The sequence below is a fragment of the Agelaius tricolor genome, unplaced genomic scaffold (genome assembly GCF_023055355.1).
Source record: "Agelaius tricolor isolate 1412-34295 unplaced genomic scaffold, bAgeTri1.0.p SCAF_13, whole genome shotgun sequence".
In the NCBI taxonomy this organism is placed as follows: domain Eukaryota; kingdom Metazoa; phylum Chordata; class Aves; order Passeriformes; family Icteridae; genus Agelaius; species Agelaius tricolor.
This window is the reverse complement of record NW_027269273.1, coordinates 22,256,371-22,378,266: the sequence shown is the minus strand read 5'-3', so window position 1 is coordinate 22,378,266 and position 121,896 is coordinate 22,256,371. Positions and strand designations below refer to the sequence as shown.

Here is a 121,896-nt window from a genome sequence, read left to right as displayed (position 1 = left end):
GGGTTTATGTTTTATGACTTGAACCACCTACAAAGCATTGAAAAAAGCCCAGTTCATCATTGAGATGCCATCTCTTCTCCTAAGGATGAAGGTAATGCTCTGTGACACTAATGTATCCTTGTACCATCTGCTTTTTCAGTCAATAACACTCAAAGCTGTTTCTTTCAGAATTCATTCATTTTAAATGTTTAAATTTTCTGTGGAAAGTATTTGGATCATGGAGTTCTTTTATATGTGTTTTCATTTCTGTTGCCTTTATGTGTTTTAAAATCAAAAAGGACAAAACCATATACTAACAAGCAAGAACTTAGTTGTGCAAAGTTCTTAAAATAAGCTTTTCTGTTTTATGAGCTATCACTGATACAGAGATACAAATCCTCTGGGAGGAATGTATATTATTCAGTAAGTTTTTCTGTACATATAAAAGATCTGAGAGGGGGAAAGAAGTGCTCAATATTTCTTTTTCAATAAATTTCAGAACAAAGTAAAAACTCAGGATGGGCTGACAAACATAATCATGAGTTTCATGATTTTTAGGTCTGGGAAGCTGATGTGTAAACTGTAACCTAGCACTGAATAGAGCTGTTCAAACACACAACTGCGGGTGTCAGCTCAAATCCCATCCAAAGTCATCTGGGGAAAGAGGAGGAGCACTAAAGACTTATTCAGGGATATCTTAACTTCTCAGTCTCAAGACTTGAGTGTCCTCATATCCAATCTTACCTGCCAGTTCTCCTTGGAGATTAAGAGATCCACCAAGTCTCTCTGGATGTAGCAATAAAACCTGTAGTACTAGAGGTAATTTTTGTCTGGCCTGCCTGAGGACAGGTATGGTCTTTTCTCACAAATCTGAATCTATTTCCATTTCCTTAGCAAAGCCTTTGTCACCATCACTTTATGTTGCTGGAGGTTCCTGTGCTTGCTGATACAAACACTGAAACCAGTTCAGCCATGGAAGAATTCAGGAGTTCTCCACAGGGAAATGTTATGCTAGCAGTCTATTAAGACCTATATGATAAAAATCTACTTTTGTAGATGCTCCCGATATTTTGGCTAAATATTTATTAATTGGCATTTTTTATTATTATGTATATATTTATATTAATAAAGGTAGGTGTGCCAAAGCATCAGTGAGCCTAAGGAAATCTTCTGTGCACAAATTTTAATGTGTGACAGGGAATGCATTTGCATGGAAGAAATTGAAAGAGACACTAGAGGAGTTACTGTGTAATGTGAACAGACAGAGCAAAAGGGCTACATGACAATCCAGGGAGAGAAAGAGAACTGTCAGATAAAATATAAAGGTGGAGCAATCACAGTGCTTGGGAATGTGTTTAACTCCATCAGTGCCATGCCAGGTGAGTCCCAGGATTTATTATACAGTTTGCATTCATCTTCCAAATTGCCAAATTGTTACATCCTAGATAATTGTGGTTAGAAGCAGACCTCCTCTCCAGGCTTCTCTAAAATATGCAGTATAGTCATACACAAGCAAAGGATTAAAGCAGATGAAGGGCAGGAAAAATTTGAGAATATGTATTTTGCCAGTTCCTTCAGAAGACAGATTAAGAATTCATGGGAAAGGAATGTTAGACACTGCACTCCATTTCTGCTCTGGTCAGTACTCACAGGCTGTACTCAAAGGTCTTGTTGAGATTCACCAATGCAAAGAGCAAGTTAATAAAAAATAGATCCTGGGTTTCTTGTTCTCCTGTGTAGCTGATGTTCTGGCAGATCTTTCTCAAACTGTGATGTGAACTGGCAAGTGAGCTGTCAAGAGTGAGATGAAAGAGCATGACAGAGACTCCAGAGAATGGTATCACTATTCTAATCCCAGCCACACTTACACTGTTATTTTATTTATTATTTGTTACATACCTGGGATATGCTTAACACATTGCAAGACTAAAGGAAAGCTATTTCTCTTGTGCCTTAATGCACTTTGCAGTGAAACACACAGTTGTGTCTTCCATAAAAGCAGGGAGGCAACCTTCCAGATTTCTGAGACACGAGCCCTTCAGAAGCAGGAATTCTAGTAATTCAAGAAATTCTATCTGCAGCTTCTGTGAGATTTACTGAATAAAATGTTTCAATTAGATTGTTTTTAATGCAAAACTGTGGGGTTTATCTTTTTCTTTTCCCCGGAAAAAACACTTTAGATTTTTCATACAAATGCCATTAATGAGAGATCCTTCAACATCCCACTCATACCTCTAGAATTTTTTATTCCATGTCTGGCCTACAGAGATGGGATGCAATTGATGTATCAGATGTGTTTTATAACTTGTATCTCTCCCATAAGTCATAACCCTAATGAAACCTGTTAAATTATGTTTTTCAGATCTTAGCAAGCCCTTTCTTGAAGGAAATTGGGAGTTTTATTTATTTAGTAACATCCTTACTAATTAACAAAGGTGGGCCAGATGGACCAGATTCTAAAATAAGGCCATTTTATTACTCTAATTCTGCTAATGGTACTTAGAAAAGGAGCACTTCAGGTCTTCAAGAAGTTGTGTGCCTTAAATTACAGCATTTTATAATCCTCTATATTACTGTCCCTCTAAAGCTACAATTTTCCTGTGTATTTGCTAATAGACCTTTGAACTAACACAGAAACAGTTCTCTGGGAAATCACACCTTTCCCAAGTGATTACCTGACTGGAATCATTCCCAAGGGCTGAAATAGCCACAGGCATGAGACACACATTCTCTGTCAATGGAAAAATCAAATTCAGACTTCAGAACTGACCTGGGGGATAACATGTAAAACCTAGTCCATTTAAATTTCCAAAAGGTGTATTTATAACTTCGTGTGAGTGTATGAATAGATTATTTCTATCTTTTTACTCCCAGCAATTGGGGTTTTATATAAATATAGATGGACAACTGCTACATGAGTAATATAAGTTGGCTGAAGTCAACGTCAAGGGTGATAAGGGATATATACTAATGGAATAATTTTGTTCTTTTCAACTTCTTGGATATCTTTTTTCAGCTTTCAGGATAGAAAAAGTCTTTTCCTTTAGCTTCTCCAGACAGACTGAGAAGATTGTCATATTTACCATGAATAGTAAAGATTTCTTCAGGACAAGCCTGGATTTAAGGCAATGAAGAGAGTTTGCTGTCTTGCTGGCCAAAGCTTAAATACTGCCCAGCTCAGAACTGTAAGGATTTCATAAGGTCTGTGGTATCTTTAAAATTTATCATTGCAAAAATAGTACAAAAATATCTACCAACTCTTATTCACAAATCTGAGTTTAATAAAAGAGAATAATCTAATGGTGATGTAATTTGAGTGAAATGTATGCAGCTGTACATCATTTCATCTTGGTTCATTTGCACCATTCCTTGCACCTGAATGTGTGCTGTGGTTTTTACATAAAACAGTAGAAGTAAGCAATACCATGGTATTTCATGGCAAGTTTGGCCTAAGAACATGAGGTCAGCCTGTTATTTTGTTTGAGCAACATCTTTCTGAACAGGAAGGGAAGCAAAGATAAAGCATAAAATAAACCATGATAAAGTAGAAAATGTTCACATAACAAGACTTTAAAGAAAATTGAGGACAGAGAACCTTTGGTGCTGCCAGAAAGCATCTCAGAATTGGATGAGGAGAATCTCAAATTTTGGTGTAACTTAATTACTGTCCTGTTCCAAGAAACATGACTTTTTCACTATTATTAATAAATAAACATGATAGCACTAAGGAATCATTTGATTGATGTTTCCTAATCAAATTTACATGAAGGTTCCAAAAAATGACTGGTGGATTCAAAAGTAGATCATGAAGAATATTTGTGCAACAAATCTTAATCTCTGTTTGTCCAGAATTTTTATGCTGATTTTTTTTAAGACAATTATAAATTCATTCCTTACTGTCTTACTTGGAGGCAGGCAGGTCAATATTACATATTTATATTAAAGCCTCAACTGAGAATATAGTTACATTTCCCAGTCCTGTTATAACATGCTAATAGTTGGGCTCTTTCAGAGAAAACTTAATTAAATAGTTCCCTAGATGCACTAAGTTAAGCATTAAAACAACTAACGTGACATAAATCATTTAACAACCTTTATAAATGCATTTTCCCCTTACATTTCCATGTGTCAGTGTCTCACTTTTACTCAGAATCATCTGATTAAGTTCCAGGAAATTCAGAGCCCAGCCATGCATTCTGGGTTCAGAACATACAGATGGCTGAACTTAGAGATTTGATGAGGATTGGGTGGCAATTTGCTTATTATCACAGGTTGCAGCTGTGGTGGGCAGGTAAATGTCAGCAGAAAGAGCAGGATGGGAGTTTCAGGGTGCTTGTGCCCAACAAAACTCGGGTCAAACAATACACTCACACCCCTTCAACAAACAAATTCTATTTGATCCTTTTATTATTGTGGTGGTTGATATTACTTCATTGTGTCATGGTAATTTGTCATCCTTGGCATGCATGGCACTTCATCCACTCTATAATTCAACCCCTCTTCTGTATTTGGGGAACAACCAGGGCTTGATGAAAGTGGGGCTGTCTTACCACTTTTGGCCAGGGAGGTGATGATGTGTGAAATGGTGTCCTTTATTGCAGGAGATAATGCTCTGACACTGGGCTGCCCTGGGAGGGAGAGAGCCTGGAGTAGGAAAGCTCATTCCCTTGAAGTGAAGGACTTAAGCTGCAGCATTTCTGCTCAGGTGAGTTGCTGATGCTCTGCTCTGTTCCCCTTGGCATGCCTTTTGTAGCTGCAGTGTGCTTGGGGCTCTGGGCTTTGTGGTTTCCTGAACCCCCAACCCTTAACCTGTTCTTTGATGGAAACACTACTGTGTTCAAGTCATTCCTATCACCTGAACATTATCAGGAAACTCAACTCTGACACTAAGTTACCCACTGGGTATCTAAGGAGGCTGGTAGCCCTGATTTTCTGATGAATCACTCAAGTTAGTTTCACTGACTGCATTATGGTTACATAACTCATGACAGCAGAGCATAGCACCCGTTGCAATTAATTTAGTTGGACATTAATGAAAGCTATGTTTCAATGCTACTTGCCATTTGCCATAGTATGAAGAAATGTAATATATAATGTAATGATATAATTCAACCAAAGAACATTTCTTCTGGCCTGTAATCACTGAATCACAGAATTGACTAGGCTGGAAAAGAGCTTCAAGATCATCAAGTCCAACCAAACTTTCAGTTTCATTCCTAGATACATAGACCTCTGCAGGTGAGCAGGCATGTGCACAATAGAACAAGAATTACTTTTGGAACATTATTCAAAATGAAATCTAAGATTTATCTGGCTTTTCTACTTCTCAGAGTGCCGTAGAAACTATGAGTAGGCATTCTTAATCCCTTACCACATACTCGAAGAAAGAGGGATAGTTTTTGGCATAAGCATAAGTTAGAAAAGTGTCTCTGTCAAACTGTCTCTGATTTGCCTAGGTGTATTCTTACTCTAAGTCAATTCATGGCTTTGGGAAGACAGGTTTGAGTCTGTGAAGTAAATTAAAGACAGTAATCTAGAATTGGCTTTGTTGGTTTTTTGTTTGTCTGTTTTTTTGGAGTTTGGTTTTTTTAATTGAAAAGAAAGAATGGTATTGATAGTCCACTAGTAGTACAGGTGTTGGCATGAAACAGCTGGCAAGTGCACTGAGTTTATGCAGCTATAATATGTCAGACATTCTTGTTATACCCTTCTAGATTTTTACCAGTTATGCTGATGTTGTGTTAGAGCATTCTTCTACTGTATTGTTTTTGTGCTTTTAGAGACCTAGTAATAAAACAGATTGCCGGACATAGCAGAATTTACTTTCTGGGTTTGGTTACTCATGGTCTGCACCACTTCCCTAACAACCATAAGAACATTCTCTTTAACTTGACTGTTACTATGTCCCTTGCATAAACTATAGTGAACCTATAGCAAACTGTAATGAAACTACTAATGAAATTACACTTAGAGGATGGATTTGCAGGTGGAATTCCCTAGTTTCTAATAGATAACCAAAGCATATGAATCCATTGAGCCAAGTAATATTCTGGAAAGTATCTGTTATGACTATGCAATATGGTGACTTGGTGATTTACTGTGGGTGGAGGCAGCTCATGTGCCACAGCTGCTTGTGATCTCAGCCATTTCATTTAGGGACTTTCATGCTGCTCTCAAAAGATTGAGGCAAAGAGCAGATTTCATGTCCTGCTCTTCACAGAGAAATGTATACAACAAAATTGTTTGGAATGCATTCCCGCTGACGCTGCACTCAAAAAGCAAACTATTACTTTGGAAAATAGCTTTTTAGAAAAAATATATTTTGGAAAATAGCATTCCTGGTCAGCTTTTCTGTACAAGCAAACCCATCTGATGAGATTGTTGCCATATAGTAACACTCTGGTTTTCATAGGAAGCAATTTGCTGATCAAGCAATGGTTTGCAAAAAAACCCTTGCATATACCTTTATATGGCAGGTGATATTGAAGGGGAACCTTTATAAAAAAATAAATTTTTACTGTTAATTGTTACATTTTCTGAGCAGAACCAAATGTAGTGGTTATAAGCTTTGATCATGATACTCCAAAGAACAAGGGAAACATACTGGTCTACACATGTATTAAGGATTGTATGACAATTTGTCACTAGATAAATTACAGTTTTATAATGAACAAAGTATATTCATAAATTGAAAGATGCTTGGAAGGTTTTAGAGGAAAATATATCACCATATTAATTAGCAGGCAAAGCAGAAGAGGACAGCCTATCAAATGAAGCAAGACAGAACTCCATTATGTAAGATACATATGTAAAATCTCTACTCTGATATAGTGAGGAAAATGATTTGACTTTTCTGATTGACCTTTTTCTCACTGAAGTTGTAAAACTTTTTTAAGTATAAAAGGAAAATTAGATGAAATTTATGGAAGGCAGCCAACCTATTATTTAATATTCCACATGACTGGATAATATTATTGATGGATAATAGGCAATTTGTTGGAATATAGTAAGAAAACATACATATTTTTTCCACTTATATGTGCAATTCTCTGTGTAAATTAGCTTTCTTAATTTTTATTATTTTTCCTGTAGATGGAAGAATAAATAGAAATTAAGAGAGATACCATAAGGTACAGTTCTTTTCTGTAGGACTATATTACTCTTTTCTAATTTTGTAAAACTCTTTTAAAAATATCTTGGAAAACTACTGTGAAACAAGAGAGCATACTGATGGATTCACAATAGCATCTTCAAAATAGAAAAATGATAAATAATGTTCCCAAAGCCTAACTGTGGTATACCTTAGAGGTTTCTGAAATCAATTTTCAAATAAAGAAAAACTCAAAAATCTTGTAAATTTGGTAAGAAAGAATTTATAGCATATGCCTTTAAAATGCTGTAAAGACTTTTGGACATAACAAGTACTGAGAAAAACCTTAGTGTTTCAAATAAAGTGAAATTAGTTTCTTTGTCTATGTTATGGGACTGCTAATTTTTGTTAAACATTTGTTTGAGAGGTACTTATTCTATTGTTCTCTGCCCACTATTGTTCCTGTTATTTTTATTAAAATATAAACAAAAGGAGTTACTTCAATATTACTACATAGCTCTAATTTGTCATTTCTAATCTGCGCAAAGTTCCCCTGGATCTAAGCTTACAACCTCATTTGTCTATTTGGGTTTCAAGATGTGAGAGCATTTCTAAGGCACATTTTTCCCTTATTGGCCATAGCAGATTTTGCAGCTGTTGACTCACAAGCTTTGCTGCAGTGACACACAGCTTTAGAAGGGCACTGAGACCCTACCAACTTGCAAAGTCTGACGAATATTTTCATACTGGCTTGGTAAATGAGTCACAACCTTTGTGAATTGCCTGAGGGCACAAAGCAATTCAAGGGAAGAGTCATTTAGAGAACTCATCTTTCCAGACTCTGTTCTCTCTTCACTAGTTAACAAGGGTCTTTTTGTAATCACAGTAAAATGCTGATTTCTGAAAGTGAGGAGGGATCACTCTGTACATGCTGTGTTCTTGCTGTACATGCTATATAGTCTCGTTTAAGCCTATACCATTGACCAGTGGCAGAGACAGAATAACTGAACTAACTGGATCTCTGATTTGAGATGGTCATCAGTTTTTATAATTAGGCAAGAGACCTCATATTCCTCCTCAAACAGGCAAAGGTAAAATATTATTTCATTAATATGATTAATATGCATTCACTGGTTATAGGGAAGATCTGCATTTAACCCAGTTCTGAGGAGGCCTGGCAAGACCTTGTTGAGCTGTATGAACAAACACCTCCTACATCCCTAACAAATGTCTTTGGGAAAAGAGGGTAGGAGAGAAGGGGAGCCTGGAGGAGTTCAATATTACTTTTTGAAACTTTCAAGAGCAAGCTACAAGAGGTCTCTCAGTTTGAGTCTTGCATCTCTTCTCACATGGTCTGGAATCACACAAGTGTAATTTAGATTAGACTGGAAATGTGGAAACAATTTAGCTAGCGATGCATAAGGAACAGAAACCAGTTCTCCCTTTCTGATTCTCTTCTGTCAAGACAGAGAATAAAAAGCAAATCATCTCTGCTTCCCTTATTAAAATATGGTTCCTAATGTTCAAAGGGAAGTAATCCATAGAATACAAAGGCACTGTTAAGACATAGGTAATTTAGAGGGTGGCAGAAGGTGTCATGTAAGGCTAGTGGAAATGCAGTACAACAAGGGATTTGTTGAAAAACAGGGAAGATTTAAAGTAGACTTTTTCAAGTGTTCTTTTCACACACTGCCTGTTGCAACTGTGTGATACAATAACATAAAATTGCTGTCATTAAAACTATGGATCTATTTTGCCTGCAGAATTAGGTTCAGCAGGATGGATCATTATTAAATTGCAGAAAACATTAAAATAAACTCTGGGTGTTGAGGTAACTAACCTGGATAAAGTTTTAGAAACATGATGAAATGTTAAAGACTATGTAACACTGAAAATAGAGTGCCTAGAGTAGATATGGCAGAAGAAATTGAAATCTGTCCTTTAGTTATCAAACAAACAAACAAAATCCCTGGCCAGTCACTGAGACTGTCGTCAAAATGCTGTCATATCAATTAAAGCTTCTTTTCCCCTCATTTTCTTCATGCTGGCTGAGGCCCAAAGAAAAGACTTGTGATATCCCAGCCCAATTTCTTTTTGACTTTTTGTAACTTGCATAAAAGTAGGTGAGTGAACATCTCATTTTTATACTATTTCACTGCAAGTCTTTAGAATTGGCAGGTCTGTGTTTGCAGTGCAGTCAAACTGAGAGCAGAGTGCACACCCAGTATGTTCTTACTGCCAGTGCTGCTGGTGGACCTGGCATTCAGGCCTGTTGGCCATCTGCCCTTACCCTGATGCAGTGTATGGGGGAAACAAGGTGCCTTGAGTTCTTTCTCTGAGTTCCCCAGGCAGCCAGGATTGATCCACACACAGCCTGTGGCAATAGTGAGGTGTTTTGCCCATGCTGTGAAAATGCTCTGGTTGCTCTTCAGCAACCAACTGCTCATGATGCCCCAAGAGAGGGCATTGTCACAGGAGTCACAATGATGGGTTCTTACTAGATTTGGTAAATCTCACATGGACACAAAGAAATTATACTGATGTCATCACCTGAGTAAACAAATATGGAATTTCACTGAACTGAGAAGTAGGTTCTGTATTTTTATTGGAATAAAGGATGATAGATGATCAAAGCAGAGGCATCCAAGAGGTGCATATATGTCAATGCAGAAGACTCTAATAGAACAGAACAGCACTCTGTGCCCCAGTTCATGGTAATTCTTTCTTTGTGAAAGGCAAATACTATTGTTCTCAGGGTTGGAACATATTTTCTCAAACTGAACTTTTAGGGAATTTCATTCCTTTGATGTCACTGTCAATTTTAATTCATGATTACCCAAAAAGCCATGATTAGACCCTAGGCAGAAGGAGGAACTGAAAACTGGTCAAATTAGGCAATATGTGGAGCAAGTTTGTTGAGTGAGTATTTGTTTCACTCCAGGCTTGCTGATGTTGATGGGGAACAGCAACACTGCTGCTCTTGCAGGGCAGTGTTCCCATACCTGCAGCCAGAGGGTTCGCTCCCAAGGAGCTTTGTTAGCAGGATGGCACCAAGAGCAGGTATTACAAACTCTGCCAGGTTACAAATGCTGCTTTCTCAGATAATGAGAAAAAAAAGGCGAGAGGTCTTCACAGGTGTTTCTTACCCACAAACTCACCTCATCCCCTCTTTCAAAAAGAGAAGCAAGGTTCATTTTTCCTTAATGCATTGTATAGTGGGGGTTGAAGGCTGCAGGTAGAAGGCATAGTGCTGTTATTATTACTTACTCTTATAAAAGACAGCACAGGGATTGCCATCAGTGAATCTGTCTCTCAGAGTTAGGTTTGAAATTTGCAGTCCTCAGCTGTCTGGGTAGGTTTAAGGAATAATTTCTATTATTTGTAATATATGAAGCAATAAAATACTCCAAAGAATGATTAATAGCCAAAGTGAAGCTCAGACATTTCATCGATCTCAAAAGCCATTTATTGCAAGTATATGAAAGCAAAAGAGATTATTGCTATTATACAACAAACTATAAAATCAGAAAGGAGAAAAATGCATCTTTTTCTTCTTGCAGATGATGAAAAGGTATTCTGCACTTTTCCTCTCTGCTGGATTTTCCATTGGAAACACATGTTGGAGGCATGAGTGGGATCAATAACATCACAGAGCTTTAAAGACTGATTAAATGATCAAGGAGAGATACATTTGAGAATAAGCTGAAAAACTGTTCACAGAAGCAGCTGGTGCAGAGCAGAAGTGACTGGACTGGACAATGAGGGTTTCATGTGCAGATACGTTTGAATTTTTCTGCCTGGAATCCTGTGCTTGTTACATAACCTCTCTTGATTAATTGAGCCCCTGTGCAGGTTGTCAGCTGCAGCTGAGGTATGTCTGGCACAGCCAAGGAGAACTGGCACACCAGCCTGCTGCTAGGTTTTACCCTGTTCCACCCCAAGCCTGGGACAGAATCAGCCATAGGAACACTTGATGGCTTGGATGTTCCTGTGTTGGTTCTGGACCACCTGAAGGCTCTCCTTCACACCAAACAAAATGTCCAGTCCTTTGGCTTCACACTGGTCAGAGCAGTCCCACAGAAATTCTGACTTCAACAGAACATTCCTGGAGGCCCCATGCTCTGGTCATGAGCAGACAGCCTTTTGCACAAGGTAAAAAAAAACCCAGCCATTTCATTGGTCATGTGCTACTCTAACAACTACTGATGTCTGGGGGACCTAGAAGACATTAGGTGCATTAGGACAACTGGAATTTGTCATAATGAATATGTGATTCTAGTTTTGTATTTTTAGGTCCCAAATGGAAGAAGTCTCAAGAGGTATTCAGAGAGAAGTCATGGTGAGATGAGTTTTCCCTTTATTCCATGCAGTAGTGAAGAGTGAATAGAATTAGGGAAGGTTGCATGTAGCTGAACTTTTTTTGTTTGTTTTAACCATTTTTCCTGGCTATGCTCCTACAAATAATAGGGGTTTATTTCAAGAAGTTGAATTTAAATAATTTACCTGTCCTTGTGAGGCAGATAAAAATAGGGATGTATTGTCTCTTTTCTCCCCCTCGAAAGGTGTTCATGCAGACACCAACGCAGAGACCAAACGTTTCATGGAATCAATGAAATCCTATGCAATACTGGATGGAAGCATTACCTTGTATGCCTTCTGCTTCTCCCTGTATGCTAAGAGACCTTCTTTATTGGATATTCTTCTAACCTAACTGCTTGCTATACACAATCTTTCCCTTTTTTTCTCCTTAATATAAATCAACTATCTTTACTAAAAATGAAAATTTAATAACATGTTATAGATTCAGATGAATCAATAGCTCTAATGGTTTGGAAGAGAGTTTTGCCCAGTTGATTAATTTGGATTATCAAATTCTGGAGACATAGACTGCAGTTCATGGATTTTATGATGCCCAAGATGGCTTTGCCTTCATCCAGGAGGTAACTGACGATACCTAATTAATGACAAATGTTTCAAACACATACTTGCTGTAGCTACTATAGTCTTTTAGCTGAACTCAGCAATTTATCTTTCTTCCTGGCTCATTAAACTCTATTTTGAGCTCCAATAATATACAGCTAATGATCATGTCTTTAAGAGTATTTGCAAATCAGTCACCTCTGCCCTGGAATTAGTTCTTAAAAAGTCTAAAAATCTACAATAATTTAAAACAGGGTGCATATCAATCCTTCAGGGCCTGTATCACTTGAAGGTTGGGGGGATATTTTCTCCTTTCTCTTGGTAAGATCTCTTGGTAAGAGGAGCTCTTCTGGTAAAATCTTTTCTCCTCCTCCTAATCTGCATGTGCAATGTACAATATTCAGTCTCAACAATGTTTTCGGGTTGTATTTATAAATGTTATGGCTAGATTCTGGGTATCAACTGTTTCTCCTCAGAGGAGCCTTTGCCATTATAAAGGAGTCCCCAGTGAGACAACACATAGATATTACTAATGTATCCATCAGCAAATTATCTAGGCAGTAGTCACAAAATTGAGATTTGGTAGTAAAAGTAATTGATTTTTTTTCACTATAGGAGCTGAGTTGAGAAGTTAGAAAAGAGTCTTAATTTAGGGTGACTGGAAATAGAACTGTTGGGGTTTTTTTCTCAGAATGCAAAAAAGGCATTCAGCTGTATGTGGCATCAGGGTTCAAACCCAAAGCAGGCCTGCTTAAAGGACTACTTCTACCATCTGCCAGGAGCATACCCTACTCACAGCTTTGAAAGCTATCATAGCAGAGGTCACCCTTAGCAAATGCCCTTTTCCTCTTCAGTTGTGGCTATGTGAAAAATAAAAGTCTCCCTGGAACTATTTTGGAAATTAAATTTACATTTTTAATAGCATCAGTATGCCTCCTGCTGTGTTCTTCACCAAACATTTTCTGATACCCTGTATGAGATTTGCCTCAATTTGTATGTAAAAAACCTCTGCTCTTCTGAGGTCAAGTGACTTTATTGGATGATCTGTACCTTTGAAAGTTTCTCTATCTTTGTTACCTATTGAAGGGCTCAGCAGATCACGTTCAGCATTGTGATCTGAAACTGATTGGGATCAGACTCATTCTAATCAGCTCTGGCACAAAGTAACATAGCATAGGGCTCTCTGCCAAGAACAGTCTGATCTCAGGAGCTGAGTGCTTCACAGTGAAGCACTGCAGTCTCTGGGCTTCCATGGAGAGCAGTTTTTTTCCTAGGGTAAGAATGGAGAACAGGTTGTGGGATTAGCAATGTTTTTCTTTTGGAGGGTCTGTAAGGAACGTGGAGGACAGCACCTGGTATGCTCCCGGGAGATTTGTGGTGTTGTGTCTTACACAGGTGGAACTGCATTGACCCAAGTGTGAAACACAGTAGCTAAATCCTCACTGGAGACAAGTAGTCACAGCAAATCAAAAAGATTAAATTGTAAATACTGTCTATTACCTCTGTCCCTAGTAGAAAGTGTTATCTATGTTCTAGTTTTTCTTTCTGTTTTATTGAGAAAGATTCCCAGAACAGCCATGGTCATGTCTTTGGGGAAAGGAGCAGAACACAGACACTCGTGGATTTTGTATCAGCTGTTTGGGACACCAAGGGATTGTTTTGGAGACTTTAAGTCTTCAGGATGGGCTTCTCCTGCTGGCTTATTGACTTCAAGAAGAATTTAAACAATTCGGTTTGATTCACTGACCCATAGATGGAAGACTACTTTGTCCTGTTAATGTTCTCCTTTTCCTTATGAGCAGCTGATAATGATCTCATAAATCTCTAGAGGAAATAGCCAAATGTCAAAAATAAAAGCAATTTCAGGGTTAGAATGTGGCATGCACTTAGCTAATTTTTATGTTTTTTTATATGAATTTAAGTCTTAGTTAATCATTATGAGATGTTTCTCTGAAGGATGGTTGGTACTATGCTGCATCTTATTTTCCCATGTGAAATTGCCACAGGCACCATATTAGATTTTATTATGCACATTTCCTTTTAAATTTATCTTCTGTGCAACTTTTTCTTGTGTTTTCAAATGAACACCACTAAAATGAATTAAAAGACCAAAGGGACCAATAGGTGGTTTAAAGACAATCTTGTATTATGAAGACAATATTATAATGTAAAAACTAAAACAGTTCAGAATCAATTGCAGAATATTTTGCAATTATTGTATAAATTTGGCTTTCTAGGTTTATGGTTTAAATTTCCATTTGGTATGAGACTCCTGAGTAATGCTGGAAGTTATTTTCATGATGCCTCACTTTACCATGTGAAACAAGCAAAGTGGACTACATTGCAAAACAAGCAATTGAGATAAAGGAAGTCATAAAACACTCCAGAGTGATATCAATTGGAAGAATGTGTGTTTACACATATGTATATTTCTGGATAGATACCTATGCCTATGAAAAACCTAATAATCTTATTGAATTAATGAGATAACTCGGAAATTCCCAAATACCGGACTTGGCACCAGATTCACTTTGGACACATACTTCCTCTAGTCCTAATTTTCCAGTGTTGAAAACAACAGGTCTGTTTGCATATCAGATGATTACTAGGTTTTTTGCCCATTTGCATACAAATAAAAACAATTCCAGTCTTTGATCTTGCATATCAGTGAGTTCTCTTCAAAGGAAATTATGCCATGACAGTTTTGCTTTTTCTTCAATTTGGGCCAAATTATGCTCTTTACTTCTGCTGTCTCTCTCTATTTCAGCTGGTAGAGAAACTGCAACAGCATAGGATATTTAAAGAATGACAAAGTGGAGATGCCTTAATGCAAAGCACATTATTCTAAAGTAGCTCCTGATGGGAGCTATCCATGCCTGGAGTGCCACCTAGTAGAGTTCATGTGAAAAGAATACAGGAATTGGAGAGGCAGGCTGCTGCAGTTCATTTGAAAATGTATTAGATGGCTGAAAGATGTCCTGAGGAGGAGAAGGGTCAAGAATCCTTTTATCATCTTTCATATGAAAACAAATGAAACTACTATTCAAAGATGCAGTGAAATCAAAGTCTTTAGACAGTGGACATGTGAGAAATTATGAAGATGAAGAAAAGCACATGCCTAAAGAAATACATCAAGAGGAGACATACAAGAGGAAAAGGTCAGATCTCCTAAGCAGCTAAGGAAATTATGAAATCAAGTTTTATCAGTATTATAAATGCAACATAAGTGTAGTGTAGTAGAAAAGCAATCATGACTAGAATGGGGATTTAAGAAAATTCACTGTTAGGAAAGTATAAAAACAAAGTAAAAGGCAACAGAACAGTGATTGGTAAATAATTAGAACTGAGATTACAAAATAAAAGACAATGTTGGGGCAAAAGTGAATGAATGTAAGTGAAGTCCAGAAATTAAAAAGTCCCTAACATGTAGGAGCAGGTGGAGTTTGATTATTTCTTTGAAAAGAATGATGTGACAGGTGTCTATAATGAGTGCAGACTGTGCTTCATGACTCTGAAGTTAATTCTCCTACCATTCAACCCTATGAAAAGAGTAGGCCTCTATATGGGTTTCCCCATATAGTAAGCAGTCTATGCATGTAATTTTCGGATCTTCTTCATGAATGCATGGCTAACTCACCCCTATTGCCTTTGTAGGATTCTGTACCTGGAATACAAACTAACCTACCACTTCAGGCAAGCAGAGTTATGCTCCTCTATGAGTCATAGCAGTAATGGGGCCAGGTTAAAAATTGTAGTTCCTTACCTTTGAATTCTTTCAGGCTTTTCAGTAGCAGCAACACAATTTGCTTTTTATTGTAATGCTTTCTCACTGTTGCCACAAAGGCAGCAGCAGTTGGCAACTGGCAGAAAGCTTGTCTCTGTCTTGAAATTCAAATAACTGCTAAAGGAAGAATGGTAGTTTCACAGACTGTGAAAGTATTAAAACTCATGGCAATAAAGAGATCTCTGATTAACAAAACCCAAACAATTGAAAAGGATACAAGTCACATACACAAAACCCCCAATTCTTTATAAAGCAATCCTTCAGTTCCCTCAGTTTCACCCAAACTAAATTAAAATGAGAACCTTCAGGCAAATTGCCATTAAATGAAAACTCTTAAAAGGAGAATGTACAATCTAATTATAGTGTAACAAATGTGTACCTTTCATCTACAAGGCTGGTACTCCAAATTATAATAGTCAATTATAATTATATAATCTATTAAAAAGAATAACCAAAGTGCTATAATGAAAAGTAAAAACCTACAAAAGAACATGAAAGACATTTCCAGTGGCTCAAAGTGGCATAACAGTAGTACCCTATACAATTTCCTTTCTCATGTAGCCTGTACTTAGACTATGTTGCAGAGAAGGGGTGCTGGCAGTCACTTCCTGAATTCTCAGGAATGCATTCTTTATGCCCAGTGCCCACTGAATTATTTTCTATGATGCTCCATGAACGTAGCTACCTGGAAGTAAAAGGCATGCAGTTCATAACTGCAATATCAATAAATCACAGTTAAAAGAAGTACTTCCTTTTATTTTGGAGGTCATTCATATATTTGCAAAAAATCCTTCCTTCCTTCCGTCCTTCCTTCCTTCCGTCTTCCCTCCCTCCCTCCCTCCCTCCCAATTTTTTAATTACATAATGACACAATTGGAAAAAATACAGTGACATTTTAAAGCATGCTCAAAGTTATGGAATAGTTTCAATTCTACAAATTAACAACTAGAGCAGGGCCTTTCAACCTGAAAAGATGAAACTAGGGGAGACAGGAAAACTTTACAGTATCATGAATGACAGAAATATGACACATAAAGAATCTATCCAACACCTTTTCAAATACAAGAAATTAGTGGGCTCAAATGAAACAAAGAATTTACTATATGTGTGGGTCAGCGGAGGAATTTTGTAATAGGATATGGTAGATAGTAAACCCATTCAGACTCAAAAAGTGAATGAACAAATTCATTAAAGAAAAAATATTCAAGTGTCTCTTGAACCAGTAGACACCACCACTGCCTTAGGGACTATCTGAACTGTGACACTCTGGAGGCTCTGGGAACATTGTACATAATTACCTTGTTCCTGCACTCTTCCCTAGACATGTGCTATCAGCTGCTGTCAGAGACAGAAATCAAGTCAGCTGCTTCACTGCAAACACTCCTTCTGTGAAAATTACAAACTTCCCTTACTCAAAGGCATTTCCTCTAAATTTGATACAGCTTAAGGGTGATGCCTAGAGAGGCTACCTGGAACAGAGGCTAGACAGTGTTGACTGAATAAAGTAGGTATTTATTAAAAAGACCTTCAAAGGATACACCTTGGGCAGTACAAGAGCTCAGCCATGGCTCTACCCAAGATGGCCCTAACATGGGTGAGCCATCACAAGTTTTCACACTTTCATAAGCTTTGGTTCATTTACATATTGGGGTTAATTGTCCAATCACAGCTCCAGGTTATGAAGTCCCATCCTCCCAGATTGCTCTCCTCAATTCGCTGTTGTTTACTCTTTTTAGGCCTGAAGTTGCAATGGTGTCCTTGGTTCTCTGGCTGGAAAAGAATAGTTTTAAACTAACTAAACTGTGAAGGGAACTTGAACAGAGATATATACAGAATCTGGAAAATATGGAAGCTAAAACTTAAGGCATCAAGGGGAGCATGCTAAAACTGGGAGGACTAAAATCAGGTGTATTTGATCCATTCCCTCTGCATTGTCTGTGATCATACAGTCTAAACCACAAAGCTCCATGTGATTTAATGACTTTTTGGTCAAGAATTTTCTCATGTATAATATCTACGCTATATTTGGAGTTTGTCTTTGCTTAGCTTTCCATCTCTAATCTAGTATTAAGAAGTCAAAATCTCTAGTAATTGTGATTCTTGGTGTAATTATTGCTAAAGAGACCTCAGTTCATATTCAAAACCTGATCACAGGTAAGTGAAAACTCTCTCTGGTACTTTCATAGTAAAGCCTGTCCCAATTATCCTTTAACAAAACAATTTTAATCACAGTATATTCATTTAATCAATGCTAAAATTTTTTATTTCTTTTCCATCTGTAGACTATTATTAGTACAAAGTAATGTTTTTATTTCTGCCTTTTGAGAACTCTCACCTATGAGAACCTGATTTGTCTTCTATATATTTGTTTTTAATATGATACTCACCTGCATATTCAGTCAACCTCAGAGTCAAAAATAAATTTCCACAGACATACATCCATCAAAATGCTTTTCAAAAAATGCCTACCAATAAAGACCTCCTAGGAACTTACACGTCTCTAAGCAATATTGTGGAAAAAAAGAATGGAAAATATGACTGCAGACAAACTGACAGCTTAATTTACATGTGGGGTTTTTTATAATGCTGAACTGTGTAGTGTTGCATGTCCCCCAACAATTCCCGTGAGCCATGACTAATTGCAGAAGTTAATAAGAATGAATATACTAGCCTGAGAATTGCCACGTGAATGTATCAAACAAGTTGCAATGTTTTTTCTGATAGCTGCCTCAGCTGTGAGGAAAGCAAAACAACACTATTATTGATGAGAGCACAGGCTTAGCATAGCAATTTTTCTGGAAAAAAATATACCAAACCATGTCAGTTCCAGGGACTGTTCTGTCCTGCCCATCATGACACTTGTAATAAGTCTAAGTCCACTACAAGTTTTTGTTTACAGAATAATGTTGCGTTTGTTTCATTTTGTTTTCTTCATATAAATAGCTCTTCAGTAGAGCAAGTAAGTTAACCAGAGCAACCGCAAGAGAGGTCTGAAGCATCCTGGATCACTTGGAGACAGTCAGTCAGGAACTTACTCTGACAAAATCTACCTAAGCCTAGATTCAATAAATAAATAATGCAGGTCCAAATAATGCAGGGTAGGTGTGTGAACCTGAGCCTGCTAACCTCAAAGGGAAATGCCCTATCACTCAATTACTAGAAAGGGAACTCCTTGGTCAACAAAAAACATTGATGATTTCAAAAGTAGCATGTGAATTTCTGGGCAGCTTCCACAGGTTTACCTTAGACAATCTTTTTTCAGAAGTATTTGTGAATACTCAAGCAATGATTGCAATGGAGTGCCATCTAAGATGTATTGATGGGTGAGTGTAGATATTAGGCCTGCTTTGGGCACCAGAGACACTTTTCCTGTTTTCTCTCTCTCTCTCTTTTTTTTTTTTTTTTCAATAATGCACTTGAGTCCAACCCACAAAAGTCCATTCTTGAATTCTTGGGTTCTTCTTGGGTAGATTGTGCTGCCTGAGGAAAATATTTTGCCAAAAATGCTGGTAAAATACAGTTTAAGAAACTTTTATATTTTATAATTACTGTTGCTGTCATGTTGGCCTTTTTTTTTTTCAGAAGTACCAGGCATTGTTTCCATGCTTCAACACTTGTTCTCAAAAGCCTGACTTACCAGATTGTAAGTATATCTCTTGTTCATATCAATTTAGTTCAAAAATGTTAGTAAGAAGACAGCATATATATGAAAGACTGCAATCTGTCTGAGTTTGGCTTTTTTCTCAGTTGCATGCCATGACTGTGGAATGTATCCAAATAACATTCAATTGGGAGAAATCTTACAACTGCAAGGATGACTTTTATGGGGCAGTTAATCAACGTACCTTTGTTTGCTTCACAGTGCTTGTTAATGTTTATTTTAATAGAGTATTAATCTTTTCCATAGAACACCACATACTAAAAAAAAAAAAAAAACCTCTTGCTTTGTACTATGCACAGATTAATTAATTAACATACTTCATTTTGACAAAGAATTATAGATATAAAGGAAAACAGAATAATGAAATTGGCACCATTATTTTCCAGTAGCTCTAAAATTTAATTACAGGAGAAAAGAGTTCTCTCCATCTACCATGTTTTTACAATGAAGATAAAAGATTGTTATGTGGCTTAGTTATATGAGGAGACGCCTGGTCAGGGGTTACTTGTCCATTACCAAATGCCGATTCCCATTCCCAGGCTACAGCCTGTTTACTCAAAACAACCTGAGCTTTCCGATGGGGTTTATTTGAATTAAAAACTGGTTTATGCGGGTGGTGGTTTTGAAGGAATCCTTGATTGTGAACAGTCGATTTCACAGGGGAGTCTTAATGAAGTTCCTTGAGGCACTCTAAGCCCTGTGGATTGCAAAAATGGGCCCTAGCTAATGAACGTCAAGCTGGTGACGGCGCCTTGGTTTTGCTTGTGGTTGTTACGGCTCGAACTGCGTCAAGGGTTGTGCCATGAGCGTGCAAATACCTGGCCACCTGTCTAAATTGTAAACACTGCTTTATGCAGCAAATCCAGCGGTCCGGAGAGCCGGTGGCGGTAACGCGAGCCCGAGGGCTCGGGCAGGCAGGGCGGGGATCATCGGCGGCAGCAGCAGCGCCGGTCCCGCCGCGGGCACCGGGCACCCTCTCGCCCGACGCCAGCCCTCCCTCCCCGCCGCTGCCGAGAGCGCAGAGCGCAGCCGAGAGGGACCGGCCCCGGCTCCCGCGGCGCCCCGGCGGCCGCAGCTCGCACTGCGGCGGGCGCGCCCCTCAGCGCGCAAGGCCACGGCACCGCCACCCCAGGGCGGCGAGCGGGGGCGGGGGCCGCGGGCACCCAGCGCGGTGCGCGGCCGTCCCCCGGCGACTGCCGGGGCCGCCCGGGGCGCGGCGGGGGCGGGCGGCGCCGCAGGAGGGCGGGAGCCGCCGCAGTGAGGCCGCGCGGGCGAGGCGGCGGCGGCCGTTGCCATGGCAGCGCTGCCCCGGGCCGGGGCCTGAGCGGAGGGGCGGGGGCGCCCCGGGCCGGGCCCGGCAGGGGAGGGGAGGGGGTTAAAGCGGGCGGGCGGCGCCGCGGGGGTCGCTGCCGGGGGCAGCCCGCAGGCGGGGTGAGGATGAGCCGCGGCGGGGGCCGAGGGCCGTGCTCCGAGCGCACAGGGAGGCTGCGGAGGTGAAGCCTCTGCTCCCTCGCCGGGCGGGATGGAGACACTTGGCGCTGCAGAGGACGTATTTTATGAGGAGGAGGAGGAGGAAGTGAACTGCTACGACTTTGAGCCTCTGCCGACGCTGCTGGAGGATGAGGTGAGTGAGGCAGGTGCGGGGATGGAGCCGCCGCCCTTGCGCTCACCTGTGGTGCAGCGGCCTCGGGGGCCGCCCGCGGGAGGCGGCCGGGCCGGGGGCGCACCGGCCCCCGGGAGTGGCCAGGCCGCGGCCGCAGCGCCGCTCGCTTTCCGTGTGTGCTCCTGCCCCGCGGTCCCTGCCACCAGCCTGGGCTTAGCCCATTGCCGTGCACCTTCTCCACACAACAGCAAAGTCATGGTCCTCGAGTGCGGGATGTCTCGTCACTGCTGTCGTAGCCGTGGGTTAATGCTGCAGTCGGCAAGTACGTGTCCTTGTCGCACCCGATCAAGGGAAATTTACATGGGCAGAATAATTTCCCGAAGCTGCCAACCACTTCTTTTGTACAGCCGTATATTGCTGCCCTGTACTAAAAGGCCTTTGACACTGGGAAATAAAAACCAAAAATATCAAACTGTTAAATCTGTTTCTTCAGTTGTTATGCTGAAAACCTGTAGCTAAATCAGTTCTTGTCATTGCATTTGTCTGGCTCTATTATTGGTTTTGCCCTTGCTTTTTGTTGCTCTTGCTCATCTTTATATCTTTTCACATGAAGTGTGTTTCTTACTCCCTTGTGAATGTTGGGGCAGAATGTTTGGAAATACTTTCCTAAGTAAAGGCTTGGTGAACTGTATGTGAGCTGCCCATTCCCCAAACCAAATCTTGCAAACTTTCTAACTTGCCATGTCAGGAATCCATGCTGAATCAGGAGTTAAATGTAAGTTTGAAAATGCAAAGCCCTTTTCAGCTTTCCTGAGTCACCCATTGGCTTGGCAGTTTGGCTCTTCCACCGTCTGTAGTGTTCAGTGCTGTAGGCCCTCTCAGACTGGCTCATGCAAAATCTTGGAGGAAGGTGGTAATGGCCTTATTTTTTATACATTGGCTTAAATACTTGGAGTATTTTCTCGAAATGGAGAAGGCTAAGGGTCAACTCTTCTGTACAAGAAAGAATGGGGCCCATTTTTCATACCTGCTCAATGTATACTTTGATTGTGGGCTCCCACGAGTCCCATCTATTTAGTTATTACAGAAACATAACGAATTTCAGTATTTTTCTTGGGAGAATGAGCATGACCTATCACCTGGTGGTTAGATAAGTTAATAAAAAAGAGCTGCTTTGAAGAGTACTCGGAGAGCTTACTAAGGCAACCCAGTGTTTTTCCTCAGATGTGATGAATGTAATGGATGGCATTTGCCACATTTTCTGTGATTCTGGAATAGAATGTTTTGAAGTTTATGTGAATTATTGTGGCAAAAAGGTGTCAGAAGACTGTGAGTGCTGCTGTACTGAACTCTGAGCTGCTTAGTCATTTAGTGGAGTCTGCTCTTCTTGTCATTGTACTAAGTATAAAGAATGATGTTGGTGTCTGATGCAGGTGTTTTTTGGCAATGTGTGAAGCAGGAATCTGCCTGAGCTGAAGAGTAGAAAATGCTAAGGATAAGGATGTGTTTCAATTTCCTCTCTTTACTAGAACTTTATTATAAATTTCATACTCCTTAATATTTGATTTCAAAATTTTTAAGAAATGGTCTGTGGCAAATTAATTTTTTTATTCCTACTCTCTTAATTATCTTTGCTTAGTTATATGCTACTGAACAGTTTTGTACCTGCTGAAGAAAATTTGAGGGAAAGCTGAAAACTAGTGAGCAGTTAAGTGTGGTTGCCCAACAGGTTTACTTTTTCTAGTTCTTAGTGTTAAAACCAGACACAAGTGTCTTTTGGTGAAAGAGACAAAAGAGAGGCATCAGCGTCTCCGATATTTACCATTTGAATGAAGCAGCTTCCAGTGGTCCAAAGTACTGAAGCTCATCAGAGGTTTCAGCATGCCAGAACCTCCTGTGTTTGAGTGTTAAAAGGATGGTTTTTTTCCACAGTGGTAACTTTTGCTCTGTGTTGCTTTGGAGATACAATCTAGTCAAATGCAAGTCTCAGTGTTTTCAATGCTTCATTCTCTACAAAGGCTTGCTCAGCTGCAACATCAGCTTTAATAACTAAGGTCAAGGAAGAGTGATCATTTGGGAAATTTGTGGTTTCTCTGAAGTGAGTAACTTGTTGCCCTGGAGCACTGGAAATAGAAAGGCCTGCAATATGGTGGTGGTGGTATTTTGCTTTATCTCTTTTTAGTGTTCATTTTATCTTCACCTAGCCATCCACTGCTGATGGAAGCCATGGAACATTCATAGGACTTTTTTTTCCTTTTTCCTTTTTTTTTCTTTTTCTGTATGACATGACTTTCTTATCTCTGGGAAGGAAGATAAATGAAGTTTATCTGACATTTGAGCACTACCCTTTGTTTAGTTCCCAAATAACCACAAGACAAAGATGTTTTGCAGGTTTGTGCTGTAGATATCATTGCTGGTAATTATTATCTGCAGTGGAGTTCAGCCTCAAAGCTTAACTTAAAAGTTCTCTCAAGTCCTTATTGTGACCGGAATGTGATGCTGAGGCTGTATTAAAGATTGCAGGTTTATTTTTTTTCATGTACACTCTAAATTGAGCCTCTTATGTCCATATGCACGGATCAAACTTAGTTTTGCATCTTGATTAATGAATTGTTCTTTTATTTCTCGGTTGTGGCAAATGCCATCGTGTTCACCTAGCCAGAGGATTCTAGGAGAGTTAAAAATAATTGCTCATTCTTTGTTTTGATCACAGAGTTTCTAATTTTTTTAGTTCTTTTTGCTGGCCATAGAATAAGAAGTGGATCACCTCTTTCCAAGCCTATCCTTATCCCACCTCTCATTTTGGTCAGTTTCAAAGCCCAATGTTTGTAGGAGAGTTTCTTGCTATGTGTTTTTGTTTGCAGAGAGAGGAACCTCTCTGCTGCTCTTCATGCTTGGAACAGCTTCCCTATGGAAATTTGCAAAGCCTCCTTATCCACCCTCACACTCTAATGGCAGCATTACACAGTTGTACTGAGCTTAGCACAGAGAAAATAAGATTTTGTGCTGAGATCTTTTGCTGTTCATTATTATGTAGGACTGAATTTGATGAGACCAGGATCCATGATTAGTGCTAGAAGGCACTGTAATAATGCTGCCATTAGTAAATCAATCCACATCTAGGCCATGTCTATAAAATATAAGACCATTGAGAAGAAAAGTTAAGTTTGCCAAATAGCAGTGAGTGTGCTTTATTTCTTAACTCATATTTATTTATTAAGCATTATACTTTAGACTAAAAAGCACAATACACTTGTGGACTGAAGTTTGTTTCTTATTTGAAGGATATTATGAAAGCAATGCTTAATTCTCTGAAAGACATATTAATAAACTGTTAACCCCTTCTGTATGTGTTAATCCAAATATCATTGATGTTCTCCGGTGCTAGAGTAGGTAAAGAAATTTATAACTGTTCTCCAAGGGATTGAAAGTTTAAACCACAGTAGTTTTCTGAGCTGTAAGATAGTTTGCATCCTCTTTTGCTGATTATGACATAATTTATTTTTTCTCTCTGCTAAGCAATGTGTATCTGCATCTTCCATTCAGGATGTATTTAATACCACTGTGTAATTAATAGTAGTTATAGCTCTGATTCAAAGTAACTTCTGTAGATTACCTTCCATTTTTGTTATCTTACTTTTCCTTATAGAGGGAGTTGATGTTTTGTTTGTTTGGGGTTTTTTTTTTCTCCTCATTCCTTTAAGTTCATGAAGACTTCTGTAGCTATGGGTAATGTATTGGGTTTGTTTTCTAAAAATATCCATAGAGAGGCTGGTTGCTCTGAGCCAAGCAATGTTTCTGACCATCCTGACCAGGAAAACCACATTAGAAACACATTTGGGAATGGACTCATAGCCTTACTGTGATGATAGGGTCAATACAAGTTGACTACAGTTTAGGGCAGCAGCTTAGAAACTTAAGCCCATGGGCTGTTTTGATCACTAAAAGCTTTGGATGTAATGGGAAGGCCTAGGACAACCATAGTGTTTAGTTTTAAGTCCGAATATAAAAACACTTCTCCTATGGCATGTTTGGCTTTTCAAAGTTTATTAAATGGTCTATATCACTAAACTTCACAACAGCATCATTTTTATGACAGGCTAACCTAAAAGGTACTTTTTCCCAGATCACAAATGGTAGGGAGAAGTGCTGTGAAGAGAATTTTTAAGTAGTTTATATAAAGACACCTGGGAAAGCTTGAAAGGCATGGATGAAACAAAATGTTTTCATTTAGTCTCTCTGCTTTTACCTCCAAGTGGTCTGTTTCCTTTGATGTAGTGTTTATGTAACTTACATATCTCCCATAGTATTTTTTTTATGTTGGCATACTGTGATATCTTTGTTCAGTTTAACTGTGCTTCTTAAAACATCTCTGTGTTAAGAGCAAAGTCATGCACTTGGTGTTTCTTGGGGTGTTAATCAGTGTCCTAGAAAGTCTGAGAACTTGCTGGAAACATTACTTGTAGCCAATTGTGTCAAATATAATCTATGATACAGAAAGTAGTGTCATGAAATCCAGGGTAATTTATTAATTCATATCTTGGCAGGAGAATGTGTCCCTTGCTGATATTTTGTCACTGCGGGATAGCTGTCTTACTGAGCAAGATATTTGGGCAATTTGCCTGGAGTGTTGCCATTCTTTGAAGAGCATTGCCCATTCTGCAATCTTCCAGACACTCTGCATCACTCCTGACACTTTGGCTTTTAACACCAATGGCAATGTATGCTTCATGGAACAGCTCAGTGGTGAGTATTTATGTTTCCAGGCTGTTTGTTTTAGAACTGTGGAAACTCATGGCAAGAAACTGCAGTAAAATATTACATTCTATTTTTAAAACTTACAATTAAAATAAAGATAAAATAAAACTTATTTGGGAAGGGTTGTGTATATTTTCATGTGAAACTATGTGTTCAATTTTATATTTGATGAACAAAGGCTGTTCTGAATTTGCTTAGAAAATTCCTCCTAGTTATTTTAAGACTTATCCAGGTGATAGGTCCTCTTTATTTCCATTTTAAACACACAGATTGTGTACTTGTGTGTGCAAGTCTCTACCTTTGTAAAGCATGCCCTTCACCTCTTGCAGATCTTCTGATTTCATGGATATGTTCTGTTTCTAGAGAAGTCTGATAGTGTATCTTGGTGATTGTGGCCATAAAAATGGAGCAATTCTATTGCATATTTGCTATTAAAAAGGAAAGTTCTCTCAAATAAAGGCCTTGCTTTTTTTAAGCTCTCTCTTGAATAAAAAATTATTACTTTTTAAGTAACGATTTTCAGACTTGCCAAGTATTGGGACTGATTGAGAAATGAATTTTAATATGTTAAAAAAACAGTATGTAGTAGCATGGAAGATGTTCAGGTATCATAGCAGATGAACAGGGAGATGCTTGACTTTAAAAAAATTCTTGTTTTAGCTTGGACAAAAAAGCATGTTATGGTTGCTGTTCCTTTCTCATGTGATGCATCTCAAGATGATAGGTCTTCAGTCTCTTAATGATTTTACAGAAGAAGAGTAAGAAAACCAAACAGCTCTTACTCTATGGTATTTTTAAAATTATGTTGGCTCATAACTAGGAGAATCATTCTAGTCCAGATACACACCTGTCAAGTTTTTGTTGTGATTTCTTTAGTTTTTGTTGTGATTTCTTTTATTTTTAAATATCTGTCAGGATAAGTGTTTATGCTTTCACACAAAATCTAGATCACAGTATTTAGAAAAAATACTAGAATAAAAGTAAGATAAGATACCATTGCAACAAATGAAGATTTTTTGCCTCTTTACAATTAGTCTTTCATATAAATGGAACATCATATAAAATACCATTAATAAAGATTAAAATATACCTTCATAATTGTTGTGGTATTTTTTAACTTAAATTCCTTGAATAGACATGAGACAACTTTTAGTTACATATTAATAGGGTAATGTGGAATCAATTTCCTTTGTTTTAAGGAGCTTGTCATACCTTGAAATTAAAAAAGAAAAATAAGCTGGCTTTGCATAAGCCAAAGGTGTATGAAAGATTTGTTGAAGAGCATAAATGTAGTGGATGAAAAATGCCCCTCACCGAAGATCTTTGCTTGTAGCTGGGGAAGAGAAAAATCAATTTCTTCTTAAATGTTCTAGTCTAATTGAATAGCTGGCAAACAGTTGATCCAGGAATGCTGTATTCATGTACTTAAAATGTGGGATAACAAATTCCTGTGCAAAGCAAATGTACAAAGATTTAGTTCCCTGAAGTCATGTTAGTCTCTAAGGAAATGGCTTTTCATTAGTTCTCTGTAAAGAAAGGTATGTTTTCCATAGGAATGCAAAAAAATGACACCTATGTTCTATTTCTCTCATGCCTCTCTGTGTCTTTGGCTCTTTCTCTCAGATTCTGTTACTGTTTGGTTAAAGATAGTTTGTTGGAGGCACTTGAGGAGGTGTCCTTTTCGCTTCCCTGCAGTTGTTGCCTATAGATTTGTTCTTCCAGAAGAAAATGATAACTTCTGGATTTGCTTTCCAGTGAGAGAAAACAAACAGGCTGTCATCTCTGCTTTAGCAGCAAGTTCTGCTTCCTGCAAGTTCTGTGATGCTGAAGTGACAACCATCCAATAGGATGTTCTGCCAGGGGCTCTGATTACCTTCTTGTCTCTTCAGATCACACACATTCCCATTGTAAACATTATATTAAAAGAATACAGTGAGCTGTACCGTGTTAAGTTAACATGGTACATAAGTTAACCATAAGTTAAATACTTGTACAGCCTTTAAAGTGTTCTGTGGAAAGAAAGGGAAAAGGTAGTGGGGAGATAAAAAGGGAAAGTAGTCTGCCGGTAGGGGAGAAGGGAGAACAAAACATCTGTCTGTTGGTTTCCTTCTCCTTCTGCCTTCTCTGCCCATCCCCAAAATCAGGAAAAAATGTAGTGGTGGGTAAAAAATGCAAAGTGGGTTGCCTAGCCCTCTTTTTCAGTATAAAATGCATTTGGGAATGTCCTAAAGAGCTGTAAATCAGTTACTGTTTCTAGTCAGTCATGCCCACCTAGCTACAATGTAGGAATATGTTAAAGAAGTCCTCTCTATATAACTGGGTTCAATGAAAACTTAGCTTTTGTGCCTGTACTTTAGAAGTGAAAAGCAAAAGTAATGATGATTTAGAATTAGAGTTATGATGATTATGCTGTGCCTCTGAAAATACTATTTTATTCTTCTTGTTGAGAAAGGAAACATGCTTTTTGCATGTCAATCATCCTGACTTCCCAGAAGGATAGATTAGGTGAGTTGGATATGTATGTGGAGAGTAGGCTTTTTAGTTGTGCTCCTGTTGAATTCCTTGATGTTCTTTACTGGGTTCATGTGACATAAGTGCAATGTGATACTGTGTACCTGCTTGGATACAGAAACAGCATCAGACTCTCATAAGATGTTCTTTTCTTCCTTCCACCTCCTCACTCAGAACTGGCTGCTGCAGTACAGTTCTCTGCTCAGCAGCACATGCATGGGCTCTTAACTTCCTCTACTCTTTTATCATAAATGAAACAAGCTAAGCAGAAAGGTCAGAGTTCTAAGCTGGCCTGTAGATGAAGCAGCAATTAGCTGTTTCAGGCTGGCTTTGCTGCTTGAACCCTTATCACCCAGGTCTGTAATGGAAAATAGTGAGTAGAACTGTCCAGTTAATCAAATCAAACCTCTAAGCCACAGCTGAGCCACACCAGCTTAGGTGATAACTGGGTCCAAACATAAATGCCTGAAGGTAAGAAGTGGTTAGACATATTAAATGTATTTCTTTGTGGGTGTTTAATCTGTTTTGTTTCTTATTAGGGAAGTTATGATACCTTCTTGGAGAAAGCTTGAAAACAGCACTTTATTTTACTTCCAGCACTATAAACATGGATAACAAGTTCTTTGTACAGTGGATTGGAGTGAACCAAAATACTGGTATACAAAGTTTCTTTTGTATCAGATAGGAGTGTGTCATTACATTTGTATCAAGTTGGTTTGTGGTTTTTGTAAACAAGACTAATTTCTAATCTGGCATGTTTCCTTTTGTTTTCAAAGATGATCCAGAAGGTGCCTTTGTTCCACCAGAATTTGATATCACCGGTAACACTTTTGAGGCAAGTTGATAAATTTATCTGTAAAATAGAGGGGGAGGTTAATAGTTTTAGTACCTCTGGCAATACCAAATGCTCAGCATTCTCAGTGTATAATTTTAGAACTTGTAAAGATTGTGAGTAGTAAATGGTGCTATTTAGATATGTTTTGTGAAAATAAAAAGTAAACTTAAAATGCCATATTAATTTTTGGCATAAACATTTGTTCACTAACTGTTAAAATGTGAGAATCTATTTTGGCTGAATAATGTGTTACACTAAACCACAGCTGGCCTATATTATGTTCACTGGTACCCTTCACTGGTTACATTGGCTTGTCTGGGGACTAGCCATGAACTTTTATGACTAAATATAAAATTTGTTTGCTATCCTCTTCAATAAAATAATTCAGGGAAGGGTAATCAGCAATTTTATCTTTGATTTAATGAAGAAACAGATTACTGTCTGTAGCTTTGCAATGCACAAATGCTCTACATTGTTAAGTTAAATTAGATTTAAATTGTTTATACTAATTCATTAGCCTCCCAAGTCAACCATCTCATTGCCTGCTAAAGGAGCACTTGCTTGCTTAATATCCTTTTTCTTAATATATTATTTTTTCTGGCATGTATTCTTAGATAATTCAAATGCTTTAACTAGCAACACATTTAATTCAAGGTATATTTCAAAAATCTGGTTCTTTGTAGTTTGAAACAAATATCTTTTTCTTTTCAGAGTTGTAGCCTTCATAGTCATGTTTATAGTTCTCTGTTTCTTGATGGGGAAGTGGGAAGGAAGAGGAGGAGAAGTGAACCTTGGAAGTGTGAAATACCACATGTTAAATGAGAATGATAAGGCAGAAAGGGTGGTAGAATAGAATATGAAATAGTGCAGTCTTTGAAGATTAAAGAGGCAAAAATTCAGAAATTCAGTTGTTCCTATGCTTTATTAATGTATGTACATATGCCAGCAGAGTTCTAGTGATTTTGTGCTCACTCTCCTCCTCATCCCCATGATAGTTTTTGGGGAGTCTTTCTTTGAGGACAAGGATTGTTAAGAGGTGGCCTGCATTTCCTGTAAACTTGGCGACTGTAGAAGCCTTTATATTTAGATGTGGTTGAGGAAAACAAGCCCCAAAGGTGACTGGTTTTTGTTTCTTTCTTTTTGTTGTGCTTCTGAAGCTGTACTAAGGATTTTACGTAAATATCTTCTTCATCCCTTAACAAGCTTCCAAGACTTGACACAGAAATGCTTACAAGGTTTGCGGAATTATTTGCTCCTTTGGCCAACTGATTTCCCCCAACCCTTTTTCCTTGCCTAGTAGATGCTGAACTTGTCTGCATAAAGTAAATAGATAGACTGAAAGAGGTTCAAAGACCAAGGAGATGGAACAAGGTGAAATAGGAATTTGGGAAGACTGTGGTAATACTTAGTGACCTGAAATTTTAGTTCCATCTGATAGACAAAGCCATTGTATTCCTTTTGGATAAAACACATCTGTATATAGATCTGTTGTTTAACTCTTCTCTTCAGCATGTACAGGCCTGTTAAACCCCAGTGAGTCCCAATACCAAGCACAGCACAATCAATTAAACATTCAGTGAAAGCTGTTTGAGTCAGGAGGGGCTCTGAACATTGACCCTTTTACTCCTTTTGCAAAGGTCAGTGAAGATACATGCAAGTACACATTTGTGTGAAGAAGTTGACGTGCTCTGCCTTGTCTCTTGTGACATGGGCTGAGTGCACTGATTTCTCTAAGTTGCTGCTATCTCTTCATCTAGCAAGTTGGTAAGCCTTCCAAAGTAGGGAGAGCAGGGCTATGACAGTGTCCTGTTGCCTCAGCTGTTTTTCACTGACCACCCTAGAGCAATACACAAGGCAGAAAAGCAAGGGCTTTCCTCTGCATTAAGGCAGAAATGTATTGTTTTGCTCTGGGATTTGTGTGCATTTGGTCAGCAATCTATGGGATTCAGACTATTTGTGGAACTTTCAAAGCTTTACTTCTTACCATGTGTAGAGTTTGGTCAAATTTTTAAGTTTTTTAGTACCAGACCAACTTCTGCCAAGGATTCCATGGTGATCTCTGCTTGGTTTTACTTTTGCAGATTCCAAGACCTCCAGTAGGTTAATGCTTACGTACTTGTTTCAAGGGTTTATAATACTCTAATCTTTCCAAGTTGGCCATTTCCTTCTTGGTGTTAATACTTCAAGTTCTTCTCTTTTCCAAAAGTTTTGAGACTTTTATCTATCCCCTTACCCCTATTATAACCTTTTGCTATTGCAGTAGCAGAATAGTAGTGCTTTGTATACATCTCCTGGCCTGTTGTGTTTTCTCAGTGTTTTGAAGTTCTTTGATTACAATAAGCTGCCCTTTATACAGGGGTGTCAAGTGTCTTGTATTAAGTGCTTGCTCCTTGGTGATGACTTGACTTGGTTCTTCTTTGTTGAGTTTTGCAGTTGCTTGGTCTGCTTTGTTTAGAACAATGGCAAGTAATGTTTGTACTGAAACTGTCTGATTTCAATATAAAAAGAAAAAAATTGGTTTTGGAATTACTAAGTATGTTCAGGATGATCTTTGATAGCTGTTACTCTAGTGTCAAACTTGGCTGATTTAAAATAGTTATGTCAGCCAGAGGTTTTGCTTGATTTGAGTGCGACCTATTTTGTGGCTTCTAAAATGGATGCACACAATGAGATCTGTATGGCTACTGGATGACTTCTTCCCCTTAAACTCTTCTTTTAAAAATCCTTCAATTAAAGCTACAGTTATTTCAACAAGAGATGTTTTGTTTCCTGCTTGGTGAATTACTGATCCAGACCTCTAATGGTATTGTGACTCCAGCCTAATTAGTTGCTAAACTTAGCTGGCACTCACAAGCACACAAGGGTAATAGACACAGGAAACAAATTGAAATGCATTACTGTCCTGGTGTCTGAAACAACACTATTAAAGATGTCAGTTTCTAGTTGGAATTTCAAATAGCTAGAGATCTAAAGCTTTGTCCAAATGACAATGCACAAGACTGAAAATTAATTGATTTCATGTGGTTGGTTTCAGACTTGTGCCTTCTTTCTTGATGTGCTCTCCACTTGTAAAGTAGGAATAATAGCACCAGCTTCAGTTACTGCTGAGAGTTGGAAGGTAAAAACTCGCCCTTCAGTTTCAGTATAAGGTGTAAAATAGACTTTTTAGAGAGAAACATGGTTAAGAAGGAATTAGCTGTGAAAGGGGCTTGTGTTACTGACAGTCAAGTGCAGCTGAACTTTCCATGGTGACTTTAGTGCTGCCACAGTTCCATCCTCTGGGCCTGGAGGAAGGATTGCAGTTTCTGAGCAACTGAAGAGACCTTGAAATCCCTGTGTTGCTAAGTAGTTGGAGTGGCATTGAGTAGGGCAGTTCTGGAATGTTCTCCTCTTCCAGGTGCTTGCGTGGCTGCAGTACAAGGACAGAAAGGCAGCCAAGCAGGTACAGCACTGAACTAAAACAGATAATCTCCTGCCTATCTGTTCATGTTATTTTTTTCCTCTAACTGTGCTATCTCCTTACAGACTTCCATGACCATTGTGCTCTAGTAAATGTACTGTTAAGAACTGATGCTGAAAGGAGAGAGAGAGAATAGGAGTTACACTTTAGAGTTATGATCCATACTGTAACTGCCAAAAAAGGTGAATTTCTGTACAGTACACTTAGTATCATTTGCACTTCTTTTTTTAATGCAGATGCAGGCATGTGATATAACTGTGCTCTGTAAGTTTTCAGATGACTGAAGCTGTCATTTGCCTGTATTGATAGAAATATCTCAGTTTCTGCTTTTCCTCTAAGCTGGAAGTTATGCCTTAATTTGCTATTGCAAGTATTGACCATGTCTTTGTTCTCACTGAATCTTGAGCTAGAAGTCCATTAGAGACATCTGGATTATAGCGATTAGTGTCTAATTTTATAATTTTCTACTCATCATACTGTAGAGAATAACAAAGAATGTGAATTTTTCTGTTCTTCAAAGACAGGAAGAGGCTGAGATGCAAAAATACATATTTGAGACTTCTTCTAAAATTTGCCCTGATTTTGCCTTCTAAATAGGAAGAACTTCAGCCTTTTTCCTGATGAAAATGGTTCCTATTTCATTTTCTTGCCCTGAGCAATACTGTGTTAGACTTGTGAAATTTGACCAATGGGAGGCTCAACATGAATAGTTAAATATTGTTGAGTTCATTAATAGCCTTACTTCTATCACTACAATACCAGATTGCCTCAGGTTAAAAACATTGGCTGTCTCAAACCAGTTTCAAATAGCTATTTGTCTGCATCACAAAACTGCCATTGAGTCTCACACAGAGGTTCATTGATGTGGAACACCACATTTCTAAGATATGAGCTTTCAGTGAGATGAAGGACCGATGTCCACCATGTGTGAGCTTGCATTTATAATCGTTTAATAATGTGGCTATTCAGTTTTGCTAGTTCTAGTGAATCTTTGTAATAGAAATCAGTGAATTTTCACTCTTGTCTATTTTTTTTTATCTAAGGGAGATTGGATAATACTTCTGTTAATAACTTATTTCAGTATTTGGAGGTGGTAAGATGCAGTAGTTCAGAAGCCTCAGTGTGCAGCAGGATGAAAACCTTCAAAAATTAAAAGAACTGAAAAAGTGATACAGAGTTAAGTACTACCTTGAAGAGAAGGATGGGTTAGTGAAGGGGAAGAAAGTGAAGTTCACATTGCTTCTTTTTCTCATCTAGAGCTTGTTCTTGCTTTTATCTATCAGGACAGGAGTGGGGTGTGCTGATATCTCACCTGTGAGAGAGTCACAGCTGGAAGAGGCTGAATGCTGTCGCTGTCTTTGTTAGAATGTCATGACTGTCAACTTGCAGTTCTCAGTGGGCTGTAGTTGATTTATATTATATTTTTAAAAAGTCCAAGTATTTCAGCAACCTTAAAAATAAACAAATGTACATGAAGTGGTAGAAATGCTGCAAATAGAAAAGATACAAAATAAAATGTTATTACATTGGTTTTGAATACTAAATTATTAAGATTTATATAGCTTATTCCTATGAAATGTGACAAGGCAGTTGGAGTGATAAATGCAATATACATACGAATATTTTATGTACATATAAATGCACGGGTTGAAGTTTCAAATGAAACATAGTGTTCTGCAGAATAGATAAAGAAAGGTTTAGGGGGTATGTGTATGTATATATATATGTCAGGCCTACTGAAGAAAACTCAGCTGACAGTTTCATGCTGCAGTATTTCTCAGTACCTGATCATTACTAACTGAGTGCTCATGTCTCAGCTGTTGGTCCTTCTCTAAATGTGAAAGCCTTCATCTTTCTTCCAAATCCAAACAGCAGACAGTATAAAGGAAGTCTTGTCTTTGTGACTTTGCTAGTCTTTTAAAGCAGTAGCTTTGAATACTGTGAGATTATCTCTATTGTTCTATTTTTCTTTTGCTCTCAATGCAGGATGAAAAAAGAAAACTTTTATATGTTCTCCTAGATGGGATTTTGGTTTTGTGTTTATCTGACAGGGGAAGCAAGTCTTTTGAAACACCTAGTGCCTTTTTTCTTCAATTCTGTTTCCCTTAGTGTCATGTAGCCTCCCCTTGAGACTAATTCTATCTAACAGCAGCAAGGCTTGTCATCAGCAAATGGTAACTTATCTCCTCCTGTAGTCTAAACCATTCGATCTTCTGAGTGTTATTTAAAGCTGTCTTTTCCTTCAGTGACAAAAATAAATTACTTTCATTTGTTACGTCTGCCTCTACTGTGCTATAGAAGAGAAAATGGAGTCTTCCTGTTCTTACTTTTACATCACCCATCCCAGTTGAGGTCCCTTTCAGGAACTTAGGACTGAGCAAACACCCTTTAGATGCTTTACACAAAGTTAACAAAAGGAAGAATGAGGCCAATGGAATTTTTTTACATCAGTCTTTTTTTTTTTTTTCCTTTTAATGCATAGGCTATCTTAAAGTTTATAATTTGGTTATCTCAAAAACCTACAGCTTGTTGCTTAGTCCTGAAGTCGGAGTTGCAAAGTTGTCATATTGGTCTTCGCATTATTAAAGTTAAGATATATAATTTTTCCCCTAAGATTTCTGAAGATTATGCCCTGATGTATAAAAGAATTTTTAAATTATCTTATTTAAGAATTTTTGTTTGGAAAAGAGAGTGAAGAGAGAACTTTGTGTTCTCTCTTAAAACAGGTGTTTTTTTGTTGTTGGAATTTACTTTTTTGAAGCCTGAAGGGTTGTGTTGGATAAATTTGTGAGTAGCTTCCATCATGGGCAAAAAACTATGGCAAAGAGAAGAGGTTGTTTTCTCCTGTTACACATGCACGATGTCATAAATCTCTGGGCTTCTTAATGCTAAAGATGCACAGATGTTTTGGATTAATTGTTTGTCTCCAGCCTCTTCCATGTAAACTCATTGGTGCTGATACTTTCTCAGCTATGGATGAAGTTATCTTCTTTAGTCCTCGTATCATTATCTGGCAGTTTCTGGTGCTGCCCATTCAAACTCATTTCTTTGATGGATTCATCATCATACTGGTCTTACTTGCAGAACTTAGTTTTCTCTGGTCCTTTCCACTTATTTCCATCATTTACTCCTTGGAATGGTTAACAATGCTGTTGAAATGTAATCCCAAACCCTTAACAGCACCATGGAATTATGCCTTATCATTAATTTTTATCAAAAGGCTCCTCTTTCATTAATTTACCTGATATTCAGGTCACTGAAAGATCATTGCTACTCTGGATCAGGATAATTTATACTCCCTGAAACAATGGCAATTAATTTTTACCATTTGCACGAACTGAAAATAAAACCATTTCACCAGTGTATGAGAACATTTATAAATACCACTATTTCTGAAAGGTTCAGGAAATGATTGACTTAGAAGTAGATGGTAGATGCCTTCTTAATCTCCAGATAAAGTTTCAAGACTAGTTCAGTTTCCCTTGTGAATTAGATGGTTGTAGAGGATTAGGTTATTGAGATTTAGTCAACAGAGCCTTCAGGATTGTGACAAAATGGTTGTCACTCACATGTCACCTAAAAAAAACCACCCAAACAAAAAAAAAAAACCATCAAAACCACAAGCCAACAGACAAACAAAAATCCCCAAACAAACAAACAAATACCCTAAAGCAAAAAAAGCCCCATAAAACAACCAAAAACCCCAACCAAATTTCTTCTTTCTCTTGACTGTAATACTGCTTCTATGCTTGAGTAGAGAAGGAGCAAGGTTTACTTCTGCAGAAAACATTCCCCTGTGAAACAATCAAACTAAAAACATAACCAGTCTGAAATCAGCCCCCAACCCTCCTTCAGCAAATGTTTACGTTCCTGTAATATACAATGAGAGCTACCTACCTTGGCTGCTTCTGTCACCTCCAGCTGTTCTGTGAAAATTGGTGTTTGGAATGTTGTCAGAACAAGATATTATGCAGAGAGGTAAATATAGAAGTGTCTGACCAGCTTTTTACATTTTGCAGTTCATCTTATATATGATCCTGATAGGGGAAAAGAATAGAAATCTACATAGATTATTTTGTTAAGGAAGAGTTAACTGGTTATTGTACAGTAATGAATATTTTATGTGTCAGAGTCTGGTTGTCATTGATTCACGTCATGGTAAAAGAACTGGAATGCTATTCTAGTGTATTGGCCTACACTAGAATAGCATTCCAGTTCTTATATGAACTGTGTTCTTATATGAAAGTGCTGCAATTCAGGTTTTTACTTCCAAAATCTGTAATAAGTATCCCTCAATACAGAATGATGTGAATGCATTACTCAGAGTGATAGACTTTACCAGTAGGCACCGTCTCTAAGGTTTAAGAGTAGGGGTTTTTTTAATAGCATACTTCAGTACTATGACTCATATTGTATTTGCTATAAAATAAAATAAAAAAATCCTACACAGTTGAGAGAAGACAGAGCCAGTCTGCTCAGCATGTATATAACTGTTTCTCAGGCTTCCTTGTTTCTATGCCTACAGGGAATAAGTTGTGTTACCTTAATTAAGTGATAAATTAATTACCTACAGCAAGTAACTTAAAAGTAAGGAGGTTAATGGCTGATAAATCATAAGGAGAGCTGTTGACACATGAAACTCCATTTCAAAGGGAGTTTTTTAAGAAAAAACATTGTTCAAGAAGCTTTAAAGATAAATGTGAGTAATTTCTGCTATCTAAACCTCTGAGGTCTTCAGCAGAGTTGGTTTTTTTTTCAGCATTCTTCCTTACCTGTCATAATTATACTTATTCAGTCATGCAGGAGAGGAGTCAATTGGTGTGCTAATCATTTGTGTTGGGGTGCCTGATCTTCGTGATTAAGGGAGCCTAAAAGTGGGATGGAAGTGTAAGAAACCTGTTCTTAATTTGTTTCTTCACTCTGCAAATACATGAGTAATTTCCTGCAAATAGCATGGTTTAAATTTTACTCAAGATTCTGGGCATGTTCATCTTCATGTGACTTCCAAGAAGAAAATGAATCTTTACTGAGATAACAGTCAATGGCTTAAGATAGATCTGTCTTTAGTACAGATTTAGTGCTGTTAAAGTAACAGCAGCTTTTTGAAACTGTATTGAGGTCCATTTGAAAAATTTGTATTTTTTTTTTTTCATTTCTGGGTATAGCTTTGAATTGACAGTATTCCTTTACAAAGTGATTACTACTATAGATGCTAGCAAATTGCTCTATGGACAACAAACAGAGCCATATGGAAAGCCAAATCTGTAGCTGTTAAAATAATGTTCGCAGGTGCACAGACTGTTGTAAATGTATCTTATGATTCATTAAAAAAAAAATCTTATGTCAAAGAAGACCTGAAAAGAAACCCCTGAGGTTAGTCAAAAAATATGAAAAATCTTACAAAAGAATGAAAACTTGATATTTTTCAAATCTCTCAAAACACAGAAATGCTACCCGAAGTCTGCAATGTTTGCAAATGAATAAGATACAAAAGAGTTTTTCAAAGAAAGCTATAGCCAAAAAGCTATGTCATTTTTTGAACATGTTTTAATCTTGTAGGACCTTCAATAGCTTCATACATTGCAAGTCTTCTTTATGGAGAATTATCAAAAATTTCGCTCAATTAAGAGTGTCAGAATAGACTAGCAACCAACCTGACAAAATTAGCAATAGCATAAATTTCCAGGACCAGATGGTGAAACAGCATTCATAAAAGAAACAGTTACTTCACATAATATTCTTTAGCTGGAGGACAATGCCCTGAGGGAGAAGCTCTGCTAGAAATCTGTGAGGTGTGCTGTGGCAGCAGCCATGGAGTGTCAGCTCTCAGAAATGAAGAAGTTGGTGGCAACAATGAGATGTACATAGATGGATTCAAACAAAATGCTGCCTTTTTGTGCTGTAAAATGTGGAAATTCTTGCTGCAAAACATAGATGCAAAAAGGTTGCACGTGGCTAACACTTAGACAAATTAATGGAAATAAACAGTTGGCATGAACTGTTACAAGCAAGAAGCCTGCAACTATAAAACTAAGATTAGGTTAATTTCCCAAGTAATGTTTCTCAGTTCAAACTGGATGATACAAATAGAGGTCACCAGAAGCCAGAACCAGTAAAATGCAGGAACTAGGTAACAAAGCCTTGCTTGTGCCTTGTAATATAAACTGATGACCTGATGTTTGCCTAACAACATATACAAACTTGAAAGCTTTCACTTACTTTTGTTAGGTTAGTTAAAAGACAATTTGAGAGTTAAAATACCTGCAGGTGAGAAAATCTGACGTGTAGATGCATTTTGGGCCCCATTTTTTTAGAAGTCTTTTGGGGACCAAGTTTTTTTCAGGCAAGGTTAACTGTAGTTAGAAGGGACAAACTGCACATTCCAGTATTTGTTAACCACTTCAAGCTGGACTGTCTGTTTTGTGAATAGTCTACAGTTGCTGAGCACTTCTAGCACACTCTGCAGACTAATTATGAAGGTATCCAGAGTGCCAAATGAACATAAAGCTAATTTTTAATACAACACCTTCCAGTAATTACAATTATGCAGAAAGGCATTTAGTCCATTTGTAATGAAGGAAAGTATTGGAAATAATAGACCTATTTCCCTTTAATTTTCTCACTAAGGAATATTACTGACTTTCTTTTGCATAAAAATAGTGCATTTTAAAGTGACTACATAGAAAAATGACATAGGTAAATATTAAATGTTTTCTCTCAGTAGTAATTTTCACAAGCATTACCTTGAATTTCTTTATAAAACTTTGAGGCTTAATATCACACTGAAGCTTTCTTTTATGGAACCCTTAAATGCCTTGAATTGTGAAAGGGTGGAAGTAGTTATATCTGTGCAATCTCAGTAAAAAAAAAGAAAAATACACAAAGTAAAATAAGGGTCAGATAAGAATGTCAAAACCAATTACACAATTTCTATAACTTATCATTTAGTCAGAAATATTTTCAGGAAGTATTAGTTGTATTATGGCCTGTCTTTTTCACTTCTTTGGAAGACCTACAATTCTGAACTTAGTGCAATCTCAATACAGAACATAAATGGCCATTGTTCATAATTGCTACATGCTTGTGCAGTCACTATTCAAAAGCTCTTTTGTCAGCTTTTTCCTGTAGTGTTTGTCTGCAAATGGGAGTTTCTGGAGAAGTTCAGTTCTTTAGCTCTGTCAAGCAGTAATACAACAACGCCTCTGTCACGCTCTCTGTGTAGACTTGGAGCTTTCACTTCCTCTCCTGATATTTTGATTGGCAGATTTTAAAACTAGAGCAGATCATTATTGTTCTCTGATTTCACTTCACAGTGTTAAATGATTATAAACTGACATGCAGCAAGGCAAGTAACTTTTAAGCAGAAGTTGCAGAAGCCTTTTGGAATATTTTCGAATTATGTTATAGAATTATAACATGATGGCAGAAGCTTTCCTTGCCCTTGGTAAGTGCTTCCAGTACTTAGCCTGATCATTTAAAAAAAATGTAGTATCTTCACCTTTTGAATTACCTTTTTGGGATTTTTTTGTCTTCTTATGCCTTTGTGTCATGGAAACCACTCTAGTATTAAAAGTTATTTTGATTTGAAGCTACTTGTATGATCATGACCTTCAAAGTTTTCTCTGGAATATGTGAGTTCCCTTGTTTCAGCCTGTTGCTGAAAGAAGGACTAAGGACTTCTATTACCTCAAATCATAATTACTCTCTTCAAACTTTTTTTTTTTTTGTGTTGCCACTGGGATTGTTAAAGGGCACATTATTTCCATAATGGCCTTCCCAGTAATGCATACCATAATGGTTTACCTACAATTCTTGTTGTGTTTGCTGGCTTTGGGCTAAGAGGATATGCATTCTCTAGGACCAAATCTGGAGAGCTGGTTTCCTAATGTGACTTCCCCCCTTTCCTCCCATCCTTTCTGAAGCTGACACTGTGGTGCAGTCTTGCGGGCATGGTCTGTATATTTTAGTAACAAGTGACATTTAGTCTTTAATTCCTGAGCCTCCTTAGCAATTTTGAAGAGTTTGCTTTGGGTTTGTTTGGTTTTTCTTTTGGATCTCTCTGGAAATGCATGCTATTTATCAGCTATTAAATTATTACCCTGTAATGAAAAATGCTCATAATTCAAACAGCTTTTCTTCTTATTTACATTTAAAACAAGTGGGTGTGAGGGGTTTTCTTGAGGGGGAATGTTCTAATGGATTTTGGTTTTGTTTCTTTTTGTGGTAGTGGTTTTGCTTGGGTTTTTTTCAGAAATTAAGGAAAAAAGACCTCTTAATTATTTAATAAAATTCCTAACAGCCAATTCAGTCCCAGAAGAAAAGTTTTTTGCCACCCTTTCTTATTTGTTACTCTCCATAGAACAGGCTGAAAAGTCTTGAGCTTGCTTGTGAGATTGTTTTCATTGAGAGCAGTCACTTCTAGTAAGCGTTAGGTATTTTATACTCAGGAATTTACTTTATTTATTGCATATTCCCATCTTGCTCTTCTTTCCCAGGAAGTGAAATTTTCTTCCTAAGCCCAGTTGTGCAGTTAAGTAGAAGCTTTTTGATGCATTAACTTGGGGAATGCCCCACCTAGTGGATGATCGTAAACGCATTTTCTCATTGCTCCATTAGGACACAAGGTTACATTGGATTACCTTAAATATTACCCGTGTTTACTGCCAGCTTGGGAAATTTATTAAATAGCTGGGTTTTCTTTCCCCTTTTACTTGTGGGCTGATGGTGGTGGTGTTTGGGGAGCTGGAAGAGGGGAAAGGTAGAAGAGGGATTTACATGAAAGAAAGTTTCAAGTCGAAAAAGTTGTCCACATTCCCTATAAATGTTTTAACACAGAAATTAGTTACAAGCTATGGTGCTTAAAATGGCCATCTGCAAAACAAGTTTTCCTGCCTGTCAGAGGAAAGGAAGTGCTTAAACAGAGCAACTTTTAGTGTGTTGGGGAAAAAAAGATCTTACTTCAGTTTTTTTCCCATCATCTTGTTAGTGGGCTATTTGCTCAGGCTTCATAGTTTTGTATCCTTTTACCAATGTGGTCTGTTTCATCTTACCAAAAAAATAAAATCATTCTGGTCTGTCAAGGCTGTGGTTCAGTAGGGCTGCTGCCACTGAGTGGGTTATGGTAGTTTATGTGGCACAGGGAGCGGGGCCAGGGGAAAAGTAACCTTACGTTTGGAATAGATGAACGGCCTTCATTCTTCTGCTAAATCAAAATAAAAATCATAACAGTTCCTGTCTTAGTTCCTCTGAGATTCTCAAAACTCTTCAGCTGCCTCTTCTGCTTAATGATGAAGTTGTATAACAGTGAAGAACTTGAGACTGAAATAATTGCGTTGAAAAAAAAAAATCTTTTCTGTCTAGATCAGATGGCATATAGTCCGCTTTTCTGACACTTGTCCTAATCTTGATGTGTCCCAAACATGAATCAAAGCTTCAGAGCCAGCAGCCAGCACTGGTTTATGTGTTCTTGGTTTGGGGATGGCATGGAGGGGAGAGGGGAAGAGAGGAATTGTTCAGTCTCACATATCTATATGTCACATATCTATCTCTTCCTGATAGGTGGTGTTACATGTCCCTTCATGGAGGTGTCCTGCCTCACTAAAAAGTAAATCTAAAAGCATACCTGTGGAAAAAGTACAGTTCATACAATTTAGAGACAAAAACACACCTTAATGATAAAGTTAAGGGTGGGTGGAGGAAGGAAATTACTTTAGATCTTCAAGTCAGTCTTCTTTCTAAGATAAGAAATGGTCAAGTATGTAGCAAAGGCATTAAAACCAATTTAATGTAGAAGTGCAGTCATTATTCTATTTATGTATGTATCTGTAAACCTCAGAGGGCAGTGTTCAGTACATTTGAATTCCTGGCTATGCTGCATCACCATTGAAATGTTTATCCAAACTTACACTTATATTTGCTTATAAATTTTACACATTTTATGAATATGTTCTATGAATGGAATACAAAATACAGACCATCATGGATAAAATACCATTGCTTAAGCAGATCTGAAAAAGTATTTCTAAATTTTTTTTTCTTTTTTGTTTTTTCCCCAAGAAGCAAGATACTTCTAAAATTAAGAGGTAGCTGTGTTGTGTGGGAAATCTACTGCATTTAGCACTAGATTTTAAAAAGTTGCTGGTTCACCTAACCCTAACCCATCACGAGGATGTGGGCTTTGAGAGAAGCAGGGGTGGAAAACACAGAGTATTCTTAAAAGCTCTTTCATAAGGGTCTTCAGTTACCACCATAAGTGGTATTATGCTGTATTTTCTCTGCTCCTTTATGCTTGATAGCACTCATAAAATATTGCTATAGAGAAAAGGGGTTTTTTCAAATAAATATTTTGTTTCCCTGCTAAGAGGAATGTCACTTCAATCTCCCTTCAATCAAACTTTTTAGCATGCTTTTAACTTAAACAATACTTACACAAACACAGGGTTCTCAGTTTTATATTTAATTGTAGCCTGGTATAATACTTGTAATACTGGTTATTGATGAGGGGAAAAAAGAGTTCTAATTGGACCCCACAAGATTTCCTTTTGTTTGCAGCAAGTATATCCCCCAAAGCAGGTCTGAAGCTGGTTTTATTCATCATGTTTAAGTTAAACCACCTTTCCAGTAAACTGTTACATTAAATTTGAGAATAGCGTAGGCTTGCATGATCTTGAAGCTTTTGTGGCAGGATGGAAAAAACTGGTAACATATTTAATGTCTTTTTTAAAATTCATGCAGGCACACATCTATTCTTTGGGTGCAACACTGAAAGCAGCAATAGAATATATTGTAGAACCTGAGACAGAATCAGAATTCGGACAAGATCTGCACACTCTACTGGAACAAATGCAAGAGGAGAATCCTGAAAATAGGCCAGATATTGAGGTAAAACAGCCCTACATCACTTTTTGTTTTTAAAAAGTTGATACTAATACTTCTGTATGTGTGCTTATTAATCTCTATTTATCTCATTAATCTCTGTTATCAAGATGGTCTTGATAAGCAGTATGCTCAGGTTTTGCAAGAAAGCTGAGGTCTTCTCTGACTCTGCAGAAATTCATCCTTTTCCCCACTCTAATGGATATACAACCTGAAAGTAGATGTACATGTTTGACAGTGCTTGGATTTTTAAGAAGATTGTGTGAATACACTGATGTATCTAAATTTTCTCATTAACTGTTTTCTTCCCATTTAGTATTTGGTTTGCAGAGAGACAGATTGTCATTAGAAATAAAAGCACAGGCATTATGCTGTGAAATTTGTGTGATAATGGGATGGCATTTATGAAGAGGATGTAGGGACCCTGCCCCAGAAAGCCTCTGTTCCTTGGCATGTTTAAAGCAGTGTTGTTCAAAGCATTACTACTGACTAGTTTTTCTGTAAATACATAGCGGCTGATATATCTTTAATGGATTTTGTATTTTATTCCATTTAGCCTCTTATTTTACCTTTAGCTGTTAGAAAGAATTTGAAACTATATAGGATTTTTCATGCTGATGTTTTCAAAGAATTTACGTTCTAAATGTTGGTTACCTGATAGAGTTATTTAACATTAATGTGCAGAAGTTTAACTTTGATGTTTTTGCAGACTATGATAATGTCTTTTTTTTGGGGGGGGGGGCGGCAGTGGGGTAGGGAGGGTGTGGGTTTTTCATTTTCCTGAACTGATAGTGTATATTCTAAATGGTATAGCACCTATGATCAATACTTAGCAGAAAGAGTGCTGCAACAGAAGAATTAACAGATTGATTTTTATAAAGTAAAAAATATTGGCTCACTGACTGAGGACTGCACAGGCAGGAGACCATACCTGAAACAGAGCCTGCTTGGTCAGCTGCTCTATTTCTATTCATTTACTGTTAAGTTGTCAGAGGAGGGATTATATAGCCTTCTCTCATCTCTGAGTGGTCTGTAGACCCGAAAGCTGTTGCTGACTATTGTAATCATCTCAAAAATAATTGGTCTTCGGTAATATATAAAGGTCACTTTGTGAGTAGGTTCTTTCTGTTCCTTTTCCACTGAACACTTTCTTGGGTGAACAGAGTTGTGGGAGCTATTTGGAGGGAAAGCCCCTAGACTTTTCTAGGTATTTTGCTAGACTTCAGCACAGCTGGATACCTGTCTCCCTTTTTTCTGTCCTTCCTCAACCCCATATGCGAACCAACAGGGCCCATTTCTTCCTTCCATGCACAACAGCAGAGGAGGAGTTGAGTTGGAACTGCTGAACGGGGAAGTGAGAGCATCTCCTAAGAGCTGTATGAGGTCTCACCAGTGTTTATCTACGAATAGTTACTGAGAAAATGGTGGGATGTATTTGGAAAGGCAGGTCTCTTCTACATCCTGCCCAAAGGGGCAGGTTTTTAAATGTGTGAATATCTGTAGTTAATTATGTGTGAGACCAATGCTAATGCCATCAAATAGTGCCCAGGCTGCAGATTAGAGATATGAAGTACAGTTACTTTTTGTGATCTGATAATGATTGCTTTTTCTAACTGGGAATATTGCTTTTTAGATAATTGTATTTTGCAGTTTTTAAAAGATTCAGCATTTAATTTTAATGTAATTTCAGTAATAAAAACATTCATCATCCTGCCTGTGTCACTGAATTGAAGCGAAGCATTGGCTGTTTAAAAAACTAATCAGCACTCTAGCTTTTTGCATTTTCACTATGTTATTCATAAAGGATAACATTTAAGATAATTTTTATCAGTTGTTCTTGATGTTTTAACTGTAGGCTAAAACTTGAATTGTATTAAATGACTTCATAATAGCCCATGGTAAAAACAAGAAATTAATTCAACTACATAATAGAAACACGCGGTATAAAGAATTGCAGAAAAAAGACCTCCAATGTAGCATCATATAAATTCAGATGTACTGTGGGAGTTAACATCATTCATGTTAGTTGAAATTCACAAATCTATTCATTATTAAGTAAGTATTTAACATTCTTTTTCTCCAGAGCATTTTGTCATTATGTGAAGAAAAAATGAAGATTGCTTCATCAAGTAATATTTGTCGAAGCTTGTCTGCTGTTGGAAGAAGAGTTCTTTCAATTGAATCATTTGGTGCTTCTCAAGGTAACAGTAAAATGTATTTAGTCTAAAACTTCAGATTGCCTGACATATCTAATGATTTTTCAAAAACTGCTTGTGTAATCTCCTTTTATAGGTTTCTTTCTAGATAACAACAAATCATTATTAAATGTTTGTAGATTGGTGATGGGGAAACAGGGACACGCAACTCTTAATTAACATAAAATGTTTGAAGTGTCCCTTATGATTCAAAGTGATTTGTTCAGAAATTGAGAATTTGTGTAACATACTAAAGATATGTAACAGCAATGGCAGAAAAAGCAATGTAAAGATTTACAAGGAGAGATTAGGAGGTTTAATACACGTTTAATATAAGCATCTGTTTTTGTATCTAGATGTCTGTGATAACATGTGGAAGGGAAGAATGTGTCAGAGGAGTTTGGGATCTAAATTATATTCAAATGAGAAAAACAACATTGCAGGTGATTCGTCTGCAGTGGAAGAGGTGACGACTGCCTGTCATAACAACTCTTCTGTAGTTACCATGGTGACTGGCAGAGAAAGTGGTTTAAAGGAAATGCAAATTGATCTGGATAATGAGAAAACTCAACATTCACAACTTGCAACTCAAACTGAAAAGAGCAAAGAAGAGGACAAACACTCAGTGTATACTGACAGTTTTGCTAGTGTTGCTTTGGATATAAAATCATGTGTTATTGACCTGGAGAGAGATTGCCTTTTTAAGAAAGGTTCTTTGAGAAAAATGAAAACCTTTCCAAAGCTACCACTCGAACTTGCAGATACAAATAACTTTTTTACTTCTGTAACCAACAGTGGACCACTAGATAGGAAAAATCACTTTGTAACACAGGAGTCACTACCTCTAGACAATAATAATGAGGTTGCTTTTTCAAAGAGAAATCTCAATTCGTTTGCTGTTGGTAGTCCACCAGAAATAGAATCAAAGAATCACCAAGTTGATGATCGTCATTTAGAAGCACCATGTGTATGCACACAAGTGTCTGGCTTGAATCTAGAAGAACACATGTCACTTATCAATGGTAAAAAGATAGGTTTTTCTTCATCTGATCACAAAGAAGATTCTTCTGGTGCTACCTCTGAAGTGCTAAAACCAGCTGATATGCTAAAAGGCCCAAATCAGTCAATTGCTGGAGCAAAAATGCTAGACAACTACATGGTGTTGGAAGACTGTTCTGAAACTTTTCAAGGGTCAAATGAAAATTATGTACCACATTTTAACAAGATGGATTCAGTATTAACAACAAAACCCAGTGGGAACAGACATGGATCAAACCTAATTAGGCCAGCAGAATTAAGCAACGGTGTGATGAGTGCAAACAATAATGAAGATAATCTTTGTGGAGGCAGAGGTTCAGAAATCAAAAGTAATGAGCAGGTAGTAAAAATAAAGTCTTCGTTATATAGTTGCTGTAGTCACTTATGTGGAGATGAGATGACTTAAATACTGTGTGATTTCTTTCCCCCTTGTCCACTTTAGCATCCCAGAAAATGGAATTTTGCTAGTCTGCACACTTTAAGAGTTAATATTGGAAACATGGTGATCTCTTTTTCTTCTTAAATTAAAAAGTAAAGTGCTACAGTGAAATTTATGCTGTTGCAGAATCAACTTCCATTTTAATTTTTTTTTTTAACAAACGGAGTCTACTCGCTCATGTGTTAGAGCAGCATTCCTTAATAGCTGATTGTATTTGTAAGAGAACAACCAAAGCATACACGTATTTTTGACTTTTTATGTTACTGTCAATGCATAAATTTCACTACCTTGCAGTGAGCCTCCCAGGTGCTTAAGAAAATTGCAGAATTCCTGACTGTAAACCTGACCTCACTGAAATCAATGGCAATATCCCATCAGCTCCAGGAGGATAGTCTGCATTTTTTTTAATCTTCCATGTACATTTAAGTTTTTGAAAATTGTACATATGCTATATTCGTTCTGTGTTCTTAAATTGCTGTCTCTGTTTGTTGTGTATGTTTCACTATAGAATTTAAATATGTGCACAATATGATGGGTATGTTGTCTCATGCATTAAGTCTTTATAAATAGCCAAATAACAGAGGGAGAATCTACCAGAGTTTATTGATAGATGATTGTAATATGGTCTCTTCTCTGCTCAAATAACATATCTCAGGGTGGACAAGTTTGGTCTCTGACTAGATGGTTTTCTTTTGTGCCACACTCAGAGTTGTGAACAATCCATGTGGTAGGAGAGCTGTTGGCTAAAACTGCAGGGTTGTTTATCCTTCTCCAGCTTTATTACAGCAGGATAAAAATGAGCAGCACAAACTTCGCACATTTTGTTTCTGGAAATTATTCTTAGGTGAAGATGTTGGGTTTTTTCTTTGCTTGTCTAGTGGCAAGTCAGCCTTGTTCTCCTCCTTGCCTACCAGCCCATCTTCCAGCCATCCCATACAGTGGCACTTAGGGTTATATTCAGTCTCTGTCCCTCCCTCTCTTCACCTTGCCCGAACGCCTCCTTTGGAGCACTAACCTAGAATTGCCAGGTTTTGTAATGAGCCTTTGGTTCATCATAGCTCAAAAACTAGAGCAAATTGAAGAATCTGGCCCTTTTGCCCTTTCCTGTCTCTTCTCCCTCAACAGGTGTGCTTATTGAATTCATAGTTCAGGAGGATGGTAAATGTGGATAAGTACCACATAGCATGGTTTTGCCTTCTGAGGGGGTTATTCACTCTATGCATATTGAATCCTTTATTTAGGTTTTAAACCCTGCAAGTGCATTCTTCAGACTGAGAAATAATCCATTTATTGTACATGCATCCTTTTATTTTCTATTTCTGCCATCAGTTATGAATATAAGCTGAGTGTAGTGATTGGGGTTCATTTTTAAGGAGGAAAAAATGTTGAAATAAGACACATATTCTGTCCTTACCAGATTACCAGGGCAAAAGTTGAAGTCTGTATGCATAAAGGTAGTTTTAAGAAAATAATCTTCCCCAGAATTACAGTTTTCCAAAATTCTTCCATGAAATTAAAAGTTGTAACAAATCTTATTTGCTTTTTTGCAGCAGCACTTGAGACTGACACACAGAAAAGTAAACCAAAACACATTTTCATCTTATTCTGCCATTCTTCTAAAGTCTTCTTTTTCTTCAAATATTTCATCATCAATTTAAATAAAGTGTCCTTTCAGCCTAAACAGAATTTCATTCTTGCAAACAAGTGGGCTCTTATTAACAGTGGCGTTATCCTGCTCCCACTGAACTTGCAGGACAGTCACTGTGAATTAGAAAAGGTAACTCTTATTCCAGGTACCCTAATAAGCAGTGTTGTAATACATAGCATCTGAAATGAAAACAGCAGGGTAGTGGTTCTTTGTTATATCAGAGGTTTATAGCTGTCTTTTCAATAGAAGAAATGCTTGATAGACTCATGCTCTACATTATCTTTTTTAGTAAATGATTCCAGCAAATGTTCAGGTCCTGCCACAGAAAAATGGGCTATTTAGAAAAATCTTTTTGGTCTTAAACAAAAAAGCAAATATAATAAAATGTTCTTTGATTATTCAACTGCCCTAGGGAGAAAAAACCCCCTTTAAGCACCTAGGCTTCTGAAATGACTTCCTGAAATGCTGAATTTCTAGCCTCGTAGTCCTTTGTTTTCTGAAGGAGGGTCATTCATAGTTAGTAGTTGTTGAACTGTATAGCAGACTTTATTGTGAGTCTTCCTAGAGAAATGCAGTGGTTAATGTTTTCAGCTTGTTTTTTTTCTTTTGAAAAAGAGATTTTATTCCTCAGGCTTCCAAAATATAGCAGTTTTTGCCTCTGTGTTACCTCCTGACAACTGAAAAAAGTCACACTGTGCTATACCTTACGTGACAGAAGTACAATTGCTGTCTCTCTCTCAAGTTCCCATTAGCCAGAATTTTACCAAATACCTTTTTTTAAAGAAAGCCTGAGTCTGAGTTTGTTCACTTACTGTAAAAGCACAAGTGTGAGGACCCAACTAATGTGATTTCTGCCTTGTGGGGTAAATTGAAAACACCTCAGAGGATTTGCAGTGCTGCTCTTTCCTCAATTCTCTATTACAGATTGGCATGATTGCAGCAAGTAGAGCTTTTAGAATGGTATCTCCAGCATTCCTTTCAATATTTCATGTTGCTTAGAGAAGGTGCAATACCAGCCCCATCCGGTTGAAGATCAACCTTGTCTACTCTGGAGAACAGACAGTTTTTCTTGCCTGTCAGTACTTCTCCAGTGGACAATATTTTTCTAATACTCAAACACTGCTTCTTATTGTTGTGTGCTTTACTGCTAGTAAGCATTACTAAAAATACTTGCTTGCTTTTGTCTGGCTACTGCAATGTATCTTGTGAGGGTTTTCCTAGTAATTTTTATAGTTTTGCATGCCATAAATAAATATTTTTCACTTCAAGTTTGAGTGGGGATCTTTTATTTCTCTAACCAGTTTCATTCCAATCAGGTGTGTCTCATCTCTAATCCTTTTAAATGTTTCTCTGTGATTTAAATGCTATGGCCTTTACTTGGGAAGGGTTAATGGAAACCTGGCAAATGCAAGTTTGTTTTCTGCTGGTCATTCATACCCTGTCAAGCATGAGAGAAGTGAAAAGCCATGTAGCTAGAGGCTGACACTTTAACACTGGGGAAATAACATGAAGGAAACAAAAGTTGTCAGTTCCTAGAATAATACTTGCTAAGAAAAGAATGATGAAAATCTTGCTTCAGCTATTTAAAACATGCCAGCATTATGTTCATAAAATAGATTATGTTTGCATAGTTGGAATGCTTCACTAAATTTGGGGGTTACAATTCTGGTACCGACAATTAAGTAGAAGATCTGTTAAATAGTCTTTGCAGTACTGAAAAAAACTGATTGATTTTCCAACAAGTAAGGTTTAAAATACAATCTTTGGGCATAAACCAAAATGGCACCAGGATGTAGATATAGACAATAATGGCTCATTTAGCTTTTTTATATTTTCTGACAAAATTTCAATGCTGTCAAAACATTTTCTTACTTTAAAAAATGGATAATATAATTTCTGTTACAAAAAGGTCTGGTTTAGAACATAAAAAAAATTGGAAAGAGACATTAGATTATAATTTTGTTTCCTCTTTGGTGCACTAATGATAATATATTCATGAATGTTTAATAGCATTATTAAAATAATGGTTTAAATGAAGTGGACTTATAAATGCTGAAGAATTGTCTTGAGCTTGCTTTGCTAAAATTTGTTAGTAGATAAGTAACAATGCATGCTACAGATGGTTTGACTAAAAGCATTTAATCATACATTTTCCAGTACTTCAGATTATTTTTTTTTCTTGGTGTTTGTGTGGGGATTTTATTTTTAAGTTTTAGGAAATAGTAATAGCCATGAATCAGAGACTTGCATGTTAAAAACCAAAACAGCCAAACCTGGGACATGCCTAATTAAGGAGCTGTACACTTACATGTTTACTAAAACAAGGTTCAGAGGAGTTAGAACGTGCATCGTGTTAAAATACCTCAGAGGTGAGGTACCAGGAGCATTGCATTAAATACCTTTGTTTTACCTTTGTTTAAGGATTGAGGCTTAAATAAAAGTTGCCTCATAACCATAGTTGAGAAGTGCATTCTTTTTCCTTTGAAAACTGTTTGAACCAGACTGCATGCATTTTTCACCACAAATGCAAATATGTGATGAAACATGTCTTGTCATGTACCTTCATTACATGGGGTAACTTCTGCAAGGTGTTAGAAGTTCCCAGCAGGTCTGAACCCTCAGTTTTCATCTGAAGTCTTCCATATTTCTCTTTCTGTTGGAGGAAGGTGGGAATTTGGAATAATTCTAGGACACTAGAAGAATGACCTTCTCAGGTGTTTCTTTCAGGAATAAAATTGATATGGTCAAGGTGAGGAGAGACATGAATTACAGTAAGAGACAATAGCAGTGCAGGTATTTATTAGCATGATAGAAAACCAACTAGTACACAAATACCAGCTAAAAATATTATGTTTGAGGTTTCTTATTTCTTTAGAATGATTGCCAGAGAAACAATGAGTATATACATTTAAATAAAGTTCACCAAACTGTAACCAGACTGCATCCTTCTTTTTCCTGACTCAGTTTGTTTTGGCTATCCCACATATGGTAGTAATTCCCATTTATGCTAAGATTTGCTTTCCCTACGTACCTTTTTCTTCCAAAATAGTTTTTCCGGTGCCTCTTCATCCTCTGTTTTCTAATCTATCATTGACACTTCTGTCTTATCATAAACTTTTGCTGCTGCTCTTAGGATTTATACCTGCTCTCCTGCCACGCCTGAATTTCTTTCTGTCATTTCTTTCTTACTCTAAAGAGCTTGGATATCCCAGAGGTGATGAGAAATACTTTGCAGCTTTCTGCAGTACAACAAACTTCAGTCTCCAGGTCACTGAGAGATTCTTCTTTCCCTGGCTAGCCATTCATCACCTTCTCCTGAAGTGAAAGGTGATTTGTATATGCAGTAAAGGAAGTCCATCTTTCTTTGCTGCAGCTTTTAGAGCCTCTAAAGACATAAACTTCAAGAGGAGGGATTCTCTTACAGAGAAACATGTGGCACTAGTGTGTACTTACTAGAAGAAAATTCCTAAATCCCAAAGCTTTCTTAATGTTTTAGTCAGTCTGAAATTTCTCTTATGGTTTCTCTTCACTCATGTCAGCTGTGCAGGGTTAATTTGAAGATTTGAGTGCTCCTTTCTTTGTCAAGTGTCTGTGAGCAAAGACACTTGAGGCACGTGAGAACCACAGTGCTCTGGAGGGGAAACTGCTGCTCAGGGATAGGAATCTATCAACAGTATGAAGCTCTCTCCTATATGCTTTCTAGACTAATTCATTCTTTTGACTATCTGTCCTTTTCCTTCCTGCTGTGTGATTGATGGCTTTTTATCAGACTGTTCAAGAGCTTACTTTTCTAGATACAGGAAAGGAACACATGGATGAAAGAATTTTGCACTCCAGGGTGCTGGTGATAGCAAAATTGGAGAATGAAACTGAATCTTATCACCTAGCTTCAAATCTGTCTATGCCGAAGTTACTAATTTTTGCCAATGTAGGATAGAAGAAGAATAGCACCAAGTTCATTTTTATCTGTTGGAGGTAGGCAGAATATGAAACATTTTCACTAAATCAAAAGGTGTGTTTTCTGACATATTTTGTTAAAAAAAATGTCGTTTATCTGGTTCACCTTCAAAGAATATTTAAACAATATGAGCCTAAAGTATTGTGTTCTTTGAGAAGGTCTTCTGGTTCAAATTATTAGCAAAGTTTCAGCTACAGAAATTAATGTCCTTCTTTTCTCCATAGATTGCCCTGAAGCTATTTCTGTTGGTTGAGCTTTATGAAATTCAATGCAGTAGTCAGCTCATTACATATCTCATGATAAAATCCAAAGAGCATCTCAGTAAAAGGATGAAAAATTTACTTTAGTAAATGACAGTGCAGAGGCTGATTTGTCAAAGTTAATGATGTAGTGCCATTGTGTGTGGGTGAGACCCTTAGTCTATGCAGATTTCACAAATACTGATTGGGATATAAGGTGTCTGTAAAAGCAACAAAACAATTCAGAGAGTTTTTTGTTTGTCTCCTGTGCTTCAATTTTTTGTTTAGGTTCTTTTCGGTTAGTTTGTTTAATTTTTATTTGACTGATTTTTGTTTCTTTGGGGGTTTTTTTGAGGGTGAAATGGGTTTTTTTCCAGAGTTAATCCTGAATTACTTCTGGTAATTCTTTTCCCTAAAATGGCCTGAAATTGGCTCATTCAGGACTGCATATGTAAGAGAAAATGTGCTGTGCTTTTTTTAAAAAGAGTTCTTTGGGTCTGCTCTCACTCAGAGGTTTCTGCCTACAATGAACTTTTTAGTGTTCCTTTGGTAGATGAACAGAGATCATGAAGTGCAGCTGATGTCAAGAGCTGCTACTAGAGATGAGCTTTTCCATTAGCACAATTTGATCAGGAAGGTGTGTGTGCCCTACTATAAATCTCCAATTCTTAGATTCACACAAACACACACCACCCCCAAAAAGAAAAACCACAAAATGTAAAGCGTGTCTCTGAAGAACAGTAAGTTTCCATGGAGCAGTATCTGTGTCACATCAAGGTATTATGCCAGATATCAAAAGCTAAATTGGTAGTCAGAAAAACAAATGCTGTTACTACAAATTGAGCAGCCAGTGATTAAAAGCAAAACAACGTGCGGGGATTTCAAATAAATCTGTCATTAATTCTGTCAATATTGTTAACATCTTTCACAGAAGAACAAGAGATGTTGATGAAATCTTTAAGGTAAGACATGCAATGCAACTGTCAGGGTAAATCAGGTTTGGAATGTGGGACTGTTTTGTTGATGGCAATCATTTGAGTTTTTTATGTTTTTCAGTCTAGGCATTGTCCCTATAATTATGTAATTATATTTCATCATAAAATATCTCTATTTCACAATGGACATTTTAAGAGTCTTTTCTTAGTATGATAAGAAAGACCTTCCAGACAGCTCACTTTTCCTGAAGGAATTAAGAAACAATTAATTTATACAGTTAGCTGACTGTGCCATGCTTTTTTAATAAATAGTATTAATTCATTACTGGTAAGTGCAATAAATATATTTTCTTGTTACTTTTTAAGTTGAGTTTTTTATATTAGGATTTACTTTTCTATTGCATTAGTAAATGTTTTTAATTTGTGATAATTTTATAACTTTCTGCATCCTCACTGTTTTTTTCAGTGGATCTCTCTAAAACTCCTGTTGTCCTGGTATGGTAGGCCTCTGAAAGACTATGAACTCTGGGCATTATGTCATGAGTGTTTATGTACTCTGCAGACTTGCATAGATTATCCAGGTATAGTCTTAATTATCATTAAGTATTTTGCCCAATTGTTTATGTTCGCTGTGTTAATGTTTCCTTTATTCTGTTGATTGAAAGGATCTTGACTTTCATTTTGTGTGCAGATATTTCTATTTTGATTCCCTTAAATTGTGACAAAACTCAATTTGGAGTTTTCTTCCATATATAGGTGAATGTCTCATATATAGGTGGTTTTTTTTTAATTCTGAATCTTGATGGCTTTTGCAGCAGAAATTAATCTTTGGCTTCAAGCCATGAAACAAATTTTAGACTTCTTGGGAATGGAGAATCTGTACTTCGACTTTTGAGAAAAACACTTGTGACTTGTATCAAACAGGAGGAAATAAGTTTTATACACACACACACACACACATATATACAAAAAACTTCCTGTTTTGCATGGATTTCTTTGTGACAAATGATTCCTGACCTATTTTCTACAGTACAGGCCTTTGTCATTTTAAAGTACCCAGGATCTTTTCATGGAATTAGTCCTTCCACATCCCCTATGCTTCAATTTATGGACAAATTATCAGAAATAAACTAATAAGAGAGGAAGAGGGAACTGTCCTTTGACAAAATTAGAATATATTGTGTGCAGCTCAGAAGACCATCTTAGATTTCCATGGACATTTTGAATGATGGTTTAGCTTATACTAATCCTTTAGCAGTTAGCTTATAAACCTTTAGCAGTTCTGATAAACAGAGCAGAGGTTTTCACCACCACCACCATTTCTTTTCCTTAATTTAAAAAAACTTGCTTTTGAGAGTATGGGCAGGGATGAGTTTGAAGCCTTTAAGTGAATATGAACAACTGGATAGTAATGTACAGAAAACTTATTGCATCTCTTTGGATTTCAGCTTCAGTTATTTTATTTCTATTATGTAAAACTGCTTAAAAGGAAATAAGCCATAAATGAAGATTTTGAACACTTTAAGAATTGTAACCCGTAAAACTAAGTATTTAATATACCTTGTAAGAGAAGGATTATTTCAGCCTTATAGCATGTTCCTTATGTTTCTGAAGGTTTCAGATAACTGCACATAATGGCTCAGATTCTAATGTAATATGCTTAGCCAGCCTCTGTTACTGCTCTCTTAAAAATGCATGTCTTAAAAATATTAAAAGTTGTCATCTGAACGTTATATAGCCTGTAGAAGGGAACATAATGATACACACCACCAAATGGAAGGCACTTAACTTAAAAATTCTGTATTTGACAAATAAAGCTACCTTGAAGTTGAATATTGGTTTCAGATTTAGAATGTTTTTGCAAGAGGATTCTCTGCCTGTTCTGAGAGTGGTGCATTATGGAAAGGTTTATAGTGGTGTTACTGCTTCATTGCCACACACACATTTAAAGTTCTCTTGGCTTTTGAATAATACTTACTAAAGGTGAAGCTGATACCTATTTGGAATACATCTTGTAAAAAAATCCTTTGTCTTGACAATAGTAGAGTGAGACTGGTAACTGATGAGCCATGGTTAAATATATGAAGCTGGATTATTTTTTATTTATTCACAGAGCCTTTTTCTCCAAATCCTTCCTTGATTACACTTTTTTCATTATCCTAAGCAGGAATTACCTGGCTAAGAAAACATATCCCAAAGCTAGCCTCTTCTTCACGTATTTGTTAATTCAACTCTGCTACAGAAGTTGTTTGTAACCTCCATTGGGACTTTACTTAATTCCTCTCCTCTTATCAGAGGATGTTGCTTACATGTTGCTTGTGGGTGATTCAGGGAGCCCAGGTGAGGATTCTTATGTTGTACTGAACAAGCTGAGATCAGGTTTGTGTGAGCAGGGCCAGGGGCATTTACTGCTGACAAACAAAGACAAATGAGCATGAAGCTGCCTCTGCAGAAAGAACCAGCAAAGGTTCTCATTTGGGAAAGCTTTGCTTTTCAAGACATATACTTCAGGTCCAACTTAAATATTACTGAAGGTAGTAGACAAGCCTTTATGTTAAGCATAGTGAGTAATTTAATTTTATATGTGGTTTGTAGAGACAACTAAAAAAAGGAAGAATGTTACTGCTTTTTTTTCTTTCTTTTTTTTCCTCTTAGATCACTTCAAGTAATTATTTGTTGATAAATTACTATTTCTGTGTCTCTTAGACATCTTTAATATCTTATTTCATAATTAATACCTTTAATGTTTTAATCTCTTATTCAATTTAAGAATCTATTCTTCCAGTACTAATTTTTTAATAAGAGAATGGTGCATTTGATGATAGTCTAGAAATAGAGGGCTACAGTTGGACTGCAAGAGAACTACTTACTGGCCAGTTGGCTTAATATATTAAAACATGTTAAATTGAAATGTCCTTTGAAGTTAGCAAACAGATAGACACAGATTTTCAATCTTTGCCTGAAGATTTTCAACACCAAATTTATAGGACATGATCTCCTTATCTTAATGTTAAGTTCCTGAAGACCTCAGATCATTTAAAATAGTTTTAGTAGCCCATTATTTTTTTTTAACAATGGAAAATTTCATGGCCCTGCAAATACTGACCTATGTAACATTTATTCACTGAGAAAGTGGGATTATAACTATTTGTGAAAAACTGGACTTCATATCCTGTTGCACCCAGAGGAGTTTTGGATCTAGCCACTTGTGTGTCAGCTTTCTCCAGATGATGACCCTCTATTTTTGTGGAGTTGAAGGAGGAGAAGAGGAGACTTAAATTCTTAGATAAATTGAACTATCTTTTATTGGTACCTTGTGGGAAGACTGGAGTATATCTACCTATTGTATTTATATTTTTGTTTTGTTTTGTTTCTTTCTTGACCTTCCTTTTCAATGCTGGGTATAAAGGGAGTAAACTTCCAGGTTTTTTTCCACTTCTTGTCTTTGTTCTGCAGAAATTGCCTTGGGTAATTACACAACTACTGTCTCTTTATTGCCTTGTATCTGTTCTAGCATAAATGTTATTTAAAGCATCGTTTATTTTAGGGTAATTTCTGACACTGTAAATTCTTTGATAAAATTATTTACTTTTATTAGTGCTAAATAGCTACAAGAACAGATACTTATGCCTTGCCCTTTTGTGGTTTTTTGGGTTTTTTTTCCGCAGTGGTCTTATGTTTGGACTCTGTGCTGATTGACTGCCATGGAAGGATCCTCTTTGCTGCTCCAAAAGCTGAAGGTAAAATAAGAGATTGCATGTTCAGCTTTTCTTTCTTTTCAGGGGAAGTGGAGAAGAAAGCAAACATCTTACATTTGTTTCTGATTTCTCTTCTCATTTAGAATCTTGTGATGTATTTTATTTAGCTCCTGAAATTGAAGAAGAGGATGTGGATACTGAGAAGGTAATGTGGTAGGTTATGTAGATTGCTTTGTACTTTGTCAAAGGACAGTTTTATCCCTCTGCTAGTTGGAGAAGAAAGCTAAACTCTTCTAAGATTGTGTTAATATTTCTCCCAATGTTTTCTGTGAGGCTTTTTTCATATATTGATCTCTCATGAAATCAGTTGCTTCTACAATTTTTCCTTCCAGGATTCTTGGTGTAACTGCCAAAAATCTGCTATTTGATGGTTTTCCATAAGACTTAATTATTTTCAGTTTTTTAGCAGTAAGACAGGCTGCTAAAGTCTTTTAAGTCATTTTTTCACATTCTGAAGGTCACAGTAAGATCATTAACTTAGACTATCTGGGCAAAAGCCCAAGCATTATTCACACTTAGAAGACTGGATAAAAATATCATTATCAGTATGTTTTTACTTTGGAAACATTATGAATGATGTCTTTTTCCAATATAGTTTTCTTAGAGCTTTTTCCTATAGATAAAAACCATAAGGAGCTTTTAGAACAAAGATAATAAAAATGTCAAATAGCAGGTGAATGTGTCTCCACTGCAACTACTTTTGAATTGCAAACTGTACCACAGTGATCTTAAAAGTCAGGGGAACAGAATTTACAGTACCTTTCTGTTATGTAACAAGAAAAGAGATTAATTAATATGTGCCTTGTATCACATGAGTTCTTTGGAATTAGGCATAATAATCATGAATCAGAAAATAAAAGCTCATAAAAATCTACTAAAAACATTCAATTTTCTGTAAAGCTATCTGTAACTAGAAAATATTTTTATAACTTTCCTAAATTTCTTAAACTGCTTTGATCCAATGTGCAGGTTTTTCAAAGGCTTCAGAAGCTTAAACTAACCCTGAAATATAATACAGCAGTTTCACCAGACAGTAGAAATTAATAATCCTAAAGTCTTTGTGCCTTATTTTTTTTAGAATATCAGAAGTAATCTGTTTCCTTGTTTTTCTACAACAATTATTCTATTATATATAGAATAAGCTGATGGGATTTTTTGCCTTTTTCCTGATGGCTGTATAACTTTCTAGTTATAAGCATTCAGTTCAATTTATGGTATGGAAATGAATCTGTGTAGTGTAAGTCACAATAACAGTAAAAAGAACTTTCCTTGAAGGTTCTAATGGCTTGGATGGCAAGTTTTTCCTAAATAAATTTAGGGTAATCTTGGAGTTCTAAACCTAAGGGGAAGAAAATTATTTTTATTTTGATTGAGCTGCTTTCTCCATTCCAGGTGTTTTTGTACCTATTAGTAGCTTTTTTTCAATGGTTCAAGTGGAACTATTCAAAAGATTATTTTGTTTGTAGTGAACTTACTTGTTATGTTTTGTTCATTGCTGTTCACTTTGTTCACAAGAGTGCCGGAAAACATTGTTTAATGAGAACACATTGTTTTCTACTGTGCTTATGGTTCTGTCCATCGAGTTTTTGTAATATCTTTCAGAGGCAACATAAAGTGTGGTGCTTTAAATTTCTTAAAATTGCATTTGTAGTACATGCTGACATATGAAAACTAAGCCTTAAGTGGACTAAATCTGACTCTGAAAATAGTAATTATTCAAACAAAACAAGAAAGCTGGTAAAGACCAAGTCCTTTTCAAGGTCCCTCATTGGAGAGACTTCGATTGGTCTAGCTGCAGGTAGCACAATAATTGCTAAAATAAATATGCAGTGCCTCATTCTTCTGACAGGTGTAATCTTCTCTATAAAATATGACTTGTGCTGGCTAGTGCATAATTACTGTGTGCCACTTACTTGCTGAATTATCCTGACCTTTTTTAAGTAAATTGCAGCTGGCCACATGGTAGAATGCTGAAGCTTGCAGCAATCTTTTTACATGAGAAAGGAATTCTTCAAAATGGTTCTAAAATACATTTTTCTTAGGTAAAGAATAAGACAATTAATGTCTGTTACTCCAACAGTAGAAAAATAGCTGCTGGTTTGGGCCCTGCATGCATAACAACTAGATTTTGAAGTGGGCTGGGATTTTCACCCTCAAAAGCCAAATGTAATCTGTACTTTAAAAACTCTAGTAAGATTTTTTCTTTTTGGCAGGAAATAGGGGGAATGTTTGGGTAATTTGCTGGAATTGTTTTTGAAGTGGAGGCTTTTTTTAGTCTGTTCAAATCTTTCTTGTCTCTTACGTTATACCAATAGGTCTGCATTTATGGTGTTGCTGCAGTTCTGTGGATGGCAGCAAAATACAGTGTTCCACTGAGTCACAAAGTAGCATTGCCAAGAAAATTTAAAAAACTACTTCTGGATATGGCAAGAAAAAACCCTGAAGAAAGACCTTCTCTAACTGCTGCAATTAAGGTTACTATATTTAGTTGTGTCTAAAGTCTCATTTTGGTATTTTTAAAAGCAAAATAATAGCTTAATACTTATAATACACTGATATCTAATTAAATCATAACCAGTCACTTTGGGTTTTGTTTTTAAAGTTACCTCCTTAGGGACACAGAGGGGTGTGTTTTTAATTTATATTGAAATTATCAAGGTACTTGGACTTGCAGAAGCTTCATAAGACTTCCTAAACTTAGATTACTTCTAACTGACTATTTATCTTGACTTTGTCCTTGTCCAAGAATACCTCACTTGATTGAAAACTTATTTACTGACTGAAAATTACAATTTTTTTTTTAGACATGCAATCATTATTTACTTGAACAAGGTGTAAACAGCAAAAGTATTTTGACATTATTGGGTAAACCCATCTTTAAGGTAAGAGTGCCACCTTTCTTTAATTTTGTATGTATTTTCAATTAATTCTATAAATGTATTCCAATAAGATTTTGTTGCCTGCAAGTGTAGCTAGATTTTGGGTTTGGTTTTGTTGGTGTGATTTTTTTGGTTGTTTTGGTTTGGTTTTTTTTTAACGTATTTTCAAGTAGTCTGTAAGTATTGCCTTTTCCTAGTTCTTGCTGTTAGAGTGATTCCTCTGCAGATTGTGATGCTCTGACTCCACAGTCTATGTGGGTGAAGAACAAGTAACTAATTTCATGATCTCTCTTTTTATTTACCACCCCACAGAATAAATTAATATCTAATTGTTGGGTTCTGTTTGTGTTTCAAATGTGTTTCTATAAGGCACACAAGATTCAGTCAATTCATGGAACTGAGTTTATTCAAAACTTTGAGTACCAAGTTCTCAAGATTTCCAAACAGTTCTACTAGTCCTTAGACTTCTGTATGTAATTTTTTTAATTCCTCACCTTGGCATGACTAGGTTGTTGCAATATTCAAGGTGTATGTGAGGATTGGGGTTTTTTTAAATAATGTGCTGAGCAGAATTTGAAAAAAGAAAATACTAATAACATTAATTTGGGCTTCAATGTTTATTGTTAGGCTGTTGAGGAAGAAGTCATGTCTCAAAATCACATCACTTTTGAATTTAAAAATGAGAAACATGAAATGGACCCTTCAGAGTCAAGTCCAGGTAAGCAGTCAGGCTCTGACATGTTTACTCTGGTTTAATACTCTCTAGTTCAGTTCTTCGTGGAAGATTTTCTCAGTCCAATATGCAATTGTTTCTCTATGTAAATTAATTGTTACTTACTTTACATTGACTTTACACTTATATTTTACATATTGATCATCTTTCTGTGTTTTTGCTTTTAGGATTTGTGCCTTTTACCAGTGAAAGTAAACTTGTAGCAGTTAAAGGACCAGTACCATGCCAGATTTCACTAAATTGTGAGAAAGCAACATTACCTGTTGCATTCACCTCTCCTGCAACTCACTTTAAGCCTATTATTTTGCAACAAGATGCAAATATAACAAAGTTAGTATATCCTAAAGCAGAATAAGTTAAAGATTAAATGTCATTGTTAAATCTATTTGAATTTTCCTTTAAAAATTCTTTGTTTTTTTTTTTTTTTTCAGAGAGGTTCAAAGACCAGTTCCTGACCAATTCAAGAAAGAGATGAGGGAAGAAAAACATATGAACAACAACAAATCAGGGTATATAGAAGACTCCAAAAGCTGTGATATTGAGGGTACAGGTGTAGTTGAAACTGTTCCTGAAACACCTGACTGCGACTTACAAGTTCCAAGCCACTCATTCCAGATGTCTTCAGAAGAGCAAAACTCAGGCACTATGTTTGCTTCTACAGTTACATTACCATCACCATCTGATTCCTCACATGCTCTACAAGAGAAGAGCTTTTTATCTGAAGATCCCTCCAGCTCTTTAGCTTGTCCTACGTCTCCTAATTTTCTTCACATAAATAACATCATTCTCAAACAGGACTCAGAGAAAAGAGTTCTGACATTTGTACCAGTACATTTGGCTGTATCAGAGCAAATACCAAATAAGCCTCTTCGCTCAAGAATTGCTTATGATTGCTATCACAGTTTGCCAGTGCTAATTTCAAGTACTATTGCAAGTTATAAAATGAGCATGCAAGCAGAAAATGATGCCTCCCTTTGCAATGTGCAAAGTCATGAGACTGCTAATACAGAGAACCACTTTGATAAAAGTAGCCCAGTTATTCAAACCAACTGCCAAGAAACTGAGTGTGCTACCACCATAGACAGTTTTTTCACTGAACAAGAAGACACATCATGTACTTCAGTGAGTAAAGACAGCTGTAATTTCTTCAGTGATGAAGTCCTGCCCCATCAGAACACAACAAATGACACTTTACTCCAGGAAGTGATTCATCTTATACAAGAGGAGTTTGCATTTGATGGTTATTTAGAGAATGGAGCTGAAGTTTTTGATATGGGTATGTGCATTTTCTTCTGTATGTTATTATCATTGATTTGTAAGAATATTGCTATTAATTTTTTTTTCTCCCTCTTTTATTTGTTTCTGTTCTTTTTATTTTAAACAAGGTAACTTCATTTTAAACTTAAAGGGAATTAAGTTTGGTATGTTCTCTGATAGAATTTGTGAGAAGTTTTGTGACCTCTACTGGGATGAAAAGTTACTGGAGAATCTCTATCAGGTAGTAAATGGAAGAAGATCTTCACATTTATGGTAGGTGTTTTTCAACTTTGACCTTCTTACATTTGAATTTAATGCTTTTATCCCTACTTCAATAGAAGCAGGAAAGAATGTACGTTTTTTCTTCAGCTATGTGTGCTTGTTTCCTGTAAACTGTTCATTTCACAGTTTGAGGGTTTTCAAAGCTTTCTCCATGGCAAATAATGCTTAATGGTTCAGTCAAAAATACTTTCTACCACCCTTTTCTGCAACTCCATCTTAGGATATCTGAGTCATGGAACCCAATTCTGATCAAGTATAACCATTGATGGAGAGCTTCATAGTCCTGTTAGAAGGAGACTGTTTAATCAGAAGTATATTGTTCTTACTGTTCAGTTTGTTTATTCTGTTTGCTTTTAGTTCTTTATACATCATGTGTTCTAATCTCAACCAAGAAAGAGGAAATTAATTTAGCTTTGCTAGAAATATTTTGTTTAACTGGTTTAATTTGACTCAGTGTTTTATAAGTAGCCTGTTAAGTGACAAAAACCAGCTAAATTTATTTCTCATTTATCTTATTTAATTTTCAATGACATTATGTATCTACCTGAAAAAGAATTTTAAATTCTTGTTTTACTGCAGCCTCCAAATGTAGCACACTTTTGTAAAAGTCTCTTGCAGAAGACTGTTGAAAAATGTAACCAATTTATGTTAAAGTTATTTGGGGGGTTTTGGAACTAGAAATTTCAAGTTTTGACAAAGAATAGATAATAGATACAGTTTGGAAAAACTTCATTGTTGAAAGATGTGTAATCCTTACAGCAAATTTCAAGGATAATAGATTATGACCTCAAATACACAACCTTGGTGTGCTGGCCTATTTCCCATTTGAGCTGGGATTTTTAAGGAGATACTGAAAATTGGTTGGAAGTTAGGCCCTGAGTTCCCCAAAGTTCAATGATATGGTAGGAGACATTGAGCTGTTGCAGCTGAATTACTGAGATGTATGAAGGGTTATCCTGTATATGAGCTTTTGTTACAAAGTAGCTTTTGACAGTGAGAGATCATAATTTATTATCCAGAGAAAAATGCAGGTCTAGCTTTCACATCACATGCAGGGCCTGTCTTAAAATATCTCTCAGACACTGCTTACTGAACATTAGTTTGACAAAGACTATAGCAGTGTTAGCTTCTTTGATTTAAGATTATGATTCTAACTAGGGATGACTTAGAGTCACTTTTATCCAGAGGTTGAATCCTGAGTGAAAAACCCACTACTTGCAGCCTGTAGTTATGCCTTCTGTCTGTGTGTGCTCTGATCCTTCTGTTGAAGTTTTGCCAAATGCTGTACAGGAAAACCTCTATCTTACTGTGCTTGAATAGCCATTTGAACATTTTTTTCTCATAACAACTGCAGCTGAACATGAAAACTTTAGGAATTAGATAAATGCTATGAAACTTTTTATGTGCATGATAGAGTCACTTGTAAGATCTCATTTTACTGATGTAAATATAAAAGTATAGGAAATATTAATTTTTCCTAGTCTCCTTGTATTTTCAGCGTAACTGAGGCAGATGAAGCAAAATGCAACAATATATTCCAAGATGTGAAGAAATCTGAAAGCTGTTTGGCAAGCAGTGATCAGACAGAGGGTGAGAAGGGACTTCATGTTTCTAGATCTTTGTGAGTGCTGGGAATCTATCAGTGTCAGAAGCTTTGAGACACTTTGCTTCTATCTTCAGGAAAGCACTCTGCTTTAACAGTTACAGACATTTTCACTGAATCTGAACATTATCAGTGCCTTAAGGACATAAATATCTTTTATATAAAGCTTACATATGACCCAATGTTATTTTGTGGGATGTCATTAACTTACTTTTATTTAAATAGATGTCTCTGTTGAAAACCCTAAGGATGGTAACTGCTGTGTGTGGTTTTCTTGTGTTTGAGTAGATATTCTAGTGTCTACTATATAAGTGGATTGTTTATTTATACTTTTTCAGTTTGGGTTTTACATTTCTCCTAACACACTTTGTGATTGAAAGTTTACAAGATATCTATCTTTCAGTAACTGAACTCAAACTGAGCTGGGACTGGTGAATCCTAATATTATAACAAAACTATTACCCTTTCTAGGCATAGTGCATTGATGGACAGCTTCTATTTGGTTGCTGTTTTACCAGTGTGAGGTTTTTTTCAAGATAGTTCATCCAAATTTCAGCATTTAAACTTGGTTACTTCTCTGTTTTGAGCAAAGTGAAAATGGGTGTACTTTACAGAAGGGCTTATACACTTGTATTGTTAATTTTTATAGCAAAACATAAATTTGTAATTTTTTACTTGGCTGCTATTGTTCAATATTACAGTTTTGCATTTTGGCTCAGAATGATTACAAATGTAGAGCCAGACTTTACCATGGAGTGTGTGATTTCTTTGCACCAGGAAATAAGCTTTGTTTGACTTCAAGGTGGCATATTTAAGCCCTGGAGGGTTACTCAAGTGAAAAGGGAGACTTCTGGCAGGTATAAATGCTCCTGTTAACATTATACCGACCTTTGACTGTCACCTCAGTCCCTGAAGGCTGGCAGTAGATGCTACAACTGAAAAAAATCCCATCATAACTCAATGGATTGAGTCCTGTAGTAGTAGAAAGTTTAACATCTATTGGCTATATCAAGTATTCTTGCCCTCTCTGTATGGAATAAAAGCTTCAAGACTTACAGATGGAAAAAACCTCAAAAGCTAAACATTTTACTAATGTGTGCTTAGGTCTGACATATTTAACTTCAGTTTTAAAGTTTCTCAGTGTTGTTTAAATGCTTGTTGCATATGCATGGAAAATATTTTGTGCTTTAAAGAAATTTATTGTTAAACTATTGCTTGATAACTATGGAATTTTTTTAACCTTTATTATTTTACAATGTGTAGTTGAGAAAAAAAAAGTAAAGTCACAATAAGCATCTAAACCCACTGTTAGAGCACATAAGTAGTCTCATAATAGTGTTTTGTATGTGTCATGTTTAAGCTCAATAAAGCATGCATTACAGCACATGACAATTATTTATTTTCCCCTACATACCTTCTTTAGGAAAAGGGGAAGCAGACTTCGATGTGAAGGCTGAGCCTGTGATAAAAACATCATTAGTTGGAATGGATTTTGATGAGTCACCTTTGGATAATATCAAAAAAGAATTGACACTGCAGAGTAGAATCCCCATAGCAAAAGAGCAACAATATTTGCAAAGCAACGACTGTGGTCCAGGCTTTGCAGAAGAAAATACAAGTTCAGAGGAACAGGCCATGATAAAGACAGCTGGAAACACCTATCTGGCATCTCCCAATCTATCTGACTTTTGTGGCTGTAGTCCTGGTTGGAGCAGTGCATTTTATGGAGCTGAATGTTTTGATTCAGAAGTTCATAGTTACTTGAAAAATCTTGGAAAGCAGAAATCAAGTGAGTCACAAAATATAGATGCTAAAAAAGTGGTGAGTACATTGGTTTTAAATCCTTAAGATACATCTTGCTGGTTAAAATTGTGATAAAATTTGTTTTGTTATAGTGAATCAAAACACCATTTCATTTTTAAATATTGACTCTTAAGCAGTTTAAAATCCTCAGGATTTGTCGTGTCTCGGCAATAAACCACAGGAGAGGTGTAGTATTCCAAAATAATGCCCACTGACACAAATGTGCAATCAGCAATCTACAACCCATTTGCTGCTCTTAAAGTTGACTGGAAAAGCACTGTCTGCCCTTTGCATCAACCCCATGGTGGTGATAGTGTAGGAAAGAGCTAAGAATGACTGTGACTGCAGCACATCACAGGCATAGAGCTTTATCAAAAGTTTTTATACTCTAGACCTACCTGAATTGGAAGATGTTGTGAAGTAGACAAGGAATTTGCCTCTGATTTCATTGCTACTCTTGCAAATTCCCAGAATTTTTAGGGGACAAACTACTTTGTCCACCGGATTCCAAATGATCACTCCTTCTAATTCCCTTTCTGTTTACATAGTCTCTTAACACCTTGATTTTGTTTTAATTGATGAAGCAAAAGCAGACCTTGAAGTAAAATCTAGCAGCTTCCAATTAGAATCTGGGTAATAGCTTTCCTGTGCTTTCCCTGTTCTCTAAGCAGTGCCTCTGTAGGAGTACCTCTTTTAAAAATCCAGGGGGCTTTTATGACTCCATGCTAATGAACTGTGTTGTTAAACCTTTTGAGCTCTTCTGAAAAACAGCTACAGGTTTTTCTTAAGCTCAAATTAATTTCTAGCAAGTCCATCCCATTAAAGCTAACCTATTTACCAATCTGTTGTTTGATATGTTAGCTCTGAGCTGTGTGTTTTCTGATCACTCTGCTTGTGGGAGTTGTCTGCTGCATTCCGTGAACTTAGTGCATTTAAAATGCTATTTCATGTAACTGGGTCACTGGTCGTTAACTTAGAACCCAAGTGCAAAAGTCACCTCTTTTATAAAGCACAAGATACATCATGTTTATTTTTTCATAATAAATCAGAAGCTGAACCCAAAGTGGATGGCCCATTTTTACTGACTGGTAATATAATGAAACCTTTGATATGCAAACAATTATAAATGTAAATGTTTACTTTTAAATTTATATATTTTGAAGGGCCTACATACTTTCATTTATACTCATTGCTTAAGTTACATAATTCTATAGAAATTTAGTTTCATTTTTTCAATTTTGTGAAATACATAAATAGAAAATATGAAAGTTGAACTTTGAAATTTATATGTCCTTTATTTCTAGAGCAGCTCTCTTGTCCGCCTTCTGACCTGGTTGTATAATATCATGTAATTATACTTGTTTGGAAGCCATTGATTTCAGTCAGACTTTCAGTTCTTGCTGCAAATATAGGTCAGCTGTTTAAAGTGTTTCTAGGGCCTGCACTAAATTCAGAACATAGAAATTTTAATTCTGGATTACTTCTGATTTCAAGTTTTAAAAATGCTCTTGAAAACAACCAAATAAGTGCAATTATAACTAAAGACATATTTATGTGAACAAATTCAGACAAACTTCCACACAATCTGATCATACACAAACCTGCTCCAGTTCTTAACTTGTAGAACTGTGACATCACTAATGCTTTTCTGGGAACTGGTAATTCCTGCTGTATCTTGCCTGTAAACACAGATGTGAAAGGTATTTTTTCATTGTTAATAACATATTCTTGTCTGTTTGGATGTTCTTTTTTCTTCATACAAAATAATTCTCTTCTAAAACATCAATTTCTTACTAGAGCTGCCTTCTGCTTACAATTCTGAACAGAATCCTATTTCTTTTTAAATAGGAACTAGAACAATTACTAATGATGGAGACAAAAAATTACAGAAAGACCATAAAGTTTTACCAGAAACTATTGCAGAAAGAAAGAAGAAGCAAAGGTAAGATTACAGAAACTTGCCAGTAATAAAATGGCTGCATTGTACTTTTAAGGACCTGCTCTGTAAATCTGAATCATTGATGTTCTTATGCCATGTATTTTAAATCTAAAGGTCCTGAAACTAAATCTATGTTGCCCAAACTGAGGGGACAGCTACAGGAGATGAAATCAAAAGTGCAGTTTCTTGAACTGGTAAAGAAATATGTGCAGGCAAGTCAAACTTTATTTCACTTGTGCTTCATTTGTCATTTCATTACTGCATCAGTGTAACTGGCTGCTCAGATCACTATATGAAATTTGAAATGGGTTGTGTCAAACTGCCGAATTAAGATCCAAAAGAATTATTAAAGGTAATTGCTACTAGTATTGCTTAAAAAGAAAAAAAAATCAATTGTATGAAATGCAATTTGTCTTTAAATTGATTGCATTTTGTGTGACTTTACCTCTCTAACTTCTTGTTTTATCATGGCCTTGCTTCTTTGAGCAGATGATGTATGCAGAGCAGTGGGGTGTGGAATCCTACGTGCTGCCTACAGTCATTCACAATGGGAAAGCTGACACCATGGACATGGCACCTATGGATGAATCATCATTGCTGCTCTACTATAACACAGAGAAACACCAGTGTAACAATCAAAATGGAGTGAGAGTTCTGCAGGCCGGTACACCACTTGGTTTAATGGCTTATTTATACTCTAGGTATAATATATTTTACACATAAATTGGGAGTGGGTAGAAGCATAGTTGCTAAATCATGAAAAACTTGTTTCTGTGATGAATCCTAGTTACTCAACATTTAATAAGTTCTCCTCTCTTCTATCAAGTTTGTGTTGTTTCTGTGAACACTCATTTATAGAAATGGAGATGAAAATGTCAAAAGATCAGCTGGCTTTCATTGAAAGTATTTGATAATAAATAAAAAACTAGCAATTTTAAACTTTTTAATCTTTGACTTACTTGAGGCTTGCTCTGATAGTTGCCATGGAATCAAGACTTTAAGTTACTGTCAGCAGTACAGCAATTCTTCAAATAATCATATAATCATATAACTTGGTAATTCTTATTAATAAGAGCTGGATATGAAAATGTTTAGGGATGTTTCTACAGATTATTGCCCCAGTAATCAGTCCTTGGCACTGATCAAAATGCAGGCTTTTCTCTGGGTTTAAATGGGGACAGAAGTGTCCTTCAACTCTGGTGAGGGCAGTGTTGTTTTAAGGTACCTAAGCTGTAATAGTGTGAAGGATGGAAATTGCCAGAGGCTCCATCAGATTTGTGCCACTCTAGAAGGAGCAACTTCCTCTCAGCTACTTCTCCCAGTTCATCCTGACTCTTGAGACCCAGTTACACTGAATGCTGCTTTTCCTGGTAGCGAGTATTTTGCACAAAGTGAAGGAAATGTTTTAGAATTGGACTTTCCACATTCATCAAACCCAAATTTCCATGGTCAGCTGTGAGCCAATAGGGAGAAAAGACAATTAACCTGTGTTAAGGCCTTAAGAGTGTATGTGTATAAAAAAATAAAATGCCCTCGTTTTTTAATGCGTATAATAAGTGTATTCTGTTGTTAAAGTAACTACTCCTCTAATTAGAGCTACAGGGAATATTTTCTTGCTTAATGTATCTACTTCTTATGCTGTTATTATAATAAAAATGCTTTAAAGCAGCATTAAGTTAGATGATAGAAAAAAAAAGAAAATGTAATATGTTCTTCCATACCATTTAGATTGCAACTTGCCTTAATAATAGAAATGTCAAAGTGGTTATTCACAAGATTGAAAGTAGAGAAACTCTTTATAAAACAAATTATGCTTTCTGGGTTGGTAATCACAGTACTTGATGTGTAAAAATAATTTTAAAAAGAACCAAGGTTTTATGAAGCGCTTGAGAATTTAAAATGCCTATTCTTGATATTTTTGAGGATTTTTTTGCTGTTGCTGTACTTGAATGCAGGTTGAAGATGTGTTCTGGCTTGTCTGAAGTTTTTCTTGTGCTTTACAGAAATGCCTTTTTAGAAGGTTATGTACAGCAGTTTCTTTACACATTTCGCTATTTCTGCACACAAGAAGAATTTTTGCAGTTTCTTCTTGATAGAATCAGCAGCACTTTATCCAGGTACAGTAAATTCTCATGAACAACATTATCAAAGCACAATTGAGTTTCCTCTCAATAGCAAATAGCTGTTTGTCAAAAGTCCTACTTAATTAAAATTAATTTTTAAGTTTGTTTTTGTAAGAGTCTCTTAACAAGTGAGAGCAAAATGGGAGAAAGAGCTGACAATGTGCTTACATCTCAGTTCTGCTTCTCACTTTTACCAGTGATCCACTAACGGGTTGTAATTACAACCTCAGCTTTGTTTCCATAGAGCCATGGATTCTAGAGACATGAAAATTAGGAATTTAAGATATTACATTAAATGCCAAATAAAACTTGAGGGTTTTGTCAGTGCTTAGTTTTAAATTGGAATTGGATATTAAGTTTGGTGTAATAAGTTTCTTTTTCTTCTCACCAGTGCAAGCCTGGATCCTTCCACGTCCCTTACCAAAATATGTAACCGCAGTTTCTACATCCTGCAGGCATGGATTGAAGACTGTTACAGTGTAGACTTTGCAACAAATACTGATCTTCTGGGTACCCTAAAAGAATTTATTTCTTCCAAGGTAATTCAGAATTTCAGTACATCCTTTAAGAAAAAGAAAATGAAGTCAGTTATGTGATATGTAATATAGTTATTACAAAAAGCTGCCCTAAGTACAGTTAAAGTAAATAAAAGAAAATAATGCTGTATTTGACAGCTATGATCAATATGTCTGGTTTTGGACAGGTAAGAATCTTGCAACTGTATTGCAACTTGCTTATAATTTCTGGGAAATTGAATTGAGTTCCGTTAGCCTATGTTGCATTTCCAGGTTGCTTCGTTAAATGGCTACGGGGAGCGCTTGTTGTCACTGCTCGAGGACGCCTCTGCCAGGAAAAGTGGCAGTGCTGGTGTGTGCTCTGGTGTGGACAAATGTAAAGAAGAAAGTAAGGAAGGCAGAAAAACATTACATTCCCTATGTAAAAAGCTCTCAGAAGATGTTTCCAGAAAGGTGTGTCTTTTCTTCAGACTGCAGTGTGTGAGGGGGAAATACATTTCCATATATTATGTTTTGACAAAAACAGAAGCGTCCAACTTAGAGTCCAGAACAACTTAGTAAGAATTATGTACCTGCATTTTAAATTTTCTTTTGAAAGTATGTAAGATTCAGACAGTTCTGTAACCATGACAATAATCTTAAGTTTTAACTCTTGACAGCTGTTTCAATAATCACAGATCAGATAATCAAAATTTTGAGAGTAGAATTCTTCATTCTTGACACTAGCATGTGACTTATAGTTATTAGGAAACCTTTGCCCCCTTGTCAACCATTAATGATTTTTATTAGGCATCTTTTTAAGACTATAAATACAAGAAAACAGCAGGAGCTACGAGATTCCCTGCTAGAACTTCAAAGCTTGTAGCAAGAACTTGTCTGAACTTTTGTCTGTATTTGCTATTTTATTGTGTTCTACAGCCCCAGAAACCAGAACATACTGCAGGCTTTTCCCAAAAACAGATCTCTTTACAGAGTGATCAAAATAACATGTGGAAGTCAAATGCATCAATAATTTGCAAGCTGAATTAAACATCAGCCTCGTGATAAAGGTGCACAGTTCCATGGGTATACTGGGGATTCAGCCAAGAAAGGGCAAACAGAATAGAGGAACATGGACTTTTTTTACTGTCACTGCACAATAATGATAATGGACAATGGAAGAAGGGAAAAGAATGAAAAATCAAGTGTTTTTTGGAAAGGGATGTTTGATTCTAAGCAAAAAGAAGTGAAATATTTTATGGCAGCAAGCTTGAATACATAGAGGTTTGTTTTAAATACTGATTGTTGATTGAGATCTGGCAGCCTCCTGCTTAGACTCATCCATTGTGCATATTATATTAGCTTAAAATAGCAGTGTTGAGTAAACCAATTTGTTCTGGGGTAACCTTGAAGGTTAGCTGAAGAGTTTTGCATGCACAAAGGTGTTTCTCTTAACAACACTTTCTTGAAAGGTACTTCAAGGGGAGACTTAGTGTTTGTTTTAGAGAAGTTGTAACCTTACATTTATTTTTTCTACAGAACTTTTACTGGAAGCTATCCAAAGGTATGGGACCAATTGCACAGTATCAGAGAGAGCGACTGCACACAGGTTCAGCAGTTTTGCCAAAGCCCTGCTGCAGCAGTTTCACAGAAGAATCCTCAGTCTCCTTAGCCAGAGCAGATGAAGTGGGACCGGTTCTCTTGATTGAGTGCAGTGCCCAGCAGCTTTGTTGGCAGCTGACACTACTGCAACAGGTACAAAGGTCTAGGCTTATTTGGAAGTACAAATAATATCTATCTTCTTACTCCTTCTCTTTCTTTATCATTTCCCAGCCTTGTTTCAAGCTTATTTCATACTATTTTATAAGACTTTGAATTAAAACTTTTCTCTTAAATCTCTACAGTGAAATTTAGAATATCTACTGTTATTCTTAGGCTGTGATCCCTCGCATAATTCATGAAGGTGGGGTGGGAGGAGGACCCTACTCTGTCATTTTTATCCCCAGGCATTTTAAAATAACTGCTAGAACTAACAGCAGATATATCTTGCTTTTTTTGTTTAGGAAGTATTTAATAAATGTCATCCAGTTCACTTCCTAAATTCCAGAGCACTTGGCGTTAAAGACAAATGTGTTACTGTGCCAAAGTAAGTTGCTTGTTTTAACTACACTTCAATTATGTTGATGCACAATAACTTAGAGTGTGACACTTTTAATACAGCCAGAAACAGAGAAACCATTTAAATACTTAATATTTTTTTTACAGACTAGGTAGCCTTTTTATATGCGTTATTTAATTGCAGGAGATTTCATATGTGGATGCAGGAGATTTCATATGTACCTATGCACATGCATTTATGTGAAAGGCCACATTTTCCAGGTGATTTCTTTGAAATCTGAAGTGAGTTGAGGCTAAAAGTTCTTATTGCTAAGAATTTGCATTGGGAGTTGCTTGAAAGTTTCATTTTTGGCAGGGAAAACGTGTGGTGGGTTGTGACGTAGATCTGTGGCCATGAATGTGTGTGTGTATATGAAATCTCAAAGACGTTTTCAGTCTTACAGAATAGCTGAGGTTGGAAGGGATATCTCAAGATATGTAGTCCAACCACTCTGCTGAGGGCAAGGTCAGCTAGACCAGGTTGCCCTGGGTTGTGTGCAGTTGGGTTTTGAAGGTGGATGGAGATGCCATAACTTCTCTGTACAATGCTCCTTCTGTATGTTAGGGAGATGAATTATTGGTATTCAGAGAAACACAGGAATTTTCCTATAGTTACTGGAGTGATTACCAACCTAGTCATTTGCTCATCAGTAATTAATGTTTCAATCCAACCACATAGACCTAATTATTTTTATGATGGTCTGCTTCTTACATTCTCAGTGGATTCAGTTAGCTTCTAATTAGTAGTTGTTAATTGCACTACTTATGGTAGATTTTTGCTTCTAAGGATAGGGAATGAACATCTAAAGCAACTCAGGTTGTTCAATGGCCAAGAGTAGATCACCTGTTTTATACAGATTTTGGGGCTTAGTCATGGGAAACAACATGTGTGGTGCCACTTGATATCAGGCTGAATTTCTTTTGTGGCTGCAGTTCTTGAGTTTGGGTTTCTGGCTGTTATTTTGTGTCAGATTGGCTGGGGTTTTATTATGCACTAATGAAAGTGGTGAAAGTGTTTTTATGTACAGAAATGTGTCCTGTATATGCTTATTTTTTATCAGATATACTTACCTTGTAATTATAAGGAAGAAGAAGTAACATGGCTCACTACATATATCAATACATATATCATGAAGTATGAAATGAAGATGCCAAGCAATGTAAAATTATTTTTAATGGTTAGAAGTTGACATCTTCACAATCAAGGTTTTCTTTACAAATCCAGTATCAGCCAGAATTATTTTTGCCTTTTTTTTCTGTATTTTCCCCAGGGCAGTTTCTGCTGAGACAGTTTCCCTTAAAGTCTGTAATCTCTTTCTGTCGAAGTGCATACAAGACCAGTACCTTCTGCAATTATTGAAAAATGCAGACAGTATCAGCACCTGGGTTGCTGCTGAAATTGTAACATGTCACACAACTAAGGTTTGTCATTGTTTATTGTACTATTAGCTACAAAACAGTTATGTATTTGTCATTATCTATGACTTGTTATGTAGCAAACCTGCAAGAAATAGTCTGAAATACACCTGTGAGTGGGCAGTTAACAATTTGGTTTGTTGTCACAAGGAGGGTCTTGGATGCTTTTTAGTAGCAGGTGTCAAAATCTGACAGAATGTAAGAAATGGATTGTCTGAGGGGAATATGGGTCAAACTTTCTTCAAGGACGCCTGAGTGACAGGAAGGGATAAACTGTGTGAAGGGAAATGTTACTACAGTCAGGCATTTTAAAAACAAATTGAAAAGGAAATACCTCTTCTTCCTTCTCATTTAATTTTATTATGTAGATATACTGTGTATATGTGTATATTATATATATGTTAATTTTTTTCCAGCGGCAGGTGAGCTTGTTATCAAAATTTCTTCTTATAGCAAAATGCTGCTATGAGCAAAGAAATTTTGCTACTGCAATGCAAATCCTAGCAGGCTTGGAAAATCTTATTGTACGACAGTTGCCAGTAAGTTTGGGACTCTGTTCTCTAACCATTTTGCTTTATGTAAACTCGTTCCAATATAGAAACTAATGTAAAAAAAAAATATATATTGTGTTTTATTCTAAGGCCTGGAAAATTCTACCTGCAAAAGTAGCTCAGATAATGGAGGAGCTCAAGGCTGTTGAGGTATAGTATAAAGTTCTTAATGTAAAATTACATCTTTGGGGCTGGAGAAGGTGCAAGATCTGCTTGAATTGGTGTCTCTGCAGGGTGAAAGCCATAATTATTACTTTTGTGAGTTTAATTTGATTGCAGACTTTTTACTCTTAATCCAAGAGTTTCCATAAATTTTAATCTCTGTATTTCTTTAACATTTGTCCTGTGTGACAAATCAAAATTTCAAAAGTAAGGTAAAACATTAGATATGCTACACTGCATTAGAAGATTTCTGCAGAAGCTTTGCAGCTGTAATGTGTTTTGAAAAATCTTAAGTGCCTATTTTATTATAGGCATTCTTTTATTGCTCTGTAAAATTTTGAAACGTAGTGAGGTTTTAAAATGCAGTTTTGCCTGTAATTTAGAACAATGGAAATTTTGTATGAAATATCTTTTGATTAAAGTTACTTTGTGTACTTTAAAAAGTTTGCCACCAGATTAATTCATAGTGTTGTCTTCAACTTCAGTGCCAGAAGTTAATATTCATGACAAATAAATAGATGGTGTTAAGTACATGGAGAACTTGTAAAACCTTCCCCAAGACTTAACGTGAGATTAATCTGTGTGCATTTTTTAACTAGGTGTTTTTAAAAAGTGACAGCTTATGTCTGATGGAAGGAGACAGGTTCAAAAGTCTTCCAACAATTCCATCAGCCCATGTTTTGGCTATGCATGTCCAGCAACTTGAAACTGGAGGATTCACAATGACAAATGGAGCTCACAAGTGGACTAAACTTAGGTAATTATTTTAATTATGTGCATATATCACCTATGTTTTTTCTTATTGTCTAATGAGATAATGAGAGCTAATGCAGCATTTCACAATTAACAGTTCAAATAGTTCCATTTGTTTAGACATGTAACTAGAGGTATATATACAATAGAATAAAGTGCTGGATGCCTTTGAATTTCCTTTAAGGTTTGTTTTTTGGTTTATGCTTTTGTCTGTATCACCAGCAAAACAAACTAATCTTTTTTACCATATTCTCTTACAAGAAATATTGCAAAAGTTGTGAGCCAAGTTCATGCCTTTCAAGAGAATCCTTATACATATGCACCAGATTTCAAGCTGCAGTCTTACCTCAGACAAAGAATAACTCGTTTTAAAGATGCAGACATTTCTGCCTTGGCAGCTGACAACTGTGCCAACTTCCATCAGATACCAGCAGAAAAACATTCTCGAAAAATTCAGGACACCCTGCGCAGGATGAAAGCAACATTTCAGTAATTATTTATGTTTCACCTGTTCTATTCTGGGTCTAGACTGTAAAACTGGATTAAGTTGGCTTCATCTACTGGACCTACTTCCAAGAAAATACTTAAGTGAAGCAACAGAAGATACTTTCTCAAGTTGAAATTATTGTATTTCATAACATGGAATTATAAAATGCTGACGAATGAAGTTTGAATCACTGGCAACTGAATGGCAGATCAAAAGAATAAAAAGAGAGATAAAATTAAAGAGAGTATAGATGAAAAGGCTTATTAATTTTGTTACTCTTCTTTATCATAAATAATTAATTAGCCTGAAAACCAATATCTAAAAAATACTGTGGAAAAAGGTTACAATTCCAGCTTCTGTTGCCAAGTTGGCCTAGGAGAGTTCAAAACATAGTTCATTAAATATTGAATCTATTTTTATATAAACACAGTGCACTTATATCCTGTCACATTGTGCATATAATTCAGAAACACAGATCCTCTGCTATTCATTAACTGTTGGTGTGTCTTGCTTTTATGTTGTGTATTATGAAAACTGTAACTGACATAAATAATTGGCTGTCTATTTCTCCTACCAAGGAAGGAGAGGAATGCTACCGTTCAACTTTTTTTTTTAGCTTGATTTTAAAGTCATCAGACTGACCTGTTTCCAAATGAAAGTAAGATTTGAATGTAAGTATTATCTGCTTCTGCACTCCTGGCATTGTGAAGACAGTAAATGTGAAATTGCTCTTTTCATCTGTATTTGGCATGAGTCACTTTGCCAATTTATGTCTGTCTGCACATTTGAGTATGGCTTTTCCTCCTGAGGTTGTTTTTGTAGATCACAGTGCTCCAGCAGCATCCAACAGAAGAATAACCACGTGAAATTTGGATCTGCAACTTGTAAAACTGTGGTGCTAACCTATTCGTAGAGCTTATACTTACAAGACCTTCTAAATGGCCATGAAATGTGTTGCTATTGCTAGAAAATGTGTTGAGCTACCCAGGTTTATGCAGGGCCAGATTGTTAAGGCTAAAAATTAGTTAAAAATACAAGTATTTCTACCAGAGGGAGAAATGGTAGTGTTGAATGAGAAGTAGGGAAGGGTAAGAAACACTTAAGCACTGTTCTGAAACTGATTTGCTTAGAACTGTGTTTAAAAAATTAAAAAAGAAAATGTTTTGAGAGAAGTGAAGGGCAAATGTGAAGGAAGTATCTCATCGAGTGTTAGTGACGGAGAAGGATAATGATGTAAGAAATGGCAGCATGTACATGTCTGGTGTTTTGCAGTTGTACTGTTGTGTTTGACAGAAATGCATGTGCACATGCTAAACTGGAGCTTTCTCAATGTATAAGAGGAAGGCTTCTCCTTTTCTTTGTCAGTAACAGCAATATTACATTTCAACCCTCTCTCATCTTCCTCAGTACAAATACAGTGTGTCCATACTTTCCTTTAAATACTCAGTTACTTTTTCTTACTAATACAATACTACTAACTTTGAGCTCTTATTGGTTTAAACACTGAAGAACTCAGTCCTCAACAGGGTTTTCTTGCTTTTGTCCTACTTTTAATATGATTTATTTTATTTACCATATGTAGGTTTAACATCTCATTAATTATAGTATTCTGACTTACCCTTAGGGAAGTAAATCATGTTGCTATTTCTCTAAAGATTGTCAAATGTGAAAACATTTAATATTTTCCTCCTACCTTTATGATTTAAGAATGTTAATAATAACCTTATCTTCAGACATACATTTCACATATTTTATCTGTATGCATTTATTTTAAATAATTGGTTTTGTTAGTAGTTATTTGGGGTTTTGTCAATTAAAAATTACCATTCACTTAAACCCACACCTTGCCTTTGAACGACAGTAAAATTTTAAGTAGCATAAGTTTTACTAATGTAAAATACTCCACAAGACTTGCTAATCACATGATCTTAATAAATTCATTTTATACAGTTACCAGTCAGACTTTTGAAATTGCTTTTGTGAATTTTCTTATCATTTCTATTTTGCACTCATGAGAATTAGCTCATGTATTTCTTAGCTCTGTGTTACTACATCTAGAAAATATTGTTTATTCTATGACAATAACTGGTGCTATACAAGTTTTTAAAAATCAGCTCGTGTCTTCGGTAAGTGCTTCAGTGTATCAAATTTTATATTGATATTAATGGATAGTATTGAGTTATGGTACTACTGTGGGGTGTTTCCATCAATCAGGCATTTCAGATTTTGTGTTTAGGCACCACCCCACAACAACAACAGCAGCACAAATATTAATAGCTAATGAAAAGATTTCACATTTTGAATTCCTACTTTAAAATTCCTGCAGCAAGCAAGTTTGAAGAAACATTTAATGTGGCTGTTTTTAATCCATCAGTGAATGACAACAACTCTGCAAATTGATGCTTATTTGCTGTCATATGTGATAAAATTCATAAACAGTAACAGTAGTCAATTATTCACCTAAGTAGCAAAACTACAGGATAATCAGCTGCACAGTCATAGACTAGGATTGTTGGGTTTTCTGGGGAAAAGGGAAGAAGTTTGGGTTTTCTGGGAAAGAAGTGTCTTGATATCCCTTCAAGAGATCTCCTAGTTCTCATTTTCTTGATGCAAGGAAGTGAAAGGGCAAGAGAGTTGAAAATAAAAGGTGGAAAAGAGCAGATGATTCCTGAGATGAGAGTACAGATCCACAGACATGAGCAGAGTAACTTTTCTCTGTGCAGGTGAACGACAGGTCAAAGGCTGGATAATTCTGTTAAAGACCATTGTTGGGAATAAAAAATCCCCCAAAATTAGTTCATTTAAATAAAAGATAATGGACTGAAACCTAGAGAAAGATGTGAAGAACACACTAGAGTGCCAAACAATTGTGTTGTGCTGTTTAATCAACTAAGCTGATGAAATACTGAATATCCTAGGCTGCATCTGAAAAGTGTGAGGATGATCTCTTTGGAAATGTCACATCAAGACTCTCATTTATTGTTTCTCCAGACCAGGGGATGTGTTGAAGTACACTGTCCTCACATCCCTGCCCACACCACCTTCTTATCCCTCTGATGACAGCCTGGATATGACTTGCTCTGAGCCCAGCATGAGCACACTTCAGATATAGCTTTGTGTATACAAGCAAGTGCTGGAACCATAGGGAATAATGTTATTGTTTAAGATTTTACAGTGTTTAATAGATGAACTGTTGAAAATCTGCATGTGGAAAGCAATCAAGATGAAAGTAACCATGGAACAACAGAGTACATGATTCAAAGGACAGAAAGAGATGAAAGAAGCAGAATAATAACACTGGACTTCAAAAAAGCAAACTTCAACAAATTCAAGGAATTGAATTGAGATCCTGGGGAAGGAGTTAAAACACAAAGAAAAGTTCAAGAGAGCTGAGAGATTCTAAGAAGAGTCTCTAAGAAGAGTTTCTAAGGCTGTATTTAAGTATAACAACAGTCTATCCACATGCAAAGGAAAGAAAACTCAGAGAGCACTGTGGCTGCATTAGGGGCTCATCAATTACATGAAAAAAAAATCAAAAAAGAATACTGGGAAAAAAACAGAAACAAGACAGCTACATTATCAAGAACAAATATAAAAGAACAGCATGGCAGGTTAGGAACAAAACTGGACAGACAAAAAATTTTTATCAGCAAGTGAAAAGCAAAACAGTAAAAATGGATTTTTAAATATCTTTCTATTATACAATAAGAGCTCTCTGCTTACCAGAAGAGATAAGTATCAGATGGTACAAAAGCCTGGAGTGCTTGCTGTTCCACTGCCTCCCCTCTAAATAATGCCTGTCATAATCAAAGTTAACCAGGAATGCAGGTCAGAGGCTATCAAGCTAATTAGATGTATCATTGCATTAACTTCTGATTAAAGCTGTTTTATAATAATAAGAAGGAAAATTGAAATAATCTTGGAATTACAGTATTTTTGATTGAGGAAGAAAAGTGAGTTCGCAGAGAACCAGAAAATAATACTACTTTTTAAAAATGGGCAAGACCACAGGAATGAGTGGAAAGGCAAGGTAAAGAGAATGACAGAGAATCAGCCAGAAAGATTTTGGCACTAGAAGAGTTACTGAAAAAGCTGACTGAAAATCTGCAAGCATAGAGACTAATTGAAAAGGCTGGCATGTTTTTGTCCATGAAGTAACTTTTAAATGACTTAATGGTCAAGGTAACTGTCCCAAGAGATAAAAACAGCATGTTGTACATTGAAGTCAATGAATGCTTTGACAACAGCTCCTCCTGGCCTGATTATATATTTGGTTGCTCAGATTCAGATGATAGGCCTCTAAGGTGAATACACAAATGGTTAATACATCATTTCAAAGGGTAATTAACATGCTTGTTGAATTGTGAAGTGAATTGAGTGGGGTTAGGACTATGCAGATGTTATGAGTGAAAAGCAGGTGCAGATCCCTTGGGGACAAGACACAAAATAAGTGAGAGCTTTGGCTTTATCAAAAGTGTAGCGTTCCCACAGTGGGAGTCCTGGAGCAGCAATCCAAAGAGGACCCAAGGCACTGGAGCCCTGCTCAGGAGTGAAGCTCCAGGGAAACTGCTGTGGGGGTAAGTAAAGAAATCTGTGCTAATTAAAATTTCATATATATGCAATGTCCTGTTTTGCTCATTAGCTGCCCCATGTAATGCAGGTGCTGCTGTTTGAATTCCAAGATCTGCAGATGGGCTTCACCTTGGCACCCCTGCAGATGGGGGGAAGCAAACTATTCTGCCTTACAGTAATGAGGTAAAACATGCTCGGTGCACAACACACCCAGGTGGTGAGAAGGGAACTGTCACAGTCATAGTAACAAGAGAAGACCTGCCTGGGACTCTGCATACTCTGATGAGGGAGGCAAACTCTCCAGGATTACCATAAGGCAGTCTTCTCCCAGCCTACACTGTATGGAACGTGTAGGAATGTCTGTGAATTTTACTGCTGAAATATAAGGTGGGATGGAAAGCACACTTACACAATATACAAGCTTAGAACTCACAAGAACTCTGAACTGTTATCATGTGATAACAGCTTAAATTTCAGCTTCAGTTCTTATAGTTTTGAAGGATAAATATTAAATGAAAAATAACTACAGAGCTTCAGTAAAAATCTCTGGGGACCATAACAAATCACTAGCTGAATATGAATCCATGTGTACAGTCTGTAAAAAGAAAAGAAGAAGGTGGGGGGAGTAGACCTGAGGTGCACAAGACAGAAGGTAATTATTTTGTTCTGTTTGGCAATAGAGAAGCATCAGCAGGAATACTTTACCATTTGGGCACTGCAGCTAGGACACATACAGCCAAAATGAGAGAGAGTAGAGGACCACAGTAAGTATATGTTTAGAATCATAGACTGAGAAAGACCAAAAGAATTGAACTTACATAGACAAGATTGGATTGAGCAGACCTATGAATGTGAAATGTTGCTGTAAAAAATTTTAGTAGCTGCAGGGGTTTTTGAGGGGGTTTTTTTGTGTGTGTTTTGTGAAGCTTAAGCACTTGATTTTGAAACACGGCTGATTTTGTTTCAGTTTTTACATTGGAAAGCTTCCTGTGAAGCACTGGAATAGGTTACTCATCTCTAACACACCTCTGAGATCTGCTTTCCTGTGAATTTTTAAGAACAAGTGAGATAAAACTCTGTCATAAGTGCCCAGGCCTCCTTGTTCCTGTGAAGGAAGGGACTCAGTAGAGATCTTCAGTAAAGTAAATTGGGCACTAATTCAAATACTTACCTGCAATCAGGGAATTATATTAATTTTATTATTAATTTAATTGTATTCCAGTCAGTTCAATTTTCAGGGGTTTATTTGCATTCTTCCACTGATACATACAAAAAGTAGGTGATGCTGTGGGACGAGTTGCTAGAACTGATGTCAGAGATGTTCTAGAGGGATGCTGAATTTCCTTTCTATACCTATGCTAATGCAGTGAAAAGTGACTTGATGCTAAAAGCAGCAGCAGGGGCAGTAGAGGCCGAGCCTGCCATGCACCATCCGTGTGCTGGGCGAGTCCTCTCAGCTGCCAGGACCTGAGTGACCATCCCGGGAGTGTTCCCGGGTACATGTGGCACTCAGGGACATGCTTCAGTGGTGAGCTTGGATTAAGGGCTGGACTCGATGGTCTTAGAGGTTTTCTCCAATCCGAAAGATTCCCTGATTCTATCACTGCCTCAGCTGAACTTGTAGCACTTCCCTTTCCTGTCTGTAGCAGTTTTCTGGCTGTGAGGTCTCTCCATGACCAGGAGATGGCACACGAGGCCCTCTGCAGCGTTTTAGATGCTGCTGCTGCACCGGGAGCAAAGGGAGACCGAAAACCGATCGGCTGTTCAGATGTCTGCCTCTTAGAAACATGCAAACACGAAATTGCAGGGTTTTTTTAAATATTCTATTTGTAAAATGAAGATGTATTTATAGTCAGCGTTCAGCTGTTCCGTTCAGTCTTTTAGAAACATGCACACACATCGTCATAGTCTTAAATGCTGTTTACCTTCTATCCATGTGTAATACATTCATTTCTGTAAAACCTGGCACAAGAATTACACTGCACTGTCTGGAGGAAACGTAGACATCGAATTGCAGGTTACAGGGCAGTGTTAAGCATCTTAACCCAACTATATTTCTGTCCTCACCCACTAAGCCCAGCTTTTCCCTTATCAGTAAACCAAGGGAATGTCAGGTATAAGTGAAGGCAGACATACAATGTCATTTATGCTCTGTTGCTACAGTTACATATCCTGCCAAAATTCTTCTCTTCTTCAGGCAATAGTAACATTTGCAGGATACTTGATGGAAGTGACTGGAATAAGGGAAATAGGAAGAAATGGTGTATAGTGGGGAATACAGATGAAGCGGAGAAATAACAAAAAATGTGAAATGGAGAAGAGCCTTGAAGTCAGTAAAAAAAAAAAAAAAAAGGTAAAGGTTATTTCCATTTAATTTGAACAGACTGGTTTTGGAGCAATACATGGGCTTGATTTATTTTAGGTGTAAGTTAGAGGGGAAGGAAGAGATAGTAAAACATTTACACTGCTGAGACCAATGCATTTCAAAGCAGCGTTGTATGGCACAGACCAGGATGGGCACAGAGCTGATAGATGTCCCAGGGCTGCCAGCTGTGGTAGCTCATTCCCCTGCTGGCTGACTCATCATACTCAAATGCTAACTCTGGAATCCAGGGAGAAAATTATTCATTCTTTAATAGCTGAAATTGAAAAGTTACTTTCAAGAATAACAGATGCTTTGGTCAGTATAATTTCTTTCATTTCTTTCTGAATTTCTTTAGAAAGTATTTGTGGGAAATACGAATATAATTGAAAATTTCTGATTTAATGCATTCTTTTATGTTGCTAAATGTAACTTTAGAAGTAAACATCGTGAAACATCTTTCAGCAAAGACTGACAAAGAAAAAGGCCCTGATGTAAAATGTGAAGTTAGCCTCTCTGTTAGTTTTGAAAAGATTGCAAGGTGTCTAAGTGTGTCTAATTGTTTTTAAAGTCTAATTTCTAAACTAAAGTGAATTAAACCAACTTCAGATTCCTGAGCAGTTTCATTTGAGCAGTGTCCATAGAGATCTCCCTCTGGCAATATGATAGCAATGAGTGCTGAAGTAGGATTTACATTTCTGAAACTTGGATGGTTTTCCAGCTAGAATAGTTTGTCTAATAATAAATAAACAAAAGACCTTACTTCTGTAACAAGAGCAGTACATGTTCTAAATGTGGTCCTGCTTCATACTGAATTTGACTTGTTTTTAATAAGCTTAAATTTGGGTAAGGAGCCACTAAAACAAGTGTTTTCTCTATTAATATTTGCAGCTTGTCTCTGCAGAATATATATATTTTTAAAACATTTCACTGATTCTTTTTAGCTGCTGGTGGCAGCCTTGTGTTAAGGAGACATGGGAGCTCTTGGCATTTTGAGTGCTGTGTTGATTTAGATCAATTCCAAACATGATGAGACATTAAATTTTCATCTGTGCATTGTCACTATGTTTATACCAGGCTCTCATGGTATTTATGCACATATGGTCTTTAAATGCCTCGTGGAAAAGTTGCTCTTATTTTGTCAAAGAGGAAAGATAATGATAATAATTGATAATTAAGTGATTAGTTGGAGGCCATTTGTAATGCTTTTAAGTCCTAAATAGTGATTACTCAGAAATGGAATGTTTGGATAACATCATGCATAGCAGATGCCAGCAGCCCTCGTTTCCTTGGATGGTCTTCATTGGAAATCTGCATGTCCTCAGGTGAACACACAGCCCCGTGTGGCATGAACAGCCTGGCTTTTACTCTTTGACTTGCATCACCTCCTAGCTACTCCTAAGAACCACAAATTCCCTCTGCTCTGGTCTCACAGGACCCTCCCATGGGAAAGGGTCCCCTGCTGGTACAAAATGACAGTCCCTTCCTGAGCCCTTGTGTACCCACGGCAGCAAGGCCAAGCGCTGGCAGCTCTCCCTGGTCCCGGAGGGGAGCCGAGCTCCTCACACCCTCAGCTGCTCCCTTCAGCTCCTCCAAGCTCCAAAGGCGAGGGCACATCTCAGCACAATCCTGGCCCCTCCATAGTTCCAGTAGTGAGGGCACATCTCAGCACAATCCTGGCCCCTCCATAGTTCCAGTAGTGAGGGCACATCTCAGCACAATCCTGCCCCCCTGCAGGGCTCTGAGCTGGCTTACTGGGGCACAGCTGAGCTTTGAGCTGCAAGATGTGGAGCCACAATTAATTCTCAAAGGCTGAGATATAATCCCAAAGTATTTCTATTTATTATCAATTATCCAATATTTCTAAATATTATCAACTGTCTCATAGGCAGCCAAGTAGGAAGTTCTGCAGAACCTCCTCAACATGAGACCAGTGTTGTGTGTGAAGGGTTTTGCAAAGCTGAAGGGGAAGATGCTGCCTCCCCAGAGAAGGCAGCTGTGTATTCTGCAAACATCTGCATAGAGTATTACCATTATCAATGGTAATGGATCTCCAGACTCCTGCTAGTGGCAATCGTGTTGGTATGTCTGAGCTCTTTGTCTCTGCCCCCCTGTAGCAGCAGAGTAAAAGCTGCTGTCTGTCCCTGTCCCTGCCCTACTCTGACAAATTTCATTAGCATGAGCAGGTTTGCATCCCATTGGTAATATCACTTGATTTCAAACATGGTATTTCTGAATAACAGCTTAGCAGGAGATTTTCAAACAAGCATTTAATGAATAATAGATAGAAACAGAAAGAAGGCAGTTTAAGAATATTAGATAAAATTAAACTAGCAGCTGTTAAATATTGTAGCAGTCATTACATTCAGCAGTCATCTGCTACCTGTCCAGGAGACTTACACACTCTATGTGTAATGGAAATGAGATTTGGTTTAATCTTGTCACACCATGATCAATTTGTGTCTCTGGGAGCTCAGCATTTGACACCATCTTTCTGCAGTGCCATTTGCTTCAATGCAATGCAATTAATAAACCAGCAGTGTATAAAGATGTAATTTGCAGCTCAGATGGTAAAAAGTCTTCAAATCAGTAAAGGCAGATGTATCAGTGGATGATAAAACTCAATATTTTCTATTTTTAGACCTCCATCATAGGTGATGTATCCTTTTGTCCTATATGACAGCTTGCCAAGGTATATTTGTTGACATAAAGCTGGAAAAAGTAATGTCATAGAAATAGACTATTTCATATTTTTTAAAGTATTTGTATAGAGATATATCCGTTATATAGAAGAAAATAAGTAGCATACATTATACATAATATTCTGTAAGAACTAAGACTGGAAATAATTCTGAGCACATGGGATGTTTTTTTCTCATTGGGATGGGATTGTGCCCCATCTGTGGTGCAGAATGCTGTTACAGTGATCAGAAATACTTAGATTGAGAAGGAAGCTTGCAGAAAAGTTACACTTTCTTTTTCTGATGTTCATGAGAATTAGTCCTTGAGAATGGCATTTTGCCTGGCTGCAGGGGAGGCTTGGCAAGACTCTGCAAGCAGCCAGGAGCACTGATATTCCCAGTTCTGACTGGAGAGCTTGCTGCCAGGCCACGTGTTAAATGCAGCCGAGTCAAGAGCCTTGTCCTTCAGTAATTCAGGGAACAGAGCACATTCCTGTCTGTCTCCTCTCCATCTCCTGCCTGCTTGGTCTGCTCTGTGAGATAGATTGCCAACAGAACTGTCTAATGCTCAGAAGTTCTGTGATTTTAAAATTTATCCCCAGGTCTGTGGTGGGGGAAGTCTTCACATTTACCCAAAGAAAAGAATAATTAAGAACCTGAAATATTCAAGGTGGGGTAGGGGGATTGGTGGGGGTGTGTGTTATAAAACAGGAAATTTAAAAACAATTTTGTACTCTCTGCTCAAACAAACTTCTAAACTTTCCACTGTTAATTGGAAAATGTTTGGGAATGATAAATGGATGAGGATTCAAATAATTAGATATCAAACAATTAAATTTGTTTGGTGAAAAAACCACCACAAATATATATATATGTGTGTGTGTGTGTGTGTGTGTGTCTTTGTCTTTGTCTGTGTGAGTGAGTCTGACAGGCTTTGTCCATGCTAGAAATGTTTTGTGGACCTCTTCAGGTAGATATATGGGAGGCATTAATGCTTGAATGTTTATTTACACATTTTTACCATTTTTCCTCCAGGAAGCTTGTTTAGTGGCTCAAGCTGCAAGGTCAGTCCCTACCTACACAGGCCAGAAACAAAGGGCTTCAGGAGGGCTCTGATCATGGATGGTTGTGGTTCTAGATCAGTTATTACACACCTTTAAATAAAGGTGACAATCGTGTTTCTATTTTTGTTCGGTTAGAGACAAACTCTTGAACAGTGTCATCACTGGTAGAGCAAAGTAGGACTCACACTATGCCATGAAAATAAACAATCAATGACAGACAGAGACTAGAAGTGGTTCACAAGTCATACTTGAATATTGTTCAGTGATACAATTTTCTGGTGAACAAAAAACTGTAGGATTTCTTGATTAATGGATTTCTTGATTAATGGATTTCTTGATTAACTGTATTTGGAGTGGAGGGGATGAAATATTTGGTTTAGGAAAAGATTGACAAAGAGGACTTTAATGAAATTTCTACTGAAAGAAAAATATAGAAGAAAATATAGAAGAAAAATATGTATCTGTATAATATTAAAATTGAATACACTGGAAGATTTAGACATAAACTAAGTAGGAGGGTTTTCAGTCTTCCAACCTCTGCCTCACCAGCAGTCTAAGAAAGAGTTGGAACTGTGGTTACAGTAACTGTTATCACAGAGAAAGTGAAGGCTGAGAAATGCAGCCAAAGTGGAAGGGTAGCAGGTTGGCCAAGTCACAGGGCAGACAGACAGCAGAGCACTGGGTTTGTGTGCAGGTGGTGGGTGAGTGTAGAGCGGCAGGCAAGAACAAGGACAGATAAATGAGATGTGCAGTCATGATCTCTGGAGGCAGACTGATACCAAGCAGGGCTGTGATAGGAATTATCAACGCAGTGCAAGTCCCACTCTGTTCTTGCACAGGACAGGAGGGTGAAAAGGGGAGGGAATTCATGGCTACCCTGCGGTGAAAAACTGCCCATAAAGCACCAAGAGCCTTTTATCAACGTACTACAGAGGCTTTACTGCAGCAGCCAAGTGTTCCTGTGGCACACAAAACCCAAAGATGAACGGGAACGTTTCTGAAAGACACATGTAAGGTGGTAAAAAGAAAAAAGGTAAGATAGCAGAAAAATCTGGATGACCTGCATAGCTGCAAGAGATCTGGGAGGGAAGATATGACATGAATTCTGTAATTTCAGAACTCTCAGCAGAATGTGAATTCTAAGGCAATAATTGTCATTTCTGACTCCTTAGTCCAGAAACCATACTTTTATATAAATGACCAGAAGCCTGTTGATTTGTAGAATCCAATGACCTTGGCATTTACCCTTTTCTGTGTCACAACCTTCTCCTCCAAACTCCTCAGCCTGTGCCTGGTGAATATAACGTGATGCTGCAATCCCGGAGAACCCAGTGAGTGAGTTTCTCCACTTGCCTGGCTGAGGCTGTCTCGGGAACGCAATGCTGAGCCCCGAGAGGAGCAGGCTTGAGAAGAACAGCGGGCCTGGTGCTTGAAAAGGAATGGAAGAGGAACTCCGGGGAAGGGCGATCGGAAGTAGCAGCGTTCCTTCTCCCTGCAGCTGCCGGGGATGCTGTGCTCCCCCGGGGGTACATTCCCCAGCGCCGTTTGAGGCTGCTCAGCTCCATAAATGCCATTTGCATGGGGATAGGATGTAACAAGAGCTGTAAATCACTGACGGCGGAGTGAACTCCTCAGGGGCAGACACGGCGGAGCCGAGCCTCCGCGAGCTGGGGCAATGTGTGAACGATATCTTTTGTTGGGGGGCAGGTCTGATAGCAATTAGATGATACTTATCTGGCCCTTTGATGTGTATTTACACAAACAGCGTTTTCCTCCGGGAGTTGCCCTATAAAGGAGAGGCCCGTGCTCCGTGCCTCCTTTCCGGCATCTCCGAAACGAGGCACGATGACTAAGGCCCCTTTCTCCGTGGAATGGTTGTCCCAGAGCAGCCAAACTCTCAAGAGCCCCGCCGAGGGCTCCCCACACCGAGCATCGTCCGCGGGCCACGGGCCCGGCTCCGGCTCCAGCCTCGGCCAGAGCGAGCGGAGCCCGGAGCAGCGGGCGGGCCCGCGGGACGGGGACGGCACAGGCGGCCGGAGCAGGGAGAGCGGGGCGGCCACTCCCGCCGCAGGTACCGCGGGACAGCCGGGGCTCCCGGGCGGGGCGCGGCGGGTCTGGGACACTCCCGGGCCTTCCGGGAAGGCACCGCTGCGAGGCGGCTGCTCGGGGGCGGAGGGCGCGGCTGTTCCCCGCGCGGTGCCCGGGCCTGGCTGACCCTTTGCTCCTCCTCTCTGTCCCTGTGCCCAGGAGCAGGCGGGAGGCCGTCGGGAGCGGTGCCGGAAGAGGGTCCCGAGGGCGCGGGCCCCGAGGAGCCGTGCGGGCGCGGAGGGCGGCGGCTGCGCACGGCGTTCAGCGCGGAGCAGATCAGCACCCTGGAGAGCTCCTTCCAGCGGCAGCAGTACCTGGGCGCCGCCGAGCGCCGGCAGCTGGCGGGCAGGATGCGCCTCTCCGAGGTGCAGGTGAGCGGGGGCGCTGCGGCGGCGCGGGCCCGGGGAATGGCCCCGGCACGGCCCCAAACAACGAGATAATCAAGCCTCGGTGGCGTTGTAACCTCGTCTTTTCTCCTTCCCCCAGATCAAGACCTGGTTTCAGAACCGCCGGATGAAGCTCAAGCGGCAGCTGCAGGAGCTGAGGACGGAGCCCTTCTGCAGCCCCGCTCTCCCCTACGGACCTCAGGGCGCCGTGCTGCCCCTGCCGCTCTCATACGTGGCCCGGCCACCGCCTCTGACCCGGCAAGGAGCCGCCTCTGAGGGCTTCCCTTTGGCCGCCCTGCCCGCACCCGCCCTGGACCTCAGCAGGGCCTGCAGAGCACAGCCAGTCGGCTTTTGGGCAGCACCCTGCTTCGTGGGGTACCGGGACCCCAGGGCCTTCCTGCTGGGTGTCTGACCCTCTGATACCAACTAGGACTAAAGAGGATTTGCACTACTGGCGGATATCTGGGCTGCCCTCGTCCATAACTGCTTGGTGGAGTTATGATGCAGCACCGGCCTAAATATTTACAAAGACATGCTGGACAATCTGAATCATGGACTTCAGGCCCTTGCATTTATAGGCAAATGTAAAATGTAAAATATAAACGGGGTGGGACAAACAATAATATAAATGGAATCTTTTAATAAACCTAATTTTTTTCCAGCTTTCATGTGAGTTCCTTTGTCAGGAATTGTAGAGGTATTCATCCTGCCCCCCAAAAAAGTTCCTCTTCACTTAAAGAAGCATAGACTCCTTCTTATCTAGAGTTGTTCTGCCCCACCTGCAATTTATTCTGCCGCTGAATGCAAAAAAGTGTGAATTTCCCTCTGTCTTCTAAAGCCGGTGTCCAGCCCTGTCATGGAACTGTGCTTTTAGCCAAATATGTGGATACACCTGTTACTTAATTCTGGGCTGGCTATAGTAACAGAACAGATGCTTTTAAAAAATTACTTTCTAAATAAGTACGATATTATATCTTCACGATTTTATGACCTGCCTCAGCAGATTAGTAAGAACCTCTTACCTAAAACAGATCCTGGAAAGGATCTTGACATTTCTTATCTACAAAACAGTATCTAGTCATCTTACATGCAGTTATCAGGGTACAATGGTGATGATCAAAAGAATTTTAACATTCCAAAGCTTGTTTTCCATAAGTGGTAGTAAAATTCCTTACCACTGTGCTATGCACTTTTAAGATTTGGATAATGAGCTAGTAAACATGATCAAAATGGCCTGATTTCAGGCCAGAAAAGGGGCTCTGAGAAATGATCTTTGACTGTAAGTTGACATAAATCTTTCAAAGTCAATTGTCAACTAACATGAAAAGAGCAATAAAAATTTCCATGACTTTAGAGGTGATCTGGGGGGTTACCAGGATATTTCCGGCTCACTGGTAATTTCAACTCCTGTAGTGAATGGTCTGAGGGTTTTCTGTCAGCCTCCTTGAAAATCTTTTGTATACAGAGGCCAATCTCCCACCCGAGTGCCCTTGCCTGGTGAAAAGCAACATGAGGTGCTGCTGTGGGCAGTGGCCTTTGCAGTCACCTCTGCAAGTCTTGATTTTTTTGTAATCTATGCTGTATTTTTCTAGTCTTTTGAGATAATAGTATTTGTTTGCAATTGCACAGATTGTGTGTCTCTAATGCAAGAGTTTCAGCTAAATTAAAAAGGGCTCAGGTGCTATCAATCTTGCTGAGATCTCAGGAACATTATGCAGTTATGGATTAAGGAAGTTTGTTGACATGTAAGTAAAATTCCCATTCGATGAAGGCTTATTTCTCAAAGTCAGGTATTACTAAACGGTAATATTGATTTGAAGAAATCTCTCTGACTCTTTCAAACATCATTAAGGAACTGGGGTGTCTACAGAAAGAGCTGCAATCATGAATATTTTCCTCTGCTCTAAAGCAGTCACGTTTAAGATAACAAAACAGTCAAGGCCAATAAAAGTACAATTTATTGTAAAAAGCATTAGACTTCATGTGGCTATTCTGTTTTCAAGGGAGTAATGGTTGAAGGGTTAGGAGTTCCCCTTATAATCTCGTATGGCCACAGAGGAGAACCCCACCACTCCTCCAAATGCTCTGCTCAGCTCGTATGAAAGGAATAATGGTAATAACCCTTCCTGCTCTCAGAGGCCAGAGCGGCGGCATGGAACGCTCCCCGGGGGCACCGGGACTGCCCGCAGCGTTCCGGGAGCGCCCACCCCGGACCAAATGGGGGAGGTGAAAGGGAAGTGGGCACGGGCAGCGCCGCAGCTGGGCCCGGGGAAAGTGAGAGACAGATGGAAAGGCTCGGGTGGAGAGAGGGAGAACAAAGCGCTCCCGCCTGCGGAGGGGAGCTGCTTCCTGGGAGGGGGACTGCGGGGATGGAGTTTGTGCAGGGGAGGAGGCTGTCATCGTCCCCCCCACCCCAATGCTAAAAAGGGAGAGGCAGGAGCACTCCCTTATCGCGTCCCCATGTCCCCGGGGAGAAGTGATCTGGGGTGGCTCTGCCCAAGCCCTCATCCCCTAGGTCTGCCCTCCCTGCTCCCGGGCTCGTAACGCGGCCCCAGCCTGCCCTGCCCTGCCCTGCCCTGCCCGCACCCGAGCTCGGCCCCGGCGGTGCCCGGAGCGGGGCAGCAGCTTCCCCTCCGTGCAGAGGTTTAGAGCCAGGCAGAGGCAGCCGGTGCTGCCGGGGACAGCGCACAGCGCTGCCGTCCTTGCCGTGATTTAAACCCGCGGGGTCTGTGGGGACCGCGCTGGGACAAGCAGGGCTGCGAGGCCGAGCGGCGCCAGCCCCGGGGTGGTCTCGGGGATGGAGCTCAGCGTGCCCGGGGAGTGTGTGCGGCTCCCCACGCTCTGGCTGAGGCTGGCGGGTTTCGTGCTTGGGGTGAGCGCTGGTTAGCGGGACGAACGGGGCATCCCAGCTCCGGGGTCCGAGCTGCAGAGCGGCTGGCGAGACAGAAGCCGATCTCTGTTCGACAGGGTGCTAATGGTCACTTAACATAATGACTCCTTGGCCACAGGTATGTTCAGCAAGCACATGAAATACCTTGCCAGTGTTTTGGCAGGGCTAGCTTGCAAATAGTGTTCTGTTTCCCGGTAATTGCTGAAATGAACGCGAGAGGTGATGCTCCCTTGGCTGAGTCCCTAATGGCATCAGGTTCCTTTGAATGTCTACATGATCATTTCTCTCCCACCTGCAAAAATCGGCTTTCTCTGGAAGGCAACTATTACTTTCCAGTTGTCTAGAAAGCTTTATGTGAAGTAATTTCATTTTTGCTAAAGCCGTCCAACTCTGGCATTAAAATGTCATTGTACTTTTCCCCTTTGGTCTGAGAGGAAGAAACTCGGACTTCATGCTTTATTCCTGCTTGTTTGAATTTCTCCTTCACTGTATTTTAGCCCTGTCAGCAGTAAACTAGCGTCAGCGACACCTGCACGGTACCAGCCGCTCGCAGGAGATGGCAGCGCCCCGGCCCCGCAGCCGAGCCCCGGGCAGCGCGGCGGGGAGCGCCCGCCTTTGTGCCTTCAATCGCACCGCAAGGACCCAGCCCCGGAACGCCCTCCGGCAGCACAAAGCGCTGTGGGCAAGCGAGCTACAAATGGGAAGGGGGAAAAGAAAAAAAAAAAAAAAAAAAAAAAAAAAGGCGAGTCGATTAGCTGGGGAGGAGTAGTTTAATGCTCGTGGGGTGAAATTGTCGGAACCCCCCGGCCCGGCGGCTCTCGAGGAAGAGGCTGTATAATCTGGAAACTGGGCTCCCCGGGGAGGAAAAGGGGATAGGAGGGGAAAATTGCCAGAGCGCTAACTTCAAAGGCCTTCTCCCCTGCCGTGCGTGCGCGGAGGGGGAGAAACCTGATTGAATTAACACCGCGGGGCGGGGGAGCCGCCAGCAACCGCGCGCGGAACCGCCCGCCCCAATTTGGCTAAAGCAGCCATCAGGGGACTGGGAATAGGATCGGGGTGTATCACCCCCTGCAGCTCCTAGACATGGTGGAGCCACTCCAGGGACCTCTTTACAAACTAGGTGAAGTTATTCGGCGTTGTGTGCTAATCGAGAGAGATCTCGCACTGTTAGGCCATTACATCTAATTGCTGCCCATTATCTCTTTCTTTGATACTCAATTAGATGACAATTAACTGGATAAATCCCACCGAAATGGGGGGGGGGAAAGAAAGAGGAGAGACTTGGTCTCGACATGTTCCTTGTGTAGATTTTACTACTTTTCCTTTATACTTGTGTCTTAAACTCTTAGACTTCGACCTAGTGTTATCCTCCAATAGTACCTGTTAGGGAGCTAATCCCAGCGTCTCTTCGGTATTCAGGTAGGCTAAGTGCTTTGATTCTTATTTCAGCCTCTAGTTATTCTGCCTGGGCAATTCTGAACAACTGTGGAGGTGTCACAAGTCCTGAGGCACTGGGGCGATGACGGGCATAGAAATTCAAGTGTTAGTTTTGTTTCGAGCTAACTTGTACTTACCTAGGTGCTTTGTCCATTAGTTCTGCAAAGCACTCAGAAATATTTCCCCGATAAATCGTTTTTAATGCAAAGTGCGTGTTTGCTCCCATAGTGGCTGAATGGGGATATCTGGGCTTGCAGCGTGAGTCGGCAGGGAAGAGGTGGAGCGCTGCGGGCTGAGTCAGTAGCATTTGTCATTTATTGTGTGTTAGCCTGCATTGTTCCCGTGGGCAAAGGAGCGGCGGGGTGATGGCACTGTTAGTGTTCACGGGTACTTCAAACAGAAAAGCATCTATTCCCAAACAATCGATCTCGTTGATGCCTAATTGACTATCTAATAGCACCTATCAGGACATCAAAGGAGACTCTGAATAACCAAGTTAGCATTTCCAAAGGGGAGCAGTGGAGGGTACAAACAGCCATCAGCTGTCCCACCGGCCGGGAGCCCAGCCCGGGCCCTGCGGCTCTGCCATTCCTGGGGCCCCTTCTGAAGGAGAGCACACTGTCCTGCCTCGCCTGCACTTCTAGCCGTGTTAAAACCCCGTTCCTTAAAATGAGTTTACTTGCCTCTGAAGGGCTGCTACATTTCCCCAGGCTCTCTCCTACTGCCCATTTGTGCAGCTAACCGTGGGGTTTTTAGTGGTGTTCCAACGTTAGGGTCTTTTTGGCTTGGGTTTGTTGGGGTTTTCGCTTTCTCATAGTGGAGTGGTTGGCATTGCACCCCCCATCATCTCCACTCCTCCAGTGTTGTCAATAATATATTGGAAAATCGGTGCTTTACATAAATATAATTAGAATCTGGCTATGATGGAGCCACTATCCCAGATCTGGTGGCCTAGTATATCAACTCTCAGTCTATGAAAAATGCTATGATAGTTTGGTTTGTATATTTTGGGGTTTTAGTTTGGGGTTGTTTTTTAGGGATTTTCCCCCATGGTCTACTTACAGACGTGGCTAGCAGGTAGAAAGATTGCCCAACTATGCAAGCAATTATTCCCCTTGAGAAGGACTATTTCTCTGTTGGCAAAATACGTCCACTTTTTCTTCATGTTTTCATGCAAAACCGATGTGATGGTCTGCTGAAGGTGGCCTTGGCACACCACCAGCATTCCTGGGCAACAAAAGTGCTTCAGCATCTGGCAAAGCATGGGCAACTAGTGTCTTGCAGCCTGAACGATGGGCTGGACCTTCCTCAGGCAATACCTTCATGCTGTAGAGGTGCTGCAGTCCTGCCTGTTCCCATGGGTTTACATGCCACGTGTGCACAAAGCCCCAGATGAAATATTCCCAGGCATACCAGTGAGAGAAATCTACCATTTGTTGGTAGAAGCCTTGTCGAGCTCACATGGGAAGAGCACTCTGTCCTGACAGCCATATCTGTAATTATCACATCCTGGCACAACTCTCTGCACTGACATTCGGGGTATCATACCGAGTTACAAGAGTGCATAAGCTTTCAGTTCATTTCTTGAAGCAGCAAGTGTGTTTCTTATGGTTGTAAGGCTTACATACAAAGGCAGAGGAATAAATATTTTGAATTGTGATTTGGAGAAATGGGTCTACCATGTTCTTAATACAACACGTGTAAGAAAAATCTACCCATTTTTCAATATTATGCAATATCTGAACTTCTGAGTATACAGAATTCTCTAGGAAAATACATCATTTTCCCTAAGAATTTAGATTTTTTTTTCACCATGCTCATATATAAGATCAGTTGAATGCTGTAAAAATTTCACATGACAGGAAAGAATTGAATGGAAGTAAATTTGTGTCTCACACTACTGCAAGGTGAGGGGAAGATTTAACTGCAGATGCAGCACTTCTGTCCACCCAGGGTCGTTAAAGTTTTCAAGTTTCTCAAGCTGCCACCTCTTTCTAATGGGAACTACAATAGCCACATAACACCTTCCACACTTTCCCCATCTGTTCCAGGGTTTTGTGGTCCACAGATGCAGCTACTTTCATCTGGAGTTGGGGGGATCCTGGTGTTTGGTTTAAATATCCCGCTAAATAGGCAATTCAGATTGGTGTCTAATAAAAAGAAAATCAGTTTTCGTTGACTTTCAGCAAACTGTGTGACAGGTCAGCTGCTTCCCTGCATTCCCAGCCAAAGGAGAGGCAGGAAATGGCAGCAGCTCTTCAGGGTTAATAACAGTTTCCTTCTATAAGACACACATAATGTACCAGTGCAAATGATGGTCTCTTTGGGCACAGCATTGTGTGGTCCTCGTGTGTCTGGTTCAATTTTGGCAGCTGGGGATGGTGTGTCTCTCCTACAGGGCAGTCCCTGGGTGTTTCTGTGTGCTCGGGTGAGGGGCCTGCAGGGCATGGGGAACCCAAGGCTGCCTGGCTTGGCACAGATTTCTTCTGCTGGAGAAACGGTGGGGGAGGCTGCCCTGCTGGAAGCAGAGTGCGTGCTGCTTGCTGGGTAGCGTGTGCTCTGCTTGGGAGCTCCTGAATACCAGTGGTTTTGGGTATTATGTCTAAACTCCTTTCTGGTGAGGTAGTCAGGCTCTGCAGATAGCACTCACTGCTTTACCAAGGACAATTTGCTGTGCCTGAGTTTCTATGTGGCAGAACGTGAGTTTTTCTGCTTGGATTTGTCCACATAAGAGAATTCAGAAATTATTCGGAAATGGCTGTTCTGAAATAAGATCAGAGATAAGAAAGGGATGTGTTTGCTTCAGAAAAAGAGGTACCAAACACGAGTGGAATAGTTATTAAATCCTGAAGTTATTAAAATTAATGTGCAGGCTCTTTGCTCATTTGGGGAACAAAACCTGTCCCTGCTTGACCGAAATGTGTCTAGGATTTAAAGGTTCGTGTTGCAGTGGTTTTGGGTCAGTGGCACTCACAGGTGTGCGATTCTGATCCAGGGTGGGATCCAGCTGTGTTCCACTGCTTGGACATTTGCATTGGCTTGTGCATATCAGCCAAAATGACAGTCTAGTGCCAGCAGTAAGTGAAACTGCTTTCGTGGCTGTGCCCAGCACCCCTCAAAGAGCAGGGCGATCTCTGTCGGGGCTGTGCCCAGGCAACAACAGCTTTCCCCATCCCTGCCCGGAGGGGATGGTGTTGCAAGCAAAGCTTCAGGAGGCATCCAGCGCTTGGGCTCTGTGGGCTTGGTAAGGTGTTTGCATTGCTCGGGTGCCTGGGCTTTATCCCTCCCCCGGGGCCAGTGTGAGGGAGGGACAAGCCGACTTTGTGGGATCGGGAGGGGTTGATAACCCTCTACACATTCCCGCGGCCACGAGTTACGGGAACACCTGAGACAATGAAAATCAATAGCACGAATATAAGGGGTTTTTTTCCAAATGATTTTCATAATAAACTGGGGAGATGGTTTAGTTGGGGTTTGGTTGACTTCTCTTTTCCTTTCACGTTGCCCGTGTGTGTGGGAACATAGTTTATTGCTGTATTTTAGAAAGAAACAAACTACTTCCCTGTTAGGCCCGGGTTTATGGGCTCCACTTCTTCTGGTGATGCATCCGAACAGAAACTACTCTGAGGATTTTGGAATCATCATTGAAGTTGAGGTCCTATCAGTGCATTTACCCAGTCAGTGAGATTGGCGCTTGCTTCCATTCTCCTTTAAGCGGGGGTTAGGATGTGAGTTATTGAAGTGTCGCTACTGCAGGCGAGCTCATGCTCGGTGTGGTATTTTTTACTGGCGTGACCAAAACCCCGGTGAAGCTGAACAAAAGAAGAACCTGGAGACGGGCTGAGCTGCCCCTTTCCCCCAACCAAGCGGTGCAGGGAGGTGTCTTGGTATCCTCCCTGCATTACAAGGGCACCGTCCTTCTCGGGAAGGGGCATACGGATTGCAGTAGTACGAAGCTGATGAGGTGCGAACTCCGCTGCTCACTCAGCGCTTTGATCGCTAAACGATTGGGGCGATGGGCCGCGTTTTCTGGCTAGACAGACGGCGCCAAGTTCAAGCTGAGAGGGCCCGAGGCTCTGCTCACCCCCAGCCTGGCTCTGGCCCGGGGAGCGAGGCTGAGCCCCGTAGATAGGGACTTCTCGACACTGGCCCCCCGTGGCTTTTCCCAGGGAGGGAAAAGGACCGCGGGACAGGCAGGTTCTACCCAAAGTTCCTTATCCCTCATCCCTGTCCCGGCCCCGTGGGTGGGGGTCTCGGGGCTGGTTTCGGGCACCCCGTGGGGGACCCCGCGACTGAGAAGGGAGCGGCGAACCCGCGCTGGCACCGGCAGCCACGGAGGCTTTGGAGGCGCGTTTGCGGGGCTGGGGCTGCCCGTGCCCTGCCCTCCAGGGGAGAGGGGCAGCTTTGCACTTCAAGGGGGTCTCCCCGGCCCTGCAGACACGCTGGAGCCAAGGGCTGTAGACATTTGCCAGACGTGTGAACTTTCCTCCTCTCTGGTAGCTGTTATCTCTGCCCGATTCCCACTTTGATGTGTGTTCGCACTTACAAACGACCCCTCCCGGCACGGAGCGCCCATATAAGAGCGGGGCCGCGGCCGAGGGTCGCCCAGCCCCTCTCAGCCATGGATCAGGTGAATCAGGTCCAGGTCCCTTCGGCAGAGACCAAACCCGATGGGGTCAGGCCCCACATTTGCTGTGCGCCCCCTCCCCGCGCCCCCAGCTCGCTGGGCAGCTCCACGCTCCTGGTCAGAGCCAAGCCCCGCCGGAGCAGCCCCCGGCCGGGCCAGCCCGGCGACAGCGAGCCCTGCGCGGCCGAGCCGAGCCGAGACCATCCCCGGGAAGCCACCGAGCCCTGCCCGTCGGACACAGGTGCGTGAGGAGGCCGAGTGGGTGGGAGGCCGAGAGATGAGGGGAGCGGGCTGAGGACACGCCGGGATCCAAGCTCCCGCCGGTGCCACGGCCCGGCAGCGCTGAGGGGCGGCGGAGGCGCTGTCCAACCGGGGCAGGGGCCTCACCGCCGCTCCTCCTCCTCCTCCCTGCAGCCCCCGACGGCGGCTGGCTCAGCGCCGACGACTCCTCGGGCTACGAGAGCGAGAGCGCGGGCGCGGAGCGCGGCGGGGCCGCGGCGGCGGGCGGGGGCCGCGGGCGGCAGCGGCGGGCGCGCACCGCCTTCACCTCGGAGCAGGTCTGCCGCCTGGAGAAAACCTTCCAGAGACAGAAGTACCTGGGCGCCACAGAGCGCAGGAAGCTGGCGGCTGCCTTGCAGCTCTCGGAGATCCAGGTTAGTCCCGCAGGAAGCGGATCCTTCCCGGCCCCGCTTGGCAGGAGCAGCCAGGGTCGGCGGTTCCACACCGGTCTTCCCTAAAATGACAGACTCTTGAGTTTGGTAGGGGCTGTGGGATCCCTCGGGGATTAACGAGTTAGCACTCCGGGAAATTTGCGGCACTTTCTATCGGGAAGCCATCAGGGTCTTTTTTTTTTTTTTTTTTTTTTTTCTTAGTGGGATAAACTGTCCTGAATATACGGCGATCTGCGCGTAGACCACGCAGAGCTCAAAATTGGTCTTAAAGACTCTAACTGATTATTGTAAAATCCCTGAACTCAGCCACTCTCTCCTCTACTTCCCGCAGATGTTCTGCCTTTTGCTAAGTAGGGCAAAAACATCAGTCCCGCTGTGTCAATTCCATCTGAAGCAAAAGGGCAAAAGCAGCTGAGATACGGCTGCTCATAGTATCCACATTACACTTAGGCAAAGTCCCTGATTGTCTCCTGCATCCCCCCTTCTTTTTGTTGCCTAGATCAAGACCTGGTTTCAGAACCGGAGGATGAAACTGAAGCGACAGATACAGGACCACCAGCACAGCCTCGTGTCCCCTGTTGCATTCCACAGCTACGCCCCGGGGACCTCCCCAGCTCTGTTTCAGGATGGTCTCCACTACCCCTTTGCTGCCCAGCACCAGAGACTCCTGCCTTTCACCCCGATGCCTGCTGTGCAGTTCGGCTTCTCCTTTCCCAGATATGACGCATCGCAAAGCACCTACCACTTAATGGCAAATGAACTGCCCTACTACCCTCAACACCTTCTTCCTCATCCTTCTTTCCATCCGCTTATTCAGAACAAAATGGACAGGCAATGCCACCCAGTGTATGCATTATAGTGGTAAAGAAGTGTTTTATACTGTAATGTATTTCATGCTCAGAATCTCTCGCCTGATTTGAAAGAATGTCTTTATTAAATTAAATATGAACGTTAATAATTTTATATTTGATAATATTAAAATATTAATAATGCAGTCTAAAATGTTATGTAGATGGTTTTCAGTGTACCCCCCATTTTTTTCATAAATGTGTTTATATATATTAATAAAACTTGAACGGGGTTAAATGTGTCAACTCTATAAAAGATTGCACTTGTGCAGTGCAAACTGCAGTGGTCACTTGTCCTCCTGTGTAAAGGTTTATGGATTTAATGGTTAAATACATTTTGTCTGACTTTCCTACTGTCCCACCGAGATTGTCTGTCTGTTGATGAGTTAGGTAGCCTGGACAGAGGCAACTGCACCAGTTGCCCTGCACTGTGCTTTGAGCTAAGTACATCCTCCAGAGGAAGGATAAGTTGTCAGTGAGTTTCTCCTTTGGATATAAATAAAATATTACAAGTCCAGTCCCATCTTCCATGTGAAGGCAGCAGAGGTAATAATATTTATTCAGTCAGCATGCCTTTAAAAAGGAATTAACAGATCAGGCCTGCATTATGGATTTTTAAAGTTTTACAATTGTTAAAGCATATGCTAGGCAAAAAAAATTAGGGCATAATTGTGTCTGGTTCAAAGCCATATCATCTGATTGCGACTGTAACCTGAAAATTTGGCCCTTGTCTCACCACTAGAAAACAATTATAATTGCGTACTTGCCAATTTGCATTTCTTTAGACAATTTGATCTATTTCCTCTAAACATAAAGTTTTGCTTTAGTAATCCTGAAAGGTGTTGGGTTTTTTTAGTTCCTCCTGGGAGTGGTGTTCACTTCTAAAAGCGCTTTCTTAACACTTCTTAGTCTAGATTTTAATGAAGTTTCGTTAATTCACCTGTAAGGCCTTTTAAATACATTACTTGATTGTTGTGTTGTAGTCTAAATTTCCACCCTCCGCCCTCTAATTCAGTGAGTCATGAGTTTCGATGTATTAGCCTAGGGGGTTCTCACCTGTGAAAAAAATACTTGGAAGAGGTAAAGGGAATTTTCTGTGAAGTGTGTTCAAAGTGACCTAGAAATGCCCAGGTCGTCCCTTCAGCTGCCTGGCGGTATCACGGATCGGTGCTGCCCTGGTGGGGCACAGAGAAGGGGTGGGGTGGGGGAAATTCCTTCGAGGGTCTCCCAGCTTCCCTCCCTCCCTTTTTGCGATGGAGGGAGGTGCTGGGGGGGAGGGTACACGGCCATGGATGCTGGAGGGAGAAGGGAGAGGGAATGTGTGGCACAAAGCCTGCCACGAATGCATGGCACAAAGCTGTGTCAGGCCCCTTTTTTCTCCCTTGTGTGCAAAGGGAGGGAGGGTTTGAGTTTCTTTCCTGGTGGTGGTGTTTGGTGTTTTTTTAATTTTGTTTTGTGTTAATTCTTTCTCTCTTTACACCTGCAGAGTAGTCTAACCATCACCTAGCAAGCAAGTTAGATTGGTCTTGACTGGGGAAGAAGATGTAGTCACATCTGCTGCAGCTGCTTTATGCTGATGTAAGGTCTCTGGTTTCTCATTGTCTAAAGGCTTGGCTTTGCTACTTTCCATAAAACTTGCTTTGTGACTTTTAGGAACAGCCCTAAGTGTTCCCAAGATCAAGCCTTAACTTATTCTGCAGCTTAAAAATTAGGGAGGCTATCAAGTTACAGCCGCAACTTTGGAAGTAAAAAGTGAAATATTTTCTTTTTCAGTGTCCCAAGAGACCTGAATTGGTGAACAATTCGTTTTCATAATCAGATTTAAATTGCAAGTATGCTTGGCGTTGGCATCAACATGCATGCTTGCCTCTTAATTCCTTAGCTTTATCTCTCTTAATGCATAAATGCAACATGTCCAGCAAAAAACAGGTGAGACCACTTGAAGAATGGTGCAGAATATACACATAAAGGAGAATATTGGGGAAGTAGTTCAATTTTGTTCATAGCGTTTTTACCTTTGGTAACATTTTAATTTAAATGCACTTGGCTGTAGCTCACAAATGTTTCCTTAAAAACCCCCACTCAGGTAGAATGGAAAATGTTTTTAACACCATTGCCTTTTAAATTACATAGTTACTACATTAATTTCAGTGTATACAGTACTCCACTTTTTTAGTGGATATCCCTACATGATTAGAGATTATTTTCTGAAAACTTTTAGGTAAGAAAATTTATATAGAAATTTCTATACAGCATGGTGACAACTGTAGAAATAAGATTTCATGTCCTTCACTTCCACTCTCAGTAAACCTTCTCTAATATGAATAAATTATTTTCTCCTCTAATCGAACTTTATCTAATATAACAAAATAAATAGTTACTCTTAGAGATATTTCGCACTTTTTTGAGATTACAGATAATTGTTTACATTTTTAACAGGAGGGAAGATCTGGTTGGAACATCAGTCTTTTATGTTCAGTGGTTAGAGTCACTGCTGGAAGCACAGAAGAGTAACAAGATAATCCTGGCCCGGGAGGCAACAGTAAGGCTGGACTTGGCAAAACTGGCGGAAGAGACTGAGCTGGAACAGAAGGTAACAACAAAGCAGGGTTTGGCACAGCTGGGTGAAGGGAAGCAGCAGAGGTAGCAGAGACATTGACATCCACCCCATGAGGATAACTGGATGTAGCCGTGTCTGGGTAACAATGATAGGGCAAAAACAAGCCCGAGAAAAGAGCCTCAATCCTGGCATCTTGAGTCTGGCGTTTGAACTTCATACGGCGATTCTGAAACCAGGTTTTTATCTGAGGATAGGAAAAAACAGTCAAGAACCAAACCCCTCATCCCTTTTCCATATAGTCCCTTTTCCATGTAGCAATATGGAAAGGCAGACTTATTGTCAAAGTGACAGAATCCATTAACAGTGAAGGTGTAGGGCTAATAACGTTGGCCTATAATTAATGCAGAGGAATTGTCTTGGCATGATGATGAATTGAACCGTGAACATTCCATGGTGCACGACAAGCCAATACCCAGATATGGACCGGGGCTGTAACACAAGACTCGTGCAGTGGGGATAAAAGGGCTGGGTAGGGATGGTTCGGTTAAAAAATCCTGCAATGCCCCAGTCAAATAGATACACAACCATATGAAAGAATTAGCCTGTAAACTGAGGTTCTGGAGAACACAAACGTACTTTTACCTCCGGTGAAGTTTCAGCTTTAGAACTTGCAGTCACCATTTTCCATTTGCCCCTCGTCCCTGGCGCACTCGGAGCTGAGCCGGGCGAGGCCGGGCTCTCACTTTGCTCCAGCCCCGTTTGCTGCCAGCGGGGCGAGGCTGGCGGGCGGCCCGGGCCGCCGCACCTGCAGGAGCTGTCACTGTCACTGTCCCTGTCACCGCCGCGTCCCCCGCTGACCGCCAGGTGCCTCCCACCCCCATGTGCCGCTCGGGTGGAGGGCGAGGCGGCGCTCACCTGGCTCTGGGAGAGGTTCAGCGCGGCGGCCAAGCGCCGCTTCTCGCCGGCGCCGATGTAGCGCTGCTCGCGGAAGCTGCGCTCCAGCTCCCGCAGCTGCGCGGCCGAGAACTTGGTGCGGGGCCGCCCGGGCGCGGCTTCCACCGCCCCCGCTCCGTGCCCGGCGCGCTCCGCGGCCTCCCGCTCCCGGGGCGACTCTGCGGGGACAGATGGGGGCGTCAGAAGGGGGGACCCTTCGGGGGATCCTTCCCTCGGCGGGCCCCGGGCCCCGCGGGCGGTGACCGAAAGCGCCGTGCCCGCCGCTGCGCGGGGGGACCCGGTGGGCGCGGCCGGGACTCACCGGGCAGGTCCCGGGCTCCGCCGCGGCTGCTCTGGGCCAGCCACTCCACCGAGAAGGGCCCCTTGTCCATGTCCCCAGCCCTGCCGGCCCTTGCTGGAGCCTCCCCGGACGCCGGGGCAAACATTTAAAGAGCCGTCCCCGGCGTGGTTTGAAAAGGCCCAAAACATCAAATGAGGGGGGGGACAAAGGACCTCATTGAGAGGCGCTTTAATCTCCCCTTTCAGGTGATTGTTACATCCGCCTAATCTCCGAGCCCAGCAGTTTGCAGAACTCAAGGCTGCCTGACCTGGCGCCAAGTTCAGCGCGGAGTCGTCTCCCCACGTAGGTGCTGGGAATTGCATCACGGCCTGCGCTTCTTCACGCTGCCCGAGCTGCCCTCGGCCCCCGTGATTTCCAATCTCTATCTTCTGCTATGAAGGACGAGGATACAGAAGGGACTGATAACAAAGAAAGACAAGGAGAAGCCTCTTTTATGAGTCTTATACCCAAATTTTGCCACCCTCTTGCCTGTTTGATACAAGGCTCAAAAGAATCCCCTTGCATATAATCAGCAAAGGAACTAGGGACGTGAGGTAGGAACAAGTAAGTAGTCCTCGTCAGATAGAAATCTTGAAGAAATCTAGAAGAAACACTGATACAGTATCTTATCAATATGCCTGTGAGCAACTCAGTGCTCTATGCTAAGTCTCGGTGGGTAGAGGTGGTTTGAGTTTGCAGTTACTTGGAAAGTGTAGGGTTAACTATTTTTTGGTGCTGTCCATGAGGCAGAGTGCTGCAGTCAGGACTCTCATCTATCTCTGAAGTCTGAGATTTGTTGACTCCAGTTTATGTGGAATCAGAGATTTTAAAAAGTCTTCAGGGAGAGAATGGTTGAAACTAGAGGACAGACATCTGCATAGCAATTTGTTAGGTCATTTTAAGAGAACAGGGTGGGAGGTTTTGAATAATTTGAGTTCAAGCTTATGAATTTATTTAAGAATAAGATTAAGCAATGAGCAGTTATGTGTCAGGACAGGAAAAACTGAGAAAATTACTAGTTCGCTTGAATTTATCTGTTCATGTCTTAAAACGCCGTCTCCTTTCCCTGCATCCCAAGAAAGAAATGTGTGCATTTCAAAGTAAACAGTTCTGATGTTCTTATGAAGTAGATCAAAGAAGAGGAGTGTAAACTCTGTTCAGAGGCAGTCTGTTCAAGGATGATTCAGATAAGGGTGAGAAAAGAACCACTTTTAGGGTCTGAAGTGGGCCTGGGATGGCACAGTCCTTATCCTCAGCAAACACGGGCTAACACATTTACAGGTTGTTTCAGTAAACAGTCACCGCTGCTTGAGTTTATACAGTCAGAGATAATGAAGCAGCTTCCACGCGGAGCGAACATGTTTGAGACAACGTGCTAATTCTTAAACTTCAAAGAAATTCATGTCACCTTTCACGAAGGGTGATGCGTTTATAGTGAGATGGCATAAGTAAGATAATGCTACACTGGCAGCTCTCTCTCTTCTTAGGTTTTCTATATATCTCAGGCAAGATTATTATTTCTTCCCACAAAACATAATGTAATTTTGTTAGCTATGCTGAAGTATGACACACGTAAGAATTTTTTAAACTCTGATTTTGAATATTCTTCATATATACATTCATCTGCTTTTATAAAGACTTTTGCTCTTGTAGTAAAAAGAAAAAAAACCCCACCATCTCGAATATCTACCTGAACAGTCTTGCTTTGTTTGCTTTGATTTCTTTTGCTTGGTTTGGTTTTGTAGGGTTTTTTGTTTTGTTTGGTTTTGTTTTTTTAAATAAAAATTACACTTTCAGTAGGTGACTACATATGCTTCCAGGTAAAGCAACGATTTGGCTGAGCTGTCACTTATGTTTTAAAGAAAAGCTCTTCTGACTGAGCTAACAGAGACAACGGTTGCATTGTCTTCATGTGCTTCTGATTCTGCCCGCAGTAATTTGCTGCTCTTAAAAGCAATTAAGATGCAAGCTGAAAGTTACAGCTTTTCGTTTTAGTAAAAAACAGTCCAAACCCACCAGCACCACCGCCCCACCCTCCTCTTAGTTTCCATAAAGTTATAGTAAAAATTATTGGGAAACGATTCAGTGTTCAGGACGATTTGTCTGAAAAGGACCATTCCAAATAATGGACCGTTATTTTTTAATTAACCTGTTTCCTAGTCCTATAACCCTGCAAATTAATCCTGGAGAAAGTAAAGTTTGGTCTGGAAAAATGAGTAAGTACTAGACAGTCTCTGAAGTGAATCATTGTAATTTTAGTGTTACAGGTAAAATCTAACCAGAAGGATTAGCAAGATATGGTTCCTTTGTTATATGAATGTTTCTAGTTGTTGATTATTGTGCTTATTTTAATAGATGAACAAATGTCTTGAAACAATAAAGTTTTTACCACTATGATGGCAGTTTTTAAATTTGTGTTTTAGTGTTAATGAAACCTGTCGATTTGTGGGTATTTTGGTTTTTTATCCTGCAATCATTGATCATGTTATTATCTGACTTTATTGTAATAATCGATTGCACGATTTCAGGAGAAAAGCCCTAATTTCAAGAGACTCAAGAAGCTAATACAATATTTTATTTACCTCTAAGGAGAGCAGTCTTTCAGACAATGGTTCAGTTGTGAGGCTTCCTTCCTACTTGTTTCATGAAGAAAACCATGCACAGGCATACAATGAAAGTGACTCTGGTCGCTGTTTTAGACACTGTCTCTTTTATTGTAAACAGAAGTAGATGACATAATGGCTAAACTGTCCTGTGCTGGCATGTGACTGCACTAAAGAAGATGTATAGTGTTCTATTATGTTAGAAAACCAATATGCATTTTATTTTGTTTTTAAGGGGGTTTGATCTTGTTAGTGTGGTTATTTTCCCCTCTAAGATCTTTCTATTATGTTTCCTTTGGTTGACATTTAAAATTTAGAGACTTGGGTTGTTGTGGTGTGTGACTGATTGATTTTGGGGAGGCAGTATCCTAATTAACAACAAGTTTTATTTTTGCCAATTGTCATTTGACCTGCAATGTTAGAACTAAACAGGAAGCTCAGCAAAACTAGAAGTATTGGTGGCTGTGAAGTGATAAACACTAGCAAAAATATGCTTGAAATACATTATTTTAAAGTATGCTACTGTTCATGCCCGGAGTGTTATTGTGATGGTTTACATAAGATACAGATCGTGGCTTGAGGCAAAGCTCCCGTTAAAAGGACTTTGATGGAGTGATTGGATGTCATAAGCGACCATCACCTGAGAGCAATTACAAGTCAAAAGGTAATTGTCGTGTGTTTCTGGTTAGCAATTAACATTCGTCAGAACCTGTGATGAAACATTTATCCCATTTTCCATTGATTATCAGCACTTTTTATGAACACGTGGGCTACAAAATCCATGATGACTCAAACTGTGAGTATAAATGGTAAGTTGTAAGTAAGTGTAGTGGAGGTGCCACGGATCCACAATTTACTGCTGAGATTTAATGACAGTTTTTCTTGACAGAGCCCTCAGTGAGAACATCTGGTGACACCTACAGCTGTGCTTTCTGTTGTATATTTAAGTGTCTTCTTGAAATAACTTTATGATGTGTCTCATAGTTGTTAATGTTTTAATCATTGCATCAATCGTCAAGATAATTTCCGGCGAAGCAACAATTAATCTTCTGGTGTTGGTTTTAGCACAGAAAATATTACTGCATAGATGTAGTAGGATTTGTCAGTATGTTAGCAATGAAAAACTCTGGAAACAGGTTATTCAGTTATTTTGATAAATATTAAAGACATTAATCAGATAAAAACGTTACAAACGACATTAATTTCTATCTCATACAATGGACATGCCTATCTAAATGGAACACGTTGAATAGAACTGCCAGCTTTGCTGTTGGGAGGAATTGATTTACTCCTCCTGCTTCTGTCTTGCTGGCCATGCTTTTCCCCATGTGCTCTGAGTTTAGGTTGTCCTCTGTTCTGTCAGGGAGTCCATTTGGGTTTCTAAGCCAGCAGGAAACAGGGGAGAAAGAAAAAAAGAAAAAATAATGGCTTTTTTTAACAGTTTGGAGATACACCCACTTACTGAAAAGCTGGATGAGCTCTTTAACTTGCCCAGAGCAATGCTTGAAGCGGGAGGGGGAAGAAGAAGAACCAGGATGATTCACTCAGTAGTGAGTAGATTTGTTTCTTTATATGAGCAAATGCAGGTGTCTCTACAGTCAGTGGGTCAGTATAATTCCTCACTTTCTCCAGATGGAGAGACTAAGGTAGAACAAGGTCAGAACTGGATTGATGTGCAGACGGAGATGTAACTCACTAGTACATAAATACCGATTCTTGAATACAATTTCTACTTTCAGGGCTTCCTTTTTGCCGCCTTTTCTAGCAGTTTTCCCTGTGCTCCGGCGTGGCTCCGATGGTGTCCCAGCGCTGCTCCAGCCGGGGCTCGCTCCGTGGCCGCCCCGCACGGAGGCGCCGGGCAGGGCTCGGTCTCCGCTCGGGCAGCGCCGCCCGCCGGGGGGAGCAGCGTGTCCCCGGGCCGGGAACGCTTTCCTTCCTTGAATCAGCTATAGATAATGGACATCACCTTCTCCCCTCGCTCCCTTTAATGCAAAACAATGCTTTTTTTTTAGAATTAACATTCGAATACTGCTTAATCTTAATTTAACCCCCTCGACATATTATGCAGCACGGGAAAAAAAAGGCAGGGAGATTTTGTTAAAAACCTTGACCCATCTCCGTTTGCTGTGTCACTAGGCTTTATTCACTGTGATTTTTTTCCTTTTTTCCTTGCTTCACTTGATCTCCAGTTTCTCTTACCTATAGCTGTGAGGCTTTGGTCCTGCAGAGTGGAGAAGGAGTATGGGGAAAAAAAGTAATACTTTACTGGACTGAAAATTCAGTCCACATTGTAAGGCATTTTCTGTGAACTAGATTTAAGTTTGAGTAATGCTAGTATGTTTTTACTTTTAAGCCCGTTCTAGTTTGTGTAATAGCTACAGAGATTTCTTTTAAAAATAAATAAATAAATCCGCAGCGTGGATGCATATCGAAGCTGACTATCAATAATGGTAAAAGCTACATTTTACTGACAGGAATAAACATTGTAACCCCAAGTTCTGAAAAGGGTTGTACTATTAAAATGAATGGCTTGCAGAAAGGGAAGAGCTCAGGAAAAAAAAAAATCCCTAAAGGCCCCAAATTCTTCAATCCTAGCAATAGATGTTGTATTCCAATACACTCCATAACCATCAGCGCTCCCGCTCCTCCACCTCTGCAGCCCCTGTGTGCCCGGCTTGGCCGCTCCGTGCCCGGCCGGTGTCGGCAGGGGGAGCGCTGGGAAAGGATCGGGGCGATGCCTTCGGAACCTCAGCGCGTCCTCTCGGGGGCTGGGTGAAATCTGTCTGTCTGTCTGTCCGGGTACTGAGAGATGGAGAATTAGAGCTCATTAATTAAATTGATGTAACATTCATTCACTAGAGCAAGGAACCCCTGGGTTAGTCCCACATTGAGGTATTTGAAGCCAGATATTGAGTCGGGCTCTTTGTGTTTTCCTTTCTCTCTTTATGCTCATGTGCATGGTGTGTAAATTATCATTAAATTGCAGTTCTTTAGTGAAAAAACCCATGAAGTTAGTAAGGACTAATATCCAAAGTTGTTTTGGGGGATTTTTTTCCTGTTCACTGGTTCTGGTTTGCTTTTTGTTTAACCCCAAAGGCAAGAATTTTTCTTTTTCCTCTTTCTGTCTTTGGTAAGAATTAATTGAGGCTCAGAAAATTAGCCTGAATTGGTCCAAGGTAATCAGGAGGAGAAAGGTATGACAGACTGCTCCTTTTCAGCATCAGTGAGCTGTTTAATCTGCTCAGTTTTTCAATTAGAACTGCATCTCTCTTGTTCATATGGAGTAACGAAGCTGACCTATTGGCATCCAAAATAAAATAAAATAAAATTTCATGTGTATGCTGGAATAGTATTTGAAGATTTAGCTTCAATTTTAGTAACCAATGAATGTAGGTGTACATTGCTCCTCTTTGTGTTGGTTTTGTAGCAAAACCCCTCTATCTGGATGTACAGACCATGATTCCTTATTGCTTTTCCACTGTCACTTCTGGCAGTGCTGACAGGTGGTGCTTAGAGATAAATTACGTTTACAAGTGTCTTGTGAGCCTTTGAAATAGGCAGAGATGAAGATTTTTCTCTAGGACAAATCTCTCATGAGTATTTTGTGTTAGGCAAACTGGGTGCAGGGGAAGGGTAAAAATTTTTTTCTCACACTGCAGTTCCAAAGAGGTTCCTAACTGTCCTGCCAGCAGAAGCAACTTCTGCTTCTCTTCTTTTATTTCTTTTGTTATACTGATGCATCTGTGCCTGTTTGTGCAGGTACAAAAGGAAGTAGATCAGGGTTGGTTCCCTGATCTAATTTAAAGACCAGATACAGTGAAGCAAAAGTAGGAATAGGGAGTCATGGGCACTGCAGGATGAGTCATGCATGCACAATGTTTCCAAATGTAAGGGCATGATTTCCAAAAAAAGACATCTTGTGTTCAATTTTTCCTGTTTCCCAGCAGTTACATGAGCAGTGACAAACAGAATGAGCAGCAGAAGTTTATTTGTGCAAAGGAACTTTGTTAAAGCTTTCACTGCCTGTTTAACTCAGTGTACAAACTGTGGTGCATTTGCTGAACAGTGCAACCCTCAATACTGATTTCCTTTGTATTGTAATGTTTTTTGCATTTTTCCAGCCCTTCATTTTACACGACTGAATATTTACTATTCAATAATGTGACACGTACCTCATTACCTTGTTTTCATCACATTGCTTTGTAGGTTCATCATATCCTGATGTTTTCAGGAGGTGAAAAAGATATTTATAGCTAAAATTCTGTCTTTCTATTTAAACACTACAGAATGGGATCATCCTGTCCTTACATCCTAGGTTTATTATTCCCACTTAAACATAAGCTCCCACATAATTATTTTTTTATGATGATTAGAGTGTATCTTGCACTATGCCAAAGAAAAAAGGGGGAAGCTCTCTCCACCCACACTTTAACCACGTCTTTTACTCTCCTTTCAGCCTTGTCCATGAAGGTGTTAAAGCATAGGATTGTGGTTTGTGTTTGAAAGATTAAGCACGAGCTGGATAGAGGTAAAAAACCCTGTAAATTATCTGTGCTTCACTGTCCCATCACTGTCCCACCTCTCCTCCAGATTTGGTAGCTCAGGTCCCAGTACCTGCTCAGAGTTTTATCATTTATATGTCCTGTTGTTTCATCACTTCATGGACAATTACAGATGTTTGGAGTTTAGGAACCATTAGAGGCTATGTTATGGCCTGCCAAATTTTCACTTTAGGCATGTGGAATCAGTAACCAGTGGTGTTAGGAAGGAGACCTAGATTTGCTCTCCTTAAATGATTTTAAAAGCATTATGAAAATTCCAAAAAGCCCAATAACCCCAAATAATAAAAAACCCCAAAATCATATAAAAGAGGTGTTTGTTTATCAGTTCATGTTGTTCAGTTCAATCTTGCTACTTGCTCCACTGCTACTGTGATTGTTAGGGTTGATATTTTGCCTGCTGTTGTTACAGGTTTCACTCCTAATTCAAACACTTTATTTCCTGTTTTTGGTAATGACTGAGATGACATTATTATTCCTATTAGCTTTGAATTTCAGCTCTGCATTCTGTGCCATGAGGAAAAAAAAAATCAGTTGCAGTCCTGTTACATAGGAATCTCGGATTTGTTATAGGCTAAGTTTTAAAAGAGATGTATTAAAGGTAAAATATATGCTTTTCTGGTGCAATTGCTTTTAAAATTTTATATTAATGTGAAATTTCTGTGAAATATGAGAAACTAAGTTATATGAGGGTTTGTCTCTTGTTTAGTTATATTTTTGTTTGTTTTGTATGTCTTTATCCACCGCTTGTGCAGCAATTCTGGCAGTTCCTTTTGACTTTAGTGATTATTAATAGGTTTTTTGGGTTTTTTTATATTCAATAATATAAAAAACAAGCTCTTTACCACAAGCTTTGATATGAAACTGGTGAATAAAGATGTGGTTGTGGATGTAAGTTTTATAATTGCTTTTGAATTTAATAAAACAGTGATATGTAAATAGAATAGTCCTTTGACACTATTATATTAGATGAAAAGTAGCTTCTAAAACATTCATTTAATATTGAATAGTGTAGCATGACAATAACCACCGGGTAAAATGACTTGTAATCTAATGTTTTTAGCTCTTTCTGAGCTCACAGCTTTATAACACTTGTTAGAAACTGTGATGCAGTATAACACAAACTTTTGATCTGTGACTGAACCATTAGATATTTATTTGACATGCATTATGTACAGTTACATTGTTTCATAACAGCAGAATTTTCCCCCCAGAGTGGATGTGACACATTGCTATTAGAGTAAATGAAAGTAATTTGACAGAAACATTAAAATTTTGTTTTTCTACCAAATGAAATGAGCAAAGAGAGCTTCTACTTCCACCTCCAAGACACCTGTGGGTAAAAGAAAGACAAAAAATTAGTATGTTTTTAATCTGATTTACTATAAACCGAGTTTTACAAGAGAAGACTTCACAATTCCGCACATGCATGCATCATGTAAAAGGTACTTAGGATCTTAAAGGATAAAATGCTAAGAATAATTGATATATTACAGACAATCCACTTAGGCAGCATTTGCATGGCTGGGCTTTACACCTGAGAGTCAGCATTACCTGGATTCAGTGACCGTGATCCCAGCACCCGTGTGACAGGGACAAAGACTGGCATTTTTGGCAGTTTGTGTGACTGCATTTTCATTATTTTCAGTTGTACTTATGGCAATAGGGACTATAGGGGTAGCTCCTTAGCAATGCATGTGCTTTACATTAGACCAATTGACATAATAATTTAGTTGGAGAAATGCTTAAAATACTACTCTTGTAATAAATCAGGTTTTAAGAGGAAACAAAGATTTAGACGTTAGATCAGAGTAAATAGTGGCAGTATCTTTTTACACATGTTTTGAGGATAAATTGGGAGTTTCATAAATTTACCTTTCATTTCTTGGCCCATCTGTTTTCTCTGAACCTTTCTGCTGCTGCCTTGGCGATGCTGCCTGAGATGAGGGGTGAAGTACCTCATTGCCCCATTTTCCCATGCCCTATACCTCTTTAGAAGCAACTCTCAAAGAAGTATATGCATAGGAAAAAGGAACAACGAGCCAGATCAGGATCCCCTCCACTTGCGGCAAGAGTACACCTGGAATATAAAATTATATGTAGGGAGAATAAAAATAGTTTCTATTCTTTACACAGTACCATTTCTTTTGAACTATAAGGCCGTTAAGAAGTACTGCAGACTAAAAGAGAGGTTGAAATATGAGATAACCAACATTAATGCATAGGATTCAACAGTATTTAGTATGTTTAAAATTCATCAGTGCATCTTTCTGAAATACGTACAATAAAGTGCAGAGTTCTCAGAAATAATGAAGTGTAGCTCTGCAGACTTGACCTGAAAATTAATAACAAGTTAGTAACAATATCCCCTTTTCAGTATATTGCACAAAACTTGATGCTTTTATATTTAAGACCTGAGAAAATACTTATTTGAATTACTGAACAGATGCAGGAGAGAAAGAAAGAAAAGTCTGTAAATTACAAAATACGGTAAGATCAGCCCTACAAGCAGCAATGAGACTTACCTGGTTCGCTGTCTGATGCCTGAAGTGCAATGACTTGGTTTTCATGAGAATTTATGCTTTGCTCAAGACCTTGAAGAAGAATGAACTATACAGTGTTACTGTTTTCTTAAGTGATAATCGCTTTGCCCCTTGCCAAGGTATTTGCTGCACCTGCACATTGGGTACACAAAAAGTGCTGCTGAAAACATGGGAAGTGTTGCTCCTAAGTTGGGGGAGTGCAATAGACAACAGAAGTGATAGGAATAATTAAAGTGATGTCTTGAATTGTGCACTGAGAATGAGAATTTATCGTCTGTGTTTTCTTTCACATACATCAATGGTGTTTGGAAAGCGTAAATCTGCGAGAGGACCTTTTGTTCTCAAAGCCCGTGCTGTGTTTTCAGTCTAACTCACCCCCCTTTTCCCCAGCACACTATTTTGAGAATCTCTATCAATGTCCTTCAGCTGCAAATGCAACTTTACTGAGGAGATAGCAAGGTCTGTGTACAAGGCTTCCCTCTGCTTATCCAGGCACCAGTGAGGCTCCGTGCTGGATGCCAAGGCTGGGAAACATCTTTCACCATATTTATCCTATTTGCTAACAAATTAATTAACCATTTGCTTTCAAGTTGCTGTCTTTCTTTTAGGTCATTTATTACACTATAAAACTGCATTTCATCTCCTGTAAAATCTGGTTTATATATTAGAAGCCTGAAGTTACAGCTGAAATTGTTCAAAGTGGTTCAAATTAATTCAGAGACCAGCAGTGTCACAAGCAGTCACAATACTAATTGTTACATGCTGTTGTTTATTCATAAGTTTGGACACTCCTGAAATGCACTGTGTGTTCTTTCAGTGTCAGAAAGTTTCAAAGTTTCTTCAATTCCCTAGTTTTCCTTTCCTAATCTCAGGTTCAGTTTGTTCTTTTCTGTCATAAGAAACAGTATTGCATTCTGATTTGTGTACAGTACCTTCAATTTTAAAAAAATCTGGATTTCAGTTTAGGATGAAAGTTTCCCTAGCTTGATTCTTTAAGCTTTTCTTCAGGTTCTGTTCTTGTGAAACCATCCCAGATGTGATCTGAAGCAAGTACTTAGTTTTGTGATTTTCAATTCTGCTGGGCTTTCTGCCTTCAGTCAGAAGCCATATCACCTAGAAAGAGAAAAATTGTATGGCACAAAACCAGAAAGTGTTCAGAGCTATGAACACTTTCTGTGAACACATTTCAACAGCTTTTGACATAATAGCTGTGCTAGGGAAATTGTCAGTTTTGGTTTTGCTGTGTGGTATTCTAAGGGAGAGAGAAAAATGTCGTTTGGTTTTTGTTTGTGTTCCTGGGGGGTTGAACGCTAAATTTCTGGATTGGCAGCTGGAATATAGATGCTCTTTAAGCTCTGGTCCTGGGTTCTAAGTAGGCCATCTAATGCCTTTAGATGGTGGGTGAAGCTCAGGTTAGGGGCTCTATCCACAGAAAACCACAATGAAATCTGGTGTGGGGTCTGAGGGCTCTGATCAGGATCCTCACTGAGAGTAATAAAATGGTTCACTTGTGTATGAAGGAGCAGTCTCTTGCTTTTTGTGCTTTATATTTGCTATTATTTATTTGTGGATTTGGAAAGTACCTGCTACAGCTGATTTGTAATGTATCAATCTTTCTTTAGAAGACAAAGCTGGTTTTGATTTGGATTGCAGAATTAAACCTTTATTAAACTGTGCTATATTCAGAAATAGAGCAGGCAACTTTGAAATTTTAGAAAAAATATTAAAATAACACACCAGTCAATCTTTTGCCTTTGCTGTTGAATACAAAGTAGTTCCCTAATCCTTTTTAACCTCAAGGAGTATTTTCTGAAATTTATTCCATTCAGGCACTCCTCTGAAAGCCACATAAAGTTGGTAGCTAGTGTAAAATAAATAGCTTGAAGCATTCAAGAATGGATGTTTCCAATATTTTGTGTCTTGTATGTGTAATTTGTTATCATAAATATTTAACAACCACTTCCTCTAAAAAGACTCGTGCAAGCTTCATGAGACTGATTTTGAACCATGACCAGAGAGGATAAAACAAAGTTTTCTTAAAAAGAAAAACAAAACCAACAACTCAGGCCACCCCCCCAACCCTCACCATCCCAGTGCACTTGTTATTAATTTACTGATTCCTGCCCTGGTGGGAAAGAGAGTTTGGCATTTTTAAACTGATATTTAAAATCTCGTGGTCTAAGTTAAGAGCAGTCTTAATTGCATGTAGCTGCTGACTTTTGAGCACTCTGTTTGAACAGCCCCTTTTGAATGTTAAAAGCTATTTTAAACTGCTCCTCTAAAATATTTGTAACCTGTCCTTTCATGAAGGATTGTTGCAGAGCAGATGCAGCCAGATGGGAAAACTGGGCTGTAACACAGAGATGTGAGTGAAAGCTCTAGATTTATCTTCCATCAACTGCATGATTTGTAATATTTGAATTGTAGCTTTGAAAGAGAATAGGTAGGAATGCAGTTCATCTGAACTGTGTGGCAGCTATATATATTTATATATAATGCTTTGGAAGTTTGATATAATAACGTTCTGCCCAAGTTCAGTTTATTTTGTGGATATAAAGTACTTCACTGTTTGGTGCATAAAGCCTTTGATGTTTAGCTTAAAAGTATGACCACTGCAAATTAATTTCAGGAAAATGTAGTGAATGCATAAAACCATCAGTGAGCCATCCTTGCAAAAAATGTCCATTTGCACAAAATCCATTTATAGAACATTATGTAAGCAGAAGAGAATGAGCATTCTTGTTTGCAAATGCCAAGATATTACTTTGTAACAAGATACATTATTATATTTTATTTTATATATGTTTTTTAAATTAAATTGTCTTAAAGTGAAGATGCATTAAATGTGAGCAGATAGTTGAGGCATAAATTACAAAAACGATGCAATTGTCAGGAATGGTAACGTTCAAGCAGTTGGAAAGAAAGCTTGCATGTTTTGTCTGAAAGAATGAAGCTGGCAAATATCTTAACTGCCAAAGGAACACAAGATACAGTAGTTGGCCTTCAAAAGTGTTTTTTTCTGGGCTAAGTCATGTGAACACAGTTGTTTTTTGCAAACTGCAGGAAGCAGCTTATGAAAATCAACTGGAAAAAATTCATATTCAGAGACCTGATTCAGTGTCTGCTGAAGTCAGCAATAGAGTCCCAGCAAAAACGCTGGAACCTCAAAATCTTTGGGGTGTTTTTTCTCCTTTTGTTCTGAGGGGTATACAAAGTGCCACTATTTTAACACATCAAAGCTGAAACCCTGCTTAATTGTACAGAGGCACCAGAATTCCAACACAACTAGTAGAATTATTTGTTTTATAAATTATGATATTTGATTTAAGATATTTGGTTGATAATATTTAAGTTCCATTTGACCAACACAAACGTGTCTTGAAACTACCCTAAAAAGATTTTCCTATCCTTCAATTGTCTCTTGCTATTCTTTTAAAGGAGGAAAAGCTCCTATTCTTTCCAATATTTGATTTGGGATCAATTTTTTCTTCCCTGTGAGTGTGGTTTTTACTCTTTTTTCTCCCTTCAAAGTACTGTTTAGCTATGTGCTTGTAGGGTGATCTCCTGGTAGATCTCAAGCATGCAGAGTTGCACTTCTCACTGATGTGATACCAAGTTGTCTTAAACTACAAATCACTCTGGGCTACCAAAAATAATTGGTTTCAGTTTTGCACACTAGGGCAGGCTAAATTTGAACCATTTCTGGTGTGCAGATGCTGTCCACTCTCTCCCTTCCAAGCAGTGTTTCTGAGCTGTGATGCTCCATGATGCATCTGTGAAGTGATCCATCTCAGGTGTGGGATAAAGGCTGCCAGATGCTTTTGCACAGAGGTGTCTTCCCCAGGGTACCTGTGAGGAAACAGGCTGAAGAGCTGAGTAGCTGGCAATTCCCTCCTGTCCTCAGCAGGACAAACAGCTTGTTTCACAGCTCCCTGGAAAGGATTCTTGAGCTGATACCAATGTTATGGCTGGGGGGGATAAGCTGCCCCAAGCCTTTTAATCTCTGCCAGATACGTAGAGTATAATGAATGCTCCACAAAATGGCTTTGCATGTCTGGCTTCTGATATCCAAACTGTAAATTCCTGTATGACCTGAGTGGATCACTCTAATTAATTCAGCAGTGTAGCATACTCTAAAATAATGTGTATTTTAAGTCCCTGCAGACAGAGTGACTTTAAGGAAAAAAAGTTGTGTTTAAAGTTGAGCATTGATAGAAGTATTTGAACCACTGTCACTTTGTTTTTCACTAGAAAAGAGCATGTAGAGAGCAGCTTTTAAAATTTTTCTCAGTGCTTGCAGGTGACCTTGCTGTCTTCATTCATTGTGCTTCATTAGTACACTAATTGAAGCACTGATGCATTCAGTATAATTCTGGGAATCCAGCATGTTCAAAGATAAACCTCTTGCTCATCTTTGTGGAAATATAGAGGGAGATATAGATAGAAGGTAGGGTAATGAAAGTAAATCCTTAATTGAGTTCTGAATCTTTCTAAAGGTTCTGTTTATTGACATCAGCAGAGAAAAATCTTAATAGAGCACTGCTGCCTCTTTGCTTTTCCACTGAGTCTCAGCCACATGCCTCTGTTGCTAATTCTGTGCTGATTCTGGCTTTTGGTGTTCCTCTTCATAAGCCAGTTCAAGTCACTAGTTAGTTTTCAGTAGAGGATTAATTTAAAAAAAGGGTGGAAATAGATTCTTCATTTTCATAAAAGCAAGAAAGCAAGATTTGCTGGCCTATCTGCAGCACCACACATTCAAAATATAAAAAGCCAGAACTGCAGGAATTTTTCTGTGCCTTGTCTCAGAACGGTGTTACTGCTGTGTGCCGTTTCCACACACCGGCTTTTTTCTTTAATTTAAAATTGATAACATTTTGTAAAAACAATGTATTTCAGATGTGGAAAAATACCTACCTGTTAATAAAATGTGAGGGGCTTTTTTCACCTGCAAATACATGTACTGGCTCATAAGACTTCAAGTACTTCAAGTGTTTTCCTGGCTGATTAGCAAATGGAAGCAGCACTTCTGAACAATCTGTTAGCCTCAAGTGCAAAGTACCTCCTGTATCTCCTGTAGACTGATCCCCAGCTGATGTGAATGAGTCAAGATTTGTGGGGTGAAATTGTGTTGATTCACAGCAGCAGGCCTAAAAGTTTATGTGCTGTTCATTGAACAAAAGTTCATATTTTAGTATCTAAGGACTTGTTCTTTAGTTTAAATCTGAATCTATTGGTTTTGTAATCAACTAAACTGACTGTAGCCAAAAGTTTCACAGGTCCTAAATTAAACAATTTTACCTGCTTACACTAAGAATAGTCTTATTTCAGTAGAATTACTAATGTGAGCAATAGAAGGAATGGAACACTTTTTGAAGGATATGATCTGAAAAATAAAACTTTAACATTTATACAATTAATTTATATCTTAATGCTTGACATTGTGACCAAGAGATTTATACTTTTCCCCCATCTGTTATACAGCCACAGGAAGAAATACTTTTGATCAGGTTTAAGCAAATCCTCTTCAATTTTAATTACTCTGAAATAGAAATGGAGACAATAGAGCAGCTTTCCCTACAATGTTGTCACTGAAGGTATACAACATCCTCAGCAATCTCACTAACAAGAAACAGACAATGCTTTTTCTACATCCTTTGAAGTATCAATATTACTGTTAGAAATATAACAGACAAATTCAAACAGTGGCCTTGGCAAAATATGAAAACTTCATTTAGCATGGGTACAAGTTACTGATATCAAAGAAGTTGGGAAAGAAGTTAGTGAGGAGACAGAATTATCTGCTTACCCTGCCAGAGGGAGTAACAGCAAAATTAACCTTGAAAACTGTTTGGAGAGCATTCTTGTGAAAACAGTATGACACAATGTTGGATTTATGGATATGAGAGGTCAACAGTTCTTAACTGACTGTGGGCAGTTACATTTTATTTACTGTGGTTTTGAAGTAATGTTACAGCAGACCTGCTTGTTCTAAAATTTCTGAGTACACAGTTTATTCATATTTACTGTAGTCTGATAGATTTGTTCAACTATTATATTGTTCACCTCTAAAAGCAAAGTTCCATTCAGGTATTTCATTTGAACATGACAAAAATACAGCATCCCAATCTTAGGCAATTCTTGCTTCAGGCTCAGTTTTGGATAATCAGTGAAATTTTGGAAATCACTGAAATAAAATAATTAAGTGGAGTATAATAAAATTCATACCTGTTCCATATATTTGAAGACCTTTTTTCCTGTGTGTAGCTGAAACCTGCTCCAAACCTATCAAACACATTCTGTTTATGGTGTTAGAATTTATATTTCAGGATGTGAGATTTTGTTAGTATTATGTTTAGGTCATTAGGGACAATGGACATATTTGCTGTAGACTAACTTGGCCATATTTGCTGTAGACTCCTTGGTGGTTGTGACAAACAGTCTTCTACCCTGCTTTTTAAGAACTGTTTTTTTAAGTGTCTGTTCTTTCAGAAAAAGCATGCTCTAGGGCATAATTTTGGTGCAATCATGATATGTTTTCAGATCTTAGTTGAAATGTGGTTATGCAGTAATTTATGCATGCAGTCTCATGGAATGATGGTTATAGTGCATCCAAAGCAGTGTGGGCAGCAGGGCCAGGGAGGGGATCCTGCCCCTCTGAGGGAACTCTGCTCTGCTCTGTGAAACCCCAGCTGCAGTGCTGCATCAGCTCTGGGGTCCCAGCAAAGGAAGGACAGGGATCTGTCCAGAGGAGGCCACAAAGATGATGAGAGGAACATCTCTTCTAAGAGGAAAGACTGAGAGAGGTGGAATTGTTCAGCCTGGAGAAGAGAAGGCTCCAGGGAAATCTTACGGTGTTTCAGTACTTGAAGTGGCACCTACAAGAAAGATAAGGGCAAACTTCTCAGCAGGACCTGTTGTGATGGAACAAGGGGGGATGGTTTTAAACTGAAGGGGTGTCATTTTAGACCAGCCACAAGAAATGAGCATTTAACAATGAAGGTGTTAAACCAGTGTCCCAGGCTGGTGGCAGATGGCCCATCCCTGGTGACATTCCAAGTCAGGCAGGATGGGGCTCTGAGCAACCTGCCCTGATTGAAGGTGCCTGCTCATGGCAGGGGATGTGGACAGGATGGCTTCACAAGGTCCCTTCCAGCTCAAACTGCTCTGTGGTTCTATGACTTAAATAGCCTTTACTAGGAAAGAATCACAGTGAAGAGTGTGCAAGTAGAAAGAGAAAAAAAGGAAACAGAAAGCAAAGTGAAAATGTCTGGATTTTATATTTAACCAGGGGAGTATTAGATTAAATAGAAGGTACTTTATATTGTCATGAAGGGGACTGAAGATGTGAAATTAAAGGGAAATTTTTATTAATAACTGCATGTGAGTAAATGCATTTTATAGGGATTTTAATTTTCCTGATGCTTTGAGACATATACTCTGTCCCTTTGTATCAGCACAACCCCTACAGTGGCATGAGGTTAAAAATTTACTTTATTTAGGCTTTCAAGATTTGGTCTTGGTTTGCTGAAAATTTATAGAAAATTATATTCCAATTTAAAGATTTTCCTCACTTAATGAGAGACTTGTGACAACTTTCCCTTTTGACAAGACAGGAAGCTGGCTTTGTACATGTGTAAATTTGATTACTTTACACAGGGCATGTGAAAGAAAGTTATGTACTAAGGACAGATGGAAATGGATGGACATCAGGAAAAGGTTGTGGCTCTCTTGAAGGAAAACATGAATTTCTGGTGGATCTAATGAGGCCAAGACTTTGCCACAGGCATCCAAATAGATCTGTTCAGCTCTGATTTTACTGTCTTTCCTGTACTGGAACCTAAGCTTCTCCTGATACTTCTCTAGCTATACACACAGACAATTTTTAATTTTGCTTTGAGTGACTCCTCTAAGTACTGCTGGGTAATGGCTCATTTGTCCCAAAAGGTTCATCCAGTGCAGGATTGCACAATTCTCTTCTTCTATCAATAAATGAATTGTAACAGACTTCTCTACCTTTGTAGCAGAACTGTGAGCTCCTAAAACAAAGAAAGAAAACAAGAAAACTATTTCAGATTGTGAACAAATGTAATCCCTGTCTAGCAGTATCTCTAGCTGAGATTGTGCCCAAGCAGCCTCTGTACCATCTGCAACAGCTTTGTTTTGAGAGAGACTGATAAATAGCAAAATGAAAAAATATTTTCCTTTTGTGCAGTAAGCATTCACTCTTTAAAAGTGGTTTCAAATGATAGGTATTAATGCCAAGTTCTGAAGTACGTCAGGTGATGCAAGTGTGTCATAAACATATCAGAAAAACATTGAACATTATTTTGGCTACTGAAAGTAAGACAGAGTAACTATTGAAAAAAATATTCAAATGGTTTCCTGAATATAGGATTTTTTTCAGTCT

General features: G+C 39.0%; 3 protein-coding genes and 1 long non-coding RNA gene across 14 annotated transcripts; 3 read left to right on the top strand and 1 right to left on the bottom strand.

The window, feature by feature from the left end:
• Positions 1–20,925: 20,925 nt before the first annotated feature.
• KNDC1 (kinase non-catalytic C-lobe domain containing 1) lies at positions 20,926–78,278 on the top strand. Of its 9 annotated transcripts, none has more exons than XM_071439178.1 (30): positions 20,926–21,058; positions 25,585–25,783; positions 29,083–29,141; positions 43,336–43,482; positions 45,560–45,677; positions 46,115–47,049; positions 54,395–54,509; positions 57,597–57,668; positions 57,770–57,831; positions 60,002–60,160; positions 60,491–60,568; positions 61,193–61,283; positions 61,466–61,628; positions 61,730–62,574; positions 62,684–62,828; positions 64,336–64,427; positions 65,864–66,261; positions 68,092–68,185; positions 68,297–68,394; positions 68,672–68,883; positions 70,186–70,299; positions 70,697–70,844; positions 71,094–71,273; positions 72,339–72,554; positions 72,863–72,945; positions 74,228–74,378; positions 74,789–74,911; positions 75,014–75,073; positions 75,685–75,842; positions 76,100–78,278. In XM_071439178.1, exons 1-30 carry the CDS (start codon positions 20,957–20,959, stop codon positions 76,329–76,331), a joined length of 5,649 nt encoding a protein of 1,882 aa, XP_071295279.1. In that variant the 5' UTR covers positions 20,926–20,956; the 3' UTR covers positions 76,332–78,278. The 9 variants fall into 9 exon arrangements, 8 of the variants coding, with proteins under 8 accessions (XP_071295279.1, XP_071295278.1, XP_071295280.1 ...); XM_071439177.1 differs by having other exon boundaries at positions 46,028–47,049; XM_071439179.1 differs by lacking the exon at positions 74,789–74,911 and having other exon boundaries at positions 46,028–47,049.
• On the bottom strand, positions 28,913–36,937 carry LOC139595647 (uncharacterized). Of its 2 annotated transcripts, none has more exons than XR_011681080.1 (3): positions 36,499–36,937; positions 33,914–34,089; positions 28,913–29,159 (listed from the first exon to the last, which is right to left on the bottom strand). It is a non-coding gene; the product is annotated as an uncharacterized lncRNA (long non-coding RNA). The 2 variants fall into 2 exon arrangements; XR_011681079.1 differs by having other exon boundaries at positions 33,914–34,051.
• A 122-nt stretch (positions 78,279–78,400) lies between the features above and the next one.
• Positions 78,401–90,141, top strand: LOC139595646 (homeobox protein vent1-like). 2 transcript variants are annotated; one of them, XM_071439186.1, is made up of 3 exons: positions 78,401–89,075; positions 89,252–89,463; positions 89,579–90,141. In XM_071439186.1, the coding sequence occupies exons 1-3, from the start codon at positions 88,850–88,852 to the stop codon at positions 89,888–89,890; spliced, it is 750 nt and encodes a 249-aa protein (XP_071295287.1). In that variant the 5' UTR covers positions 78,401–88,849; the 3' UTR covers positions 89,891–90,141. The 2 variants fall into 2 exon arrangements, with proteins under 2 accessions (XP_071295287.1, XP_071295286.1); XM_071439185.1 differs by having other exon boundaries at positions 78,401–89,463.
• Positions 90,142–98,224: 8,083 nt separating this feature from the next.
• On the top strand, positions 98,225–99,962 carry LOC139595333 (homeobox protein vent1-like). Its single transcript, XM_071438365.1, has 3 exons — positions 98,225–98,673; positions 98,847–99,085; positions 99,603–99,962. Exons 1-3 carry the CDS (start codon positions 98,334–98,336, stop codon positions 99,960–99,962), a joined length of 939 nt encoding a protein of 312 aa, XP_071294466.1. The 5' UTR covers positions 98,225–98,333.
• Positions 99,963–121,896: the final 21,934 nt, after the last annotated feature.

Excerpts from the sequence above, each read along its gene's own strand:
- KNDC1 (XM_071439177.1), top strand. The coding sequence starts at position 20,957 with ATGGAGACACTTGGCGCTGCAGAGGACGTATTTTATGAGGAGGAGGAG. Across the intron at positions 21,059-25,584 it reads CGACGCTGCTGGAGGATGAG|GAGAATGTGTCCCTTGCTGA; the intron begins GTGAGTGAGGCA and ends ATATCTTGGCAG. Across the intron at positions 74,912-75,013 it reads TTATTGTACGACAGTTGCCA|GCCTGGAAAATTCTACCTGC; the intron begins GTAAGTTTGGGA and ends TTTTATTCTAAG.
- LOC139595646 (XM_071439185.1), top strand. The coding sequence starts at position 88,876 with ATGGTTGTCCCAGAGCAGCCAAACTCTCAAGAGCCCCGCCGAGGGCTC. Across the intron at positions 89,464-89,578 it reads TGCGCCTCTCCGAGGTGCAG|ATCAAGACCTGGTTTCAGAA; the intron begins GTGAGCGGGGGC and ends TCCTTCCCCCAG.
- LOC139595333 (XM_071438365.1), top strand. The coding sequence starts at position 98,334 with ATGTGTGTTCGCACTTACAAACGACCCCTCCCGGCACGGAGCGCCCAT. Across the intron at positions 98,674-98,846 it reads GCCCTGCCCGTCGGACACAG|CCCCCGACGGCGGCTGGCTC; the intron begins GTGCGTGAGGAG and ends TCCTCCCTGCAG. Across the intron at positions 99,086-99,602 it reads TGCAGCTCTCGGAGATCCAG|ATCAAGACCTGGTTTCAGAA; the intron begins GTTAGTCCCGCA and ends TTTGTTGCCTAG.